Here is a 122664-nt window from a genome sequence, read left to right on the forward strand (position 1 = left end):
TATGTTCTTACAACAACCAAGGAAGTAATGGATGGGTGAAAGGCTTGACTTTCCCGCACAGTTGTACAGTGGTGCCTCGCAAGACGAAAAGAATCCGTTCCGCGATTCTCTTCGTCTAGCGGTTTTTTTGTCTTGCGAAGCAACCCTATTAGCGGCTTAGCGGCTTAGCGCTATTAGCGGTTTAGCGGCTTAGCGGCTATTAAAGGCTTAGCAGCTTAGCTGCTAAAAGGCTATTAGCGGCTTAGCGGCTTAGAAAAAGGGGGGGGAGCGGGGAAAAAATCGCAAGACTAGCAAGACGTTTCGTCTTGCGAAGCAAGCCCATAGGGAAATTCGTCTTGCGAAGCAACTCAAAAACGAAAAACCCTTTCGTCTAGCGGGTTTTCCGTCTTGCGGGTTTTCCGTCTTGCGAGGCATTCGTCTTGCGGGGCACCACTGTATTATAAAAAGCTTGAATTCTTAGTGATAGGACTCAGGAATAGGTATATTTGCATTTGGCATAGCTTTTGCTTTTAAATATGAAAGAATGATGATCCTATACAGTGGTACATCAGGTTAAGTACTTAATTCGTTCTGGAGGTCCGTTCTTAACCTGAAACTGTTCTTAACCTGAAGCACCACTTTAGCTAATGGGGCCTCCCGCTGCTGCCGTGCCACCGGAGCACGATTTCTATACTTATCCTGAAGCCAAGTTCTTAACCTGAAGCACTATTTCTGGGTTAGCGGAGTTTGTAACCTGAAGCGTATGTAACCTGAAGCGTATGTAACCCGAGGTACCACTGTAGTAATATGCTATCATCCAGCTGTGATACTAGCTTCTGAAATGAATTCATAGTGTGGTGGCAAAATGTAACTGTGTTCCTTTTGAATGATTACTAATAATTATGAGAGAGAAGAACTTACTATTAGGATCTCGCACAACAATGCATGCACTTTATTTAAAAAATGTGTTCACAGTAACACAATCATATTATTATATGTATTTCCTATAGTTTTATAGCAGTTATTTGCTGATTGCATTAAATATATACACCCACCCACACACCCCTTTTGTTTCTTCTTTTACAGATAACCCCAATTATAAAACTCTCTTTTTAGGCAAGAATATACAGAATACATTATTTTGGCATTCCTCTGTCTTGGCCTACTTAGCAGGCATATGAATAATAGCTGCCTTTCTCTCTAGAGCTATTTTTTGTAACTGAGTATTCTGGGAACTAGTATTAAACTTAGCAATCCACAAGCACCATAAAAGCCTCGCACTCCGCAACAGATACATCACTCTCTGAAACTGGGTGCATCAAACAATCTTACAACTAGGGTTGCTTCCCCACAGATTCTTTCTCAAAAGTTGCCATGTTTAGCTCATTCGCTTTTTATGGAGTATGCAAACATTGCTATCAAACCATTACAGTTCCAGTGTTTTCTGTGTTGCACTCCTGTGTTATTTGTGTGTGCAATAAAACACAATTGTAGCATTAGCCTGTCCAGTGCAGGCAGCAAGCTGTTAGTTTCAGAGCTCCTGTACCTTTCAGAGCTCCTGTACCTTGGATTAGAAGTCTCCTGTTTGCAGGTTCAGCCCATTCTAATGAGCAAAGAAACAAATTCTTGGCGATGGCTAATGGATTACTGATGAATAGTCTTTTTATTGTCAACTGAATAATTTCTCTTAATTGTTGTAGTGTAAAACCTAGGGTCATCCCAAGGAAGCTGAATAGTGTTGATAGTGTGAGTTTCAGGACAGGCAGAATTGAGTACTTTTTCTCACAGCACATAGCTGTGAAATTCACTACCACATGAGGTGCTGAGTGCAATCGCCTTAGATAGCTATAAAGGTGGATTAGGGCAATTAAAAGGCTATATATTGCTGCTATATGCTATATATCACTACCCCAACCATGATCAAGAGAAATAAAAACAGAATAGGCAAGAACTGCACAGAGGAAACTTTTAAATGATTGTTAGAAAGGACTTCTGCTGAATGGGACTTACTTTATTTTAGAAAGCTCTTGAACATGGGGAAATGAATCATTAGATAATACCATCTTTATTAAGTGCTGTGTTGAATGCTCATATTATGTATTTGTAATATTTCTAACCTGCCTTTCAAGATCCTTACAGCATAGGCCCATTCCAGCTAATTCAAGCAAAGCAATGCTTCAGCAGTGCTAAAGGTCTCCAGCGTGGAAGAACAATCTGGTTCTATCACTTCTGATCAGGGGAAACCTGATAAGAAAAATGCCCAGTCATCTGAAGCAGCTGAGAAATAAAATAATACGTGGGTGTACTTCTAGCAAGCATTATATAAACTGCTTGTGCACCTGCAGTCATATTAGGTAAAGAAGAGGGATCAAAACATAAAATAAAACAGTTACTATAATTACAGCACAGTTCTCTCTACAGGGTTGTCCCACACTGGTGAGGTAATATCAGGAGGGGCTATGGAGCAAGCAAGTGATGCCTTCAGGTGTTGTGGAGCACAACTCCCACCAGCCCCAGCCAAGATGGTGAATGGTCAGGGATAACAGGGGAGCTATAGCACAACAGCATCTGAAGGGCAGCACATTGAAATCACATCACTGGAGTCTCGCCATCACTTCAGAGGACAAATCCTCTTTGGAGCAGTGGTAAATTCTGAAGCGCCGTTGCTCTTCATGGCAATCCCCACAGCTACACCCTTCCTAAGAATACACAACAAAAAATGAACTTTTGACCAATGCAGACATGCTGGCTTCAATACCAAGTAAGATGTCTTTTTGTTTATAGGTTTTATAGCCGCCACCCCCTGCCTCATTCCACACACATGGGCTCTTGTAGCAGGTCAGCACAAAGGCAATGAACAGATGCAACAAATACATTTTAAAACCAATAGTCACAAAGCATTACAGTCGTTCATTCTGAGCACACTGTTTCCCAAAGGCCTGCTAAGACAGAGGCCTTCAGTTGCCACCAAAAAATATTCAGAGTCGGGGACAACCAAAGCTTACAGTGGGGAGTTTTCCAGATCTGGAGTGTTATTGCTAAGAAGGCAGTAGAAGGGGTTGGGGAGGGAATGAGTTATTTGAGCAATGCTGTTCAACAGCAATAGACACCAACGAAGAAACAGGAGTATGCTGAACCCCATTTGTCTTGAGACACATTTTCAGATACTTTCCTGCTCTTTGTTAGGCATCCAGCCCTTTTCAGTTATGATGAACATGAAGTAGCTGACTGTATTGAACACTTCACTGGCTAGTTAAGCATGCAGATAATTGTGGGATTTTAAACACCACCACCCCATATGTGCTGCAGGTAAATCCTACGAAAGCCCATTTAATTAAGTGATTGTAGCAAATCATGTAGAAGACTTTTTGCTGTATTTTAAGCAAACATTACATCCTTAATGCTTAAGAACTGAACATGTAATCCCTCATTACACAAACACTGCCTTTAGTTACTCAGATATTAAAATTTAATTTTCGTATAAAATCCTTCATTATTCATTTGCAAAGAGGCATTTGCTTAATTAGAGCGAGTTGGTTCAGTCACAGCAAGTGTAAGGATTCAGTTGAAGATCTTCAGAATATTCAGCTATTGCTGAATTTCCCTCCCTTGCATTAGAGCAATAGAGGCAAAATTAATTTGTTTATGCTGCATTCAAAGCTTTTACAATCTCTATTTAAAAAGCAATATACAGAGATACTGTAAAGGGAAAAGTAGTACAGGGCAATTACGTAAGTCTCAAATAGTGGCTGAAACCTGAGACCTAAACTAGATTTTATAAGGTCTGAACTAGTGCCCTAAAACTAGAGGTTAAGAGAACAATAGCTCCTTATCTCCTACCCATATTTCCCCAATAATGTTTAGTTGAAGAAGCTTCATGTTATGGTGACATCATTGCACTCAGAGCTCCCTGCACAAGTAGCAGCCAGTGAGGTGGAGTGGGAGAATTTTGAATGTAATGACATGCTATGTTAATGGGGAAGCATTCTATCAGGCTGTGTAGCAAGGGAGAGAGTGGAAGTAGAGCTATTCCATCGACTTGGGGTCACCTGGCTTTTCCTCAATGGTCACCTAGCTACAGACATTCCATGAGGCTGCAGAGCAGGGGGAGATATTGAAATTTTGTACATATTTCTTGGCTGGAGAACTGAATTGCAGAATTCATATAAGAATGAATTTCGAAAAATGGTTGTGTTTTGGTTCTCGTGTTGTTTCCAAATATGAGAATTGGATAGATTTGCCTTTATATGTTAACTGAATGGAATTTCTCATCCCTAAGTGTACACCTGTAAAAATACCATATATATGCTGAATAATTATCTTATCATACTTTGCAATGTAGAGCAGCTTCCCCTCTCCAACCTATCCCTGCTTAACTGAGAAGCAGAAACTCATACAAGCTGAGCAAAGGGAGAGGATTGTGGGGAGCAAAAATGCAGTTGGACACTCTGCACACCCAAATGAGCAATGAAAAAGCCAATGGAGCATTTTAGGTAGACTTTTGGATGTGAGTGTATTGCCATTAGCATTTAATTCCTGTTTTTGTTTTTAAGTTCTGAATATTTACAGAGTATCATGGTGACTTGCGGGGAACTGCCGCGAGGGCTTATTAAACCAATCATCTGGAAATCCCTCTGATGAGTTCCATTTAGGAGGAACATGGCCTACTTTTCTAGCAGGATAGCCAAGGATTTGGGGAGCTGGGTGGGCCAAAATTAAGATGAACCCAGATCTTCTATTACAAACGGGGGGGGGGGGATTGGATTCAGTTAGCATTTAAAGGCGAATGTATTTAATTTTCCTTTCTCAAAACAATATGTGAACTGAAAAAAGTTATCTTTCCAAAGTTGTACTTGTCTGAATTTCTTAATTCAGTTCTCCTACCAATGGGTTAAAAAATGCACATACTAAGGCAAAGTGTGCATAAAAATGCATGTATTAGTGAAAATGATTTGCAAAAAATGCGTATATTAGGCGAAGTCACATACAAATATGAGTATATTAGAAATTTGCATTAAAATGCTGGTGAGTATTTTTTAAAACAAAACAAAAAAAAGAATAAATCACAATTGGATGTGCAAACATGGAGTGCCAAAACTTCAGATTAGAAAAGTGAAAAACAAAGAGAAACCAAAATTGACAGATTCACCCATTCTTAACTACCAATCACCCATAGGATGCCTTCATGATGAAATCTGTAGCCCAAAGTTTAAGAACCATTGTTCTAATGCAATCTAATGAATTTCACAGGGGAAACTAAGCTCACATCTCCTCTCACTAGGATTACTCTCATGGGTTGCTGAAATGGTTGTTGCCGTATGTGGAAAATTGCTGGGTTATTTGTGTTCTAAGAAGCCTCTTCTTACAATTCCAGAATTATGAGGAGCTTTGCAAAATCATCGTACATTAATCTTACTTTTATCTCATTGAAAATGCATTTAGCATGAAAGGCTTTACCAGCTGCACAGTTCCCCTTCCAACTGTTAACATTAAAAGATTTTGACAGAGCCCTGTCATGGACACAGTTCAGCCTGAAGCATCTTTCAGCAGCCACATCCTCTATGGACTCCTGTTAAACATTTGCATAGCTTTTTTTGGTAGAGGAAAAATCAGTGTTGCTCCATTGACACTGGAAGCAGCAGCACAGCTAGGTAGTTTTAGACCCTGGATTTATGTGGCCTTGAAGGGGAGGCCCCTTAGACAGCCATCTATATGTCTGGTTTTGAAGTGCATGGTTAATGTTAGTTTTGTCCCATTGTTGCACAACAAAGAAGAGTTGGGCCGAAGGCGTTCAATACCTCAGAATTAGGCGTTCTTCTTTCCTTCCTTATTCAGATATCAATTAACAGACCATCAGGTGTGAGCAACATAGCACAGCATTTATTTATAAATGCTGGGTGCTGGTTTTTTTTAAAAAAAGCATACAGTATGTGTATTTTTTTCAAGTATAAACAACCATGTACAATCATGGAAAATGGCAACAAAACTTGTCCTCTTGCCAGTAGTATCCAATACACTCCACCCCAATCTTCCTAGTGAGACTCCAGAAGTTCCAGGTGCTTTACCCAACATTCACCTTCCTTGGAATGAAGGTCAGTGGAGACTGTGGTGTCTTCAGGATATATGGTTTTATTTACACATATATACAAAGTGAGCATCAGATGGGAGTATTAACACAGCATTAACACCCCAAAGGATCTTGCTTCTCCATTCATCACAGCTTTGGACCCAGCACAGAGCAAGGCATGTCTCTTATGTCTGCGGCTCCTAGCATTCGGCTTTTCAAGTGAACGCTGAGAAAAGAGGGAGCTGTGGACCTCTAGGGCATCTGAGAAGGAATTATAGGACTACAAGGTCCTTTGTTTAAGCCCTTGTTAGACTGCAGGACTAATTCAGTCAGAGAGTAAAATTTAAGGCTTCCTTAACTGGAGTGTCACACTTGCACAACAAGCCTGCTTCCCCAAAAGAATTGGGCATTTTCAGATGGGGAAAGGAATGGGAAAATACACTGAACAAAGTGTGCACAACCCTTGCTTGACACCATGTCATCTAACCTCCCTGCAGACAGAAATAAACAACTCATCTGGACATGACCAGAAAGAGAGATAGAGATTCCTGATATGTGGGCCATTAACAAAAAGCTGCTTATGGGATGCTTTTGCTTTTGCAGCTGCCATAGAAAGATCCTGGAATTCATGCTTTTAATTTTGACTTCACATGTTGTGAATAAAGCCGACGGGGTGTGTGTGTGTGTGTGTGTGTATGTATACACACACACACACAGAGAGAGAGAGAGAGAGCGCTATCCTGGACCACAGTTCAGTCTCTCTTGTTTTAAATGTCAGGACTTAGTAATAAAAATGTATAAATAGAATTCACCAGGATAGATCATAGAGGAGAGCAAAGAGATGGTTTCTATTTGCTTGAATTCTCACATTCAGTTGAGTGATATTGCTGTCAGTACGCCTTTCAACCGATTGCAGCAACTGGGCTCAATAACTGGTTCTGCCCCAACTGGGCTAAGTGACTGGAGCACTTTCAGAGACCTTCCAATCCTGGATAACAGGTCCCAGTGCACTGGACCCACAACTGTGCATTGTGAGCACCAGACTCATGCAGAGTATAAATAATGCGGAAGCTAGCTGTGAAGCATAACTCCTTTTATTTCTAATAGCTACTACAAACTAAAGAACTACTGGCTTGCATGAGTGTTACCTCTCCCACACAGCCATCTAGTCACTACATAGATAAGACTCTCTCCACACACAGAGCCAGGCAGTCAGGCAGGAGCGAAAGAGTAGAAGAGCAGTTTCCGCCCCCTCCTTTCTCAAAACATCAGATCAGGAGATTCTGTCAATGGGAGGGGTTGAAAATATCAACAATTGCTAGCACCTGCCATTCACTCCCGAGACATCCAGAAGGCAGCACAATCCCATATTATATTTCCATACATGTTGAATATTCACTGCCCAACAGAACAAATCCCAAATGGGCAAGACCATGCATTGTTCTGATCATCATGATGGAACCAAGAGTGGGAAGCTCTTGTCATCTAACAGTCCCGATCACTGTGAGGTTATACAGCTCTACTTAGAGAAGGAGCGACTGGTTACATATTGCATAAAGCAACCCCTGATGCAGAGCAATAGCCTTGGAAATTAATGCTCAGTGTGGGTGGTGTGTCATGACAACAGCTGCATGGATCACTAGGTCTCACCTTCTGTGTATTAGCATATCCACAGATCTCAGGGACAAAGTGCCATTTGCACACATCACAATGCATGTTTCTGTTTTTGTTTAAATGGAAAAGCAGCTTTGGTAAGGTGCCTTTCTTAAATAGAGGAAGAGAAGGGAAACAGTAGAGTGTAACCCTTTCCCTACCAATCATTGATGAAAGCCATTCTAAGTTGCCCAAGTGTTTTTGCCAGAATAATCACACTTTGGGGGCTCTGCATTTGGTAATAAGACTCTGCCAGATCCAAACTTTTGAATTGCTTCTTTCTGGCAAAATGAAAGGGAAAAGTCCTCAATGTGAAGAAAGCAATATATTGTACTTTCTTCTCAGCACTGTTATTATCACCTTGAAAACACCAGAGATCCACTTTTTCTTCATAACAGGAATAATAAAAAGGTATAGGTACCCCTGACAATTAAGGTCCAGTCGTGTTGTCCAATCACTCCTATCAGTCTTTGTTGTCAATCCAGTTCCTTAGTCACTGCCACTCTGAGAGCAAGCGGTACCTGTCAGGTTTTCAAAAACTTTTTGCTCTGATTGTCAAAGTGATGCTAGCTTAATCTCCTTAAGGTGTCTAAATGCCCCTTTGAAAAACTGGTGCAGCTCCAGATAAAAAGCTATTTCAGCTGCTTTGTGAACTGACTTCCCAGTGAAACTGGAAATCCTTGATACACGGTCAGTCCAAACTAATATAATATTTAACCAGCTTTGTCCAAACAGCACTACTCTCGTTGTGACACAGAGATCTCGATTGTAACTACAGGTGCTTTCAAATGAGTGCCAATTATGGGATTGGTGCTTTTCACACATGAAAGGTTTTTTGTTTTTGTTTTTTTCATAGTCCACACAATGTCATTGACATAAAAATGCCAGCCACTATTTTCCTCCATTTAATTCGGATTAACTCTTTTCAAGAAAAATCCATGCAATGGGAGGAGGAAACAGAATGGGTGAAAGAGGAATGTGTGGTCATGGTGCTTGTTTGCGAAGCCATAATTTCAGAAACCATAGACAACTGTTTGCATGAAGAGACAAACAGGAACCCTCTTGAGGCTTGTCAACCACTGGTGGTTAGAAAGGAAGGTCATATTTCATCACTTATTTTTAATGAGGGTTGTTTTTTTTCTTTTTTGCCATTGCACCCCTCAGCAAAAATGGCTTGGAAGGTGGGAAGTTCAAAGCTCATCGGTTTGCATTGTCACCATTCTGAACATGAGTTCATGTAAGAGATTGTGTCGACAGTTGATGACTCTAATTAAAACTGATTATTATCAGAGCATGTTTGATGGGGTTATAATGTCTAGCATGTATGTGCATCTCTGAAATCATATACCAATGAAAAAGAAAAAATGTCACTTGTGCCATTCAATTAGTCTTAGCATCAGTTGCATTTAGTTATGTATTCTCTCACCTACAACTCGAATCTGAGACTATTGATGTAGAGGCTGAGCAATAAAGTAGGACATATCTGCAATCATGACTCTGCTTTTTGTTGTCAAAGTGGTTGTTTTGCTCTCTACTTGATGGATGGGAAAGTAGATCAAACTTTACTGATTCATCTTCCTGGGAGCATTAAGACTGCTGGGCCAAGTTGTTTGCCGATACTTAACTGATTAGCCTACTTTCCCCTCCATGCTGGAAACAGATCCTTTGATTTAAAAATGCAGTCTTCTTTTATTTGACATCTGCCAAAAAACCCCTCTCCTTGCTACAAAAGCTGAAAGCACTCGCCGCAGAGTTGTCTTCCTAAAAGCATGAGCAATAATAGTGCTTTGAAGTCAACTCGCACAGTTCATCCTCTGTAACAGTATGGATCAAATGCTAAATCCAAGTGCTTGGCTGTGGTCTGTTTTAAAGTGTCCTGTGCCTTTGGATCAATTGCGTTTTCTGTAAGAACATCCCTTCCCTCTCTGATCCATTTTTAGCCCAATTAAGGATATGGATTAGGCAAAAGTTAGCATTCATACAGTACTTTGAATATTCATAGCATTTCACGTGTATCATCTACGTAATCCTTTCAACAACCTTGTATGGTAGGTCAATATTATGCTCCCCATATTGCAGGTTCAGTGGTGGGATTCTGAGGCTGAGACGGTGAATTGCATATGGCTACTTCCTCGTCCAAGCTTTGAACTGGGAACTCCTCAGCTCATAGTTTTAAATACTTCTTAAGCCCATTTAATGCACCAGATGTGTGATGGAGTACAGGATGAGTCCTGGTTGCATGGAGGTTTCCAGGTGGCATGGCCCTACCACCTGGTCATCACATGAGCACTCCTTTAAGCAGGTACATGAGGTGTTCATTTCTTTAAAACTGCTTCTCTTCTCTGTAAGAAACTGCTAGCTATACACTAACAAAACCACGAGGCGCATCGGTGTAGAAAACATCACTAGAAGGTGCATATACCAGCACTTGTACAGTGAACCTAGAGAATGGGCAAATACTGAGAATTTGGGATATGGTAACTTAACATGAAGGGACGCGGGTGGCGCTGTGGGTTAAACCACAGAGCCTAGGGCTTGCCGATCAGAAGGTCGGCGGTTCAAATCCCCGCGACAGAGTGAGCTCCTGTTGTTTGGTCCCAGCTCCTGCCCACCTAGCAGTTCGAAAGCACGTCAAAGTGCAAGTAGATAAAAAGGTACCACTCTGGCAGGAAGGTAAACAGCATTTCCGTGTACTGCTCTGGTTTGCCAGAAGTGGCTTAGTCATGCTGGCCACATGACCCGGATGCTGTCTGCGGACAAACGCTGGCTCCCTCCACGACTGGACCTAACAGTCAGGGGTACCTTTACCTTTACCTAACTTAACATGATGCATGCATACCTTGGTAAACTCTATTGGTCATATGTCACTGTTATCATTATGCCTTCTGCTTTGGGATTTGGGGAAGAAGAAGCAGGAAGTGGGCAGATCTCCATGAGGGCTGGCAGGGAGAGGCTGTACCCAGAGACCAGGGAGCATGGCTGGCTTCTCCTCTGAACGCAAGCTTGCTGAAGCTATGGGAAACGCAATAAGAGACACTATTGGGGTGCAGTATTCTGAACACTCTCCATCAAAGCTAAGGTGTTAATAAAACTATATAACCTTAAAGACATTGTAGTCTCCGCTGTGCCTCATTTCTCCCAAAGGAAACACAAAACCTGGTGAAGTGCCAAGACCCCTGGAATCTGACATCGCTTGGAGATTGGTGTGGCCCATAACAATACTAAACCTTTTGGGAAAAGGCTGTGTGTATTTACACAATCTAGCACATTCCTGCCATGAAACTGGAGGGTGACAGAGGGGTGAGTGTTGAACTGGCACACTCAGCAATTAGCACCTGCCAGTACTCTGCCTTTCCTGCAAACCTATATACTGCAGGGAAAGAGGGTCACCTAGGCAGCAGTAATCATCAGGTGACATCCCCACCCTCAAACAGGCCAATCTTGACTCACCTTAGCCTATGAAGCCCTGGCTTCAGGAGTTGGTCCATCAGTCCCACAGCAACTTATTGTTATGAATAGTTTCATACTCCTAGTGCCCTGCCTCATTTGGGACTCAACTTTTGACTATGCCTGTTTGGATTACACCTGCCTTTGTCCTTCGGCCCCGTCTTGCTGGTTCCAGCCTCAGCCTTGCCATTTTGGACTGCACCCATGTCTTGACATCTGACAAGCATACTCTTGATGATGCCTGACAGAAATGTTATGACTGCATAACAGAAGTTGCCCATTGTGCTTCCTCAGCCATCTTGACCATCTGAAAGCAGCAGTAGATAAAAGCACCACAGAGTCAACTCGGAGAGAAAGTAGGGATATCGGCTTTCAATTTTTAACGACCTTGCTATCAGAATCCTTCATGCCTATAGATTCTCCAGAAATTATTGCGGCTAGAGGTGTGGTTGCCCTCGAAATCTGTTCAGAGACTTCAACTAGTGTGTCAATCCAATTTTTAACAAGGCAGATTTAAGAGGCATATTACTTTGCAGTAGCGTTCCAGTCACCGTTCTGATTTTACCTTATAGATTCCCAGATGGCTTCTCCACTCGGCAACTCTTGAGATTGCTCCCTTTCCTTTCTCTCAGTGTCATGCCTGCAGTTAGTGGAGGGTAGCTTCACAATGGCACCTTCTGTGTGCTTACTCTCAACTGAGAATTGAGGTGCCGCCCCCACCCACACATCTCTCCTTTAGAATTACCTTCAAAAGCCAGGTAAAATGAGGCAGCACAGTACCACTTGAGGGTTCCTTGTCTTTTGCATGCATGTATGCTTTATAGTGAAGATAATTAAATGCTAGTATACGCAGGTGGCACTGTGGGTTAAACCACAGAGCCTAGGACTTGCTGATCAGAAGGTCGGCGGTTCGAATCCCCACGATGGGGTGAGCTCCCGTTGCTCGGTCCCTGCTCCTGCCAACCTAGCAGTTTGAAAGCATGTCAAAGTGCAAGTAGATAAATAGAAACCACTCTGGCGGGAAAGTAAACGGTGTTTCCATGCGCTGCTCTGGTTCGCCAGAAGCGGCTTAGTCATGCTGGCCACATGACCTGGAAGCTGTACGCCGGCTCCCTCGGCCAATAAAGCAAGATGAGCGCCGCAACCCCAGAGTTGTCCTCGACTGGACCTAATGGTCAGGGGTCCCTTTGTTGTTGTTGTTGTTTAGTCGTTTAGTCGTATCCGACTCTTCGTGACCCCATGGACCAGAGCACGCCAGGAACCTCTGTTTGATCTTCTTGCAGTCCATGGGACTCTCAAGAGTCTTCTCCAGCACCATAATTCAAAAGCATCAATTCTTCGGCGATCAGCCTTCTTTATGGTCCAGCTCTCACTTCCATACATCACTACTGGGAAAACCATGGCTTTAACTATATGGACCTTTGTTGGCAAGGTGACGTCTCTACTTCTCAAGATGCTGTCTAGGCCTGTCATTGCCCTTCTCCCAAGAAGCAGGCGTCTTTTAATTTCGTGGCTGCTGTCACCATCTGCAGTGATCATGGAGCCCAAGAAAGTAAAATCTCTCACTGCCTCCATTTCTTCCCCTTCTATTTGCCAGGAGGTGATGGGACCAGTGGCCATGATCTTCGTTTTTTTGATGTTGAGCTTCAGACCATATTTTGCGCTCTCCTCTTTCACCCTCATTAAAAGGTTCTTTAATTCCTCCTCACTTTCTGCCATCAAGGTTGTGTCATCTGCATATCTGTTGTTGTTGTTGTTGTTGTTTAGTCGTTTAGTCGTGTCCGACTCTTCGTGACCCCATGGACCAGAGCACGCCAGGCACTCCTGTCTTCCACCGCCTCCCGCAGTTTGGTCAGGCTCATGTTGGTAGCTTCGAGAACACTATCCAACCATCTCATCCTCTGTCGTCCCCTTCTCCTTGTGCCCTCCATCTTTCCCAACATCAGGGTCTTTTCCAGGGAGTCTTCTCTTCTCATGAGATGGCCAAAGTATTGGAGCCTCAACTTCACGATCTGTCCTTCCAGTGAGCACTCAGGTCTGATTTCCTTAAGAATGGATGCGTTTGATCTTCTTGCAGTCCATGGGACTCTCAAGAGTCTCCTCCAGCACCATAATTCAAAAGCATCAATTCTTCGCCGATCAGCCTTCTTTATGGTCCAGCTCTCACTTCCATACATCACTACTGGGAAAACCATGGCTTTAACTATACGGACCTTTGTTGGTAAGGTGATGTCTCTACTTTTTAAGATGTTGTCTAGATTTGCCATCGCCTTTCTCCCAAGGAGCAGGCGTCTTTTAATTTCGTGACTGCTGTCACCATCTGCAGTGATCATGGAGCCCAAGAAAATAAAATCTCTCACTGCCTCCATTTCTTCCCCTTCTATTTGCCAGGAGGTGATGGGACCAGTGGCCATGATCTTCGTTTTTTTGATGTTGAGCTTCAGACCATATTTTGCGCTCTCCTCTTTCACCCTCATTAAAAGGTTCTTTAATTCCTCCTCACTTTCTGCCATCAAGGTTGTGTCATCTGCATATCTGAGGTTGTTGATATTTCTTCCGGCAGTCTTAATTCCAGCTTGGGATTCATCCAGCCCAGCCTTTCGCATGATGTATTCTGCATATAAATTAAATAAGCAGGGAGACAAAATACAGCCTTGTCGTACTCCTTTCCCAATTTTGAACCAATCAGTTGTTCCATATCCAGTTCCAACTGTAGCTTCTTGTCCCACATAGAGATTTCTCAGGAGACAGATGAGGTGATCAGGCACTCCCATTTCTTTAAGAACTTGCCATAGTTTACTGTGGTCGACACAGTCAAAGGCTTTTGCATAGTCAATGAAGCAGAAGTAGATTTTTTTCTGGAACTCTCTAGCTTTCTCCATAATCCAGCGCATGTTTGCAATTTGGTCTCTTTACCTTTACACTTTTCGAATTGTTAGCCTTCTCTGTAGTTTTGAGAGATATCATGGGTAAAACAAAAACAAGATCAAGAAAGAGAATATATGGTTCTAGGGCCATATGTGCCACATACATCATTACATGAAATTTGGCAGTTTTAGTTAGAGTGGTGGACTAAGGGCAGCTGTGCCTCTAGATCAGCCTTGCCCAGTTTGCTGCCATCCATATATTTTCAGCTGCACCTCCCATCAGTCATTGCCTGCACAGCCATGCTGGTTGGGGCTGATGGGTATTGCAATCAGAAACATCTGGAGGGCATCTGGAAGGCTTAGCCAGATCCCGAAATCTGAAATAGTGCCTGGATCGGCTTGTGAGCCATGAGGCTCACGCTTTGAGAAATGCTGCTCTAGAACAATAAATGAATTGGACCCCTTGCATATTCAAGCCTCCTGGTTTCAGAAATCCTTTTCAGACTTCAGAGTTGGCACAGATTATGTCATCACTGCTAAATTAGGTATTTTCTTTGTTGCAGGCTGGATACAGGAATCATCTTTCTGCTGGGTCAGGCAAGTGAGGCAAGTCCAATTACATTTATCTTGCTGAAAAGTTTCCTTTGTCCTCAGGAGCAACAAGGTGACGAGAAACTAAAGCTGAAGAAGTCATAGGAATATACTTGACATAACAGTAATAATATATTTGTGTGTTGAAGAAATAACGCATGATAGCACAATAGTCACGATTCCTACCAGGCTAATGCACAACCAGTATGGCCTTTTAAATAAGAGAATAGTCAGGAAAAAGATAAATGCATGCTTATTGAGAATGCAGCCCTTGCAAACAAACCTGCCAGCACCATCAGTTTCTTGAGATTTGGGACGCTTTCTCTAATGCCTCAATGCAAAGCAATGTTCTCTTTCCAAAGCACTTCAACATAAATATTTTAACAGTAGCTGGCTGGATAGGGAAAATAAACCATGAAGTTCCCACCTCCCGTTTCCTGCTTCCCCTTTCCTCTATACCACCTGGATTCTCTACAGCCCAGACAAGCCCGGATTGGACACTCAATCAACCCAAGGTACTTGACCTTCTGGAGAACCTGAGCCTGTTAATCCTTATTATTCCATGCTATTATACCACCACATTCCCAAATCTCTGTACTGTACCCTGGTCAAAGAAAGGCAGGAACATAAAATGTACCATAAAATGGAGAGCATTCTGTTAAAACAGGCACGCTGCTACCTAGCTAAATAAATAGAAGACCTTTAAAACCATCAATACAGAGACAAATGGCAGTAAGCTAGTCAGTAAGCTTTAAGCAGCTCAGTTGCATCTGGGAAGAAGCTGAAATAGAATATTTGCTGTGCATGTAAAAAGCTATTGTACTACAGCCCATTTTAGGTTGGATTCCGACTTAGTCAAAACAGATCCACTGATAACTATGGGGCATAAGCTAGTTGTGATTAGCCTAAATCCCGTTGATTTCAGTAGGCCCACTATAAACAGGACTAGGCCTGAATCCAACCCATTGTCTAAGCAGTTTGCCTCTAGGGGAAGGGTAGCAGAAGTTGTTCCCTTCAGATGTTGCTGGACTACAACTGCCATCACTCCTGACCCTTGGCTGGGGCTGATGGGTGCTGGGGGCCAGCAACATCTGGAAGGCACAACATTGGCCACTCCTGCTCTAGAGGGTTGCTAGAGTTTTGCATGGCAGTGGCAACAGGAGCTGACTACAGTCTCCCTCTTTAGCTCAGGAGGTACACTTGCCTGAAAATGCAGAGGCCCCACCCTCATTTGTATTAGCCAGCACGGGGCTCAAATACACAAGCTTTGGTCCTCTGAGCACCACATTCTGAGCCAGCCAGTTACAGGAGGGAAGAAAGTGTGTGTGGGAGACACACACACACACACACACACACACACACAGAGAGAGAGAGAGAGAGAGAGAGAGAGAGAGAGAGAGAGAGCATTGCAAAAAGTTCTATTATCTATCCCTACTGTTTCCAGATAAGGATGAGAAAAATGCCTGTCTGTCCTGGAGAGCTGTTTCTACTCAATATCAATACTGAGCTAGATAGCTCAATGGCATAAGGCAGCTTCCTGTCTTGGACTTCTTGTGCTTATAGGCCTGAGCAGGTTTATAGGATCAAATGGGACCTGGTTGACTCAGTGCCTATCCTAGTTGAGCTGTTAGATGCAATTGCACCCTCTTGCCACCTGCAGTGACAGCACTGAAACATGGAAAAGAGCAGACCAACAGCTCCCTCCATTGGCAAACTAGCATTGTTGCGGAGATTAAGGCTCCTGTATAGGGATGGACAAACCCCTGTTTCTATTTTTCAGGGTTCCTCATTTTTCCAAACTTAAGTTCAATTCTCTACATCTGTTTGTTATCTTTTCCAAAAGTCATAATGAAAATGCATTTGAATTTTAGTGTGAATCTCTCTTAATGTACACTTTGGAGTGCAATTTTGCCTAATTCACAGTTTTGCAAGCAATTTCCCTAAAGCGATGCATTTTGTATTTTTTTATCCAATGTGCACATTTTTATGCACACTTCCCTAGTAAATTCATTTTTCTCCATATAACTTGCCTGCAGAACCGCATTGCAAAATTTGGAGAAGCGTGAAATTTGGAGAAGCGTGAATGCAGTTGCATTTTGGTTGGCATCATGTTTCAGGAAGAACAGGTGAATTCAGTTTTACTTTAAATGCAAACTGAATTGAGTTTCTTGTCCCTCCCTACTCCTGTGTCTTGTGGAACAAAAATGTGAGGACGTCTTGTTCATTGCAGCACTCTGAACCAGCACTCTGTGGCCAACCACAAAAGCATCACCGTGTACCATACAGAGTTTTCATTTATTTTGAGAGACATGCAAAACAATTTCTACTTCCACAAAATGAAATTGTGAGGCATTAGAGGAAACAGCTTCACAACCCGCTATTTTATTTATTTTGGCAGGCAATGTTCCTAAAGCATTTCCAATATAGAAATTTTCTAATTTATATCTTCATAAACAAATTGGTCATAATGGACACTTACGAAAGACATTTTAAAAATCTCCCAGGGGCTGGCTAGTCCTGTACTTTTCTCCTTCATGTCCTGTTCATCTGATCAACCTCATTGTGGTGGTCATATAAACTTTTATATTCTGGAAACTTCATAGCAGAGATAGCATTACTAGTTTCATTCGGTTAAACTCATATCTCTCACAGCCCTTCTTTTTTATGCTTCTGCCCTAAACTTGCTATTCTGGGGGACTTGAAATCATACCAAAGAGAGGGCACCCCTGCACTAACCGAAGGGGTATTTTTGTGGGGGGGGGGGCGCAGAATCAACACTTTAGAGCATTTTCTTCCCCTGTGGATATTGTTCAGGGCAATTATTGTAAGCACTGAATAATATTTAGCATTCAGTAATAATGACAAAATAACATAGAACATGGCTTCAGTTTCATTTATATTTTTCAGTTTAAGCTGTACCAGACATGAATTCTTTCTCTCAGCAAATTAGCTAAAAAAGAATGCTTAGCTGGTGAAATTGGTGCCTCATAAATTTATTAAGCAATATAAAATCAGATCAGGCTCGATGGCTTTAGAGATGCATTCCCCTGGAACTTGTCTTACATCCTATCCAATTATTAGCATTTCAAAGCTCCCGATCTCCCTTTTGAGCTTCGTAGGAGAGGTTTTTATCTGTATATTAACTTTCTCTACTTTGTAGCTGTGGGATCTCTCTATTTTAGCTGCTAGAAACAGCAACACTGTGTCCTAATCTGGGGTTGGAAAGCAGGCTTGCTCTTTCAAAATGGCTCCATGACCTAACAGATATCATTAAACCTAAACTGTGCAGGGAAAAGAAAATCCACATGAGGGATACATGTTCAATGTGCTTCACTTAATTTGGGCTTGGGACATTTACTTGGGCCGTGCACTGGATTTGGCTGAAGCCCAAATCCTGAACCTGGGACTGCCAGGATGTGGGGTGTCAAGTGGGAAAGCGCTTGAGAAGGGGCACCCTACAAGACTGAATATAGCTGAATCTAGCCTGCACATATCATACTAGTGTAATGGTTAAAGGCCACACCTGCCAATGACTGGGGCCTTTCCAGCCAATGGTTGCCTCCAATCCAGGTTGAGTGATAGTTGTATGGCTCATATGTCTGCAGCTGCCAAGGTGGTGCAGCCTGAAACCTTGTGGAAACACCATGGAATGAATCCACGGCTAAGCGAGTCCCATGCCATAACAAAGTCCAGCTCTCAAATGTCAAGGGGCTCAGAGGATCCCTTGACCCTTTTACATTTGTTGTGGCTCCCTTGGCTACTCTTGCTAAAAGGTTGTGAGGAGCACGATCCAAAGCTACTCTCCGTGGACATTTTTGCAGGTGGGAACGGAACCGCTAAAGTTCAGTGCCACCAGTTCTCATCCTACAGAGTCAGTCCAGGAGAATGTTGGTATTGAACACCACGAGAAGTCAAGCGTCATCAACAGGTTGCAGTACCCCTCTCTTGATAAAAGCCATTCATCACGGTGACCAAGACTGATTGGGTCCCAAAGCCAGACCTGAATTTGGGCTGAAATGGTTTAAGATCATCAGTGTCTTCCAATAATTTCTGTGGTTGTGCTGCCACCATCACCATCACTGGCTGATAATTGTCCAGCACAGTTTTTCAATTGTCCAGCACAGTTTTTCTTCTTTAGGTGCAGTTGTATAACAGCTTCTTTTACAGTTGTTTAGAGAAAAGGTCCTGTCTACTATATCAAGGGCTGCCAGTTATAGTTTACTTCTGTCAGCCTCTCTTTATCTAATAGTGGGGTGGGAGAGCTGAAAAAAATCATCTACCTATGTACTATCTGAAACCAAAGCGGTGCATTGGTTGCCTGCCAGATGCGAAATATATTGGCATTATTTTCAGCAATCCCACCCCACTATAAGGAATGTGACTAAATAAGCATGTGGTTAACTCTGATAACAGCCATAGGGTGATTATATCAAGCAGTTGGAAGATACATATCTAGTTTCAGTGCTTCTCAAACAGTTTAGATCAGTGGTTCCCAAGCTTTTTTTGGCCATGCCCCACCTAAGCATCTCTAAAATCCTGATGCCCTCCCCCTGTGACATATAATTTTTATTATTCAAAAAATGAACTCCTATTCACATGGAGGAAGCCTAAAAGGCCATTAACTTGGTCTAACTCATTCTCGAATTGCCCCTCTTAAAAATCAAATTGCTCCCCTGTGGCAAACCTAAGGGGTTTACAGACTGTCACTATTTTACAAAAGCAGTTAAAGAAAATTCAGGTATTAAATTCAAGTATTAAAGTGGGATGAATTCATTAGAGTGGATTTTGCAGGAAGGTAGGTGGCAGGAAAATGCAGGATAAAAATTGCTTGATGTGACACTGTATAACCTCCCCACAAACAAATCAGATTGCATGCTGAATAAACAGCTGGAAAGAACTAGCTGCTCAATAACCTCCCTGAAAACTTTGGACAAATAAATCAGAATGAGTGCTGAGTAAACAGGTTGTCTAGAAGTGAGTTTCATCTATACACCTTCAAGAAAACACAAATATATACTGTATATTGAAAGGACTTTGGATCTTCTTCTTACTTATTGGAAGCATGACTTAATCAAGATGAATAGGTTAGCTTTAGAGTGCTATCATACTACAGCCATCTATTAAACAGATGTTGTTGTGACTCTGCTGTCAGATTTATTTATTTTTTAACGCAGCTAAGGAGATAAATACTGTGTTGTTGTGCTAGAGTGGGATTGCTATTAAAAAATCTGGATCAGGGCAGAATTTAGGCACATACTGCTAAAGAGAGGTCACTAGGAGGACTCCAGTGATCATTAGCAAAATTAGGCCATAGCTTTCTCATTGCTCACAATTCTTTTACGGTAGCCTTGCTGCATAGCAACAAGAAAGATCACACCATTAAGTTTGGTGGGAGGGAGGGATTTGAAAGCATTGCTCTTAGCAAATCACAGCATCGTTACATAACCTGATTTCACTTTCAGCTGCTGCAACCAATCCTTTTACGATCGCTCCTTCCACAATCATCATTCAATTTAATGCCTAGCAAATATTGAGCCTTTTCATCTCTGTTCTCAAAACCGTAATGGATATTTGTATTTGTATTCCGCGTTCGGTCTTTGTTCCTCCCTTGTTTGAATTTCGAAGACTTGCCTGGATAATTTTTTTGTTTTTGTTTGCCATACTATTATGAATTCCATGTCTCAAGCTGGTTATTGGAGTTCACACATTAGTGAATTGCTAATAATTCCCCTTTGATGCATATTTTGCATTGAATTCCAAATATTATTAATCCCTAGAATAAAAAGTAAGTAAAGGTAAAGGGACCCCTGAACGTTTAGTCCAGTCGTGACTGACTCTGGGGTTGCAGCGCTCATCTCGCTTTATTGGCTGAGGGAGCCGGCGTACAGCTTCCGGGTCATGTGGCCAGCATGACTAAGCCGCTTCTGGCGAACCAGAGCAGCGCACGGAAACGCCGTTTACCTTCCCACCAGAGCAGTACCTATTTATCTACTTGCACTTTTGGCGTGCTTTTGAACTGCTAGGTTGGCAGGAGCAGGGACCGAGCAACAGGAGCTCACCCCATCGCGGGGTTTCAAACCGCTGACCTTCTGATCGGCAAGTCCTAGGCTCTGTGGTTTAACCCACAGCGCCACCCGCATCCAGTACAGTAAATAGAGAAAAGAACATAAGAAGAGGCTGCTGGATCAGGCCAATGGCCCATCTAGTCCTGCGTCCTGTATCACAGCAGTCAACCAGATGCGTAAGGAAACCTGCAATCAGGACTTGAACGCAAGACCACACCTCCTGCGGTTTCCAGCAACTAGTATTGAGAAGCATTGCTGCCTTTGACCATGGAGGCAGAGCATAGTCATCACGGTTGCTTGCAATTGATAGCCTGCCATCTGCAAATTTGCCTAATTCTCTTTAAAGCCATCCAAGTTGGTGGTTATTGATTTGTTTGCATTAGTGGATTTTGCAACACAGTCCTGTGGAGGTTTCCTTAGAAATAAGTCCTACAGTGTACAAAGGAGCTTGCTCCCTCGGTAGGTGTGCATAGGATTGCAATCTTGCACACACATGTACCTGCGAATAAGTCCCACTTTTTACCCATTTCCTTGCTGTCCATTCATCCCACACTTTCTAAACTGCAAAAAGATCTTTTTTTTATTAAAAAAAAGTGGACTTGCTGCTCTAGGGCAACAGAGTGCTTTAACTTTAAATGTGCTTTAAGTTCTGGTATATGCTTGAATCCCTCCTGCAAAATACTGACAAGTTGAACTTGCAGGGGGGAAACTTCCCTGATAGCTTTTCTTTTACAGTGGTACCTCGGGTTAAGTACTTAATTCGTTCCAGAGGTCCGTACTGAACCTGAAACTGTTCTTAACCTGAAGCACCACTTTAGGTAATGGGGCCTCCTGCTGCTGCCGCGCCGCCGGAGCCTGATTTCTGTTCTTATCCTGAAGCAAAGTTCTTAACCTGAAGCACTATTTCTGGGTTAGCGGAGTCTGTAACCTGAAGCATATGTAACCCGAGGTACCACTGTAGATGCATCTCCTATCCACCTATACGCAGACAGGGAATTCTGGTATCTCTTATGCCCTAGGAATATTTGCTTCTAATAGATCTCAGTGACAGGGGAGATCTCAGATCTCATTCCAGGACCTACCCTTGGAGCTCTGTATTGCACTAAAATGGCAGGTGCAAATCATGCTGTGGTGATGCTGCTATCTCCGAATGACCTAGCCAGTCTCCATCATCATTTCAAAGAGATTTTGTATCTGCTTTTAAGCTTCGTACAAGTACTTTGTGAAGCAATGGGGATAATTTTCCATCTCTTGCTACAGTGCCTCTAACCCTCAACTTGCTCCAAGTAGCACAGTGGTACCTCAGGTTACAAACACCTCAGGTTACAAACACTTCAGGTTACAGACTCCACTAACCCAGAAGTAGTACCTCGGATTAAGAACTTTACCTCAGGATGAGAACAGAAATCGTGTGGCGGCAGCGGGAAGCCCCATTAGCTAAAGTGGTACATAAGGTTAAGAATGGTTTCAGGTTAAGAACAGACCTCAAGAATGAATTAAGTTCGTAACCAGAGGTACTACTGTATAAGTAAACATGCAATGATGGAGGAGAACAGGGGCCATGTTCTGGGGTGGTCCAGTGCTCTCAAAACCCAGATCTTTTTTGCTAGACTTGAGGTCTCCTGACCCTTCCTGTTTTCCAACTCCCTCTCTCCGGAAAAAAAAAAATTGCTTATAGGGAATCTGAGTGCACTACTAACTGCAATGTCAGTGAAACGACAGCCACTCTCCATCTTAATTGACCCAGAAGCCTTTGCTTTAGTTCTAACATGTGCATTAGCAGCAGTCCTTGCTAATAGACTGAAAGGTCATGTGGAAGGCTCAATCCACCACATGCAGGACATTTACAGACTTGTCACTATTTGTGGGTGGGATCCAATCACACAGAAGGAAATTCAGGTTGCAAAATTAGAATGGATTTGACGCTTTTGCGCAACAAACCAACTTTCCCCAAAGATCTGGCTTCTTGTGGTAAGGAAAATGAGGGGGAAATGCACTGGGAAGTTTGGAATAACACTCGCTCTGACATAACATCACCTAACATCTCTTAAATCAAGTACGAATAATGCTCAATAAATAGATTGCCTGGAAACACCCAAAGTGTACCAGGCCCAGAAAAACCTGCAGATACTTATAGCTCAGAGTACATCCTAACAGCTGGACTCCCCTGCCACCCACTCAGAAAATCAGCTTACATTCACATCTATACATACAAATGGATACATGCAAATTTATGTCATGATCTGTGCCCCAAATATTTTAACTACTGTATCTAGGAATATCCCTGGAGAGGGAGCTATTCCGCTCCCCTATCTCTGAATTATCTCTTTTATTTTTTTTCTTAATCCCATGTGATGTTAGATCTAGAGCTGGGGAGGAGATATACACTCTAAGTTGAAACGGTTTTTAATATGTAAGCATTGGTAGCCTTGCACTCTTCCTTTTTCTTCTTCTAGATATGGTGAAACTTGACCTATGAAACACCACGTTCTTAAGGGAATGTGATTGTGAAAAGGAATCCCCCATCATCCATCAACAGATGTTGTGTGAGCAGACTAAATACATTTTTGGAGAAATTCGGAACATCTATAACATGCCATCTAACTTGGTATGTGTTGTCTTGAACATAGGGAATTGGATATTTGTTGAAGTTTTCTGTCTTTTGCTGATTAGTTGTTCTATATGTACCCAAGGAAAAAAAATATGGTCTGAAGCTCAACATCAAAAAAACGAAGATCATGGCCACTGGGCCCATCACCTCCTGGCAAATAGAAGGGGGGGAAATGGAGGCAGTGAGAGATTTTACTTTCTTGGGCTCCATGATCACTGCAGATGGTGACAGCAGTCACGAAATTAAAAGATGCCTGCTCCTTGGGAGAAAGGCGATGGCAAACCTAGACAGCATCTTAAAAAGCAGAGACATCACCTTGCCAACAAAGGTCTGTATAGTTAAAGCCATGGTTTTCCCAGTAGTGATGTATGGAAGTGAGAGCTGGACCATAAAGAAGGCTGATCGCCGAAGAATTGATGCTTTTGAATTATGGTGCTGGAGGAGACTCTTGAGAGTCCCATGGACGGCAAGAAGATCAAACCTATCCATTCTTAAGGAAATCAGCCCTGAGTGCTCACTGGAAGGACAGATCGTGAAGCTGAGGCTCCAATACTTTGGCCACCTCATGAAAAGAGAAGACTCCCTGGAAAAGACCCTGATGTTGGGAAAGATTGAGGGCACAAGGAGAACAGGACGACAGAGGACGAGATGGTTGGACAGTGTTCTCGAAGCTACCAGCATGAGTCTGACCAAACTGCGGGAGGCAGTGGAAGACAGAAGTGCCTGGCGTGCTCTGGTCCATGGGGTCACGAAGAGTCGGACACGACTAAACAACTAAACAACAAATGTACCCAAGAAGGCAGTCAAACTTTTCTTTCCTGGGACTGATATGAGTAATTTCAAAGGAGAAAACTGTTTTTGATCCTTTGATGGAAAGCAGACTTACTTGCATCCTTGTTTTGTTCCCGCCTTATGATTCTGCTAGCATGAAGCTCGTAGAATTTTGATTATATCCACATTGTTGGAGTTTCCTATATTGGTGTGCAATGGTCCCCTGACTTATATTGCTCATTTCAGAACTGAGGCAGAAGATTTAACACCGCGGCGGTTTCCGCTTCAAAACAATTGTGAATGCAGATGATAACAGATGGGAGTGTTCCTCCCGAGTGCATGTTTGTGCCAGATATCCTCGTTACAGCTTGTTCTGAATTGCCTAGATTTCAAGAGCTGCTTAATTCCAGTGAAGGTGAAGAAACAAATAGGATGCTACATGAAAGGCAGACTCTGTGCATCCTAATGAATTTGCTCTGCTTATGTAGAGAAGAAGGATAAGTGACAGCTCAGATGGGCAGGCAAAGAGGCTGCTTGGTAAGTAGAATGAAAATTTTCGAAAGGCTGCTCTTCTCCTGAGAGTAATAAAGAAAACAGAGGGGCAGCAGAATTTAATGAGAGGCTTCCCTTCTTAGATCTGATAACTGGGAGGAAGGGATGTAACACATTTGCTAACCCAGCCAGTGAAGAAGGCATGGCCTATGTGGGGTTAACACCTATTTGCTTCAAAAGCCAGGCGATTCAGCTGCAGGATGGCATTTGCTGGGACACTGGCAAACAACGGGAAGAGGAACTTACATACACCCAGTGCTTTTTTCTGGGGGGGGGGGGGACAGGGGTACGCATACCCTTAACAATTTTGTGAACCTAGGTTTGACCTCACTGAGGGGCAGTATTTCAATATGAGTAGGAAAATGAGAGTACCCCTAAACATTATTTTTTTTTAAAGCACTGCATACACCTTTGCCCTGCTGTGGTGACTACTGTACAGTTGTCTGTTTTATTGTGTATTAAATATATGGTAAACTGCCCCAAAAAACTTTGGTTAGTAGGCAGGGCATAAATACTGCTAAATTTTAAATTTAGGTTTTTATTGTATAGTTTTACATTTTTTATTGCTGTGAACCACTTTGATATATATTTTAATGGCATAGCAGTATACAATTTTTAATGAATAAATAATAAACTACTGCTGAATCTTCATTGCTCAACTCCATAGGCCACACACACACACACACACACACACACGATGGGGAAATCCAATTCAATTTAGCATATTTCATCAAATAACATGCCTTCAAAAAGGAAATAAATAATGTCCCCTCTCCTGAACAAAAGGGGCACTGATGCCTGCCATTAATTAGCAGATAGGTACTGCAGGCATGATAGGGGTGTCCCCGCCTTTAATGCCTGTCAGAGACTGGCTGGATACTGAGGAGTGGGCACCGGGAGAAGGGAGGTTGGATCCTGACTTGGAAGAAGGGATCAGTGATGTGGGGGAGCCTGTGACAGCCAGGAGACAAGAGCCAGAGGCAGGAGAAGCTGCAGGACTGGAGAGTGAAGAATGGGCGCAGAAGTAGGGGAAGATAGGTCAGGCTGGTGTAAAGGCTTCCACCCCAACTCCTCCTGCTGCTGCCCCCAACTTCACTGCTCCACTGTCTCCTAGGACCAGGCGAGAACTGAAGAGGGAGAAGCAGTAGCAGGTTACACGCAGGCATAGTCTTTGCCTGCTTGCGCGCAGCTTGGATGAGGGAAATACATAAGCTAAATAAAGTAAAAAGGTACAGCATTTATAAAATGTGTCCAGGTCTGTTGATTATCTTCCAAGAGCACCGCTGACTTTGAGGCAAAGCTCACTAAGTGTTCCTTTTCTGCACCCTCTAGATGTTTTTCAAATGTTTAGCGGCATATCAGCAGTTGCCAGCATTTGGTAACTGGCACTGCTTTGCATAGCAAGACAGAGAGCAATGTAACAGCAACTCAAAGATACCCCCTACTGGCAAAACAGAGCTTCCTTGTGGAAATTGCTCTGGATATTGCTTTTACAATTATCTTACTTTTAAGTGCATGTGCACGGATGTTTCCATTCTAGCTATTTTTCTGGGGAGTGGTGGCTGCTGTGAGTTTGGAACTGGCATCTTTTGTTACTACTGCTGTATAAGGATGCATGTACAAATGGTTCATTCTCATCCATTCCTGCTAAATATTCACACTTTGATATAGCTTGGTAAGCCTTCCAGACATGGCCATTTTCAGGTCTTTTAGCACTGAGTACATAGGATCATGTTGTAAATCTGCTAAGGACAGAGCAGTAGAGGAGAACTTCTGATTATCTGTGTATGCACATACTATTTTCCTAGCAGATTTAACTCTCCTAGTTTTGTTTTGTTTTCTGTTAACACAACAGTGTCTCACTACAGAATATGTGCTTGAACACTAATTAGAGGCATTGTGTATCTCACTAAATGCTGCTGCGCAACTCTCATGCATACCTTGCGATTTTCATGCTTTCTCCTTACAGCCCTGAGTCATATCTATCATTCTGACCATTTTCTGTAGCATTTTCAGTGCTCTGGAAAGCACAAGCACTTTGCTCAAGAACACAAAATGCCAACCCAAAGCAAGTAACAGAGTGCAGTTGAAGAGCAGGCCGCTTCATCAAACCAACCCAAACACTTCTCTTAGCAGCAGGCAGTAGAAGCTGGCAAAATCCTGAGGTAGTTCCATAGTAAACATTGCCCTAATAATAATAATAATTTGTTATTTGTACCCCTACCATCTCAGTTGCCCCAGCCACTAAGAAGCCTAGGAAGGCCTGAACAATTAATTTCCTGTGACTTGCAAACAGCTCTCCTCTACTGACAAACACTAAAATGGATAAGCCGTACTTTTCTTTTCTTTTACACAGTCATTAACATTTCCTGTCGTTTCACACCTCATAGTACTATTTTGATGTTATTGTTCTTTGTGTGTTTCATTGCAGTCCAGATTCGAAAAGCCTAAGACTGATTTTGAGGGGGGCAAATCTCTCCCAGAAAGATCAGGCTAGATAAGGTTTTGCTCAGTGGGCACATTTCCATCAGTTGGACTAAGACCTGAGAAACTAGGGTTCAAATCCCAATGAAACTCACTGGGTGACCCTGGGCCAGTAACTGCCTCTCAGCCTAACCTACCTTCTTGTTGTTGTTTTTTAGATTTATATACCACCCTTTATCAAAAGCTCCCAGGGCAGTAGACAACATTAGAAACATCTTTTAAGGAACATAATAATAATAGCATAATAATAAAGAGCATAACAATAAAATAATCATAACAGTCGTCGACGTCCCCTTAAATAGACCATAGATTATTTAATGGCTGAAGGTCTGGGTAAAGAGGAATGTGTTTTCCTGGCGCCTAAAGACATGTAATGGAGCCATGCGATTCTCTCTGCGAGGAGCATTCCACAGATGGGGAGCCACCACACAAAAGGCCCCTTCTCATGTTGCCACCCTCCAAAATACCAGGCAGGGTTCAAGGATCCTTTCAACTGCAACAAATTAAATTAATGCCACCTGCCCTCCACAATGAGGGGTAGGGATGGAAAGAAAGGCAAACATGGAACTTTACCCCACACCCTTTTGCACGATTCCTGTACCTTTAAAAGCCTGGTGATGACAAGACTCCCGTCCTGTGACAATGTGGAGTCTCTTCAGGATTTGCACCCCAGGCCTTTGCTTTGAAAACCTGCTGGTTGGATAGCAGCACTGCAGCACTTGGGTTGAAAAATGGTGGGAGCACTGGTGATTTATTGTAAATATTATTGGTGGTGATGTTGTTCTTTTCTAAAAATAAAAACCAATATATTTAGGGGTACTTTCATTTTGACTCAAGAAAGCCACCATTTTATAGTTCAAATCAGGGAAAATAAATACAGTAAATGGACAAAAGTACAAAGAACATGCATTACTCATATTGAAATACTGCCCCTCAATGAGGCCAAACTTTCATCAGTAAAACACCACACATCCCACATTCCACACTGCTTCACACATTAAACGCTCGCTTCCGCCTGAGGCTCAGGAAACAACGTGACAGGGAATGAGGCCGTCATTGGGGGTAGCAATGGAAGCGACGATTCACCGTGCTAGCGAAGAAACGAAAATTTTAAAAAAGTTTCTTGTCCTGTTAAGAGTCAAAAAACGTTTAGGGGTATGCACCCCTCTGCGTCCCCCCAGAAAAAAGCGCTGTATATATGTTTCTCTGACCGTTATTGTTTTAATATTATGTAAAATGACGCTATAATTGAATGTTTATGGGTTTGTTTTCGGAGGCTGTATTAAATTTTACTTACTTAAAAAAATGATTAGTATTATGAGTTTTTCATCATATAACAGCAAGCAAAGGGATGTTTGCAATGTTAGTAATGATTTACTTTCTTGTAGAAGAATAGCATGACTTTTTTTGGTTCCTCGGGGATCCAATTTGTTACAAAGGTTGGTTATTATTATTTAATGTACTGCTGTTATAAAAACTGAATAAAAATAATTACTTTTTTTTAAAAAAGCAGCAGCAGCCAGGTCGGAGTACTACATTTCCAAATTGCCTATTCTTCAACCTTTTTACAACAAACCAGGCTCTTGAGCTTCCACGCTGTCGTCTTCCAGCCCAGTTAACTTCTGTTCCAGGGGCCACTGAGGAGGTGGGCAAGATGGCGCCATTATCTCCAAGCACTGCACTGAAGAACTGGAACTTCTAATGCTGGGTTTTCCCCTCGGCGTACCTATTGCATCCACGTTCGGAGGCTTTGAAATGGTTCTACTGAAAAATGCCAGAATGGTCTTATTTGAAATGGGGGAGCCATTTGCTTTGGGACAGGTATGGGCCAGCTTCTGGGGGCTAGTGGGGACATTTCAAGTTTTGAGACTGCTGTGGGCTCCAGTCACAAAATGGCATGACTCGATGCAACATGGCTGCCCAGAAGGAAGGCATGGCACAACGTACAATGAGATAGTACCTGGCTGAAGCCTGACCGATAATTGTGCTTCCATCTCAGAAAAGGCTTAATCTGTTGAATTTCTGCCTGGCACACAGCTCTTAAAGGCAGGAGAAGCCCATTTTCACCAATTATCAACCCTAAACTAAAGCATGGCTTAGTGACTAATTCATGTAGGGGTGCACAAGGAGGAGAGGTCTAATGAAGAGGACTATTTCACTGTAGCTTTTCAGTTTTTATATGAATGTGTAGTAGCAGGTTTTTTTTTAACTCAATATTTTAACTTTGAATTATAAATGAGTCTTCTCAAGAGTAGCAACGACTTTTAGGTGCTGGTTTCAGCCATACAAAACAACTCAAGTGTACTGTTCTTGATCACAGCTCTTTATTTTATTTCTTCAAGTGTACAAAACTATTGACCAATGGTAGAGCTTAAAATTTACAAATGGCCTTTTAAACAAGTTGGAACTCAGCTGTACATTTAAGCATGCAACACACAATTTCCACTTCTTTTAAAGGAATTACTTGCTTCTCTTATCACACTGCATGCAGCATGATTTTTTTAAAAAAAGAAAACAGTGCAATAATAATGCTACTTTACATGATATGTAGAAACAAAAAACTTTCATGAATAGGGTTTTCTTCTCTCTCTATATATAAAATATGTGCATTAACATTCACATTGTCTGACATAACTTCTTACTTTTCCTTACATATATTGTATGCACTGGATTAACCACTGGTCTGTACAGCTTTAGTAAAACAGCCCATTTTCAGTTTAAAAAGTGTAACAGTATAAAAATCCAAGCAATGTGTTAAAGTAAAAAAAAAATGTGGTGGGAACTGTGTGAAGCTCAAAAACTAAAGAATGTGAACAAGAGTTCAAGAATAGCAGAATGCTTTATATTTAAAAGTGCTTTCCAGATTTGAGCCAAAGTTTAAATCCACTAAAAGTGTTTTTTTTGGTTCACACAAGGAAGCTATTTGATTAGAAGTGTTCTTTTCCACAAGCTCCATCAAGAATTGGAGACCTAGTTTTCTTTCAATTCTTAGTAATTTTCCTCCTCACATCCCACACACACTTTTGTTCACAAAAGTTTATTTTCTCAGAATATTTTGACCCATGAAAACCAAAGTGAAGCCAAAATAATCTGTCTGTGACGTTATGATTTTTATTATGGCTATTTTTGTAGTATCACAAACAAAGCATTGCAGCTTCATTGTATAAGAAGACACACTCCAAAATCTGGAGATCTTGTTGGGTCCTAGTCATTACTAGTTATTCAAAGAAAAAATATCTGATGTGTTCTTCAATAAATGTACCATATCTTTTTCAAATTGTTTGTCTGAAAGTCAATATTGGAAATATAGCAACTTCCAAGTTTAATGAATAGATATGGCACAACCTTGACAACATTGTTATCATAAACACACCTCATCTCTGTGTGAATTCCATCAAGGCACTATTACAATACTCAAGTTTCTGATGGCCTGCTCTCAAAAGATGCCCAAAAATTGAGGATACAGTAGAAACATAGCAGTCACAAGAGTTTAGCAGTTAAGTATTCTATTTACAACAGGATAAAAACCATGAAGAAAGAGTTGTTAAAGCAAGTAACTACCATCGTGGTAGATGAGATGAATGTATTTAACTCTCATTCCATTTCATTAACATTGAATTGGCAAGAAGTTTTTCCCCAAAGGCACAGGAGGGCAGTGAACTGTAACATCCTTTGATACATACAGATTAGCTGTTAGAATGAACTTTTCATGAAAAGGAAGCATGCTGTACTCCTATAAGGGATGCTTAATAGTTAAAAACTAACCTAACACGTGAGTTACAAGTTTTTGTGTATTGCCAGAACTCTATTTACTACTTTACACCCAACACATTTAGTTTCTTTTTAGATATGTTAATGGTTACATGGCATATTAAAGGCTTATAGTGCATTTCTTTTAAACAAACAGCCATAAATATGGCAGTAACAAGCAATTCTGAATATTTTCTACTTCTGTACATAAAATATACACAATCGAGTGAGAAATCAAGTGCTCTGCTTTAAATACTAAAAATTAACAGGGACGTCGTTGCCTTCAGAGTTCTACAAACTGTACAATCAGGGTTTTTAGAACTATGCGCAGAAAACAGTTGGTCTGAAGGAATTTAAGGTCGTATACACATAGCTAAATATTATATATGAACAAACTATGCCTATAATCAACCACATTGTATAAAAAAATTAATCAGGCAATAATTTCCTTTGTTTTGCTCACCCAAGGAATTCTGTAAAGGAGCAAAGCAGGAATTTAAATTTTAAGAGCTGTGCTTTTTATATTTGAGACAGGAGAAGACAGGACTCTTGTGACTTAACTTTGCCACAGAAAGTTTTCTTAAAAGCAAATAAATAAATAAATGCCCCAAAGAATAAAGTAATTGAATACGTTTTCCAGCTCTACAAAAAAAAATGCACGAATAGAACATATGTGCAAGCAGGCTGACATAGAATATATTAGGTATGCACATTTAGCAGACAGGGGCGAAAGTCCAGTGAAAGCAAGTTAACATAACAGTTTTGACCACTGGGTATTGCAGTGTATGAACAGTTAGTTGTCCCAAATGCTCACTAATACATATAGATCATCAACCTCAGCATAAATATTTGGTGGTGCTACTGTCAAGGGAGATCTTTTACCAACTTGTATTTGTAACTATGACAGCATCCAGGCAATCTGTAAAGCATCCAGCTAGGCAGACTAAACTGCCTGCTACAACCACGTTAAATCTTAACTTTGGATTTGCAGCACTAGAAACCTGTTAATACACTGTTATGGAATTGTGTGTTAAGTGTGCAGTATTTGATGCGTATTTAAATATGATTTTTAAAATTTGGATTTGGCAAAAAGTCCACAAGGCAGAACAAAAGGGAAAGACCTGAAAGACAGGCAAGACCAGGATGGGAAGCCTGTCCAAATATTGCTGGACTCTTAACTCTTCACTTTTACAGCCAGTAATGATGGGAGTTAAGAGTTCAACAACATCTGGAGGGCCACAGGTTCTCCACCTTGGGCTGGACATATGCAAATATTAATCCAGAAAGATTTGAATCCAGGATATCTTACTCTGCTTAAGTTGTTTTAGACTACATAACAAAAGTAGTAAATTGACAGCTTCTTATATAACATTTGACTGCTAAATTGATCGACAGCGGGCCACGTACGCATGTCTTACTGAAAGAATTTATATTTGCTGTAAAATAAGATCACTGAAAATTGGGACATCCTACTTTTCTGCATGTTGCCTTGCATCTTAAATCCGTACTATATATGTCATGTAAACAAGCAGAATAGCAGGACTAAAAATTGGTTTTGAACAGATTTGTCTTTTGGAAATTTGACAGCATCCAGTAAGATTTGAAGACTGGGTTTTTTTCATTTACAGTGAGTGCTAGGATCTAGGCCCCCTCAAAGCGAATGTTTATAAACAGCACTGTGTGGAAATTACCTAGCTCCTGGGATTTATTCTTGAAACGCTGAGGTTGCTACCCAAGACTGTATATTATAGCATAACTGTTCAGACACAATTACATTCGGATGGCTCAAATGGCTCCATTAAACCCAGTGTTTGTTGAAAACTATGCTGATGCTTCATTACCCTAGAAAGTCTTTTCTGCTATCAAACAGAACCGTTTTTCTACCCCAACAGTAACCATGGCTTCCACTGTCTGCACCTCAACATAATGAGTTTCTGAAACTGTTCACTGTATAATACAGCACCTTGCAATTTGCCAACAGACGATGCTGTTGGGGAAGAAATGAATTGAATGTTGCTGAGCACACAAAGCTCTCTCTTTGGACTGTTGTAATGGTATTTCTCCTAAATTCACTAATGTGATCAATGGAATTCCATTTTCATAAACTAAGGAAAACTGCAGATGAGTAACAATCACAGAAATGTGCGATTAATGAAATGTTGGACTAATTGCGTAAACATCTTTTAATGGCAATGAACAACTGAGTAGTTTAATCTTTTTACCACTATTAAGTTTCCAAATGAGTATCACTGGATATAATTTTCCTAATGAATGTATGAAGACCATAATTCCCACTAAACTCTGAAGACATTTTAGGTTAGAATTCACTTGTTTTGTTAATATGACCACTGGAGATTATATGATTACAGTGAAGAAAGATATGTGTTTTTGAATTCCCAGACTGCTATATTCTGTACTGGTATTTATCAGAGCAGTCTACAACACTTTAGAATATGCAAGGCAGTTATCCAGCGTATTAAAGATGCAAAGAGAAAGGTACTGGTATGTAAGCATTGTCCATGTCATCTGGATAGGACGGAATATAACGGACATTGCTCCATGTGAGCACAGCCTTTTAAGGCCAAGACTTAAATCTTCTGTGTCCCTGTGTTTTAGATAATATTGCCTTATTTGACGCCAAACCAAGATGAAAATATGGTCCCACGAAGAACATGATATTTCCACTTCATATATTCATCTGTCCAGTCATTCTATTTAAGCCAGTAATTGATTGCAAGCTGCAGGAGAATCATCAGTAAAATGAAGACATAGTGCTTGAAGTTAAAGAAGTTATTATCTGGAGTCTGTGAGCTTGAAGTCATTCTGGTTCTTAGAGCTGTGATGTCTCTGCAAAAATGTATGAACAAAAAAGGTGAATTCAAAAGGTTGCTAATTCTGAAACCACAGAAGTTATTAAAATATCACATACTAAATACATGGCAATTAGATCAGGATTTGTTCCAGCTATTTTAGAAATTCCTACAGTACTGGTTTTCACCAGCGTCAGAGGCCACAATTAGAGCCTTGGGATGAAACCCCAAGTTCTAAAAATGGGGGACCAAAGGGGGTGGGGTTCACTTTAGAGCTGGCACAAATATGTGGGCCCAACTTCTACAAGCTCCAACAGTGAAATATTTGGAAATTTCTGCTCCAAAGTAACTTTTGCAAAAGCATATATTTGGCTATTTGGGGCATGAGTAAAGCAAAAGACAGCTGCTTTAGGGATGGTAAAAACTGAACAAAAAGAAATACCACATGACTATCCTCTAAGCAATGCTCCTATACAGTTGACATTAATTTCAAAGGGATTTTGGCGAGAAACACACATTAGATCAACTCCTTATTTAGAAAGCTAAAACAGAGTCACATTTTTGGTCTGTGAAGCTTTAATGAGTTTCAGTAGTAGATCTATCAACTAAAGTTTTAGTTAATCTACCATAATAATATCGAAATTTCTGGTAATCCACTTATTCAATGTGGAAGATTAGACCTAGATATTAACTCTCATGCCATAGACAAAAATGCCTGATAACTATTCTTAAGAACGTAAGAGATCTTATGATCGAATGTTGTCTTGTTTTGGCCAAGACAAATACAAGAAACAAAACAGAGGATGAATATTGTGCAGATCTAAAGGAGGCCCCTGAGACAAGTACTCCATGAAACAAACATGGAATTTTCCTACTACTGAACAAAACATGGGTAGAGACACAATAAAACTAGTGAATTCCTGGTCCACCCCACAAGTACAAAGAAACTGGTTAAAGAAAGTTCGGAGATTATATTGCGTTCATTTAAAAAACTGGTCATGCGTCACTAAAGAAGTCTGATTTACACATTTGAGAACTGATGACCTACGAGGATGGTTTGATATAATGTGTTTATTTAGCAGCTGATTCACGTATAAATAAGTGGCATTTTTTATTTTGACCAAAGCACTCGCGGTAAACATAGACAGAAAAACTTTCAAAAATACACACCTTCTAATGTCTTCTTGCGTCTCTCTTATAGATTCAATGGCACTTTGCAGTTCACCAAGGTCTAGCGTCTTCTTTCGGATTCTTGCACTGTGTTTGTGTTGTGCTTCAGAAGTAATTCAAATAATGCAAGATAGGTTAAAGAATGGAAATCTTTAACGAAGGCAAATGCTTTTAGTTCACCAAACAAAATCACGCAACTTTTCTCTTTTTCTGCCTTTCATAACTCAGGACAAAAGAACTGTTCCCAGTCCTAAAATAAATGCACCGTTTTACAACACAACCTCTTTAGTCTAAAGGAGAACAAAGGGATGTATCTACTACTGCATTCTATCCGAAAAGAAAAAAGTATAGTGTGAACTTACCTTCACTACCAGAGGAGTCCTGATTATCGGGTTCTGGAGATGAAAAGCCACTCTCCCCTTTCTTCGATTTTGCAGACCTCTTTATTTTTGCAACACTAACCTGCAATTCATAAGACTTATCTGCTCAGTAACAAGACAGATAAAACACCTGCTGTGACAACCTGCTTTGATATTAGAAAGAGGTCAGTCTGTTCATAATTTTGACAATGCATTATGCTCTTTAGAGTGGTCTCTGTAAGGCTGGAGGGATTGACTCTGGTTGTTGTGAACTTTGTGGGGTGGAAGAAACATCTGACCATGTTATATGAGACTGTTTGAGGTATATGGAAGAGAGCCTCTGCTTCATAGGATTAGTGATCTGGGTACTGCTAATCTGTTCTTAAGGGCTGCTCTTTGAGACCAAAACCTCTGGGGCTTGGTGTTGGAGATTCTATGGATATTTTTGAGAGATACAAGGATTTATAAAAGACTGTGAAGGAAGTGAAATAATACTGTTTGCAGTAATGGGGCCTTTCCTTTTGGCCTTGCAATGCCATTAAACCCAGGGAGAAGGAGGAGAAATCAACAACCAGCTTTCATGTTTGAAATGCAAGGTAAGGATGGGAAGGAGTTGTGCTGACTGCCATTTAGCTTCTTCAGTTCTGCTAACAGTGAACTTTCCTTGCTTATCCTCAGGTAAGGAAGGATTTCATTACAATTTTAATCTCCCCAAGGCAATTGGCCATGAGACAAATATTGAACTTTACATTCTAAATCTAAAGGATAATCTGCTGTTTTTTACTTGCCCACGTAATATCATACAAGAGCTTACCATTGGTGTCCGATGTCTGACTTTTGTTTGGATAGCACAATCTTTTTCAAACTGTATCATATCATTCAGTGGATCCCAAGGTCTTGTGCTGTGGGCAACAGAGAATGGACACAGTGCAAGTTAAGTAAGTCTACTCAAAAAGAGGAAAAAAATCATCCTGTTTCTTTTCAAAATGCAAGGTACTAGCATTTCATGAAGATCAAGAATGGAATATGCATCTTGTCTGATCTGGAGGGTCTCTTCATCTAAAGAAAAACATTATCCGATATATCTGCATGAAGGATCATATTACCAGTCAGACTACATACTATAGCCAAGTATGTAGTATGTGACAAGCTGTTTCAAAATTGTTTGCTAGTATCCCAAGTAGAAAGGGAAAGCAAACCAAAACTTACTCTGCAAATCTGTAGTTCCATTCCCCTGTGAGTGGATCTGGCTCAAACAGTTTGCATACCCACTCTTCATCTGCAAGTTTCCTTTCTTTGGCAGCCTTTCTCTGTGCTTCTTCAAGAACACACTTCTCCTGAGTTGCTTCTGATTGGTCTTTGTTATTTATAGCTCGGGTCACATGTTGCCAAAGTCTAGCACATACAAGTAATACAACTGTTAAGAATCAGACACTGGTCCAAATATATTCATTGCAAGTTTATTTCTGCTGTATCATCTGAACAAAACTTACAATTACCACATAAGCTTGATTTCAATTTGTTACCTATTTTAGAAATTATTTCTCCAATTTACTCCAACTCAAGTTCCTGTATTTTTTGCTGCACTATGTTTTTCACCCTCCACCCTTCCTGCTTCCAGCCATTAGCTGCATGATGCTTGCTATGTATTAATCTATAAGAAAACAGGTTTAATATGAACTTACTTCTCTGACTCAAAGTCACCTTGCTCCTCAAACTTCACTGTGTATCTTCTTAATCTGCGCTGTCTGATCTCGGGTGTTGGATTCCAGAATGTGTCTGAAACATCTGTCTTTTTGTCCCTAATAATAACTTCACTGTCCTGTAATGTTTAACATATTAGATTACTTTGTAGTCAAAGAGTAAACAATCTTACAAAGTCAATAAGAACAAAGACTTCCTTCAGAAAGTCACTTTTTGCAACCATGAGGTTTGTTTTGCCAGTTTGGCATACGTGGTTGGGGACAATTTAAAGTCAAATCTGAAAATAGATCTCTTATTTCAGCAAGAGGAACTTGATTTAAGGGAACCTGATTTACTTTCAGTCAGGTTTTGACCTCAGATGCAGTACTTCTGCAAAACTTTTTGCTACCAATGGAATCTAGAAAACAAAGAATCTGAAGTGAAAGTTCAAATTTTTGAAAGGCCTCTGAAAAGGTACAATAAATATTTGATGTGAATGGCAATTAGGGTAATCAAAGGGGGATGGGGGGGAATGTGTCATTCTTAACAGAATTATGTACCAATAATTCAATGAATGTAAGAGAAATTTTAAAGGGCTACCCAACAATTGAAAATAAACATGCTACTCACCCAGTGGCCTTCCAGAGTAGCTAGCACTTCTTTTCCAAGTTTAATTTTCCCCATTATCTGATTAACACTGTCATTGCTGCCCAAAAATGGCTATTAAAGAAAAAAGATTAGATGCTTGATAATGCTGTGTACAACTTTATAAGATAATGCCTCAGTTAACACATTGCATTATGCCAATATTTTAAAACAAATGATGGGTTTAACGTAAAAGTTCCCATAGTGCTCCTTCCTTACACCTATTGTGCTGCAGATGAAGTAAGCCAAAGGGAGGCTTGCCGTGTCTTCTGAACCCAGGCACGTGGCTTGTTTATTCCCAAATCATGAGCGGAAACCAGTGTTTGTTCTACTGCTTGTGGTTTGTTTGGTGGGAAACCAAAAGCTCATGTTCAGAGGACACAACAAGCCAGATTCTGGCATCTTTGGTCTGCAGAAAATGACAGCAGTAGGAGAGAAGTTCTTTGGGAACTTCTGAGCAGTGTGCACCAGCAGGCTGCTCATTCACATCAATGTACTGTTTATTTAAAGTAGGGTTTTGTGTGACAAGCAAATTAGGCTACTAAAAGGTTTCTGAAATGTCAGCCTAACGTATGCCAAAGAAAATGTCTGTCATCATTCCCCCAGAACTAAGTAGAATCAAATACTGAACTCTTCTTCCATTCCTTGAGAGATATCCGAAGAAAATTATCCACAAAGAAAAATTATGCTGGAAGTGCACAGAACACATCATGACTAGAGCAACTAATAACTATGGCACTATATCTGAGCTACAGAAGTATTAAATTTACTACTTTATTTTTATTTAAATCAGTGCTAGGGGAATCTATGGCCTCTGGATGCTGTTGGACTACGGTTCCCATAATCCCTGGTGTCCAACACCATCTGGGAGGCAGCCGGTTCCCCATCTCTGGGTAAAATGAATGGATTAATATAAAAGTCGTGTTTTTCTGCATAGTTTCTAAATAAATGTTATGAACTATTCTACTGATTAATAAATACAGCTAACTTTGGGTCAGATTTTTTTTTAAAAACAGAGAGTGGTTTTTTTTGTCCAAAACTGTAATATGCTTAGGGTTGTGCTGTTTACTGAGAAATACGTCTCACTGAGTTCAATAGGTAAGTGTGAAAAGAATTGCAAGGTACTAGAGGGTTTATGATGATGATTATCACCATCACCACTAATATTCAAAGGTTGCTTCCAACATTTAAAATATAAACTAGGCTAGTAAAAGAGGTCTCATTTCCTCTGCAGAACCAAAAGAATGAATGCACTACTCTGTATTTTCTAACGCTAAATCCTCTGGTGCCTATAAACAGGTTTGACTAACCTTTAGCTTGAATTCAAGTGCTGCACTGTATCCAGTTTTTTCACATGTGATGCTAACAGTTCCTCCAAGCTCTAAAGTCATTGTGCCATACAGAATTCCTGTTAAGAAAGAACTCGTTTTAATTCTAATTCTGTTACAAAGTTACCTCCATTTTGTACTTCCATTTCTACCTACAGTATAATTAAAGATGGTATACTAAAGCCCATGCCTTTTGTTACATTCCAAGAAAAATTAACTGACGGCAATATGGATAACAAGAGGAAAATTCCACCAACATGGCTAATCCTTTTCTTTAAAAAGCCACTGTCTATCAAAGGCTCATAAGCCCTCAAGCAACAAACAAAGTCAGCAGAAATCTTCAGCTGGTTAAATTCAAAAATACTAAAATCCTCACTGGAAGACATTACTTATTGGAAGTAATTATTGAGAAGACATTATTTATTCTACTGCTTTATCTTCTCTGCAGAAATTCAAATTGTTTATAAGTTCAAATATGCATAACTACTGTGTGATAACCAACAGCACCATATACGGAGTAACTCTGCTGATTTTAATGAGTCTGCTCTGAGTGTGACCAATGTTTGCTATCATTCACTGTATGTAGCACTGTGTCCTTCATTGTCCTGTTCTTAGGTATACAGAGAATGCCCTCCAAATGTCCCAGCGCTGTGCAAAGCTCAGTATGACCTACAGCTATCAATTTCTCTCCCCTTGGAGACTCACAACCCTAATCTTCTTTTAGAAATGATGCAACTATCTGGACTGTTCTTTCACAGAGAGGGCTCACTTTTGCATTGAGTAGGAGGGTTTTAGCATATTTTAAGTTCCATCTATCATGTATACCCCATTATTCAATCTTACATGAAATAAAGGACACCGCTGAATGAAGAAGTGGCCTTTGTGCAGCACAACTAAATATTTATTGAAGGATTTTTGCAGACAGAATGTGTCTTCCAAATTAGGGAAGGACCAAATTCCCACAAAAAAAATGATTTTTTTGGTGTGAAAATTGGGTCATACTCTAGTCCATGATTTCTCACGGGCCAAAACAAGCAACAGTTATTTTTTAGCAATCATTTTTCTCCCCGAGTTATGGTTATGAGGAAACGAAGAAACAGTAGTCATTTCTTCTCCAGTTTCTTCACTTAATCACACCTCCATACAAGTCGGCTCAGACTTTGTCTCATTCTCAAGCTATCTGTGCTTGCCAGAAGGCAGGGAAAGCACTTGTAACAAGAATGGATAGTAAGTAGGTTGGATTGGCCAAACTGGTATTTTTACCTTTACAATGTGCATATGGCATGGTCATTACATATTCCTCTCCTCTGTTTAGGAACAGCAGCCGTCCTTCACCATCCAGAATGGCAGATAATGAATTTCCTGAAAGACAATAAAATGTTATTTGAATAAGATTCAAAGAAGCACATCCAGAGAGTGTACAGAAGATTTACAAGACTAAATAGTGTCCTCACAGAAAATTCTGTAGACTAATATTATTAATTTAAAAGAACTATGGCACTCTTTTTTGTGGAGAGAAAGCTATTTCAGTTCATTTTTATCACTGCGTTCATCAAATTCTTATTATTTAACACACTTTCATCATTAAAAATAGGCACATTTTTGTAGACACTGAAAAAACAAACCCAAGATCTTACCATAAAATTTGGATTTGGCCAAGATATTACCACTAAGGCAAAATCCATCCTTTCGATTGCTTACATAGAAGGCAGATATTGGAGGATGATGAGATACCTGTTGAAAGCAACATAATTCAATATAAGCAGGTGAGTTGCTGTGAAAATCTGTGGCAACAAGCAAGCAGTGCAGAAGAATTATAATTTGGAATCCTAATCACTAGGCAAGTGGATGTAATTCACCAAATATGCAGCTACACACCAAGTATTATTGAAGATACTTGTGCAAAAACATGACATCAACATAATTAAACTAACGGACTACCCAGAAACCTGCAGTAGTTATGACTGCTGATAATTGGCTTATCGTTAAAGAGAAAGTAATAGTTAGAAGTGAGTCAAACTGAGATACACATGCACATACCTCACTATCGCATTTCAGGCACCAGTTTTACTACTAGACAGAGCCACATCTTTTCTTAACAATTACTTATTATTTTGCCCTTAAATTAGCATTCCACTCATAATCTCTACTCTATTGTGGAGAACCCATCAAACTTGAGATACTCAATATATATCCCAAAAGAATATTTACACATGGGCTAGAAAATTTGAGAACTGTAACATGTTATTCTTAATTAAGGTGGGAAGTACAAACAAGTCATATCCAAATATAGAGAACCATTCTCAAACTTCATTAGTCAGTTCTCAAATGAGTTGATTATGCATGTCCTGCATATAGACACGTTATCACCACAACGCTTGCCTTCAGATGATCAAACTTTGTGAAACAAATTTACGGGTTTCGAAACATCACCTAGCGTATCAGAAAGAACCTCAAATTTTGTTAGAATTCCCGGCTGCATGATTGCAGTAATGGGATTTTTGTCTTTCACATGACGATATATGTTTTGACTCCACAAAGTGGGAAGTGACGGAGACAGGATGTTTGTGTTACTGTGTTCTGTGAAGTGGGACTATTGTCCTTTGTTCTTTTTCTCTTTGCTGTCTGATGCCAGAGAGAGAGGGAGCCATGTTGCAGTGCTCCGTGTGTGTTTATATGTAAATATTAGCTGAAATGCTGAGTTGCTGAGGTCTGTCACGTGCATGATGCACAAACTCTGTGGATCCCTAAGTGTGCGGGTTGGCATCGGTCGCTGTGATGTTCAGGCAGAAGAAAGCTTTTGAAGCTCACGAACGATCAACCAGGAGGGTAGGAACATGCCAGTCGGGCATGTGTCTCTGCCAGGGTCCTACTTGAGTGTAGGCTGAACTCCTGACAACTCCTCAACAAAGACTTGGGATGACGTTGGCTGAGAGATTCCTGCTGACATTTGAAGGAGATATCCACAGTGTCCCACAGTGTCACATAGAGTATTTTGGAATCAATGTCTATGGAATGGAATAGAATCTGTCTAATCTCTGCAGTTAAGATTCTTTTGGAAAATATGTTTGATGTATATCCCAAGTCTGATGGGTCTTCCTCCATAAAAATTGCAGTCCTGTAACCTTTGTATGAAAGATTTATATGATCTGAAGAGAAACCAGTCACTTGTCCTTTTGGTGTTTCCTTCAACATAGGAAAGAGCCCTAGGCCTAAAATAATAAGAACCGCAATCTAACTGATATCCCTAAAACAGGAAAGGAAAGAAGGAAAAATAAAACATGCTAAAATAGAAGTGTTATGGTTCTATTATGCCAAGCTCTCCTCTGGTCATCTTCATATATTTGATGACACTGTAAATAAAAACAAAACTTGAAGAAATGCTGGTAGTTATAAAAAAACCACACGTATTTGTTACATCTTTGGTAATACCTGTTCAGCTATATAATAAGTCTTGCTATTTGTTATTGGATGAACCCACAAGCAACGGAAGGTCTCACCGAGGATAGGGTTGTAGGGTTTTTTAAGTCCCTGAAAAGAGAGACAATTTTTGCTAAGAAAATACATTCCAACTGAAAAAAGAAGGGCCTAATAGTTTTCAATTCGTAAGTATTTAAAGGAAAGCCCTACGGTGACATTCTCTCTCAGGATAAGCTATGGTAAATTTCATATTTGTAGGGCATATAGAGGCACAGCAACTATGGAAATGTATTTCTGTGACTCACATTACATTTTATTAAACCAGTCCAGTAGTCAAATCACTAGAGAACATTGCCTTTGCACAGTAGTACCACAGTGCTCACATCAAAAGCAGAAGAGGCAGCACTGTGTGTTTATTTGACCACATACTAGTTAAGTATTTAACTGACTACATTTTTAATCCACATTTCCTCCAAGGAGCTCGAAGTGTTGTGCATGGTTCTCCCTCTCCCCATATTATTATCACAACATCCCTGTGAGGTAGGTTAGGCTGAGACACTGTGGCTGGCCCAAGGTCACCAGTGAGCTTCATGGCTGAGTGGGGCTTTGAATCCTGGTCTCCCATGTCTCAGTTCAACACTATGCCACGCCAACTCTCCATATGGCATGTCTTTCACAGGGACCTTTGCCATAGCTGCTATTTGGTGTCTGAGGAGTCAGTCAACCAGACACAGAGATGACTGATTACGAGTGTTTAGGGAGAAAAAAATAATGTGCAAAAAGTATGCCTTTCTTAACATAGAGGACTATATGTATTGATTACTGTGTATTAGTTGTGCTAGCAGAATGATTTGCGCAGGAGGATAGAAAACCAGGATGGTTCTCGCAGGTAGCTGTGCAACAGACTGCTGAAGCCCTGATACTTTCTGATGTACAACTTGCTGCACAACAAGCTACTGCTAACACAACTATTGTGCTAGATTTTACACTGCACAACCATTATTCTCACCCTTAAGCTCCCACAAGAGCTGTCACTATTTTGGGGCTGAGGGTAAAACTGATCAATGGCCCACCCTCCAGAAGCCACATGGTATAGTGAGCATGGTCATGGCCCAAAGTGTTCATGGTCACAGAAGACCTTTATAATTAAATTAAATTTTTAATTCAAGAAGGTGAAGAGTGGCAGAAAGGGGCCCTCTTTAACCCACCCTGCCAGCTACAGATATAACCAACAAACACCATGATTAAAGCCACCACCCTACCATCCTACAGGCTTATTATACTAGTATCCAGAAATAGTCTACATGAGTATATAGGCAAATTTTGATCTGCACCAAAGTGTATGGGGGTGGGGGCAAGGAAAAAGAGTGAAAGGGGAAGGGATTTGCTACCACAAAAAGTGTTCAGAAAGTGTTACCTTTGGCTTTTTGTAGAATCCTGACAAATACCATTTCACAACTTGTTTCATGCGATTGTAAGCATTCTCTTCAAGGGCAGCTCTAGAAAACAAGATTTGTTAAGCAAATCTAAGTACTTTTTTGGACACAGTCTTTATTTTAATTAAAGAACAATGTACAATAAAATTTCAAAACTATTAACATGTGGATAGAGTAAAAAGCAGATCTTGTCTGTACACAATAAAGAGCAGTGTACAAAAGTGTGAATAAGAACTAATTCAAATACAAGATGGAAATACAATTTAAAGCCAGTAAATATATATAACAAGGCAAAAACTCAAAAAACAAGTTAAAACTCAAAAAAAATCTTGTGTACAAACTAGATATAATAACAACGCTAAAATGCCTGAGCAAATAAGAAAGCCTTCTCAAAACACTGAAAAACTTGCTGTGTGAAGTCCTTTAGAAATAAATTCTCAAGTCGGGGCAAAGTCTAAAGCATAAAAGGCCCTCTACCTTGTAAAAACCATAATGAACCCCTAACTAAAGGCAGTATTGGATCAGCACCTTTCTTGGTGCTCTCAAGACATGGGCAGGTTGGTGTGGGAACAGACACTCCTTCAGATACATGAATCCCAAGGTGCTTAGGACTTTAAAGGTAAGCCCCACAAAAGAAGGGAAAATTCCAGGGGCTAGAAGTATGATTTATTGCAGGCCTGACATGTTTTACAACTTATTAAGAAAGCAATGTTAAAAAATGCTTCTGAAAACAAAATACTGAGCGGATACATCTGGTTAGTTTTTATTGTAGAGGAATGAAATCAACTCACTCAGATAAGAAGTCTGCATGATAGTAGTAATCAGAGAGTTTATCCAAGAAAGAACGAGTTTCCAAAATAAACGTGGGCAGCACCACCTTGGAGAGGTCCATTCCTGGGCGTACTTGTTTTAGTAATGTCCATATCAAGCTTTTGTTCTCTTCTGATACTGTTTCTGTTTGGGAAGCTTCTCCTGCCTTCAACAACAACAAAGCAGAATAGAACATAAACATGATATTAATTGAAAGAGCACATTTGCAGAAGGTATTTGGTTTCAGTCACCGTGGTTCAAAATTGCCAATGCCTTCTCTATGACGCGGGATGAATTCATATTTATTTTGCATTGGTCAGAGCCCATGTTTGTTAGTAAACTTGCTTCACCCACCCATCAAAAATGCATAATGCTCCAAAGAACAACTTAAGAGAAAGCACTCCAATTGACTCAAGTCTGGGCAATTTATCCCTAAGCAGTTTTTTGTTGTTGTTTTTTAATTAAAACCCGGAGCCTGCAACCCTGAATGAGCAAGGCCTTGCCAAAATATAACATGTGAAGCAATTCACATGCTGCACTTAGGAAACGTGAACTATTTTTTAAAAAACACCAAACAGCTATTTATCAAACTAAGGCTAGATAACCTGCAACACACTACAACTTCCAACTCAACCATGAGATTCAAAATTTCTGTTTCACCTTGATTAATACCCTTGGGCATGTCCTTACTGCTCTTATCAGTTGTCAATCTAAAATAATCTCTGTTTACCTTTGGGTCGGTTCAGGTGACTGGCTGGCTGTTAGCGTTTCGATTTGTCAAGTTATTTCTAAATCTGCATCAACTTTTGCCAACCATAGTCCCTTGGCCAAATCCTACCAGTTTCTTTTGCTTTTTATGGTGGCCTCTTATGCTTAGATATGCTTTAAAAATTAACCTACCAAAGCAATTAATCTACCAGTGGTCTGAAAACTGACCTACAGCTAGAGGGACATAAGACAAGAAAGTGTGTGATAAAAAGGCAAAGGAAACCATTTTGCAATTCAAATATTGCCAGAATGACTGCCTTTCCAAGGTACAATTTTAGTTTCAAAATATTAAAACCAAAACATTACTATTGCATAAAAACACTTTTTTTTTTTAACCTCTCCAAGCTCTTCATGAACTTCTTCCAAATACGTTGTTTCCTTGATATGATCAGGTTCAGGGTCAATGTACGAGTCATCCTGCCGCTCAGATGTGTCAGTGTCACTTTCTCCCAAGCCATCATTATCCGATTCATCGCGATCATGATCATTTTCCCTATCTGATTTATCAGAATACAGATCTGGATCTTTGAAGTGATGCCTTTCCATTTCACTATCATTTAGCCTTAAAAAAGAAGAGATAGGTTTCAATCCTGGGGCTTTCCTTTATACAGTTTAGCAGCTCAACTCAACTTATGGCTTTTGAGTGGTCAGTTCAGTAAACATTAGGCACGATAAAGTCAAATTTAAGCATTTTTCGGTCTCAATGGAAAAATTAAAAGCACATTTAAATGAGTGGGACACAGGAACATTTAAATTTGACTGGGATCTATCCCAAGTTTTAATTTATGCAACATCAATTTCAAAACTTTTTCATATGGTTTTACCTCTGTTTATACTATAGCATCATTACTTTATCACTAACCAAGTAACTATGCATATAAAAAGAACTGCAATTACTACAGCTTAAGACTGCAATTGTATGTTTTTGCTTAGGTTTTATAGCAGACCTTACCCCATAGGCTCAGAGAAACAATCCATACTTTCCATTTTAGCTGTTTAAAATACATTTACATTTATACTCATACATAAGTAGTGATCAAATTAAGAATGTACTAAGCTTGCCAATTAAAATTGTAGATAACATTTTAGTATTAAAATATATAACATTTCTTGCAAAATACATCAATATGAGTTAATACAGAAATGTTTGTACAGCTACAACACTGTAATTAAAGGAATCATTGCAATAATTTATCTTTGAATTGAGTGCTACAGTCACAGTGTGGGGTCTTTTAGCAGCTCAAGCCACTGGTAAGTACCAGCATTGTGACTCACAGCTAACTCAACCAATCACCGCTCTGTAGTTTGTTGCTCCTGTAGTTGTATTGAGTGACTGAAACATAACAAGTGAGCTGAAGAGGAGTAGTAGGTGTGTGGCAATAGTTTCTATTTGTAGCTGTTTCATAACTTAGGGAAAACAATAGCAAACCAGCTCCATATCATAATGAATGTTTACTACAGGTGCAAACCCTATTCCAGAACTGGTGGTACTCAGGTATTTAAATGTGTTTGGGAGGGAGAAGATTACAGGCAGCTCCCCATTTATGCACGTTCAATATGTGTCCAACTGTGTGTATGGAAGTGTATATGGAACTGTGTATATGGAAGTGACCAGGAAACATCATAAAGACATCACTGAAATGTCACTAAAAAGCAGGGCAGGGGGCAGAATGGGGTGTTTGCAGGCTTTTCCAATGGCTTTCAAATATACACGATTTCACCAACGTGTGTGATGCCTCGGTACGTAACCCCTGTGTAAACTGGGGGGTACCTGTATAGCCTCAAGGTATGGTGGAAATGGCCAGGAAATTCTATTTCCCAGGTCCCCCTACAAGTTAGCTCTATACTGATAATTGGTTTTTTTTTGGGGGGGGTAAGGAAATCATTATTGTGTTTGCAGGGAACAGCAAAAAAGAATTGTAACATTATTGAAGGGTGCAGGGCCGGAGGCAGCTTTTAAGTCATTCATTTGCCCATTTACCTAGTCTACATGGACCCTCTAGCAGTGTTAGAAACTGAGATATGGAAGCACCTTAAACCTAGCTTATGGGCGCAACAACGGAATGTCTAGGCACATTTTTTAAAAATAAAAATACAAAGCTGAAAATGAATGAACTGCAGCTAAAATATTCTGTTCATTTTTCACATGGTCTTGTAACCTTCCCCTGCCCCTAATATTCTTAAGAGGGTCTCTTCTCCAGTCTTCAGAGGGTAGCTGGAAGTGGGGAGGCAAAAAAAGGTCCTCCTTTCTTTTCACTCTGCAGTGTTAATCCAAAATCTTAGGCGCAGTACTGCACCCAGAGCTCAGAAACTGCTTGAGCATTAATGAACTTCCCCGTCACAAAATGTGCCCAGAACAATGGGAGTTTCGAACACTGCCCTCTAGCATAGGTCTTCACCAGCCTATGAGAAGACTATGAGGTGGATGGTGTAAAAGAAAAAGGGAAGGATGAAAACATCTCTTCCCTCCATCTTATGTCCTTCTACAACCATAAACTAGCACATATAAGAACACAATTGCATCCTTAAGCATATCTGTACTCAACAGGTTAACATGTGAATATATAAAGAAACTAAAAAGTTACTTTTAGATACCATTATTTTCATACCATGTGCCTCTTGTGTGCTTATTTAAAAATTCTAGTGATATTTTCAGTAATTATAGCAAGCAGCAGGTTTGCCAAGACAGTGAAAAAAGTAACCAATAAAAGAAAACATTGGAAAACTATTTAACCTTGGAACAGGCTTCATGACCCCCACCCCCACCACAATAAAGGTTATAAATCTGAACAACTTACGGGAAGCTTTCACTACTATGCACGTTGTTTGCACGTAGCAGACCATAGAAAGACACGTGTGCACCATCTGTTAAGGTCACTTCATGCTCTTTACCTTCTCTAATCATTGTGCGCTTGAGCAAACCTGAACACTTCAAAGCCAGCTCCAATGCATCCATCCAACACCTACCTAAAAATACATATTTTTGGTTAGTATAATACCCCATGTTACTGAGTTCACCATTTGAACAGTATGCTAGATCTGCATTTCATATGGATGTACCTTTAAAGCGCAGAACTAGGATTTTATATCTGACCTCTTAAGACCAGAAATGATTATCTGTGCTCTTTCAACACATAGCCAGATTCCAACCATATTTTTGGTTAAGTCTCATTTACTTCAATAGGACATGTTTTTATTCATGTATGCTTGGGACTGCAGCACCAGTAGCTTCTGATATACTGGTGTGGGAAAGGCACTGAACTTCGGTCTGTATCCAAAAAAGTCTTCCCCTGTTAGCACAAGGCGTTCCTCTCCCTCTTCTCTTTCTGCAAACCCCCTCTCCCATCTGTTCTCAAGGTTCCCCTCCCCGCAAAAATACCCTATGGAGCAGAGGTGGGAGAAGAGGAAGTCTCACTGCACAGGTGGGAGTCTGAATATATAGCCACAGAATCAATGAGTCATGTACATTCGACCAGCTGTGCCTTATAAGTCTTATAAGGCCGAAGTCTTCTGCAGGGAAGCTGTACCTATATTGCACTGTCTTTGTATTACCAAACTCTGGTTTTCGTATTTTTTAATCCACATTTATCCTACTGTGAATATTTTGAGAAAAAGAAATCTGGGGACAAAAAACATCTGGGCTACACATGGTGTTGCTGGTAAAAAAAATATTTCCTGAAACTGTTCAATCACATTAGGATTTACTGTGTTACCCTTTGGAGAAAATGTTATTTACAGAATGTGCTTTTATTTACCATCTGATTCTGAAGCTGCTCGGATGATCAAGTAGCTGCTGGGTAATGGTTGTGTTATGGATCCAACCGCTTCACCTTTAGGACCCTTAAAATACAAACAATATAGATGGAATAGTTTTAGATTAATTTGAAGGCACAATTTTAATGAAATAGCTAGGATTCTCTGTCAATCAGCAATTAGGATTCTCTGTCAATCAGCAATTTCTATTGCAAAAACTATGTGACCAATGGTCATACTTCACTGGAATCTGCTCTTCAGATTCATTTTAAAAATATCCCCTATTTTGGATCCCCCACCTCTTAAAAGATCTTTAGAACTAAAATTTCCAGGTGCTTCTCCCACTCACTCCTGTATTATTATTTTTAGGGGAAAAAACATTGTAGAGGCCAAAATATTGGTGGCATTAAAAACTCTGATTACTCATTCATGTTGGGGTGGGAAGCAAGAAAGAAATGACAGCAAGAATACATTTATGTAGAACATGCAGCTGGCGAAGAAGAAATGCACAGCCAACACCATCTGTACGCTTCCTTTCTTCAATCACTGTTGAGAAATTGGAAGGTAGCTCAGCTACAAGAAAAACATCACACATTTTAGTCAAGAGAGTTGGAATGACCCTCATTTGAAGCTCATAGACTCCCAAATGTGTGTAGATAAACAGGAGGGGGTGGACAGAGGACACTACAACTGAGTACATAAGAAGAGTCTGCTGGATCAGGTCAATGGCCGTCTATTCCAGTATCCTGTTCTCAAAGTGGTAATCCAGCTGCCTGTGGGGAGCACACAACCAGGACCTGAGCACAAGAGCACACTGCCCCACTTTCGACTCCCAACAACTGCTGCACCTGGCAGTGGAGGTGGAACACAGCCATCATGGCCAGTACCTGTTAACAGCCTTCTCCTCGATTTATTTATTTAATCTTCATTAAAAACCATCTAAACTGATAACCATCACTTCCTCCTGTCGAAGCGAGTTCCAGTGTTAACGATACGCTGTGTGAAGAAGTCAACCTTTCCTCATAAGGGAGCTGCCCCATCCAACTGCCCAAACATTTTGGTTGGGTTTACTGGTTAGTATCCAGAATATTCAGTAGCAGAGCCAAAAGGCATAGAAGTTATACTGCCTCGTGTATCAAGAGATCCAAACATCATTAAGTGTAATTATGGATTCTCACAAGAGATCCATCCACAAATGGATTGGGCCCTTTTTGGTTGTCTTGGGGATGGAGGTACATGTAATTCAGGTGATGCCTTTGTTCCTAATATCCTGGGCTGATTTCTGCTGCTAACCCATTTTTAAGTGGACTCTAGGTGGGGTATGGAGGCACTTTGGGCTCTCCAGGTACAATCTTCTATCCTCCTGTTGGACACACCCTCTCTTATATAACCTCTTGGTAATCCCAGTAAGTTTACAATGTAATTTTAAGCAAAACAATACAAATATACATAAGACCAATAAAAAGTAACAAACATAATTCTCACAATACACAGGCTAAAATAGGAACTTAAAACAGCAAAGTAAAAATGTGGCAATTTTTGATGTTTTAAAAGAGAATCTTCCCAATACGATTTTAAAGCACAAATCATTAAAAGGCCTGAGAGAATGAAAATATATTATCCTAATGCCTACAAGATAATAAAATAGGTACCATTAGGGATTCAGGAGCTGTTACACAGCATTACTGTGCACATTTTATATGGGCAAAGATTATGATTAGTGGCTGCTTTCACAATAAAGACCACACAGGATCATGCAAAAGGCCAATACTTCTCCAATGCAACCACACTACTCAGGGCTTTGGGATGTCAGAAAATCAAGCAAATTTAGCAAAGGGATAGCTGAGCTGACAACTGAAAGCACACTGAGATCATTAATATTTAACAATGCAGATAGGTTTAATGTGTCATTGGTGTAATGTTCTATTCAACGCCACCTGCATTAAGAATACATATTCACTTACCTTAACAGCCCAGATGGATTGCTCCAAAGGATGGAAAAGTTTGAAACAAAATCCATCCTTTTTTGAAGGCCGCTCAATGAGTTCACAAGCGTTCAGAAGTACTGTTCCCACCCACTGGCCATTTTTGGGAGTTTTGTAAATAAGCAGTACTCCAGGTTTCAACACACACCAAAGTTTGGTCCAGCTTTTCAGTGTACCTCGAATCTTAACAGAAAAAAGAGAGACTTTTAATTTTAAGTACATTTTAAGAACATTTCAGTCCCAATCCCTCCTGGCCAAGCAGTAAGACCCTTCTTACAATATACACAAGCAGTTCAGAATTGCAAAAATGAAGAAGAGTTATTCAAATCTCACACAAATACTTATAGGCACAACACATCTTAATGTTTGTATACTGTTAATTGAGCGTAGCTAGTAAATCAAATTACCAAAGGATATCAACTGCACCATGCAGACAGTATTCCTTTAAAATGAAAACTAATTTACTATGTCAGAAGTTATTTTACATATGTAAATAAATACATAAACTTGGGATGATTCCCATGCCTGCAGAATATGTCTCAACTGACACCAGTAGAGCCTACTGGTTAGGGAATGTACTTGAAATATGAAATGCAAGTTCAAATCCCTAATCAGAAACGAAGATCACTTTGTAGCCTTGAACAAATCACGCTCTCTCAACCTAATTTAACTTTCATGGGTTTGTGAGGATAAAACATTTCCTTTGAGAAGAGCAGGATACAAATGTGATCAATCAATGAAAAAAAGTAGTATGTTAACAGCCCTTACACTTTAGCCAATACAGGAAAACAAGGTACAAACAACAAGAGTTCAGGTGGAATATTTTATTGATCAGCAGAAGTAATTTAATTCTCCTGTGACATGCAAGAAACACACTGACATTAAGCAGCTTAGATTATTTGATACCCGTGCTACATTTACGTCCTCTTCCTGGAGCTATTCATATCATCATTGAAATTCACACATTTGAAACTCCCAGAGGTTTATGCTATCATGTATGAAATGTGGCTTGGTGAGTCTGCAAGAAGGAATCTGTTTTAAAGTAACAGTTTCCTGTTTCCAGAGGAATCACTCATAATTCACATTGTATTTAATATAAAGTGATCATCAATTCAATTAGTCACTGCAGACAGATGTAGCCATGGCAACCACTGTAAAGCAGTGGCAAGGTGTCCCCGTTGGTTCCCTATGCATCAAGTACTGAGCCTCTGGGATATAATTAATGGAGTTTTTCTAGTGGTAAACATCAATCAGCAACCAACTAGGATCTGAATTCTTTTACATTCTGACAAATAAACAGCAGCTACAACTTTCACTCAATATTACGCATAATTCCTGACCTTCAGCCAGTCAGCCATAACAATGACTGATGGGTCTGTGATTGTGCTAAGTAGTTCTTTTGTGGCTCTTTTCTTCTCTTCCCTGTAATTTTTCTTTTGAACCTGTAAATAATGAATGAACAATAAATTCAGAGGGTAAGAAATTTAAGAAAATGGAAGTCGTGGAGCTATAAATGCAAAGGTCAAAGCAAACTGCAACATGCTTGGTTCAATCCATAGTAGTATGAAGAAAACGCAACAGTTTTAGGACAGCTGTTTATCTATCAGAAGAAGTGGCATTACATAATACTGCCTTCAAACCAATTTCATATAAAGCATGAATGGGGAACCTGAGACCCTTCAGATATTAACTCTACAGCCCCCATCAGCCCCAGCCAGCATGGCCAATGGTCAGGGATGATGGGAGTTCAGCAACATCTGGAGACTTGAAGTAGGGGTGGGTTATGATATATTGATATTTTGTCTCTTACTGCTATGAACTCCAGACCGACCGCAATAAATGTTTCGTATTTTTTTACCCTGTAATATATTGAGAATGCACTGCCCAGCTTGCAGGCAGGAAGCAACTCTTTACTGCAAAGTAAATGGCCAGGTTTTTTTGCCTGCCCAATCTGCAAGGCATAAGCCCCTGCCACCTCCCAGCTGGCGTAGAAGAGTAAAAGGCTTTACTATGAAGTAAAAGCTGCTTTCTGCCTGCACAATCTGTAAGGCGTAAGACAGATCCAGCATAGCAATAAGCTTCCCTGCCAAAGCAGGGAGATTCTGATCAGAAAATATCCACGTGGCTTTGCTCTTGCTTTTGTTATGCAGGTTGGTTTAAGGCATACACCTCACCTCTTGCTAGACAGAACAGAGACCAGCTTCCTGACTGATCTGATAAGCAAACAATGTTTCTTTCCCCCTCATAAGATCCACATGGCAGAATAGACACCCAGCATATTATCAGGCTAAGTACAACATCAGAGTCTCTACTCTGCCTAGCAAGAGCCTCTGGATCTTATTTGCTTGCTTATTGGAATCTTTGGTCCTAAGTAGTGCTGTGGACAGAGAATCAGCAAACAAAGTTTCTTCTTCCTGATACGATCAGTGTGGCTTCGCTTGGCTCCTACTTCTGTTCAGGCAAGGAAGCAACAATTTACTTTTGCAGTACAGTGGTGCCTCACAAGACGAAAAGAATCTGTTCCGCGAGTCTCTTCGTCTTGCAGTTTTTTCGTCTTGCGAAGCAAGCCCATTAGCGGCTTAGCGGATTAGCGCTATTAGCGGGTTTAGCGGATCAGCTGATAAGCGGCTTAGCGGATCAGCTGATAAGTGGCTTAGCGATCAGCTGTTAAGCGGCTTAGCGGATCAGCTGTTAAGCGGCTTAGCGGAGCAGCAGATAAGCGGCTTAGCGATCAGCTGTTAAACGGCTTAGCGGATCAGCTGATAAGAGGCTTAGCGGCTTGGGAAAAGGGGGGGGAGGGAAAAAACCCTGCAGGAACTCGCAAGACATTTTCGTCTTGCGAAGCAAGCCGATAGGAAATTCGTTTTGCGAAGCACCTCCAAAATGGAAAACCCTTTCGTCTAGCGGGTTTTCCGTCTTGCGAGGCATTCGTCTTGCGAGGCACCACTGTAAAGGCTTTATGCATTTGGAAACTAAGGTGCGGACGATGCTGATGACTGGGCTGCTGCTGCTGTCAGTTCAAATTTTAATTGCTGGTTTTAGATATAGTGATGCATTTTAAGTATTGTTTTTTAAGCAGTTTGTTTTTATTATTCTTTATACTATGACTGGTGTTTTTAATGTTGTAAGCTGCCTTGAATTTCAAGTTGGCAGGATATAAATATGTTATATAATAAATAAATAAATAAATAATATGAGAGGCAGTGGGGTGGAAGAACCCATGGAACGCTTTTCACTCAGCAAAGTAGTAATGGGCTGGTAACATATTTAATATTTCCAGCAGAAACAAGTCACACCACGTTCAAAGTGATGGACAGCTTTTGTGCATCCCTAGCAGCAGCAACCAGCAGCCCATATATACTTTATCTGTAGCCTAGTTTTTACAAAGGTGGTGAAGTCATGTCTGGGCTACACCATTTTAGACCACAGGTGGGAGTTAATAAGGCTGAATAATACCTGCATGAAAGTGAGCCCATAAACAGGCTTACAAACTCAATGAGTACCAGACCTGCAGAGGGCAAAAAGTAATTTAGCTTCTTCTGTGTCCTCTCCCACACTCTAGAACTAGAGGGCTATGTTCAGGCTAGAAAAACACAGTGAATTCTGGAGAAAATTACAACATTGGTTGAAGAAACAGCAGCACATCTTGGAATGTTCTAGCATTTCTTTAAAGTTATTGTGTATCTCACATTTATCTTCTGAGGCCACTGAGAGGTGTCGTATTCCGTAGCCAAAAGGCTGGAGATGGTAGGTTTTCTATTCTGGAAAGCAACTCACCTTAAGAGACTCCTTCTTTGTGAGCTTGGTAGTAGAGGAGCTGGGGGAGGAGGCTGTGATGTCCTTCTCAGAGCCATTATAAAGCTTAGATTCTGACTGAAAATATACATAACACAAGGAAATAATTAATGAAGGATTAGAGCAGTTGCTGTTCAGTCAAACTTCAAGCGAAACATAGAAGCTATAAGTTTTTCAGATTGCTGCTTGCTCCCTTTATGTCGCTTCATTTAATCAAGGCATAGAAAGGGCTTGTAAATGAATCCTTCGTGTGGTACTTCAAAACGTTGGCTTCTTCTGTCATATCATTTAACAATAACCCAGCTTGAAGAAAGGAGTCAAAAACTTGACATTGTCCACTGAGCTTTACACATGCAAACACGTGTCCAGTGCCACCTACGCACTTACTTACCCCCTGGCCCCTCAAGGAAAACATGGAATTTCTCCAGCCTAAGATCTGCTCCCTGAATCTGTTATATCGGTGTTATTCAAATACATTATTACAGCCTGCTTTCCCCCAAACACCCTAATTCTAGAGATCCATAACTTCACCTTAAGTGCCTTTACCACTGAAAATATTTCTTTATTAAACATGCTGCTGTGGCATCACATGGCTTTTATTTATCCTGCCTTGAGTTCTAAAAATGGTTTCTCTGCATGTGCCACCCAATAGCTTGGGGGGGGGGGGGACTGGTTGAGAATGACAGATGAACCCTGCAGAGTTGCAGAGCTATTCTAGCAGTCTATCATCACTCAACATTGGTTGATAATATAACCAAGTTAACTCATTAGGAACGTCTCAGCATCTAGTACTGACTAAAAATAAACTTTGGATGAGTTACAAGGCATTTGTTACCCTGTATAGCAAAACACGTTTTATTGACACAAATTGTTTAATACTGAGATGCCCAGGAACCAGCCAAATCTGCTGGCTAAAATTAAGGCTACCCCCCCCCAAAAAAAAACTATTTTACTAAGTTTTCAGAGACAGTCAGAGGAAGGGAGGGAGGGAGGGAGGGAGGGAGGGAAAGAAAGAGAGAGAGCACACACATAAACACCCACCAATCTCAAGAAAATGAGACAAAAGCTCTAATCCACCAAGCTCAGTCACATGTACACATACAAAAGTACATACTTTCTTAACCTGGATTTGGCACAGTGAAAGCTTTGGTCACCTTGGCTTTTTATTTGTCTGAGGAGAGGAACTCCAACCTTGTTGATTCTCCTTGAGCTCTCAATGGCTTTTCATACCATTGACCATGGTATCCTCATGGACTGGCTCCATTCAACAGAAGTTGGAGGCAGTGTATTACTGTGGTTCTGTCCCTATATGATGGCCCAGGTTTAGAGAACCGCTCTGGGAGATTTCTGTTTGTTCCCACGGGAATTATATTGTGGGGATCAATTCTGTCTTCCATGCTGTTTAACACCTAAGTGAAGTCATTGGGTGCCATCATCAAAGGATTCTGGATGAGTCATCATCAAGGCACTCTGCTCTATATCTTTTCCAACAGAAGCAGATGAAGCTGTTCAGAAGCTGAACTTGTGCCTGGGGTGGGGATGAGTGGGTGGTCTGGATGGGAGCCAAAAACCAAGCCTGAACCCTGAGAAGGGTTCTATGGCTTGGTAGTTTGTATCTTGTTCAAGTGTGAGTTGCACTCACCATAAAACATATAGCATGTAGTACAGTAGAACCCGCAACTTACCTGGGGGCTATGTTCTGGGGATTGCGCCTAAAACCAAAATCATGTATAGTCAAAATTCATTGGATTCAACGGCAGAGAGGTTTCCCAAAGTCATTTCCCCCAGAACCCCACCCCCTTTCTATTTTTTAATTGACATGCATGTAAAGCTGAATGTGCACAAGTGAAATGCACATAAGTTGCAGGTTTACTTGTGGATTCTGCCTTGTCACTGGAGGCTCCAATGCCTATTGCCAGCTATGGCTAGTTCATCTAAAATAATATGCCTCATACTTAACCAGGTAGCTAATAGAATTCACCAAAGGCCCACTGCATCTCCTGAGCAGCCCTCACTTTTTTCACAAACTGGCTTTAAAAACAAATATTAGTGCTTGCTTTTGTGCTATAACCAAAGATTACACATAAACATAATTCACCTTACTATTTAAAATAAGCCACAAATGAGATAGGTAGGGAAAAGATTAAATTAATTGCAACTACGTATCCAAGCTCACTTAAGATGCATCAAACTGAACTATGCTGTCTGAAGGTTAAGGTGCTCACCTTGCTTTTTGACATTGATTGCGTAGAATCATCTTTACTTTGTGAGGCATCATCCTTCCCTCTGTCAAAACCTTGAAGAGAAATTGAAATGGTTGCAAAAAAATCAGTGTATCCCATATGCCATTAAGGTTGAAATCCTAAATAAGACAAAGCTATTAAAACTCTGACCAAATATACTTAGGGACATGGTGTATATGTCACCATTTGTTCACCAAATGTTTCTGTAATTCCTTTACAACTAGGATTTTTTTTTGTTTAATATTAAAGCCATGTTGTGTGAGACCTAGGGTCCAAAAGTGGTTATGTTCCCAACCTACAAAGCTCAAAGCATGAATGGTAGTTATCAACCCTGCCCCAATTTAATACATTTGTATTTTACCTTCCAGGCATTCAGAGATACCTCAATTACTCAGTTATATGAAAATATCCAACTACAGTACTAGTAGCACGTAGCACAACATAGATAAGCACAGAGCGTTTCAGTCCACAGGAGAACTGGCTTGCCAGCCCAGCCCCAGGTTACAGCAGTTCCAACAATGCAAAGCCTTCTCATCAGGCACCAGAAAAATAAGATGGAAGTGGAATCTAATAATAAATTCATGATCGAGTAAGCCGCTAGGGTTAGGCATTATCATATTCACACCATACCACCACACACATCCAGGGATGTGAACTAATCAATGGAGCATAAAACAGAATGAAGCAGAGCTTGTGCAAAGCCAAGTAAGGAGAGTAGTGCTAACAAGCCGTTTCTACTCCATGTAAAGGCAGATCGGAGTAACTACATTCTTCAAAGTGCCAAGTGAATTCACTTATCTTAATCAGAAATTCCTCAGGAAAGTATTAGCTGCAAATGTTATCTTCCTGGTAAACTTACCAGGAGCTTAGGAAACTCCAAGAACAATTTAGGATTAACTGAGATTTGGCAGCAACTTCTACATGCACAGCCTTTCTTTGGACATTTGTATGGCCAAGGGGCAAGGGCCAGTGCGCAATATCTTACTGCTCCAAGCATTCATGTACCTTGTGATATGTCTAGAGAATGGGGCTCATGACACCACAATTAATGTCTAGGGTGCTCTACTCTTCATACAAAGTCAGTGAGCAAGTTACACGCACATAAACTGGTTTTAAAAAAGAAAAGGAATGTGAATCAAATGCCAACTCCTGACATATTCAACAGCATGAAATTCATAATAACAGATATTGTGTTTCCCTCGCCCAGATAATTCATGTAAAAGGCTATAATTAAGGTAAGGTTGCAGTACCTAAGTTAACTACACTGTCTTGCATTTGAGATCTAGCACACATACATCTCACTTTGTCATATGTGAGTATTAAACCACTCTAAATGCCAAACTGGATTTTTAGTAAGATATGGCATCAACTCAGTAAAAGTAACAACATACTTCCTTACAAGAGTTGTTATGCAACTTACTGGCTTGGTTTAGATATCATGAACACCAAACTATGAAAATGAAACATGCAATGTTGTGGTTACATTCAGAACTCTGTAATAAGTGACTGAAGCTTCAGTTATAGAAGTACAGCAAACCTACTTGTCCTTTGTTTTGTTGTATAAACGTTTATTACTTACACAAAAAAACATGAAAAGAGGGAGCATTATTTCTAGTTTCCAGGGGATTCACATCATGTTTGTGTTGAAACTACTAACTACAAAAGAAGAGGTAGACAACTAATAGGTACATTAAAATGAAATTAGCTTGAAGGTTGCAATTGTCTTAAATAAATCAATTTTTACAGTAGTACTAACTCACACATTTACAGTAACCTTGCAATTGTGCATTTTCAAGACTGATCAAGTCCATTAGAACCAATACAAACTAGATATACAACATTATGAGTATTTCCAAGTTATTATTCAGGAATGTAAGGATTAAAGCACACAACACTGATTAACATGGCCTCAAATTTTACATTTTAAGATTACTTCTAACAGTCAAAAGTCCTGCTATGTTGTCTACTCCAGATTTCAAAAGGACCTGCACCTAATTAGAAGCCATGTTCCGTTTACTTGAAAATCATTTGGTTGTAGATTCCAGTATGTTGAAAATTCTCTTAAATTGCAGGTAAGAAAAACACCACCCATATTCAGTCAAGTATCATTCTCATTATATAATATCATCATCATCATGTACAATCACACGCAATCTACAATAAAGCATTCCGTTCTTTATGCTGAACTTAAAGAAAGCGCTGCCCGAGAACACATGCCAACCATGAATCATTATTTCCAAATCTCATTTTATTTTATGCAACGTGAATCCAGGTGCTTTTTCAGCTTAGAAAATTGCTTTTTTTAAATAAAGTAGTATTTGTAGAAGCTTTTACAAGAAATATTTTCATGAGAACATTAAAAAGTGAGACAAAACAAACCTCGGAAGACTGGTGAAAGTGCATTGTATCCTCCGAATGAAGCATTCCGGACAAGTTTCCGACCATCAGCCCGTGGAGGCAGCGAAACTCCAGCACATGAAGAAAACCTACGTCGCTGTGGACCTTCTGCCTTCATGAGTTAGATGCTCTGTATAATGATTATTTTCATTCAGAAGGATGACGGGAATAAGAACGTTGCAGAAAGTCTTTTCCCTTCACATTCAGATTAGCAGCATGCAAGACCCACAAAGATCAAGTGCCATGTGCACACTTTGAACAAGGAGAGATGCCAGAGGCTGTTGAACTTTGTAACCAAGCTAAGAGATGTTTATGAATTCAATCCAAGCTGCTACCATTCCTCCATCAATAACATGTCATATTTCAGTCAGCATGCCCCGAAACAAGCTGTTACTCTTCATTGTTTTGCAGGCACCAGACAACTGTCATGACAAAGTACATCAGAATGGAGGAGTTATTAAAGAAATTCCTTTGCTGCCTAATCATTCAAGCTCTATTTTATTGCACACAGAACAATTATGAGTATACTTCTAAAATTCACTCAAGAAAATTAAGAGTACTACTGAGAATCAGAGAAAGAATTTAAATGGAAACCCATTTATTTTCAGTACTTTTTATTGTGGATTAACTAGCATTAGCCAGCAAGAACTCACATAAATGGCTCTGAAAGAAAAAGCACTACTTCTGAATGCAGTATTAGGGTACATTTTAGAAGGCAGGCACTAACTCCTATCATTTAAGCAATACCACAAAATAGACCCTTGCCAAAATAATTTCTGATACAGGAGTCAGAACTTCCGTCAGCAATTTCCAGAATTTAGCACAGAGTAACAAGTATCAAAAAAGTGTAAAGTGTTTATTGATGACTTTGCTTTTTAACATAATTAACAACTCCAGAGAAAGGGGGGTCACTTTTTTCATTAAATAGTTGAACATGTTTTCAACATGTTTAAATACAAGCTGTGGTATTTGCTCAACACTATACAACAACAATACTCAATAAATATAAGTAAAAATGTTATCTTCAGAAACCACAGGCTAACTCTTTTGATGGAAACAATTGAAACAGAATTTACGCTTAAAATTAAATTTCATTCAAAATTTTGCAAGCATTTGACTGCTTCACTTGCTCATCATGCAAATTAGTTAGGTGGTCAGTTTTGCCTGCTTTCCATTCAAAATGTCTAACTTTATACAACATTTTTAATTCAAAAAATCCCCTTTCAAGTCAATTTCTCCTTCCTTTGATGAGTCATTAAAAAAACCAACAGATATTCTATAGCTGAGATCCAAGGTTGTTTTTTTAAGCCATCATTTTGCCTGAATTCACGAAATGAAATATAGCAAGAAATCTAAAAGCTTGTTCAGTGGGGGGGGGGGGGAATCAAGAAAATTCTTAAGATTTCAAACTATTTAATCTCATTGACTAACAAAACAGAAATGACTTAGATCCAACTATTTGTACCATATAACAGACTTTTTTTTTAAAAAAAAAATCCGTTTAAATCTGGCAACTGTCAGGTTTAAGCTATACAATAAAAATATATTAATTTACTATATTTTTACCCTGCTTTTCACACAATTACTGTCTCCCAAAATGGCAAAGAGAGAGAGTATGCGTGTGTGTAAAAGAAAGGCCCACCATCATTCTATTCATATTCTTTTGGATCTCCTGCTTTTCATTACTAGATACCAAATGTTCTGACCCATTAACAGAACACAAACCACTAATACATCCCTCCCTGACCTGATGGGGAATCCTCATCCTCTGAGCTCACACAGAAGGTCACACACATCCTGTTAGACTCCTTTCCCTCCTGCCTGCTTTTCCAGTATAGAAGTGAGACAGTGCCAACATTCCGCAATAAGATATTCTGCTTTGGATACTCTTCATGCATCTCACTCTCAATTTCTCACGCTGTATGTGAAATCCATATAACTTACATACGGACACAGCTTAGATCCCCTTAACAGCTAGAAAACTGTTAACTGAAAGCTATGACAGAACTTAGTTCTCATATGTACAATCTGTTACAACCTTTGTACCACAAAGGCTCACATTATATTTTTATCACTTTAATAATGGGAAATGTCATGCTATTTAAAAAGAAAAAAAAGTGCAGTTTCACTATTTATTATAATGATACATATTATAATATTAACACACCCACAGAACCTGTTCTTGAGCGTAGGGATCTAAGGACGGAACTAGAGGTTACAAGAGAAACAATGGTTTCCATAGCAACACCAAAGTGGGAAAGGGAGGCACCTGAAGGAGAAAATCAGTGGGGTGGGGGAACAGTAGTATTTAACCCATTCTCTGTCCACCAGTTCTACCCTACAAATCCAACTGGCTATTTAAAATTTGTATCTCCCCAGCCAGGCCATGAAACTGGAAATAAGCTCAACAGAGAGAAAACCAAGAAACTTTGTGAAAATAAATCACCCTGCATGGGAAGATTAAGCACCCCTCCCTCCCCTCCCTCTTGCCACTGACCCTCCTTGGTAAGTGCCTCTTCCACTTGTTAGCCATGCAAATACTAATGGACAGTAAACATTCAAAAAGGAGTGCACCCCAAATCTGTCATATGGTTTAACTACTCAAAAAAAGCAGGGTCTCCACCCCCATTGTTCAGCCCGGACACTTAGGTCCAGGCTTCGAGGGCCTTCTGGCGGTTCCCTCATTGCGAGAAGTGAAGTTACAAGGAACCAGGCAGAGGACCTTCTTGGTAGTGGCACCCACCCTATGGAATGCCCTCCTATCAGATGTCAAAGAGATAACAAACTGTACAACCTCCCATAGCCTGAAGGCAGCCCTCTATCAGGAAGCTTTTCATGTCTGGTGTATCGTGTGTGTTTTATATTCTATTGGAAGCTGCCCAGAGTGGCTGGGGCAACCCAGTCAAGATGGGTGGGGTACAAGTAATAAATTATTATTATTATTATAGATAAACATGAATCAGAAGATATCTGGTGAGAAAGCATAATCGTTAGTATGTAATTTTGATTCAATATTCTGAAGCAGAGGGTTGTTGTGGTTTGGTTGTTTTTTTACATCTATGCTACAGCACCAATATTTTCTACAGATTTTCCCCCAGGAATCACATGTTGAACACTCATACTAATCCCTATTACTGTAGCTTATTTCTGCTTAAAGAGGTCTCTAATCACTTGGTGATTTGGCATGCCTGCTTGGAAAGGCAGTTCGCACTCGGACCTAGTTTTGCCGAGATATATACATGCCTGTGATGTTCTGCTTTTAGCTGTAGAAACAGACTTACTTGCAAGATGGAATGTTCCATTATGACAAAAAATTCTGACACACAGAAAGGCACAATACCAGGGACAAAGCTACACTGTAATCCTTCTTTGCAACATCTAGCTTTCTATAGGCAAGGTGTGTGTGTTTTTTTTAAACTTGAGCAACTTCCCATCACGTGAGCCCTCACTTGAAGTCTGAAACAGTTCAACAAAGACACAAATATGCCACTTTTAAATCTCCAGGCCAAAGCTGATAGTGGAACACTACTGCCCAAACTTAGTTTTTATTTATTTATTAAATAAATAAATAAATTTGTCACGTATAAAGTGGTGAACTTTTACATATATCCTCCTTGTATCAATTTCCATTGTCAAGTCTTTTTTATATCAGCCTTATATCAATCAGCTTTACCTCTAAATCCTACATATCTTTCTCCCTTTCCTTATATCCCTGCTCCAAATTCCCCAGCCTAACTCCCTCACTATCTATCTTTTTCTTCTTCCTGATCTCTTTATTGATCTCTTTATCGATCTCTATCTCCCCTTCCTCTTTTGCTGCCCCACCCTCCTGAGCACTCTGTACATCAGGAAGGCAGCAGGAACAAAGTGCAATGTGATTTGTTTCCACTGCGTATTCCTATGTCAATATGATGGCACTCTTTTTACACTGTGGAAACACATTTCAGTGCCAACAATATTCTATTATTCTTTCCCATAACCCACAACACACAGCTTTTGACAAACATCCATTCTTGGGATTATTTTTTTTACTTTGTTTGCTACTTCCTCTGTTAATTCATATTTCTTACTCATGCATGGTGCATTGAAAGGCATAAGAACCTCACAGCAGTCATAAGATTCTAAAGGAGAAAACGAGCTCAGCACTCTTTCACAACAAAACCTATTTCATTCTTTGACATTTATATGCTGCCCATTCAATGCAATTAAATCTAATGTTATAGGGAAAGGATTAGTATTTTGAAAAATCTTCATTAAAAATTGTAAAGATAAAGCGTCCTCCATCTTGTGGTCTGGCAGGGGACAAAATGAAGACAGAGCCAGAAGAACAGCAATTTGAGACAGAGATGCATGCAGAGCAGCAAAAATAATCATCGATGCTCCTCCAAGGTGAATTCAAGAAGGTTATCAACAATGATAGCTACTTAACAATTATTATTTTATTTGTTACATTTATATATGCACCAGTTTACTCCAGTAAAAGTATAAGATTTAAATACTGAAACATGGCGACTTAAGCAATGCAAAGTTTCAGGACCCAAAAAACAAGTTATCTTACCATTGGATCATTTAAGGCTGCAATCCTAACTACACTTATCTGGGAGTAAGCCCCCTTAAATTCAATAGGACATACTTTTAATTAGACATGGTTAGGATTGTGCTGTAAGAAAATAGGCTACTGTTCCAAAACCTCATTAAAATGCAACTGAGGCATGGTTATATTGGATATTGGAAAAAACAAATGGGTGTCAATTATTGTACACACAGAAATAATCTGTTTCAAGTAAAAAACATTTGCAGTGGTTGTTGGTAAAAGAAAAAAGGGGAGGGGGAACCCTTCAACCACTCTAGTGACTGCTACCTTGAAAATTCAGGTTCACTATTAAGATGGTATTGTTCAGCCAGTGAGACAAAACCATCCAAGATTCTCTGTCTAATGAAGCCCAAAGAGCAAAGAAATTGTAAGGATTGCAGGGTCATTAAGACTATGAATACAGAAGGCGATCAGTGAAAATAATCAAAATGTGTTAGCCACTACTTTCAAAGCCTTATACCAGGGTTCCCTAATCATTTTTGGGCCTGAGGACACATTCATAATTTTGAAAAACTGACAAGGGTACAACCACAAAATCACTGCCATTGATGCATAACCATTCACAAAATGTCTGCCTCCCACTTAAGATCACCCTCTCCAGATTAACCCCCCCCCCAAAAAAAAAAAACTTCTCGGAATCTTCCCCATCAACTCACGACTGTACCAATCATGGTCACTCCTTTCCCTCCTCCAACTTTCCCTCCCCTCCCCCCATTACTTTCACCTCTCCTTACCCCCATGTCCTAACCCGCCACCCCCCCCCCCCAATGTCCTTGCCAGAGCAGGTGGAAGTGGCATTTCTGTATGGGAGCCGCAATGAATTTTTTTTTGGGGGGGGGGTTCTATAATGCCCACTTTGAAAGGATACAGAAGTGCCACCACTCACTTGGGTGAGGAGTTATGTGACTGGGAGACAGCCTTTGCGGGTAACCAGGGCATGGAACTGAACCCTGATGTCTGCAAGTCCTGCTTTGGGAATGCCCACCCAACACTGCCTGGTACTTGCACAAAAATTGAACTGATGGAGATTCTTCGCTACAAGACTGTAGCTAACAAGATCAAGAACAAGAGTCTTGGCTATGGGGGTGAGAAACACTGATGCAGAATACCTAACAAGCAGAGTCATTTTGGTGTCATATACAAAGTAAGGTTATTACAAAGGTATTCAGCATTGCTAAGTCACTCTCTTGGCATGAGCTTTGCCACAAAAATCACTTTAACCATTTGGCTAGAACACTAAGCTTAAGTAACTGATAATTTTTCTTTGTCCTTTTGTTTCTCCCTTTAAATATTACAAAAATCAGTGTAGCTGAAAATGTTGAGAGTCGCTGATGTATTTATATACTTTTTTTTTGTAACAATGACATGCCTATGGTTTTCAGTTATGCAGAAATAACATTCACATATTATTGTTCATTGCTTATTTGTATCTAAAAGAACAGCTTCCAAAAATGATTCCCTAGGGGGTCATTACTGAACATTACCAGTTTTGATATTCAGCATGATTTTAGTCGTTGTTGTTGTTGTTGTTGTTGTTATTATTGGAATAATTAAAGAGCCTTGTTGGAACAGATCAAAAGTCTACCTAGTCCAGTATTCTGTTCTCACAGCAGCTGACTAGAAGTCTACAAACAAGTCATGAGTACAACAACACTTCCTCCTAGTAGCTAGTTGTTTCCCAATAACTGATGCTTTTAAACTATTGAAATTAAACATCATTGCTCATTTTCAAAATATATTTGGTGCTCTGTTCCTGACAGCTATTCAGATGAGTTTGAATTCCATCAGTACTAGTTATTTTAACATATAGCCCTAATTGTACTGTAACATGGCATATTGCTATACATATGCCGCACTCATTAATTTGGCTATCAATGAATTTTAATCTAGAAATACATTAAAGTTCAATTGCATGTTAAAAATGCACATTTTCTACTTCAAAATAATAAACATAAGCTGAAATAAGAGCAAAATAGAACATAACCTTGACATATGTTCAACTTGAAATATAAGGGCTTTTTAAAACCGGCCCCCCAAAATTAATCCTTTTGCTGCTGTAACAGCAACAGATATTAGAATGTGTTAGATATCCAAGACAGCTCACAAAATCAATTTGTGACTCTGTGTTCATCCTGAGGTGTTGTTGTTGTGGAGAGTCAGCTTATTAGTCCCACTACTGTCAAGCCACTTTTCTGGTTAATATGATTAAACACTACAACACACAAACGTATTACATCAACAAACCTACCATAAGAAAGAAACCTGTAATTAAATCTGCATTACCTACATCTATGTGCAACATGTGACTTTCCTCATGCAATGAGTTTGTTTGGAAAACAAAGTCAGCTGCTAGTAGCTATCAAGCTACCACTGTATAATATGCAATCCAACTTAAAAGCTATTTAGAGATATACTTGCCTTTAGAGATCAGTCTCCAACTCACACGAATGGAAATCCAAAACACAAAACAACTGTATATTACAAGAATGGCAAACTGTTTTACAACCCAAAAAGTAGTATTCCCAAGGCTGGCAGAATCAATGCAATCTGAATTTCTCCTGAAGCAGTTCCTCTCAGTACACCGGGTTACAGCTCAGGCACTTTTTTATAAAAGCAGCTTGCTTGGCCGTAGACTTGCCTCTCAAACTGCTCTGTTCCACAGCTCCTCCCACACACTTGTTGACTACTCAGGTTTCAGTTATTTTATCCCAAGCAAGACCTCTGAATTACAAGGACAACAGATTAGACTCAAATGGGTCAAACTGGCCAAATTTAATTCCTAAAGAAAGATTTGTTGGCAAGTCCTTTCTTTACAACAAGAGAACAGTAAGCCAAGACAAAAAGCTCTATTCTAATTATATATCCAGGGTGAACAAATACATATAGAGAGGAAAAGAGGATCTCAGCAGCAGCCTTGCCACTGCTCTATGCTATTCAGATGCCTTTTAAACACATAGGGTTCCTCTGCTAATACCCAATCAAAATGGTTGGACACAGCACACACAATTCTACTCAATGCATTCTGGTAGATACTTTAAAACTAGTTTAGACAGTTTCAGCAAAACAGACAATCCCCAAATAACCCACAGAGAGCTTGCTTATCATGAAGGGGAGGTTAGATAAAATATGAGGCATGGTATAAGAACGTAAGAAGAGCCTGCTGGATTAGGCCAATGGCATTACGGTATGTTCTCACAGCAGCCAACCGGATGCCTGTGGGAAACCTGCAAGCGGGATTCTCCCCTCCGGTGGTTTCCAGCAACTGGTATTCAGAAACATTACTGGCTCCAACTGTGGAGGCAAAGCGTAGCCATCATAGCTAGCAGCTATTAATAACCCTCTCCTCCATGAATCTGTCTAATCTTCTTTTAGGTTGGTGTCCATCACTGCCTCCTGTAGGGGCTAGTTCCATAGTGTGCTGCATGAAGTACCGTATTTTTCCCTCTATAACACGCAGATTTTTTCTCCTAAAAAGGAAGGGGAAATGTCTGTGCGTGTTATGGAGCGAATGTGTGGTCCCTGGAGCCAAAAAATCAGACAAAAATCAAATCGCGATTCACGGAGAAGGGAAACCTGAAAAGAGGAAGTTGCAGCTTTCCTGCCTTCTGCCTCAGGGTCTTACTGCCCACCCTCCTCAGTTTCCTTGCTGTGTTTGCTCAAACGGAACAAAGAGCAGGGAAAGCCCCTCCCCTCCAGGCAAGCAGAGGGGAAAGTGTCGTCTCTGTGCTCCGGTACTGCTGGGGGAGAGGGAGAGAGAGGGGGGAGGGAGAGAGAGGGGGGGGGAGGGAGAGAGAGAGAGAGAGAGAGAGAGAGAGAGAGAGAGAGAGATGGCTGGCTTGGGTGGGGGGAAACTTTTGCCTTTCTTTCCTCCATCCCGTTAAATCCCTCTCCTGCATTCCTCCCCTCCAGGCAAGCAGAGGGGAAAGTGTCATCTCTGTGCTCCGGTACTGCTGGGGGAGAGGGAGAGAGAGGGGGGGAGGGAGAGAGGGGGGAGGGAGAGGGAGAGGGAGAGGGAGAGAGAGAGAGAGAGAGAGAGAGAGAGAGAGATGGCTGGCTTGGGTGGGGGGAAACTTTTGCCTTTCTTTCCTCCTTCCCGTTAAATCCCTCTCCTGCATTCTTAGCCAGCTGCTTCTCTGCACACCCCTCTCATGTCCCTTCTTTGTTTTTCCTTCGTTCCCCACTTAAAATGTGGTTACAAAGCATAGATCCACATGGATCCTCAGGATCTTTGCATTGGGTCACCCCAAATTCACCATCAGATCACATAGCATGTCCATGGCTACAGCCTGCACCAAAAAAATCACGCACCCACTGTTGCCTGGGGCTGCAATGGTGCAAAAACGTGGTTACAAAGCATAGATCCACATGGATCCTCAGGATCTTTGCATTGGGTCACCCCAAATTCACCATCAGATCACATGTCTGTGGCCACAGCATGAAGCACAAAAATGATACATCCACTGTTTCATTCAGAATGTTTTTTCCCTTGTTTTCCTCCTCTAAAAACGATGTGCGTGTTATGGTCAGGTGTGTGTTATAGAGCGAAAAATATGGTACTTTCTTTTATCTGTCCCAAATCTTCCAACATTCAGCTTCACTGAATGGCCATGAGTTCTAGAGTAATGAGAAAAACTTTTTCTCTATCTACTTCCTCCAAACCATGTGTAATTCTAAACTCAGTTTAGACTTTTCTTACAATGTGCTTACACTGTTTTTTCTCATCTACCAATGCATTGCCCTATCACCCAGTGGGGCAAGGGAAACTGCAGCCTGATTTGATTTGATTCATATATATAGTACTATTGCTACTCAAGTGCAGGTCTTGGTAACCTTAATTACAAAATTAAGAAAAAGCTGAAATCCAGGATCCTTGCTGTGCCTTGTCTGAAATGCTCCATTCTGTATTGCACAGCATCTAAATGACTACTCTGTAACTTGGTTCCACTCCCAGTCATTAGCAACAAAAAAACCCCTAAGGTGGCAATCTTTTAAAGAGCGGTATATGAAAGGGATCCCATCTGAGAAGAATGGAATAGTTAGAGCTGCAGGAAGCTTATGAAATATACATGTCACAGGACGTGTGGATACCACCTTCACATATTTTAGTAGTAAATGGATTTTACACTGTGCAAGCACAGAAACATGTACTGGTACAATACAGCGATGTCCCCCTCCCCCAATCAAAGTAAGATATAATGGTTTGAAAGGAAAATGAAAAATATTCTATCCAATGCTTTGCTCCAATGTTCTGGGGTTTGAGGAAATAAAAGATCAAGTTGAAAGGAAAGAAGAAGGTATTTAAAATAGTTTTCACCCTTTTCTAGGAACTGGTGAAAATCTTTGAGTTGCATGTGATTTTGGCTTTATGTGCTATCCCTGGAACATGACCCCCCATGCAAGTTGAGAGTTGCCTGTACAAAGCCCTTAAAGAATTGGGTCCAGTGTACCTTCAGAACCACTGAAATCATCTGGAGGAGTAAAATCATTTTCTTCACTTAGAATGCAGAATACATTTTAGTCAATGAGTTGCTGTGTTACATTATAGACCAGTCAGATATGTATGTACAGAGGTTGTTGAGATTGCAAATGCGGCAACATGTATGATAATGACTCAAAGGCATTGTACTACATTCAAAGACATGTGAATCAACTATAAACTGTTCTTAATTTCCATATAGTCGATGGAGCTGGCTTTCTGCTAGCTTGATAAATGTTAACCAATTTAAAAATAGCAATATATAAGCAGGCATTTTACAAACATAGTTGTCTAAAATGTTCGACATCAGCTGTACAGTAGCAATATGAATGTTCCTGCCTACTTAATGTATTAGAGAAGGTCAAAATGGTTAGTTGAACAGCCACAATCTCTAAGAAAAACTTAAACAGGAGACCAACAGAAATTAACATTTTAGAATTTAAGTTTATTGTCATATTTATTTCCAATATTTTTATAAAACAAACAGGACACAAATAAACAAAGCCAGTAGAAAGCAAGCAAGCAAGAAAGAAAGAAGAGTAAGAGTTCACTTATCAGGGGAAAGGAGCCAAAAATAGTTACAACAAGAAAAAAACCTGTTCACAGAATTGAAGAGGTACCTATGAGACAATGGGTGGTGGTATGCCATGCACTCAAAAGGATGCAGCACTCAAGACTTCTACTCTTTGGTAAGCAGATGCAGAGGATTTGTTCTTCAAGTATTGGAGTGCTAGCCATTTTAACAATAGCAGGGCATAAACATCTACCTCTTGTGGGCTTCTGAAAGGCCTCAGACCACTCAATATTTTAGAGAGAGGTTCATGTAAGAGAATCTTAGACCAGTTTTCACATGATTTATTGAAAGCACATCTCTTCTAAGAAGAAAGCCACTACTGGGCATCGCCACATCATGTGTAACAATAAATCAGGGTTGAATCCACATTGCAAACTTTTAACTTCAAGTTGTTTATTGTTCTGAAGAATCAGAATTGTGTCAAGTCGGTTCCAAACATCAGTTTTTGTTGTATTAAATGCAATCAAAAGGTCCAATGCTGAAAAGCAGATAGTGGCAAGAGTTGATGTAAAAGTCCTCAAACTGTGGCCTATAAATCACAAACTCAATTCAGGTGATCCATAAAAGGTTGCAGAACAGTGCTTGATTATTATTTTTCTGATGGAGATCAAGGTTGTTTTGACTCAGCTGGATTATCAGCCAGGGAAATCCATGATTTTCATAATATGATGCTGATTTGATTATGCTGGTGCTAAAGAAAAAGTGCTCTTAAAATATGAATTGTGGTATGTGCTTTGATTTGATTAATAATAATAAAGTAATCAGAGGGGGGAAAGCTTGAGAACAAGAACCAATGAACATCAGCTCTATTTTTCTCTTACAAGACTACATTCAGCCTTCCTTCCACAGTAAGATAGCAATACTTGCATTTGAAAACGTATGGTACTGCCTCAGAGTCTATAACAATCCTGGAGGACTTGATCAGTCTTTCTTGTACTTAACAACTCAAAAATACCTATGCACAAATGACACTTGTAGAGTGTCTAGATATCAAACCCTCTTGAGAGGAATGTAACAGAAAATGAAAACTTCCAGCACATAAACACCAATACAGCTGTTCTCAGTAAACCCAGTTGTCCTGCTATCTGTAAACATGGATTACACCAAAGCATAAGCTTAGCATGGTTGAAGGAACTGAAATGAAACTACCCTCTGAGAACACAGCATGCCCCTTTGGCTCCCACTACTGTGGGGAGGAGCAAAGTTAGTTCATCCATAATGAATGGATCCAAAAATGACCTATTCTGAGAGAAGTGGCAAATAAAAAGCTTATAGGATAGCCCATGAAAGTACCGTGGATAGAGGGGAAGGGGGCCCCCTGCCATTTTGGGTAGGAGAACGTAATTGGTCTCACAAGTGAATTTGCAATCTAAAGAGGGAAACACAGGGAGGGTGGTTACAAAAATGAGACATCTCACTGCGTCTGGGAATGTTACAATGCAGTGGAAGGTGTATAGTTGTAATCTTCCCTTGGACTGTACCACTTGGAAAGTTGAATGACATTGAGGATATAATTCTGCAAAATTGGCAGATGTTTACTTCATCACTAAGCTGTGAGAGCCTGTTAATAAAGCAACCACTTTTCTCCATATGAACTTGAGTATCTATATGTATATGGCTGTGTGTCCTTCCTATGGCTCTAAGTCAGTCCCAGAGGAACCAGGGACCAAAAGCAGGGGGAATAAAAATCAATGATGTAGTATTTTTCAATGAATTTTAAAAAAAATTATGTCAGAATGACATTTTCACAAAATGTTGTGAATACTAAATTTCCTTTAATTAAGTATGGTAATATTAAATTTTGGTATCATATGGTATAAGGATGTTAACTATATAGTTTACATCTCAACTGATCAATACCTCTGCCAGAGACATAGTTTAAGGAGGCGCCTAAGTGATGAACCAATTTGATCACTTCTCAAATGTTAATATTTACACAGGCATTTCATTTTCATCTCATGAAAACAAATTGTTCTGGTTTGCTCAGTAAATATCAAGCCCTACTTCGACCTATCGCTCACAAGCATTTCAATTTTGTTTGATACTCTGTTTTTGTGAGGATGGGGCTGTGCCAAGGCAGAGTGAAGAAGAAAGAAACAGCTGTAAAAAGAAGAATTGTAGACTTGGAAAGGTCACCTGAAGATGGCAACAGACTGGAAGTGTCCTCACTTAGGAAATGCTTAAGCAACACAATGAATTTCAGACCAGGTTGCTGGGACAAAACAGTTGTCTTTATTTAAGAATAATGAACCATGATGCACACTAGAAATATATTATAATACAGGTCAGGGATACCAACATGGAACCCTCCAGATGTTGTTGGACTACAACACTCATCATCCCTGTCTACTGGTCATGCTGGCTGCTGCTTATGGGAGTTGGAGTCTAACAATCTCTGGAGAGCACAATGTTGACTATCACTGTTCTAAGTAATCTGAAATGTTACAGGAAGAAAGAAACGACTTGCAACTTTCTATACACCAAGTTCAGCTTGCTTTACCTGCCCATTCTCTTCAAGTTTTGCCCAAAAAGGCTGCATAAGTTTACAACAATATGCACACACACATATTATTCTACAGACAACTTGCCATAGAAAGCCAAGGGTAACTAGCCATAGGGGTAGTAGTAACAACTGATAAAAGGAAGAAAGGGCAAGTAATGGCACCAAACAGACACATTCAAGCTAAATATTCTCTAAAATCGTCATAATGCCTCCTTACAACCCATCTCACTATGATTTTGAAAAGAAACAAAAACTACAGTAATTGGAATTAGAAAATTTGAAATATTTCAATTTTCTTGCTTTTTTATTCATCTTGCATTTGGCCTGGAAACCTGGCAAGCATAATCTCTGCTACAAAAAATGAGCAGCACAACAGCACATGTTAAAGTTTCTTTCTTTATCAATCCATGCATCAGAAAGCTGGAGAAAAGATTCCCCAAAAGTAGAATTGCTATTCCTCAATCCAAAGAAGAGTTCTGAGGCAACTGGAAGCAGCTAAACATTTACAGCCCAAATCCTGAGCATTTTCTCAGAAGTGTTATTTTGGGCAGTGAGGCTTGTTCCTAGGTAAGTGTGCAAAGAATAGCAGACTTACAGCCTTACAGCATACAGTATGCTTACTCCAACAGAGATCATGCAAGCATGAATAGGACTAAAGTCTTAGAACACTATTTAGCAAAGGGCAGGCTAATCTGCAAGCCTCCAGATGTTACTGGATGACATTTCTCATCACTCCAGTCAATGGCAGTTCAATGGCAAGGAATGAGTGTATTTGTAATCCACCAACATCTGGTCCCACCCCCTAATTTATGTAGAGGCTGTTAATTCAACCAATTGGTGTTCTCTGTTATTAAGAAACATTCTAATCAATTCAAATCTGAATCACAAGAGTGGAAACTGTTCACAAACTGCAAGGAATTTCAAGTGGTACAAAGCACAAGTTCCCAATTTTAACCTTTTGACTCTTCATTCTATTTAAAAATTTCAGAAATTTGAATAGCCATTAATGGTGTACAAAACTGTCTTACAAATGCTTTTAACATGCATACAAATGCAACCTTAAACAGCAGACTGAAAAGGGAAGACATAAAGTTGCACATTTATTAAGGTAAGAAATTATTTTCTGAACCAGATGAGAGGCAAAGAACAGAGAACAATTTTCAGCTCATCCAAAGGATTCCACATTTTTAAACAGTTTTTACTGACATGTAGATGAACACATTTGCTGCAAGAGCTGCAGTAACTATTGAAGACATTATGGGCTGTGGAAGCCTGTGTAAGGGCTCCCATTGGCACAATGAAGCTTTCCTCCCTCCTCTTATCCCAGATCTGCTCTGGAAGGTTGGGAGAACTCCCAGAATAGCGTGGGACGATGGGAAAGGAGGGGATTATTCAATCAGACAAGCAGAAATGCTTCTGCTGATGAAACAATCTATTTAGGGCTAGGTTGAATTCCACCCTTTATCCAGTTTGACATTCCAGTCATCTAATGAAATGCTTCTTACCATGACCATGGACTGTTCCTGGACTAAATGATGGCTGCTGTAGATCTTTGGTTGGAGTAAGATAGCCTTCTTTTCCTTGACGCTGGCTCATCTTTCCTGGACTCAGAACATGAGCTTCATCGTTGTTTGTTACCACACCTGAAAAACAAAGAGGATTATTAATTAATTATTCACTGCACATGGTGTTTTACAGAGTACAGGTCCATGCACAAGGAGAAACAAAGGAGGGGGGCAAACTGAAGGCAGGGTATATAGCAGGCACATCCAACTCCCAAGACACTGCGATCTACTTCCAATTAAAAAAACCTGGCTGTGGTCTACCAGAGTTGAGCTTTTGGGGGGGAGGATGCCCCGGAGTTGTTGAGCTTAGGCCAAGTTACAGTACGGCATGGGAATGAGAGGCTTACACCAATGGCGGGATTTGAGGGAGGATTTAAAGGAAAGGAAGAACGCACAGTTGTTCTGGGAAATGGTTGCAAAGATGGGAGGAAAGGGTGGCATCTTTTGAGAAAGCAGGATTTCCTCAGGGGCTGGAGCTGGACAAGATAAAATTATGGGCAGGGATGCACTGGATATAAGAGCGGGAAGATCAGGGTGGGCACATTAGTCTTCACAATGGACATGCTATTCCTCACGTAAAGACATATTAATGTCTTCCAGTGTTACTAAAAGGAATTTGCTGCCCCATGTGGTCATCCCATGCCACTCTGATAACTTTAAAATATCATTTCAGGCACAAGCCTATGAACACAGCTGCTTCCCAATCCAGAGGTCTATAAAACTTCTTCCTATATCAATTTCAAAAAAAATTTTGCGCAGCATTTTCAGTCCTACCTATACTATTAATCACATCTTCCTATAACCTTTAGACCAAACGTTCCCAATATTAAATTTCTAAAGCTAACCAAATAGTGGTACCAACAAATTGGACAGATCCTTCCATGTTCAAAAAACTATGTCTTAAGAGTTGTACACGTTTTAATTAACAGCTTAAGTAATACCCAAAACATCATAACACCCATTCATAGATTCAATCCCAAAGAGTATAGCTTTTATAGAGCATTAACTTCCAATCTAAGAAAATATACCTGTTTATTTTTGAGATACTGCTGCCTTTTTGTTAATAAGAATTGCACATTCTAATGTCATGCCATGTTGCTTCAAAGCCCCCACTTTTTAAATCTTTCAATACCGCTACACTGCCCTCTAGAGACTTCACTATGAAAGTGCAAATTTCTTCCATTTTTCCATCAGTAGTGATTCTGTTCTGCTCTTGGAAAATATTGCACTCTCAATATTAAAATATTCACCATAAATTTATTGTGGTTAACAGACCAGAGATAAGACCAAAAATAAAGCCATACAATGTACCATACTTAAGTATAGGGCAAAATGCAAAGCAAAAGCTTGGGTAAAGCAAATTCTAAGGGATATTTCTTTTCCAGACCTTTTGACTTACTCATCCACAACCTGCTCATCTTGTTCCTTAAGACTTTTTTTATTATGCTCCTTTTCAGTTAGCTGCTTCCAAGTGGAAACTCACATGTTGAATATTTTAGGATACAAGTAAATCCCATCCACATAGAAAAGCAGGTATCAGGGAGAAAGTTGCATGGGGTTTTAAATATTTTTCAGATGGAGGAACACTTGATTCTGCAATTCGCCACATACACTTAGAAGCAGAACATCTCAAATATTTTACCCCATCAATGATAATTAGGGCGTAATTACCAAGACTACTCTACCGTAGAGAAGATCCTGACATGACAGGTTAAGCCACTGATTTATCTGCAAAATTTAAGAAAGAATCCTCAGATCTCCTTTTGCCAGAACCTCCTATTCTTCCTTGAGATTGAGCAAAATCTCTTTTCCTCAGCCTCTTTTTACACACAGCAACCACCTATCCTTTGCTTCCCACTCAGTTCAAGCTCTTTCCTTTGGGAAAGTAGGGGGTCAGTAGAGATTTATCTTGCCTAGGTTGACTTGAGCTGGTCCTGCATAGCTGTTCTCTTCTTACTAAACTTCCAAACCCTGTCCCAGTTATAAACACAGCAATATAAACCCACTGCATCCCCTAGTGGCAGTTGCCACTCTGTATATATGACACAAACTACACTTTTCTTCATTGATTCAACGTGGCAAGTGAAAAACATTATAACACTGAGCACACAAGACTTTAGGGAAGGGAAATAAATTAAAATATATACCTGATTTTTCATTCTGAACTTTGAAAGGCTTGCAGCCCACCCCCCTCCCTGAATCCTCAATTTCAAATTTCATATGGGTAATATGAGTCATATTGATTTTTATAAAGGAACAGAATTTGTGGTTTTAATAGATTGTCTCACACCTTAATTACAGAATGACGTCTATGGCTCTTTAATATAAGCGTAATGTGGGCAGTAATTATAATAAGAAATACACATAATTTAGTCTCATACTTAAAATGTGAAGGCTTAGCCTGCTAGAAGGATTAAGCATTTAGTTATGAGGTAAAGTCTTGGATAGGAGTTCCTTCGGAGATGTTATTAAGCAAACATAAAAGCTTTTAGTTGCTTGAAGCCCACTTACGTTCAAAGAACAAGTGAGCTGAGCTACTGCACTGGTGGGGAATCTGTGGCCTTCAGATGTTGCTAGACTATACAACTGCCATCATACCTGACCACTGGCTATGCTCGCTGGGGTTGATGGGAGTTGGTGTTTAACAGGTTCCCCATTCCTTGGGGTACAATCTGCTAGGCAAGGAAGGGAAATCTTCTTCTCAACTTGCAGTCACACACACTGATTGTGGATACTGAGAAGAGATCCCAGACACTAACATAAACCAGAAAAATAGGAATCCAAACTCTCACCCTTCAATTCCAGTAACATGATTTACTGAAGAGGCACCTTTCAGTGAAGGTGGAACTTCCAGGTGAGAGAGAACTGCTGCTCCTATATAGGGCTCAGTCTAAGACTAACTGAGGCTGAAGCAACATCCGAACAGGGGCAAACTTTGAAAATATGGCACCCTGTGCAAGGCTAAAATTTGTGTAACTGCCCCACCCACTTGTGACTAGACACTATTCAACAGGAGCCCCACAATGCACTTATGACTGTATTCCATTCAGCACTTCCCTGGCAATCTCAACTGAGAAGCTGGGATTGGGCGAGAACAAGTGAGAAAATATTGGTGTTTGAATGTTGAGTAAATGCAACGTTCACACAGCAGAAATTCAGTTAAGAGCAGATATATTGATTGCCGCAACTATACACTTTGCTTTTTTAAAATGACTACAGAGTGCCTAAACTGTTTAAGAAGTACAAATTCAAAACAGAAATTCACACAATGGAACTAGTTGTGTGGAACTTTGGATCTCAGTCTCTACATATGATGTCTCAAGACTTTTCCAGTACAAAAAGGAGCTTGCCAACCTTGCTCACTATAGTAGTGTGTTACAATTAGTTAAGAGAAGAGCTCTTCAACAGAATGGTGTCAGCTATCTGAGAAGACTTTAGCAGGCAATTCCTTTTAATTGTATTACAAGAGGAGTAGTGCTAAATATTGCTTATTTATAGCCCCAAGAGAAACATTTGATAGCTGTCTATATATTTTTCATTTATCTCTCCAATATTGGGTTCTAGCAAGAACCCCTGGCTGGATTAGGAACATGCTACTGAATCAAGGCCTCTCAGCTGCTTTCTCTTCAAAATAGGAGCAGCAGCATTATGCACACTTTTAAAAAAGCTTAAATCAAGTAACACACTGTTTAGCCCTCCCAAAATGCCATGATTCTTTGCATTACACAGTAAGCCAATTAGAGCTTACCAGCACTGCATAGGCTCCTGGAGAGGAGCTCATCCCTCTTTACTTCTCTCTCTAGTCCTTCTTTATTCCCACATTGCACTGAGCTAATCCACGGTTTGGCAAAGTGTGGTGTTCAAACCTGGGCTCACAGTAAAGCTCTCATCTTGTTAATTTCGAGTTGTAGACAAGAATAAACCCTGGCTACAGCTCATGGCTAGTTAGGAGAGAACTTCACCACACACTTGGGTTTCGGTGGCATGCTAAACATGCGAATAAAAAAGGCTGGAAGAAGCAAAGCATCTGTGACTTCTTCTCCGAAAGCCTGTGCAGTCCCACAGCCATAGTTCAGCTTACTGGGTCATGTGAACTAGGCCAATGAAATTTTCTTCAGAACTATTGTATTATTTACATGCAAACTTATGCAGATTTAAAGCAAAACTCAGATGATTAATTGAGTAAGATTTCCTTCATCAAGCAACAGCACTGCTGTAATAAAATCAGAATACTGAGATATAACCCCACAAGAGAACCTTAGTAAATTTAAAAAATTAAATAAAAAATAGCTAATCAAATATAGCTAAATATATTTAAGACAGCAAGTCAAATCTATTTGCAAGATCTTTTATTTGTTTACTATCACATGGATGGCTACTAGCTTCCACTTTGCTATTAAAACAGGGAGATTATTGCCAACAGAACAAGGTTACTAGTCACTATAGTACAGTCTAAATTATACTCTAATCAACAGAGCCATATATACGTGTTCCATTTTGAGAATAATTTAAATTTTGTTTTCCAAATTTAAAAAAAAACCTAAGGCCCCTACTATTTTCACATTCTTTATTTTCTTAAGTCACAGCAGACTTAAGCTTGTGCGCATGTACACACACATGTGCTTGCACACAATTGCGCAGTTTCTGTAGTTCACCTAGTCCTCTGCTACTTTGTGTCTGATCATTCATTAAAAGCTCGGCACTTGACAGTGTCTAGCGGAAGAACCTAATCATGTCACGATCTGGGAATATGATAATATAGCTCTTCACATGTTGTAGCAGAAATCATTTACTTACCTGAGGATCCCTGGCAGTCTTTGATCTCATCATGATGCTTGAGGTGACGTGCAATTGAGTACGCAGAACAGCAGACAAAAGCAGCAAGGCCAAAAATGGAGAGGGAGAATATAGCAGAGGAGGCAGCCACAATTAAAGGCAAGAGAGACAAAGGGAAACAGCATGTTAGTTTGAAACTAAAAATAAAAAATGCACATCAGTCCTGATTAATTTTCTTAAGAACAACACAGCACAAAAAAAAGAGAAAACAAAACAAGTGTGCTTAGTAACAGGCCATTATTAGCTTTGCTGCAGTTAATGAATGACTAATTTCTCCAGAAGTACAAATACTTTTCAACATTATTTTTCATTTATCCAATCACATAACACACCAACTTCCACTGTAAAAGGGATGCCTTTTACAATAAAGGAAGTTTAACTTTCATTCAATCCATTAATAGTAGAAAGTAGCTGCAGAACTTAAAATCAAGTCTTTACCTTCAGTTTACAACAGCTAACTAAATTATACTGAATAATACTACATCAAATTTAGTGAGTTAGAATGGAATCTTGTTCTAATGAGGGAAATGCATACAATATTGTCAAGTATATTATTAAAAATATGGATTTCAACTAGGCATAATTTCTTCCAATAGCAAACTGAGGTAGTTGAATGAATATCAATTTGGAAGCAAAACAGGGTAACCCGAAAAATGGGGGGGGGGGGTGAAGTGCGGGGTAGTCCATAGGCAGCCTTGGGGAAATGGCTGAGAAAAACGTTTGATGAATAGTATGCAAGGTTAAAAAATACTCCCTTCCTTCAACTACAGTGAGATAAGTCAACCCTAACATTAGGCAAAGTGAGGCAACTGCTCCAAGCAGCAGCAGCACCACCAAATGTTCTTTCTGTGCAACTCCCATTTCCATTTGTTGCTACACCACCTCTCCTGGGTACCCCTAAACTGGCATGCTGTCTTAGCATGATGAAGAATGCAACCTGAACATCATGAGAAGATTCCCATTTACATTCAGCTAGAGCTCTGAATAACACTCCTCTCATGGACGGGATATTCTACAAGCCTTTGGGTTCCCACTTGAATGATATAAAATTACATACTGATACAATTATACAATATTCTTTGTTATTATTAAGCATTGTTTTAAAATTGCACCATGCATTTAAATTATTTAAAACCTGACAGCCACAAACCACTACTAATAGTACATCAAAACTGTTAGCAAGAGTTGCTGTAAAAGGCTGTCAGTCTAAGCAGAGGAAGAGCTGCTTGGCCTTCTTCATTTTCGCCTCTCCTCCCCTTGATCAAACATGTCTCCCCCAGCTGCTTTTCCACTGGGGGGGGGGTAGAGATGAGTACAGGGGTAGGGGGAGTTCTTCCTTAGGGAACAAAATTAGCTGTGGGGGATTTTGAACAATACATTCTGAAGGGAGGGTAGTGTAGTCGTTCTTCCATGGTTACTTTTAACATAAAAAGAAACACAGACCATCACACACGTCTCTTTTGGCCCTTACAGATATGGGAAAGTCAGAAACACGTGTGTCTAACAGTTCTTTGTCATTCAGCACTTTAGTGGAGAAAGAAAAAAAATCATGATAAAATCAGAAATGTATGATTTTTAAAACAGTATCCTTTTGGAGGTGTTCTTTTGTTAAAAGTGAAAGATCTGCTATGTAGTCTAAACTTGATTCGTACCTACCTTAATTAAGCAACTGTCTAAATAGTTGCATGACTGAATATTTACATGTTCTTTGAAGCAACCAATGAACATCACTATGACATGAATGTTAATTACTATAATAATAATAATATTCAGTATGCTTCTGAAATTCATTATGCTTAAACTATGGTGTTAACTAAAAACCTTACCTCAAATCTATTAAAATACTTCCTTCTCTGTTTAAAGATTCCTGTCTGTTATCTCTACTAAAGGAAAAGAAAATGTACCATATTAAATCAAGTTTGTGGGGTGGGGTGGGGGCTAGCATAGCTCAGTGGCAGACTGTGTGCTTTGGTCTCAGGATCAATCCCTAAAACCTCCAGAGAGGGATGAGAAACATCTCTGTCTGGAATCCTAGAAAGCTATTGTCAGTCAGTGCAGACAATAGTGAGCTAGATCAGGGGTAGCCTTCCAGTTGTTGGTGAGGGCTTGGGGGAGTGGGGAGTTGTGGTTCAACATCTAAAGGAAACCACACTGGTTACTCCTGAGCTATGTGGTTCTTAGTCAGTTTGAAAAACATGGGGAGTGGATCATGACCCACTCTGAAGTGGGTTAAACTAGCAACACTTTTGCTAAGAAAAGTAGGAAGATCTGCACACAGTCAAAAATAAAAATAACAATCAGGACCGTGTCCCGTATTGCAGATAAAAGGTTATAAGCAAGTTCAGTATCTGAAAAGTTTGAAAAACAACTCGCTACAAGAGAACTTTTGCCTTGCATTGGCGGTAACATAATTAAATAATGTTCAAGATTATGGAATATGTTTGCGCTGGTAATGCTATGGAGGCACTTTGGGACTGTTTGAAGTTAGCATAACACATCTGAGAGCAATGCTGCACATTTTAACGGACTTTTATTTTACAGTTATAGATTAAAATAATACTAATGGTAAGTCAAACTGTCATGAAACAATAGATCGAGTGTTGCAAATCAACTAGAATAATCACTTGCTAAATGAATGTCTTTCAAGCTCATTGTGAAAACTACATGTCATCTCTCATGCAACACTTTGAAGGAAAGAGGAGGAGAAAGACAGAAATAGCATCTTAAGGATAAATGACTCAGATGAGTCTTACAATGGAGCAACTATATTATCAGTACTTACATGATAAAATAGAGCAGAGGATAGTCTAGCCACTAAGACCTCCACAAGCCTGTACAACTGAGCAAATGCCAACAAGAGAAGCACTGAAATGGGAAAGCTGAGTGAAGCAGATAAAAGCTGATCGTCCAAGATTATTGTAATGGCCAGTATGTAAATATTTCAGCACTGCATAGCTAATTACTTTCAAGGAGCTCCTAAGCAACAGGCTAACACACAAGTCTACTGCTATATTGTACTCGTGAAAAAAATCCCTATATTTACTGTGCTGCCTCAAACTAAATAAAAGAGCTAAACTACAATTTCACGTATAAAAATCACAGTTCATATTATGTAGGAAAGAAGCAAGAATTTAGTTTTTCAAACTCTTACAATGTAGCAGTTTACTTGTTGAATATAACAATTTATATAGAAGAATATGACTTTTTCAAAAACTGGGATTCAACATTTTCTATCATGTTGCTTACCTAATTAGAGATTTAGTTATTTCTTTCACTTGTTCATTTAAACATTTTTCTAAATCTCAAGCTGATTCTGGTGAGCCTAGAATACAGGCACACCCATTAGAGACAGGAAAAATGAATAATTTCACTAGTCAATGGCCTCTATTTGCCTTTGATTTTTTTGTCCTGGCCACAATATCATTAAATTGAAGCTTTAAATTAAGAAGTATATTCCAATTTGGTTGTGTTATGTCACACTCTTACCTTCCACATAGTTCAGGAAAAGCAGCCCAATTTTCAGAATGACATTTTGTTTAACTCTGAGATCTTCTATGCTTCTTCTATGCTTTTTGTGTTCTAACAATATTCCAAATCTTTGCAAACTACCACATGATGGAAGGCGGTTGCTTTCACAATTCTTTATCTACCACTACCATTTCCTGTTGCAGTTGCTATATATTCTGCTTCTTGTGTAACCCTGTTATTTCTTATTTCCTACCAGGTTCAACATGAGTTTCCTACTGGACCAGTTTAAACCAGCCGTCACCAACCCGGTGCCCTCCAGAAGTTTGGGACTACAGCTCCTGCCAGCCCAGCCATGCTGATGAGAGTTTTAGCCCAAGAGATCTGGAGGGCACCAGGTTGGTGGCAGCTGGTTTAAATTAAATCAGAAGTGTGAAAAGGGAAAAAGCAAGCAAACTGCAAGAGTTTATAAAAGGTATATTTGATATTCAATTTGTTGGGAAGTTTTTACATTGTAGACACGCAAATTATGAAACACTGCAAAGTACTATTCTACACTTTCTACTAAAATTCATCTGCTTTTGTGGTTTAAATTAGATGCTACTAAAAGAACAAAACCATCAAAGCATTTCCCTCTTTTTTTCTTTTTTGAGGGTAGGGAATTCTTCTGACGATATGTGCTCAAACCTCAAGTAACTCTCTTTTACACACCTTCCCAGTGGGGAAAATTGTTGATGTTTATTGTAAAAGGGAAGGGGCACTCCTATTCCCACTTACCTGAGATTAGGTCCCCCTGAACTCAATGGAATTACTTCTGAGTAGACATGTTTAGGATTGCAGTATTAGTTGGTTGTGAAGCTACATGGCTGTCTGAGGAAATGCCCTTTGTTTAGGATTTAACCATTGCCAGTCACTATGTACAAAATTACTTACCGAAGTTCTATCCGGCTCCCCTTCAAAGCTAGTTGTCTCCATAATGAAGCAGAACTTGTCTTTCACTTAAAGTCCTTCCATTCTGTATCTATCAAGAAAAAACACACCTAAAATTAACTGTGAATATAGGTAACATATTGCAACTGAACGAATTACTTTTGATGAGTAACACAGCAGGACACATTGTTCACCACCAATACAATTTATTTCTAAAAATAAATAAGAAAGCAGTATTTGTAGATGATATACTGCTGACTTTGTTAGAAAATAAAGAAAAGGTAGATAGGTGAGCAAATTTTGTTCTCCAAAGTATTTACACAATAGCTAACTGGATACAGATCGCTATTCAGTAATAGGCTATGTGAAGATTACTTGACTCTCAATTTAAATCAGTAAGTTGGTGAAAATAAGCTGATGATACAACGAACAAGCTAGAATAGATTTCAGAATTCTTTGCAGTTCAGTGGTTGTCAAAGAGTGTGGCAAGCCATACTGGTGTGGCAGGAGGGGATGGCAAGTGTGGCGGGAAAATTCAAGGACAATCAAAGAAATATTTAAACATTTCAGGGTAATATAGCATATAGTATCAAAATAGTTGTTTTTTTAATTTGCAATATATGGATAGATATCTTTTCAAAATGAGAGCAAGAACATCAAGTGTAGGGCTGCCATACATTTGGGATTCATCCTCCAAAAATAGCATCCGGGCAGATTTTTCAGAAAGCGATTAAAATATCCAGGAAAATCTGGGCATATGGCAGCCCTTTTTGGGGGGTGAATTTCCTAAAAAAACCCTCAAAAAAAACTCAGCAACTTTTGTGTCTGGATTTTAACTTTTTGAAATATGGCAACCCTAACCAAGTGATACTACAAGCTCACCTCTCTCATTGAGTTTGTATAAATACTTAAGGTACATATGTAAGAGGCTCATTTATAATTATATTTTGGGAATGATTCATGCTTTATACTTTCTGGGTGTCCGAGGATATTACAAAATAATTGTGTCCCGTGTTATAAATCAAGCACTGTTAGGAGCTGTTTCTTTTTGCTTTCCAATGTATTTCTTATCCATAAAAAAGTTGGTGATGCACGAGCAAATTTTTTTTCTGAAAGTGTGGCCCAGAGAAAAAAGTTTGAAAACCACTAATGTAGTTGATGTTATTAGCTTTTGGGAAATCATGAAAGGACCTCCCCTCAAGATGTTATAGGAGCAAAAACGGGGGGGGGGGGGCATAGAAAGCTTTTTTAAGCATAATTGGTGCACTGGGAAGTTGGAAGTTACAACTGAGGAAGGAAAGGTCAACCCTTCTTCATCTGATGCAGTCTCCATGAAAATAACACAGCCCTCCAGCAATTATGTTTTTTTAAAAAAGCTAAAGCTCCATGTGGTGTGGTAAGTGAAAGAGAGGAGGGGTGAGTGGGTGCTGTGGGGGGGGGGTTGTATGAATGCATGTGTGTGTACAAGAGAGGGAATGACCCCATCGAATTTTGCATTGGGTGCATCTAAAACAGGCATATGTCCCCCATAAGGTTAGCTATAAGGGGAAGTGGCCCTCAGGCTGAAAAAGGTTTCCCATACCTACTGTAACCAATTTGCATATAAATCACTTCTGTTTAAGAAGTTTCGAAGTACCATTTCATCATCATTATCAATGCCAATTAAATTCCCACAATCCTGTGTATGCCATCCTCAACAACTGGTCTACAGTATCTGCAGCCATGATGTGAACTGCTTGCAGAAATTGTGTTTTCCACTAAATTCTCTGTATTGAATATAAACAGTACTATCCAATAGTACTGAAAGCACAACACACAGAATTTTTTTGCCGTTGTACAAGAACTGCTGACAGTGACTAGTGCTCGAAAAGGTTTATAAATCCACCCCTCCCCTATAAAAGAAGCCAAAATAATTTGGTTATTGATGTTAGCAACAACAGAAATGCCATAACAGAAATAAGATTCTTTAAATCCTTAAGATCAAAGCAGCAAGATGGTGAAAGAAACACATCCCAGCAGGAAATATTTCTTTCATTCTCTCTAATAACACACAAACTTCTAGATAGAGACAGATATCAAAAGCTTGTTTGCATCAATGTATTTGAGCAATGCCAGGACAAAAATAAATCAATAAAAATCTACACAACAACCCAATCATATGTATATTTACTCTGAAGTAATTTACTTCCGAGGTGCCAGTGCACATAGCATTGCAGATCGAGGTCCAGTTGCAGTATAAAGATCCCACTCCAATGAACCACTGCTTATCAATTCAGGAACAAGCCTTGTACCTTTCTAGTTATTCCTTCCCACCTTCCATCATACACTCAACATTGATTAAGATACCTGGTTTGTGAAGCCACAGCTTCTTGTGTTGTCTGAACCATGAAACAGTAGTTTTAAGGCTTCCCCCAAATCAAGACCTGAAAGTAGAATCAGATCCTGGTTTGAAATGAGGTGTTTTTTTTGTTCAAACTTCCTAGAAAACTGTGGATTAAAGAAACCAGGAAAATTCCATCAAAGGTGGACACACAAAGGGAGAGGGAAGCGTTAGGAAAAATATGTGAACACTATCATTATCAGATGAAGATACTAATGTCTGCACTGGGCCTAAAGAAAACTTCAGCTGAATTTAACCTTTAGAGGTAAGGCCTCATACTTATTGCACAGAACAGGCAAAGCCCTGATTATTTTGTTCCGAACAGCAGTGGAAGCCATGGTAATGTTAGCAACTCCCCCACCCCACCCAGCAATGTGTAAGGCTACAAGTTCATGCATCCATGCATTTTGCTGTAACTCCACCACAGTTCAACCACAGGATCTACCCCCATAGGTTATCTATGTAAAAGAAGAAGGAGGGGGTGAATTTGATACTGCCTTCTGGAATATACCAAATCTAGATGGCCATCAAAATGAAATTTGAATTAAAATATACATACTAAAATAGAATGGCCAAATTTCATGTTATTTCAAAGTTTTAAGTTTAGTCATTTGCTTAGGACACAGGACTTACACATTTGGGGACAGCAAAGGGTAGGGATTCATTGGTTTATTCCAGCCTCACATTTAAACCACAAAATCTATACCAAAATATGTATTTTAAAATGTATTTAATCTCAATGTATGCATTCTCAACATATTTTATCCTAAAACATGCATTTATAAAATAGGTTTACACTTTATAAAGCTGAGAACTGTATCACAAGTGCAAAACCTGAAGATACTTATATTCCAATCAGTGTATTATTCCAGGGGCTGTGATTTAAGTCAATTTGCTTAAAATGTGGGTCAAATGAAGTCTCCACCATCCCCAGCAAAGGACTTCAAAATAGTCGCTGCTTGGTCATATAACACATATTTCTTCTCCAATCAGTTACAGAGAGAAGATTCTGCAGGCAAAAATTTTGGCTGTATATTCTAAAAATAAAGACAATTCTAAACAATGATACATGTTCTCTTAGCCAAAGATATTTATGCTTGACTTCACTTAGACAGAAATGTAAAATTCAAATTTATAAATAGGGGGGGGGGGGAAATACTACACTCACTCATCCAACAGATGGGCATTTACAAGTATTTTCCTCATTCAGCAATTAAGGCTTAAGTGAGAAGAAAATGAAGTAACACCTCCAACGCTTTCAACATGCAACTGCCACCTATTTCTATATACTGTTTATAATTAACCTGCATAATCATTCAGTCCAAAACATGAAAAGGCAAATTGTCATATTGTATCTTCAGAACCAGAGGAACAGATATTTGAATTCTTTCCCTATTCGGGCCATACCTAACCATTAGGCAAATTCCTAACACCATAGTAAAAACACCTTTTGTCAACCAGAGGTTGCAATATGTAGCAATATGTATTTACTGTGAATCCCATGGCTTACCACATTTATGAAACTTGCATGGTCATCTTCTCCATTTAGTACTACGGAAGTCTGAATAATTACAATGTTTCTCATTCGCTCAGATGAGACATATAAGTTCATTTACTCAGAGTAGTTTTCAAACAAAAGTTGCTTCTCTATTCACAATCTTCCATTTTTAAAATGTTTTTTACTGAGCTTTTAAACAACACATACGATAAACAGAAATCTAAAAATGATATCCAACAGTCTCACACAAAGGAAAGTTACCATAATATAACCTTCCCTGTTACCTGGCAGTAATGTTACTTCCCTTTCCTTAAAAATCACAAATTCTGTGTCAAAGTACTCTTGCAGTCCACTTGGTATGAAAAGTTGGGCCAACCTGTTACAGATAATTCAGAAATAAGCTGCCCTAGTGGTCAAATAATTTCGAAGACATGGCTGCTTGTTTTTCTCACTACTATAGTTTATTTAAAGCCAGGCCCTTATGGGCTTCAAAATGACCCAAGGAACTACAATGCGCAAGCTTGATTTGAGTGCCGCAAACAAGTTAAATACATGATTAAACATGGTGTCTTTGGAGTCGTACCCCACAAATCCATTCAAACTGTTATAATGGAAGCAGTAACAATGTGAGTAAATGTGGGAAAGTCAGAAAGTAGTTATTTCTGACAAAACTCTTACATTGTGGCTATAGTATGCAGCATAGCTTCCACTGCATTTTCAACACAAATAACTGCTGAAAGATGTTAACTTTTTCACACTATCACAGATCAAAGTCAGCAATGCTTCATAAATGAGCAATTCAATTTGTTACTGTAATTAATGAAAAAAATATTACTGATCAAAAGAAGAAGGTAAGACTATAAACAGGAACTAGCTTTAAGGAAGATAATATTACCAATAAACGATATCACCCCTTTGGATAAACTACTGGAAAGGCTACTAATTAAGGTAGCCCTCTTACAGCCTTGGGCTTCTTTGGAATTACTGAAAATCAAGCTTTCCAGTTTATCAAGACAAATAGAAAGGTAAGAATGAGAGGCTGTCATGTGTTAATTGGGCAATGAATCAGAGTACCAAATCACAGAGATACTTTGTGACAATAATGTTAAGCAGTCATTCCAAAAAGGCATCCCAAATGCTATTTGCAAGGAAGTACTTTGTATATATGTCACACATTCACGATATCCCATTTCTAGGAGCTCCACTACCCCGTCATGAAGGTGGAGAGCAGAATTCCTATGCCCATAAAGATGATCACTTAGCAACCAAGTGGCAAAGGGAAATTCCAGGAGGACATTTACATCTCCTTTGCCAAACAGTAAACTGACTCTTCATAACAACTCCAGCACGGCATGCTTCCACAATAAGCTGAGAGACCAGGAGGCTTGTAGCATTATGCAGCTTCTATTTTCAGGCCAAATCATTTAGCAGATAAATGTTTGAACAGAAAAGAGGCAATGCCAAACTTAATGTCTTAGGATTGCTCAGCTGCAAAGCACACTGCTTTGAATCCCATAGCTCATAATCATACGCTTTGAGAGTTTTTTTTAATTAAAAAAATACAATCAAGCAGTATATAATGTTTGTGAACCAGATAAATAGGTTTTACCCCATTAAGTAGCCATTTTGTTTGGGTTAAACAAAAATGAGTTCCTCTCATATTTCAAAGTTCAGGACAAATCACACTGCTTTTTACTCTTTACCATACAGAGATACTGTGGAGGAGTAAGGGACGCGGGTGGTGCTGTGGTTTAAACCACTGAGCCTCTTGGGCTTGCTGATTGGAAGTCGGCAGTTTGAATCCATGCGAGGGGGTGAGCTCCCGTTGCTATGTCCCAGCTTCTGCCAACCTAGCAGTTTGAAAGAACACCGGTGCAAGTAGATAAACAGGTACCACTGCAGCGGGAAGGCCATTCCCCGCAAGGCCCCTTCCACCTGGCCTAGGGGGCGGGGCCCACACCTACCAGCCCCACAAAAGAGGCTCCTCATGAGGCCAGAGGAACATCACCCAGCTATTGTTTTATTGATTTATTGATTTAGTATGCTGTAAACCGCTTTGAGATTTTTATTAAAAATATAAAGCGGTATAGAAATAAAAAAATAATAATGTAATAAAATTAAACGGCATTTCCGCGTGCTCTAGCTTCCATCACAGTGTTCCGTTGCGCCAGAAGCAGTTTAGTCATGCTGGCCACATGACCCGGAAAGCTGTCTGTGGACAAACACCGGCTCCCTTGGCCTGATAGCGGAGATTAGTGCCGCATCCCATAGTCGCCTTTGGGTGGACTTAACTGTCCAGGGGTCGTTTACCTTTACCTTACTATGGAGTAAAGTCCAAACTGTGGACATGATGAGCAGGCTACAAGAGATATAATGGCAACAAGACAGCACAAGAACTGCCTAAGTGAGTCTCCATTTTTAAATTGTATTGTTTAATTTCACTGCACACAGGTGGTGTAGTGACATTAAAGGTAAAGGTAAAGGTACCCCTGCCCATACGGGCCAGTCTTGACAGACTCTAGGGTTGTGCGCCCATCTCACTCAAGAGGCCGGGGGCCAGCGCTGTCCGGAGACACTTCCGGGTCACGTGGCCAGCGTGACGAAGCTGCTCTGGCGAGCCAGCACAGCACACGGAACGCCGTTTACCTTCCCACTAGTAAGCGGTCCCTATTTATCTACTTGCACCCGGGGGTGCTTTCGAACTGCTAGGTTGGCAGGCGCTGGGACCGAACAACGGGAGCGCACCCCGCCGCGGGGATTCGAACCGCTGACCTGACGATCGGCAAGCCCTAGGCACTGAGGCTTTTACCCACAGCGCAACCCGCGTCCCTGTAGTGACATTAAAGGTTTTATTATTATTATTATTATTATTATGCTGAAAAGTTTCACTAACAACAAAAAAGAACATGGAAGTCTCTTGCAGTGAACTGGAGACTTTCTGCAAAGAAGAAACAACCATACCTCTAGGCAGTTTCTTGAGCAACCTGCGAAGAACATTTTAGACAAATTCAAATAATCTGTATAACCTTTGATCCTGCTTGTTCCTGAAAATACATAGCTGTGGGCAAACTAGTGAGCAACTCACAAAGTCTTTCTTAGCAGAAACTGAATACCACTGACAAAATATTGCACTGTTAGTGAGGTCTTGACATAGCCTTTCTCTTAGCCGTTGAGGATTTTAATAATAGATAAATAAAACCATCAGCAGATAGCAGAATTGTAAGAATTACAGATTTTTAAAGATCAAGATAAATAAAAGATCTTTAGTACCAAAAGGTCATTAAATTTGACATCAGATTAGCATATCCAGGGAGAGAATGCCCCACACAGCACCTCTGCTGCAAAAACCTTCACATAAAGGGCAGCTGGGGAAAAGGAGGGAGAATGAATGTGTAGGATTAGGAGATCACTATTACTACAAATATGGGGACGCGGGTGGCGCTGTGGGTAAAAGCCTCAGCGCCTAGGGCTTGCCGATCGAAAGGTCGGTGGTTCGAATCCCCGCGGCGGGGTGCGCTCCCGTTGCTCGGTCCCAGCGCCTGCCAACCTAGCAGTTCGAAAGCACCTCTGGGTGCAAGTAGATAAATAGGGACCGCTTACTAGCGGGAAGGTAAACGGCGTTCCGTGTGCTGCGCTGGCTCGCCAGATGCGGCTTTGTCATGCTGGCCACGTGACCCGGAAGTGTCTCCGGACAGCGCTGGCCCCCGGCCTCTTGAGTGAGATGGGCGCACAACCCTAGAGTCTGTCAAGACTGGCCCGTACGGGCAGGGGTACCTTTACCTTTACATTACTACAAATGCTACAAATTATAGATTTATTCTACTCTGCCTCCCTCCAATAATACACACCAAGATCCTTTAAATGGCCAGTAACCACTTTCTTTCACTTCTCTAACAAGTGGGCAAAGACAGTAAAATAAAAGCAGAGTCAAGATGAAAATGAGAGAATGGAAATGAAACAAGAGCAGCTAACATATGCAGAACAAGACACCATCAGCAGAAACAGGATAGGAGGAAGCAAAAGGTAGTCACCACTGCCTTCAACTTTACAAATCCTTAGTCAACAACTAGCTTTATACAATTTTAAACAGAGGAACAGAACCACATAACAATGACTTCACTAGAAGAAGAACCTCCAAGACATACTTTTAAGATTGTCTAAAAGCTACTTGCTTTGGAGCACTTTTTCTGGAGTGCAGCTATATATCCTGATCCCCATCATTGGACTTGGAACTCACACTGTCACCACAAGCAGGTTGTTTAAAGGTTTTATTTAGCAATTCAGTACAGCGCACAAACTTGAGCCTACAGGTTACAACGTCATAAAGCACAGAAGACCTCTAAGGTGCATGACTAGGTATTGCTAAGACGTTTATTCAACAAGTGACACATATCCTAGACTCTGCTTTTGAATGCATCGGCATGACTATTTGTGCAGCAAGCAGCCCAAGTCTGAAGACTGTCCAAGCAAATGGGCACGCCTCTAAGCAGACTGGGCATGCAGCATTGGCATGAGCTGGTGCTGGTGCCCTTGAAGATGAAGGCATCAAGCTGGCTCACTATCCATTTTCTACCCAGGTGCCTCTCTCAAAGCAGACAGCCACTCCCTCACAGGAAAAGAGTCTCATGCCAGCTCACTTTCAAGTATTGAAGCCTTCAGAAGGCCCACAGGCAATTCACTTGAGCCCTCCTGTGGATCTGAACCTCTTCATCCCCCAACTTCCCGTGGACCATCCACTTCTTGGGTTCCTGAATCATCAATCCCCAACCCACTAGAGCCCTTGTCCAGATTGGATTCCTCCAGGTCCCTGAGCTCCTCCCATTCCTCCTTTGAATGATACCACCCTCTCCAGGAATTCTCCAGGTGACTCACAACACCATATGGTCTTGGGCCTTCTTTGTGGTAGCTTCCTCAATCATGAGATCCACTTGCCTTACTTCTCTTACCTCTCACACAATTGATAAAGCAAAATAAAGAATCAAGAAGGCTGTCAGTTGCTACATTTTAATGAGTTTTATAGACAGCTAGTTCATTTTTACTTGTAAGTGATTTAGAGTTACTGTATTTTATTTGTTTATTTGTATAAGCATTTCACTATTTTTGTAAGCCACTGCAATAATATTCCATGTTAGTTAACATAATAAATAAATAGGATGAGTCTATTAGCATAACATAAAATTATCTGTGTATATTGCAGCACATGCAGCTCAGTTTGCAAACCGTCACACGCCTTCTTTCCGCTTTCCACACTTAAAACTAATGTTCTTAAACTGGCAACGAGCCTGCTTGCTGCTATATGAATCTGCAGTTTGAGCAACAGTGCTGCAGAATCTTTGATAAGATATCATAGCAAGTGTAAATTTTTCTAAGTAATCTATGCAAGTCAGCCAAGGCAATCATTTTCCAAATTATTTCCAAAGGCGGCAAAAGCAGAATAAGACCTTGAAGATCTGATAAATAGAGTAAAGTAAGTTTACAGACAGTCCTCAAAGCACTTGTACAGATAGAATCCCCAAAGGAAAAACCATTTGAGAATTGTAAGCATACACAGAGAAATTTGAAACTAAATCAACACTTTAAAGGATGGGAGGAAAGCAGAGGAATACAAAATAATATTAAGACAAGGAATGCATGGTTCCAAAGGCACTCATACACTCTAGTTTGAAGAAAATTTGCCTGGTAACTCTGCATATGAAAAAGAGTAAACAATAGAACAGTGGTGCTATATGTGGCACACTAATTTATCTCTGACCACTAGAGAAAACTATTATGCAAAAATATTATCTGAAAACTATCATATTTAGGGAATCAGGAACAAATCTGGGTAACTACATATTTTTTAATGCAATGTTACATTTTATATCAGATAGTAATCTGATCTATATAATTCAGTGAAAGGGTTTTTTTTTAATGCATATTTGAATTGCACACCCTAGACGACTGAGCTGCAGTCTAAAATTAAACTAGCATATTGTTCTTTTGGCTGCTACAGATATTTGCACAGCAGTGAAACCAACCAATATTTGTTTTTGGTTTAGAGTTCTGTTCTTCAGAGCGCCAAGATCCAGTTGCATCCTTTTGGGGATTCACAAAAATGCCAGCAAGGTAAATAAAGAAAACAAATCACTTGTAGTATATGTGCAACATATGTGAAATGACTAGTTTTCATGAGATTTTTTAGGACTGAGGGCCCTTGAAAAAATGTAAAAGTAAAATTACTCCACAGGAAACAAAAATAATGTTTGCAAAATTTCTAATGAAATTAGAATCATTTTACAGTGAAAAAGAATTTTTTTAAGCCCTGCATCTGTCAGGACTCCCAGATATATTAAAGGTAGTGTGCAATAGAAAAGCAAATGTCAGCAGACAAACTTTCCAATCATAAGCTGATTCCGACATACTTGAAAAAGTAGAACTTGGAAAAAGGATATTGGAGGTAGAGTCACAGATTAAATCATACTCAAACTGAATTTGTACAAGGAAATCCTGCCTGCTCTCAAATGGGAAAGAAAAACATTTTTTGCTATACAGGAGCAAAATCACTGAGATTTCCGAGAAAGGCAGCCCAGTGGGGAAAGATATACCTCAGAAAGACATTCAATAAAGAACGAAAAAATCTTTACTGCAATAACTGTTACTAAAGAAACGAGGCAGCAGGGAGAATAGAAGGAATACAGTAAATGCGGGGCAAAGGAGATAAATGCACATATTACTGAAGGACGTATAGCTCTTTCCAGCAGTCAGCCCTCAAGCACCTGGGCAATCACAGAAACAGAACTATACACTTGCATGCACGCACTCAAAATCCTGTCTCTTGTACAATGATTTTGAAGACAACCACATATTTTATAAATGTCTATGCTGAAGTATTCTTCCACAGCTGTATGGTCTCTGTAGTTACAAAAAACAAAACAGATGACACAGTCTCCTTATTAAATTCAATAAACTTGTGTTGGCATGGAAATGTGCAAGTTTTTTAGTTACACAGAACCATGAAGCAGAAGTGATCTAGATCACAAGTTCACAAAAATCAGGATTAAGGTTTTAATCACTTTAAAGTGGCCTCTTCACAAAACAGTATTAGTTGACCAGACTAAAGAGATTTGTGTATGTAAATAAGCTCCATTTTTTACAGCCCAATTCAAGGTGCTGGTATTTACCACTGAAACCCTAAACAGGGCGAAGATATTTGAAACACTCCCTTCTTCCATATGAACCTGCCTGTCGGATAAAATAATAATCCAAGACACTGCTGTATACCCTACCACCAATAAAGGGTTAGTTAGCAGAAATATGGGACAGGGCCTTTTCTGTGGTAGCACATTGCTATGGAATTCTCTTACTAGGGAAGTTAGACGGTCTCCATCACTGGCCCCCATGACATTAGGGTGGGCTATGTATTTTTTATTCTACTTGCCTTTTGTTTTTTTAATTTGAGACTGAAAGTTTAACTCTGCTCTTTTGGTTTTTGGTTTTTGATATTCTAATCCTGATATAGTTTAAATTGGTTTTTATTTCATTTTAACTTTTGTAACCTGTCTTGGGGCCATTATTAGGGAAGAAAGGTGATATATCCACAAATAAATAAATGTTTGGTGTTATATACATCCTAGATGTTGTAACAGAAGAATTCACTGGATCATGGACACAATACAGTAATCAATGCTGTTTAATTTATAAAAGGTGAGCCAGTGGCGATGAGCCACCAGAAACTGGAGCTAGCCTCATTTCCAGAGTCAAGCATGAGCAGTCGGCGATGTGGAAAATGGGATTTAAAAGATCCCAATACTCCTTACCTGCTATCATCACTGCTGATAATTCTCTTTTCCCCACCCCTATTAAATTTTCTTTTGTCTTTTTCCTTTCATATGCCCACTGCATTTATGTTATTTTTTAACAGCAAAGTATCCAGAAGCTAGATTCTGGTGAGGTTCCCAAACAAAAGGCTGTAAAACTCTTGTACTTGCAACCTACCTCAAGTTGGTGACACTGCCAGTAAAAACAGCCCTGCCTCTACGACAACTGGCAAATTATGTATGTATGCATGCATCATGCTGGATTCACCACAAAAATATATCCTCCTGCACCTGCAGCGAGTGCAAAAGACATGTTGATGTTTGCTAGGATAGAGGCGGCATCAGCACAGGGGAGGTTATTTTAAACAGTCAAACCAACTATAGAGTATTCTTAAACCTGCCTTGGTACTAAAAAATTGCCCAATCTTGCCAAACACAACTGCAGGCCATATCCAGAAAGTCTAGTTGGTCCTCTGACCTTGCAACAACTCATCCTTTCCTCAGATGTTTTACAACTCATTTTTTCCATTATTTTCTGTAGCTGCAGAATTTCTGAATGGTGCAAGGATGCACCGCAGAACTGAGGGAGAGTTTCTATTGATTCAACTCTGTTTCTATGTTATAACACCAATCACAAAATCTAAAGTGTGAACAGAATCATGGCCTATTTAGAAACATGTTGTTGGCATCTGTTTAAGCAGGGGTTTAAGTCAAACCGCTGCGTTAGCAGCACCTGAGTGACCTCCCTGGGATGCAAGCCTGAGCAGTGTGTATGGAGGTCCTGGGCTGTCCAGAAGAAAAGATCCCTCCTTTTGGCCTTGGTGATGTGGTCCAAAGGAAAGGAAAGCAATATGTTTGGCACCAGCTTGGCTGCAGGAGTTGACAGAAGGAGGCGTATAAGGCGCCATTCAATTGTCTTATGGACTCCACTCCAGATTTGTGTTATATCCCGCAAAGCAGCAGAAGTTTAGAATCATAGCTTTCCTCCTCCTAGATGGGTTCCCTTCCCTTCCCTTGACAAGCCTCATTTGTCACTCACTTCCCTCTGCAGCACATGAAGAAACCGCTTTCTTGACCACTGGACCCGTTATTGGTCTCATCCTCTTAATCTGCTGGAGCCTGTCTTTGAATGCAGGGGAAGTCCCTAACTCACTGAAGGTTTGAGACACATCAGTTATACTCACCTGGTTTAGCAGGCCAGTTGAAGAAGTTCCATGGGTGTGGCCACTGTCACATGCTGACAGCTTCTAGGAGCCACAGGTGAGAACTGAGTGTGGGGTGGGGACAAAGGGCACAACATGTCCCACTAGAGGTAGTATTTCCCACCACAACACCCCATATACCCCTTCAGAAACAAGCACTATATAAATTAGAGGGGTGTGCTGGCAGGTAAATTTGCATAGAACCAACTAGAAATTGCATTCATAATTATTTAGGAGCACATAATACATACCTATCCTCAGAATAAATAACCCAGCTGCCGTCATACACTCAGACTCCTAGTAAACAACTGACCAACCCACTTGCACAGGGTTGACTAATTGGAGGAAGGAAAGCAAGTACTGAAAAATCCATGTCAAGTTGTGGGACCTGCCAATTATTGGTAATGAGAACAACAAGGTAGGGTGTGATTACTTTGCAACTTATATGGCACCACCCTATTGCCTGGTTTTCTTGCTTAAGCCTCTTGCAGCACCTTCCAATTCCCCTCCGCCCGCAAATTGGTTATATATCTATCCCTTAGCAGCTCTGCAGAGGGGCAGGGTAACTGGCACCCTTAGTTATAGGTGGAGGAAACCAGAGAAAAACTGCCTGATTGCCCTCTATTTACAGGAAGTTACTGAAAACACGTGTCATAAACCTAATATATAAATATGATGAATTCAAGTAGAGTACGGCACATTAAAATGTGGCTTGTCAGGATCCTTTATCCACCTGACCTATTGTTACAGACATAAAACCCACGTGGGCAAGACCAGAGAGCAGGTATAAGAATTAGGACTCACTCCCAGTAGTTGCCAGTTTCCATCGCTTCCACCCCCGCTCCCTTGGGCCACAACAGCTCTTTAACTTTTTTTTATGACAGCAGCACCGGAGTCTCCTCTCGCCTCCGTGGCTGCTGTCAAAACCGCCAGGGCTGGGAGACGTGCCCAAGGTCACGCCGCGCCAGCGCCCAACCCGGGACCTCCCTCCCACAGACGCTCGTCTGAATGCGCAGCCCCCCGCCCGCGTCTTCCCCACCGCCGCGCATCCTCACTCTGGGCCAGCAAACGCCCAGTGGGACAAGGGCGCCCCACGGCTCGCTAGGGCAACGCCCCCACCCCACCCCACGCCCGTCCTTCTTACCTCGGTTCCCAGGGGTCCCCGGGCGAAGGGGCGGAGTGACCCCCTCCGTCCCCCGGACCCGCCACCCCCGGAGAGAGGGGCCGGGCCAGAGCGACCTGAGATGGCTTGAGGAGGAGAAAAGCGGAACGCCGCTGAGGGAAGCGCTGCCTCCGCCGCCCCCCCCCCTCACGCCGCCGCTCGCGCTGACTGAAGCCGGTCGGCCGCGCGCCCGCCTGCTCGCTCTTCTCCCCCTCCCCTCCTCACTCTCCCTCGCGGACTCGCTGCCGTTGCAGGTTCGGAGTCGCCGCTTGATGCTCTCATCAACGGCCGCCGCGCTACCTCTCTATCGCCTCCTGCGCACAGACCCTGCTGTGGAAGGGGACCGGCGCGCGGAGGGCGGGAGGGGGAGACTTTCGCGCGCAACCACGCCCTTCTCGCGGATCACGTGATAGGGGATCCTGGGCACGGCGCTGAGGTAACAGGCAGAGACGCCGCCCTCTGGGGTTTTATTATTTTTTTAATCCGCTGGTTCTGCAGAGCTACATGCAGGCCTCGCGCTGTGGGCCCGCCCTTTTTGTCTCCCGAGGTCCCTGCGCAGAACAGCCTGGCGAGAGAATACGTACTTGGCCCCAGTTCACACGCACGCATATAAACACACACGCGCTCTCTTCTTTCTCCAGGGCCAAGCAGTTCAGGACTTCGGGTTGGGGGGCGTGCGCGTTCAGGGCGCCACCCCATAGACAGAAAAGGCAATTTTTTTGAGCTCTTGCTTCAGTCGTCGCAGCAGGACATTTAGCCCAGATCAGCACACCCTCGTCTCCCTCCCACTAGGATTGCAACCTCTGGAACTGCATTACTAGGCATTACTAGGGAAGATGTGGAATAAGCTCAAATAATCGTAATCTTTTTTCCATTAGTTTTCTTCCATTAAAACAATGTTTTATGTAAGATCTGAACTGTTGCTAAAAGCAAATTTTAGCTCATTCATCCGGGACCCGAAATTATGTTAACAACTTAAAACGTCTGGTTTTGCAACTATCCAGCTAGCTGCTGCTTCCTATACATAGCTGAAATCATTATCGGAGTTCTTCGTGTTTGATCTTGCAGCCCCCTCCCTAGAAACTTCTTAAAACACTGCATCTTTCGGACAAGCCGCACTAATTTGGAAGCATACTCTTTGGATGCGTGATTCTCTACACTGCCCCCCACGCCTACTTTTATATGTAGCTTAATAGCTAAATATACTTGTGAATTGGACATGGATGGCTTAGTGATGGCTGCTTAAGACTAAAAGCTTGAGAAGAGTTATGTGTGCTTAAGCCTATTGAGTTCAGCGGGTTTAGGCACACCTCTCTTGATAGGATAGGCTTGGATTGTACACCATAGTTGGTGACTGATGGTTGTTTGTTACTGGACACCCACCTACTGTGCAGTTTGTAGGAATAAAGTTTCACAGAGTTTTCCTTCTTCGAGATGGGCTACCAAGTTGAGTTTTTGTAGAAAGCTTCCAAAAAGCGGGGAGGAGAGCTCCAAGAGAATTTGCTTTCTTACCACTTTTATTGGGCTAACATATACTGCTGAGAGCAGCTATACAGAATTGAAATATAGAGACAAGGAAGTGCTACTGATTGTAAAGCATATACGGTGAGTGGGTGTTTTTAGTGTTTCCACTAATATGTGAAGGGAAAGAATTAAGAAACTGCTCCTTCCCTGCTCACAAGCACTAGCTTAAGTGACGCTGGCTTTACATAACATGTAGAAGAGAGGCTGGATCTAAATGCAGTAGTAAAGGTAAAGGGACCCTTGACCGTTAGGTCCAGTCGTGGCCAACTCTGGGGTTGCGGCACTCATCTTGCTTTATTGGCCGAGGGAGCCGGCGTACAGCTTCCGGGTCATGTGGCCAGCATGACTAAGCCGCTTCTGGCGAACCAGAGCAGCGCACGGAAACGCCGTTTACCTTCCCGCCAAAGTGGTACCTATTTATCTACCTGCACTTTGACATGCTTTCGTAGGAGGTGTTAAAATGAACTACCATGCCAGGTTGCAGTTAGAGCAGCATCCTCAACCAGGTACCCTCCAGATGTTTTGGACTACAACTGGCATCAGCCCCAGCCTGCATGGCTAATGGTCAGGGCAATGGAAATTGTCCAAAACATCTGGAGGGTCCCTGTTGAATAAGGCTGAGATAGAAAATTACATCCTGGACAGCTTAATAGGATGGGTTGTCACAGCTTTTACTGTGAACTAAAATGTTGCTTGACACCTATAGACTCATAACTCAGAAAACTGTTCTGCGTTTTTGGCCTTTATAACAAGCTTTCCAGCTAAGCAACCTTTTCAGTAAGCATTTTTCCATTTTTCCTTTGTGATATGACTGCAGCACAAAAGCTTCATTATCTGATTCTAATGTTTGTTTACATCACAGTTCTGTTCCTTGAAGACAGGTTTTGCTGTCTTCGGTGTATTTTATTATTAATTCTGCCCTTAGAGCAAACCTCTATAAATAAAACTCCTACATAAAAGAAATATTCCCAAGAGTCAGACATTAAATGCTCTCCAAGTGTAAGATTTCTATAGATTTGCTAACTCCCTATCTTTAAACGGCTTCGGCTTGTGAGCTATGGAGGGGGAGAAGATGGTCAATGAATCTACCTTCCCTGTCCCAGTTATCTTGTTTTCTAGATGGAAGTGGAATACAGTGGAACCTTGGTTCTCAAATGGCTTAGTTGATGAACAAATCGGAACCCAAACGCCGCAAACCCAGAAGTAGATGCTTTGGTTTGCAAACTTTTTTCGGAAGCCAAACATGCTACACTTCTGTTCTGAGTGCTTCTGCTGAAGTCTGTCAGCTGGCGAGTCCCGAGCACCCATGCAACACAGAGGTGATATTTGGAGCTTATATTTGGTGATTTTGTTTTTCGACTTTTTCGGTGATTTTGTTTTTGCAACTTTTTCGGTTTATTTGTTTTTGTGACTCTGTGGAACCCAGTTCAGCTACGGTATTTTCAAAAGCACTCTTGCAATTTGATTGTGTGACTGTGCGGAAATGGATAAATGCTGCAAAGCCAAGAGAACCATTAACAGAACAACAGGTCCTTGGGCTTGCAAGTGAGTAGTGATGATGTGGAGGAGTTAGTGAAGGACCACAAAACGGAGCTCACCACAGAAGAACTTCAAAACATTCTGATGGAGCAGCAACAGACAGCAACTGAGGAAATATCTTCAGAGCAGGAGGAGAGCAGAAAAAGTGTATGCACTGCAGTGATCAAAGAAATGCTTGCAAAATGGGCTGAAGTGCAAGCTTTTGTTGAAAAATATCACCCTGATAAAGCTGCTGCAATTCATGCCACTTACACTTTCAATGAAAATGTGATGTCTCACTTTAGACAATTTTTAAAACATCGGAAAATGCAACTCTCAATTGAAATTTTTTTTAGTGAGGAAAAGAATTAGCGGGTCTGAACCAGATGTCAGTGGTTTAAAAAAAGCAAGGGAAGGAATGGTAGGAGAGGAGTCACCGATTGTGATTCTGGAAGAGGACCCCGACCCCCCATCCAAACAACAATTATCATCAGTGCAGGAAAGAAAAAAAATAAATTTTCATTTTTATCATGTACAATACCGTTTTATTTATTTTACAGTACAGTACATTGTTTATCGCTTTCATTTTATGGGTCATTGGTCTCGTTAGATAGTAAAATTCATGTTAAATTGCTGTTTTAGGGGTTGTTTTTATCGTCTGGAACGGATTAATCCACTTTGCATTACTTTCTTTGGGAAACGCACTTTGGTTCTCGAACGTTTTGGAAATTGAACGGACATCCGGAATGGATTTAGTTCGAGAACCAAGGTACCACTGTACTGTTTTCTCAAGAGGGTGTGAGACAAGGATGGACTATTTGATGCACAAGTAGAAATTGCTAAATATATTCACTTGTGAGCTTTTAAAGGGCTTTGAGAAAATAGTTGGGCAGGGCTCACTTTGTTGTGCTGGATGCCATTTAGGTGTTGTTTATACTGTATCAGTTCAACCTAAGGAGAAAATTGGACAGCCCAGCAACCACTGATACTTGGAATTCATTCAGATCCTGTTCCTTAGGAGACACTACAAGCAAGTTTTAAAATAAATTGTACATAATATTTTGAAATTAAAAAGCTGTTAAAAATAGTTCCATGGTGTTTAGCTTTGGCTAATCTATTTAAATTTACCGGTAAGTAAATTGTAGAGGAGTTGCTGACAAACATCTGCATGGGTGTTCTGCTCTCATCCAGTAGCTCAAGTGATGCAATGCTAATCTTCTAATTGAGAATAATAATGTTTATGAAACTTCATTAGAGACCTAAATACTTAAGCATACTACTTAAGTGAAACCGATCAGAACAAAAGCAAGCAAGAAACTGGACAGAGCAATTCTCTTCTAACGTTGCACCAGAACCAGACATACACTAAGCACAATGCCAGATGAGCAGCTCTTACATTCAATGCATGCTAAGTCTGGGAGAGGAGGATGAAAACACATCAACCAGAAAATCAAACATTTCCACAGCCCACCAGTCAGGGACTGTTCCAGCAACATAGCCCACATGCAACACTGAAACGAACTCTTAACAGTGGGAACATGTCCCCTTTGTCATAACACACAGCAAGCAAATATTGCCAGAGCACCCACAATTCATCAACCCTAGTGGCAATGCCAACAAGACTGCTTCCAATTCCAAAGCACCCATACAAGTATTCCAATCTTCTTCACGCTTCTCACAATCACAACTTTGGAGCAAAAGAGAATAAGAGAGGAATATCTCCCATTGCACTGAATGCAATGATTTGAAATTGAATTTTTTTTCTCCTAGGTCTGGGGCTAGTGTAAAGTCATACTTTTGATGAGGGTGTGGCTGAAGACTGAACGTTTGTGGGTCCCATGTTAGTGTACTCCTCCCTTGTGCCACTCGGTGTTATGTATGCCAGGGGACCCTGTGTTTCATTGTAATGCTTTTTGAATCTCTTTAGCTCCTGTGCTTTGCAAGCCTCAGAGCTCCAAGGTGAGGCCCTTTTCGCAGTCTCATTTTATAGCACTAAATGACAGTTGTGTTTAAGAGGCCTGCTACTTCATCATGACACACTCATGAGTCCATTTTCTGCCAGCTGAGTGTTCCAGCTGTAATCTCTCAGCCAACAGATCTTCAGTACTGTATAAGATTGATTAACAAAAGTAGAAGGGACTGTTGCCGAGTTGGGCACATTCATTTATTCTATCACAAAGTAGATTCCATTCTCTTAACATTGCTGGGTTGAGTGGATTAAAAAACATGAGTCTTAGAGCAACTGTTAAAACAATTACTCATAATGAAGGAAGAGCAAGATTTAGTTCACATGACTTAATAAAGAAATCACATCAGACCTTAGTGGTGTGATTTCATCTCTTTATTTCATCAGCATGAGTTACACTTCTAACAAAAGCACAATATAATTAATTCATTTATAGTCCCTGGCAACACAGAACTGAGAAGTCAAGAACCTCAGCCTTTTAGATCCTGAAATGTCGAAGTCTAATACATAGAATTTTTCAAAGTAGTTAGATTTTGTGGAGAGGATCAGTGGGAAGAAGACAACCAGCAGCCACAACTACTTATAAATACAGCTGGAAACCACCCTATTAGTCAATCCATGAAACAAATAGACCTACACAATATAAATAACAGATTTCCTTAAAAGTGGGGAAAATATGCTTTTGACTGGCAACAAATACATACATAATCCCTCTGTTCGCCTTTTCCACTGAAAAAGCTATGCTAAAGTTGCCTCTTTGGGGAGGAGAAATCTCCTGTGACTTTTAAAAACACAAGGCAAGCAGAATATAACAAGTGAGTTTTTGTCCCCACTGCATTTTTACACTAGTAAAACCTTTGCCTGCTCTAATTTTGGTTTGGTGTGGCTAATAAAGGCAGAGGGAAGGCCACTGGCTGCCCTCATTCCAGGAATATCCCAGTGGTGAGTGGACACAGCTTTTACAACCCAATTCTGTGTATGCTTACTCAGAAACAAGTTCCACTATGTTCAACTAGGCCTATTCCCAGGTCAGTTTCATTGGATTGCAGCCACAGGAAAGGGAGAAAGCCCTTGAGTGCACAGTCTCCCTCGCTAAGACTTAATGCTCCCTTCTGTAAAGCTTTCAGTAGCTCACTGAAGGAAAATACATTATTTAGGCACTTCCAATGTGGCAGTTAATATTTGCTAGCTAACCCTGAACTTTTACAAAATCCAGAATTAGCACTAATACAGCAGCATACTCTTTGATGTGGGACAACCACACTCAAATCCCTTTACAGTGGTGCCTCGCAAGACAAAATTAATTCGTTCCGCGAGTTTTTTCGTCTAGCGAATTTTTCGTCTTGCGAAGCACGAAATCCCATAGGAATGCATTGAAATTCAATTAATGTGTTCCTATGGTCAAAAAAAGTCCAAACAAAGCCAAATTTGGTACAACAAGAGTTTATTAAGTGCTCTTTAAAGTCACACATACTGTAAAGAGCATTTCAAAAATTGAAGGAACAATAAATTAAGTTTCTAAACATGACAGAAAAACATTTAAAAATCAACAAAGTGTACAGTACATCTTCTAAGACTCTGGGGGACAACTCGAAGAAGGTTCCTCTTCCACTCTTTGCTTCTTGCTGAAGAACCTGTCCATGGTCTGCTGCTTCATCCGCCTTTTCAGCACCTCCCTGAAAGGCGACATGACCCTCGTATCAAAAGTGTTCACAAGGTCATGTGCCACGTGCTTGTCAGGGTGGTACCGCTGTGCAAAAGCCTGCACATCCTTCCACTTCAGGCAAATGTCCCTCAGTTCTTTGGAGGACAGCCGTTCCTCAGTTGCTTCCTCCTCTTCCAGCGAGGCCTGCTCCTGCGCAGCCTCTGCCTGCAGTTCAACCAGTTCCTGGGTGGTCAGCTCGTGGTCGTGCTCCTCCACCAGCTCGCTGATGTCCTCCTCTGTGACCTCCAGGCCCATTGTCCCCAAGGCAACAATGTCCTGCACCACTGTTGACTCTGGTGCATCAGAGTCACTTGATGCCACACAGTCCGGCCACAGGCTGCACCAAGCGCAATTCAGATTTTTCTGGCTGATCCCATCCCAGGCCGTGGTGATCATCTTCAAGCAGGTGACGATGTCGAAGTGGTCCTTCCAGAATTCCCGCAGGGTGATGGTGGTGCAATCAGTCACCTCGAAGCATCGCCTGAAAAGCTCCCCCAGCCCCTCCCCAACTGTTGCAAACCCCTCCCCAACTGTTCCCCCAGCCCCTCCCCAACTGTTGCAAACCCCTCCCCAACTGTTCCCCCAGCCACCCACCACACAGAAATTCAAATCCAGAATTTTTTTTAAAAAAACAGCAGAGTGGCCCAATGGTCACAGAAAATCATAAAAATGCAGGAAAAAAACACACAAGCTTCCAGATTCTTGCAAACCCCTCCCCAACTGTTCCCCCAGCCACCCACCACACAGAAATTCAAATCCAGAATTTTTTTTAAAAAAAACAGCAGAGTGGCCCAATGGTCACAGAAAATCATAAAAATGCAGGGGGAAAACACACAAGCTTCCAGATTCTTGCAAACCCCTCCCCAACTGTTCCCCCAGCCACCCACCACACAGAAATTCAAATCCAGATTTTTTTTTAAAAAAACAGCAGAGTGGCCCAATGGTCACAGAAAATCATAAAAATGCAGGGGGAAAACACACAAGCTTCCAGATTCTTGCAAACCCCTCCCCAACTGTTCCCCCAGCCACCCACCACACAGAAATTCAAACCCAGAATTTTTTTCATCTTGCGAAGCAAGCCCATAGGAAAATTCGTCTTGCGAAGCAGCTCGAAAAACGGAAAACCCTTTCGTCTAGCGAGTTTTTCGTCTTGCGAGGCATTCGTCTTGCGGGGCACCACTGTACTTGGCAATGTGTTGAAACTCTTTGTACTAATAAAACAGGGATTGATGGACCCCAAACCATTATGAGGTCTAGTGACAAAGTAGAAAAAAATTGTAAATAAATACTTCTTCGGCTCAAGCTTCATTCTCTGCTGTGCTTTTGTGTTCTTTTATCTCCCTTGTTGTACTAATTTGCCACTATGAAAGTCCTGCTTACCTTTCTCCAGCCATGGATATTTAATCTTACTGCATTGGAAGAAGCTCACGTCTGAATGTTTCTACTCGTCCTTGCCTTTCTGAATTCAGTAGAATTCCTTCGGGATATTTTATACACAAGAGGAAAAGACAAATTTCAAAAGTGAAGGCACTGAAAAGCTGAGATTGCTGGCTTCTCAGCTGTAACCAGGGAACATGGAGGCCATTTATGACTGTACTGTGTTTTTGATGAAGCAAGCACACAAATGAATCTTGGAACACTTCAGATATGAAGTGGTTTGTGTCAGGAGTGGGAAAACTTTTTCAGCCCAAGGTTTTTATTACATTGTGGAGGCTGCATGCCACAAGTAGGCAGGGTCAGAGGCAAGAAGTGGGCAGAGTAACTCCTACCTTTGTGCAGAAAACTACATTCCAGTTATGCAAGTGTTAGCAGTTTCTATACACTCACTGCTCACGTGCACATCTTTCACCCAGGCAAGCAAGAAGCATTATTGCAGTTCAAGGACACATTAGAGCCAGGCAAAAATGCTTGAGAAGAATGTAGAGCAGATCTGAGATTCCTCAGCCCTTGTTTACTGGGACATGAGCTTTTATATACTCAAGTCTACTGCATCAGATGTATGATGAAAATGGACATCTTTACACTGGGGGTGAGGGGCCGTGAAGGATTGAACAAATTAAAAAGATGAGAATGAATGATAAAATGAATGAAAAATTACTTCCTAGCTAAGAAGTAGCTCTATCTGAGCCATTTTTTAAAATTTCCATTTTGTATTCTGCAGGCAATCTCTTCTATCATCCCTGACAGAAGAATTGCTGAAGAAGAGAGGTAAATTAAGAAGCTCTACTGGGAAAGACTTCTGCCTAGGACAAAAATAATAATAGTACTTACTTTAACCACTGACTTTTTCTGGACAAAAAAATTGGAAGAGGTTGGCAGCTTGCAGTTTTGCAGTGAGCTCTCTCAGCTTTGCTTCATATACTGCATTTGTAAGGTAAAATGATTTTGCATGTACATGTGAAAATGTAAAGGATAAATATGACAAGCTTGTTTGAACTTGTGTATTATACAAATACACCTGCCAAAAGCCTTGGCTTGGGTGTCTGATTAGCTTACACCCATTGGCAAACACAGGTGTGTTTTAAGTAACTATCATTTGACTGAACCCAGTGTCTTTTCTCATAAACCTGATTTTATACGTTTCTAGGTTGGTAAACAGCTTCATGCCATAGAGGAGAAGCATAGGCACACCAACCCTCCCATAAGCAGATAATGTCACCTGGGAGCTGGGCACTCATGTGAAAGACTGATTGCATGAAAGTCCTAATTGTGCGATTCTTCTCCCCACCTTACATTTATTGGAAAGGTCTATTTTGAGAGAGGAGTGGAAAACCTCATGAATAGGCTCTCTACATGGTCAGTGCTTGGAGCACCCAGGTTGCAAGTGATATTATTTGTGTGGGAGATTGGAGACACAACCATTCTATCTCTCCATAATAAAAAGCCAATTATTAGCTAAAGTATGTGTGAGCCAGGGACGCGGGTGGCGCTGTGGGTAAAACCTCAGCGCCTAGGACTTGCTGATCGCATGGTCGGCGGTTCGAATCCCCGCGGCGGGGTGAGCTCCCCTCGTTCGGTCCCAGCTCCTGCCCACCTAGCAGTTCGAAAGCACCCTTAAGTGCAAGTAGATACTGTAAATAGGTACCGCTTTATAGCGGGAAGGTAAACGGCGTTTCCATGTGCTGCTCTGGTGCCAGTCGCCGGAGCAGCTTCGTCACGCTGGCCACGTGACCCGGAAGTGTCTGCGGACAGCGCTGGCTCCCGGCCTCTAGAGTGAGATGAGCACACAACCCTAGAGTCTGTCAAGACTGGCCCGTAGAGGCATGGGTACCTTTACCTTTACCTTTATGTGTGAGCCAGGCTGCAGTTCTATGCACACCTGGGAGTACGCCCCAGTTAACACGCTTTGGATAGCTACTTAAGCATCACCAAAGAAAAAGAGAGGTAATGCATCAAACCTCTCCCCCCGGCCAAAAATAGAGGACACAGATTTGCAAAATATCTGCATGGGCCAATGTATATGTATTGATGGAAATTTAGAAATAATTACTGCAATTTAAATAGAAATGCAACAACTTCACCACCATGAGGAAGACACCGAACAGATGACTGAATGCCTTCTCAGTGTGTTGTCCAAGTGCTTAAGTGATGATGAGTAACGTCAAGCCCCTTTTTAATGGTACTTTGTCTGTGTACTGGACTCAGACTTGACGGTCCTTTAAACAGGGAACAGTCATCTATGAACTAGGACAAATGGCTACACTAGAATTACGTTTGACTCATTACTCACACAGGATGGTCCTGGAGCTTATGCTGGCAATCGGTTAGGTTTCCTTCAATCTATTTATAAGAGAATCGGATGCTCTAAATAAGAATGGGGCATGGTCTCAGGTTGCATCTTTTCTGAGCTAGACTCTAGTTCTTGTTTTGACTTAAAACAGTGCTGGATTTAAAAGCTGTGGTTATGTTACCAGTATTTTTGATACAGAACACATACTCTCTGAAGTTTCCAATTGACCTCTACAAGGCATTTAAAGAATTACTTCCAGAATAAATTAAGCCAGAGTCATAGAGCAGACCCACTTAAATTAGTGAACATGAATTAGGTCAATTAATTTAAGTGAGTCTACTCTTGAGTAAAACTTAGTTGAATACCACCCACAATATTTACTGTAATGTCATTTAAGCATATTTGACTTAAATAATTTTTCTGGATTGCATCAAGGGTCAGCAGTCCTTACAGGGATCTAAATAATTATTTGATTTGGTATTATCACCATCCCACAATGTTTAGTTTATTTCTCTTTTTCAAGATACTTTTAAAAGAGGGAAAGAAATGGTGTGAGGTTGTGATGATCTCAAGAGAGAAAGAGGGTTGGGTGGGTCTGGCCTCAACCTCCACTGGCTCCGTCCTTAGCCCTGCCAATAGCTATCATATCTTCCCCAACCTATTTCCTCTTAGGGAAATGCAGACCTTAGTGGTAAGATTTCCCAACCCTTGTTTAAACTAACCTCAGTTTCAGAGTTCAACATAATGACAATCTGCAGTTAGTTTGAACCAGGAAGCAGATGTTTCCAACCTCCATCTTTTCTCACCAAAGGAGATAAACATGGGGTTATGCTCAAGGCTCAGGCAGGTTCATTCCCAGATCACTCAACTATGGCTTAACATTATGTCTGAACCAGGCATTATGTCTGAACCAGAAAATAATGAACAGCACAGTTAGGGCCACACAGGGCATGGAGCTGCAAAATCTAGGTCCTAGTGTTTTTCTGGACACTTCATTATGTTCCATTCTAGAGAATTCTAGAGAACATGACTTAATTCATGAATTAGGTCATGCCCTAATCATTGGAACAGGAACTCGAGAAAGATTCTGTGTGAGCATGCCTTATGGAGGAACACAAATCTTTTGTTTTTGTGGACATGGGACCTTGATATTTCCACCATTAAATACACAATATATCTCATTACTAAGGTCTTTTGTATGCTGGCTTGGTACTATACAAAAATTTCTGAAACAATTTCACATGGTTAAGAAAATGGATACAAATTCATCATTGTTTAGCTGTGTTTTGATTGAGTGATTAACTTCACCAGTAGATGCTAAATATCTAAATATCCTTGACCTTTAACATATCCTATCTTAGGTCTTTGTTCTGTTTAGCTGCTATAAAAACAACCTCTTTTCATAATAAAAAAATTATTATAGAGCCTTGTTTTAATTCTATCTGCTTCTGAAAGCTGAATATAAGATTATTACATTGGTGTGTTTTTGTAAAAGGAGCTCCACGGCTCTCATATGAATTCTATGATGGACATTTCTGTTATCATTTCTGACAATTCAGCAAGATAATTCTAGTTTTCCACTATCCAGTACCAAAAGGAGGTCCTTTCCACCAAAACAATCTATTTTAGCTGTAGCTAAAAGAAAACATTTTTTTCTCATCAGCATTTATCATGACACATTCCCTGCTTCCCACATTTTGACTGTTTCCCCAGTCAAATACAGTCACCTCTACCTGCACAAAGACTTACTTGCTCATAGCACATGACATTTCCATCATATTATATTTAGCTGTTGCAGCAGATTATTAATTTGAGAGCCTTGATGAGATGAATTGCCTGGCAGCAAAGACGCAGAGTACACCTGCTTCTCCTCCTGTCCAACTGCTGGACTCCAGTATCTGTTTTTTAAAATCTGTTTTATCATAATTTAGCTGTGTTGAAAATGGGTTTGTCATGTTTTCGCATATTCAATATTTGTATCCTCACTTACCTGTAGCATACTCGTCTTGATAGCAAAGAGCTGTGGCTTTGAGTTAGTAATATCCTGTGTTTGTTTGAGAATGGATTAAGCTTGTTGGGATGCCAAGCACAGTCACTATTAGAGCTGTAGCTGTGTCAGTGAAATTACATATTTCAAAAGCCAATTAATCAGTGACATTGGCCTCAGAGTACTGCTATTTTTGCCTCATCTCATATGGGATAAACATGGAAACTGTTATGAGTATTTCACTGTTAGCCTCCATTTTATGCTCAGGGGTGAACCAAAGATGGGTTTGACCTTATTTATAATCTTGCCATTGATTTATCTGTGCTTGACCTTCTTGCCAGTAAGATCATGAAGATCCAGAAAGTTCATTTGACTCACTAGAAAGCTATGTTGCAATAATGGTAATAAGGTACTGGTGAACTAAAGATCACTTTCATATGCAAGGTGCAAGCTTCCTCTACCACACAGAAATTCCGTAGAAATGTAGACCAGATAAAACAGTAGCTTGTGCAAGGCAACAAGAAATCCCTTGCCATAATCATTGTTCTTGATAGGTAAATCCATTCAGGAGGACTATATACAAGGTAAAACCTTCCAGATGAGCCATCCTTGCTTGTTTATACGCCACAGTCTACCTCTTACCAGAACCTTCCCCATTACATTACTAGGGTTTTCCATCCTGAAACCCCACCTGGATTTTACCCAGTCCCCTTTAATTCCCTTATTTTGATTGCTTCTTATCGGTCATCATGCCAGCTCATGATGCATTATTTTTTACTAGAAAGCTTATGCTTTGGGTACCTGCCTTGAATCTTCTGGATAGGTCAGGCTATCCATTTAGATACAGTGGTACCTCAGGTTAAGTACTTAATTCATTCCGGAGGTCCGTTCTTAACCTGAAACTGTTCTTAACCTGAAGCACCACTTTAGCTAATGGGGCCTCCTGCTGCTGCCGCGCCGCCAGAGCACGATTTCTGTTCTCATCCTGAAGCAAAGTTCTTAACCTGAAGCACTATTTCTGGGTTAGCGGAGTCTGTAACCTGAAGCGTATGTAACCTGAAGCGTATGTAACCTGAGGTACTACTGTAAATAGTATTCTGGAGTAGCAATAGGAAGACTTGATTTCTCTCCACCCCACATTCATATCATTGACACTATAAATGAAAACATATTCTCCAATACAATCCACGTGTCTGTGATTGTTTTGGGTTCCACAAGAGGAGTAAAGTAAGAAAACTCAGAATAGAGATAAGATATTATGCTTTCCCTGCTAAATCCCAAGGCACAATGCTCTGTTCCCCCTTGCTCTCTAAGTTTGCAATTAAGTTTGTGCCAATGCATATATCAGCTTTCCTGATAATGCGAGTGAGTGGATGAGGGTTTTTTTTACAACTTGGCGTCACTAAGCCCAGACTTTCTCTTTCAGATTTTATCCAACAAGAACCTTACAGCAATCTGATAGGAATTAGTAGAAGTCAATTAGAAAATAGCCCATCAGCACGGCAGAACATCTGCTTGGAGACTGCTACGTTTTCATGCAGGTTCACAAAGTAATTTGCTGATAACTTTCCATTTTAAAAATGGTGTGGGTTTTCACAAAAGGGTAGTCAACCATGTTGCTGCTATCGCAGAGCTCAGCAACTGACTTTTAAATGTTGTTTACTTTAAATGAAGTCCCTTTGTGGTTTTTCTCAACAACACCCTTTATTGATGCTATGAACTGGCAGCTGCTGCTTCATTCTTTTATACTGCTCTTGACTGCTGTGCCGCAGTTGTCTGAGATTTGATTTTCAATCTGAAAGTTGCCAGTTCAACATGGTGAAAAGGTCCACAAAAGTAAGTGCTGCTGTTCGCACTCATTTTTCATGACTGTTCAAAGCCCCTTGATTTGCTGCTGCTTCAGCACCATTTATTTTTTTTAAGAGGGAGTATTCCATTATTTGTTGCATTACTGCATTTATTCACATCTCTAGACCAGGTGACAATTGATGGCCATATTGTTGGTTCAATTAAGGCAGTGACATCTCTTTTCTTCCTTTACTACAGTGGTACCTCAAGTTAAGTACTTAATTCGTTCTGGAGGTCCGTACTTAACCTGAAACTGTTCTTAACCTGAAGCATCACTTTAGCTAATGGGGCCTCCTGCTGCTGCCGTGCCGCCGGAGCACGATTTCTGTTCTCATCCTGAAGCAAAGTTCTTAACCTGAAGCACTATTTCTGGGTTAGTGGAGTAACCTGAGGTACCACTGTATTTAGATTTTCTGCTGATGATCTGCAGAACTTTGCAAATGAGCCATGACCCTTTTATATAAATGTATTTATAAAGGTATGAACGTATTGTCATTTCATAAAAGATTGGGGTGGTGTACAACAGAAAACACCATTAAAAACAATACAGAGAATCATTAAAGTGACTGGCTAATAAAATAAAAATAAGAAGCACCATTGGCCTGTGGGCATCAAAAGGTCTTCCAAGAGACACTGAAACTGTCTGTGATTCAGTTGACTATTATGTTTACATCACTACTGGAAATAAAATTGTTTGAATTTTTTGCAGGCTGTCTCTAGTATGATGTTCTCTTGAGCATGCTTTCTCTGTGTTATAAAGCAGCAGGGAAACCCAACCCAGATTTCAAGCAACTGTCACTACTCCAATTATCAGTGTGTTGCTTGCATCAGCATTCTGCTTCTTTTTTCACTACAAAGGGAAGGATATATTGGTTGTTGTTGCCCTCTGCTTTTTGCATGTTTCAGCCAGGTGGAAGAATTAATCTTCTCTTTGCAGCTGGATGGAGATGATAACAAGCAGCCTCTGACAGTCTTTTTCACTTACAGCTCCCCCCCCCCTTTGGGGGCATACTATCTGTAGTACTTGCTTACATAAACAAAATATTGTTAGGTACAGAAGGTGCATCTCTGTTGATTACAAGTTTTTAGTAGTGAGGTTTTCCCACACTACGCTCGATGCATTTCCAGTATTGTTGGCACCAATGTCTGTCAGAATCTATAATAATTTCTACAGATATAATGGGCTATATTAGGAATTCCTTTTGTTCAGAAGAATATTTTATTTTTCAGTTAGCCATGGAGTTTAACCAACTAAATTGTTTGGAACATTATCACTCCAACAAAAAGGAGAATCTCTAACCCATTTAAGTAGCTAGCAGCATCACTGCAATGAGACAGCTGGAATTTGAATCGGGGTTTGGAAAAACCCAATGCCCAATGGAGGAATGAAAATTGGAGTAAGAAGAGTGAAAAAAGGAGTAAGTGAGACCATTAAATTGTTCAACAGCACAGTCTATTCAGAAGTTCCATTGACTTCAATGGGATTTACTCCCAGGTAGGTTTCTACACACTATAGGATCACAGCCTAAGAGTTTAAAAATTGACCACAATTAGCTTATAGTATATGGCTTATTGAGTAGTAAGAGAGACTTAAAAAGTAATTGTGGTTTTGCTGTTATAAGAAAAAGCCAGTATGAGCCTTGGAATTGCACGCTGTTCCTTGTCCATCATGTGCAGGAGGAAGAGATCTAAAGCTAAAGATCTAAATGGTGGTTTGTTGAAGTCACAATTTGTTGACAAGTCAGGACAGCAACTTGATCCTGGTTCAGACTAGGACCAATGTGACCTGTGTTTGGGGGTGGGGGGAGATCTCTACTCAGCCATGAAGCTCGCTTCATCCAGTTCCTCATCTCTGCTATTGTCCAGAAGTTTCAGAGAGAAAGTATTTCTCTATCCCACAGTCCAGCAGGTGGCAGGCTATTCTCAGTAACATTGACAGACACAATGAAGGATTCTCTTAATAATTTATGGAGGGTATAATCTTTCCTTACATTGCTTTGAACCTTGAATCCATCTCCTTAAATATTCAAGAAGGCATGCCAGGATTCTTGATGCATGCCAGATGGGTGGGGTAAAAATAATAATAATAAATATTATTATTATTATTTATTTTTGAAATGTCTGCCTTTCACACTACACACATTTACTGCGAGGAGATGCTGGTGCAGCACCTGTGTAGCTGTGGCAAACACAATTTCTTGTGTGAAGCAAACCTCACTCCTTGCATTCATAGCTGTGATGGATTGCGACAAGCTTCCTTTACAAACACAGGATTTCCTTCAACAGAGAACAGGAAGAAATGGATATCGAAACATGGTATTGCAAGTATAATCTTTAGATGGCAAACAGTAAACAGAGCCTTTATATATGTTCAACAGGAGATTGTACCCTGTCCAAAGAAAAATAACACCTTACATTTCATTTATTTAAATGAATTACCACTTTCTGGCTAACAATGAGGCTTTGTGCCTGAATAGAGCATGGGCTGGACGGACCACAGCACACACTGGCTAGCCCCTGCCTGTCATTGCCTGGAGCGGCTGTAGTGATGCTGGCCTAATTACTGGGAATGGAAAAGAAGCAGATCGTAAAGGTTGTAAAGTGACATTTTTTAAAAGGGATGCTCCTACCATTAGGCAGAATGAGACAGTCGCCTCAGGTAGCTGTTTTTGGGTGTCAAAAAGGATAGCAAATTGCTATCTGTAATATTATTGTTACAGACACTTTTCTGCCTCGGGTGCCAAAATTACTTGACCAGCTTTGGATACTGCACCTTGACCTGAGGTAGGTGGGCTTCATTGCTTGATGTGCCACAGGCAACAAATTGTCTTGTGTCAACTCTGTTGTCTTTATTTACTGATGTGCTACAAACTGGCCTTCTCTGAATATGGTAAGCTACTGAAATGCATACAATTTAAGTGATATAATCCACAATTTGCATTGGCAGCCAGTCAGCAATCAGGCTACATTCAAAGTGTACAAAACTATACAACTTGAGACCAGAATACCTGAAAGATGCTCTCATCCCTTATACACTCAACTGATACTCAACTTGAGGGCAGTGGGATAGCTCAGCTGGTAAGAGCATGAGACTCATAATCTCAGGGTTGTGGGTCTGAGCCCCATGTTGGGCAAAAGATCCCTGTATTGCAGGGGCTTGGACTAGATGTCCTTCATGGTCCCTTCCAACTCTGCAGGATAGAGCATCTTCCAGATACCATCTTATCAAGAGGTCGATTCCACACAATATGGAATATACACAATATGGAAATCTGGCATCTACTCCTTGGAACTCTTCCATTACATAGCAGACTGGTGGTGTGGTGAGTGGTTTGGGCAAGGCAGCAGCACCATGAAGATGTCCGAGTGAGCAACTTAACTCTTAACAGAGGTGGACCAAGGCCTTCTGCCTCCAGTCCATCTCTTGGGCTCCACCCACTTTATGAGAACTGCAATCCTTAAGGGCCAACCCTAGATGGGCATGTCTGTGTTCCTCAGCCTTCTACCTGCTCTGCTCTCTGTTCCATTGGACTAGTGTAGTAGGATGGGTGGTACTCAGTTCCTTTGGCCAGGCGAAGGTGACTGAGAGTCCTGGCTTTTTTGTTTTGTTTGTTTTATATTTTTGAACACTGCTTCAGTGGAGTTTAATGTATCTGCTATGTTTTATAAATGCTGTTAGTCACTTTGAGGACTGAAGTAAAAAAGCAGGATATAACTCTCCTAAGCAAGCAAGCAAGCAAGCAAACAAACAAACAACCTTTTAAAATGACTTTCCATTTTAAAATAATCTTTCCATTTTCAATTTCATATTATTGATAGGAGTGATGCTCTGGAAACAGAAAGTTCTTGGTGCTACTTCTAAAAATGGCCTTGGTATACATTGTGGAAACCCTGATTTAAAATCTAAATTTGCCTGTACATCTTGACACCTGTAATCGTCACAAGTAAAGTGAGAAAATGTTGATTGCATGTATACTGTGTGTTAGCAAAGCATCTAGACACTAACAAAAACATTAAAAGTAAATACCTATCAGCCTTCCTATATAGACAGAAAATGTTTAGCCAGAGATGCAATATATTCATTTTTTTAATTTTAAGGACTCTCTTATAATTTTACAGCCTGTAGTGCCCAGGTTATGAAGACAGTTTCCAATTCAAATAATGGAAATCACAGCTGTAAAATGTAGACATATGAGAAGGGAGCTTTCAGCTGTCATGACTTCAGCATAGGCTTTGACATATATTTGATAAGATCTGCTATGGAGGGTGCTGAAACAAAGCTGGCTGTTAGACAGATCTTCCTCCCATTGGATGAAAGAGACGGGTAAAAAGAGTTTAAAACATTATTCAAATCCCATAGGACTAGTATGGGGCTTGTCAGATACTATTTGGAGTGGAATTGACAAAGGAACTCCACCAAGAAAAAGACACAGATTCCACTTTCAAGATTTATAGTTTCTTAAATTTATATGCTTCCCAGACACATAAAATGCACCGAGTTGTTAACATAATCATAATAAGATTACAACTGAACACAGCAGCTAAAATACAATGGCAACTGACATATCAAATAACATTGTTAAATATGAGATCTCTAAAACCCTAACAGTGCAATCCTTTCTTCGAGTTACACTTACTAGAAGAGAACAGGATTGTGGTGAAAAAAATTATCTGGCTTGGTGCAACACAAAGATATAATGGGGTTGTAGATGTAGACTGCTGTTGCAATTCTTTTGTGTAGGCATTGCATAATGCCAGCATGACTGTAAGCTCCACTGTTACGTTAGGAAAATCTGAAGGTGGCTGGGGCTTGGTGGGGAAGGAACAAGCTTGGCTTTAAACCCTAGGCTTATTTAGAGGTTGGTTCCATGCATTCCTCTCCACCTGGCATCATGTTAACACCTTCAAACGAAGTGGTGCAAGTTAAAACATTCCCTTGAAGTTAGCAGAGATCCCAAGACATCTGTACTGGCACCTCCTCCTTCCCATCCCCACAGTCACAATGCAAAGGAAGATGTTCTTGATTCTTCCTTGGAATCACCTACAGTGGTACCTCGGGTTACATACGCTTCAGGTTACAGACTCCGCTAACCCAGAAATAGTGCTTCAGGTTAAGAACTTTGCTTCAGGATGAGAACAGAAATCGTGCTCCAGCGGCACGGAAGCAGCAGGAGGCCCCATTAGCTAAAATGGTGCTTCAGGTTAAGAACAGTTTCAGGTTAAGTATGGACCTCCGGTACGAATTAAGTACCGTATTTTTCGCACCATAGGATGCAGTTTTTCCATCTTAAAAACTAAGGGGAAAAGTCTGTGCGTCCTATGGAGCGAATGCAGGGGGGGAGGCAAGCAGGAAAAGCCCCCAAGAGCCACACACAAGCTTCGCGCGGCTCTTGCGGGCTTTCCCCCAGGAGGGAGAAGGGACTGACACGGCCAGTCAGTCCCTTCTCCCTCCTCTAGAAAAGCCTTGCGCAATCTCTCCAGTCGTGGGAGGCTGTGCAAGGCTAAAGAGGAAGCCCGGGCGGTAAGCGCGATCCATTCCGCTCGCTGCCCGGGCTTCCTCTTTTGCCTAGCACGCCTCTCCAGCCGCGGGAGGCTGCACAAGGCTAAAGAAGCCAACTTTTTAAAAATCTCTCTATCTCTACCTCTTTTTCTTTTTTCGTCCTTTCTCCACCCCCTTATTTTCCTCTGGATCAGTGTTTTTATCTAGATTAATGTTTTAGTTTGGAGCGGGGGGATATTATAAAAAAGGAAACTTTGCAGCTTTTATTTTAGTATACAATAAAAACAGATTAAACAAAACACAAGAGAAGGAACTAGCATAGAAGAAGAAGAGAAAAGGGAAAGAGGGAGGATACAAAGCCATTTACCAGAGGTAGATCTTAACCCTTGCCTCACCTGGGAGCTTCTCTGGACAGGAATTCCCTCGGCTTAAGTGGGGTGAGGGAAGAGTGGCAGGTAGGGGGGTACCTACCTAGATAGTGAAGCCACATGTCTCTCCAATGAAAATTGGGAGTGGGCATTGTGTGAAGTAGCTGTGGATCTCCGTGGATCTCCTGCCGCAGAAGTGTAGGACTGTATAGAGTTGGGAGGGCCACCCGAGGGTCATCTAGCCCAGCCCCCTCACAATGTAGGAATCACAGCTAAAGAACGCCAGGCAGATGGTCCCCCAACCGCTGCTTAAAAGCCTCCAGTGGTGGAGACCCCCAACAACTTCCGAGGTCACAGAATTGCAGGGTTGGAAGGGAACCCCAGGAGTCATCTAGTCCAGCCCCGGTGGACAGCGGGCACGATCCATCCCATTGTGCAAGGCTAAAGATGCTGCTCAAGGCTAAAGAGGAAGTGTGCAGCCTGTCCGTTGCTCTTTGGGGCTGGGGGGGGGAATAATATTTTTCCCCTTGATTTCCCCCTCTAAAAACTAGGTGCATCCTGTGGTCCGGTGCATCCAATAGAGCGAAAAATACGGTACTTAACCCGAGGTACCACTGTATTTTAATTCAAGCCTGCAGTGCAAAGGATCTCAAGCTGCATCCACAAAGGGAAAAAATATTCATTTGTGATTGACAGGTCCGTAGCCCCACCGACATCTCAAAATGACTCTTGTGGGTGGGGTGGACAGATTCTGTTCCACACCTTTGGCCTACGGGAAGTGTACAAGCAAGTCATGCCCAGATTATTACCACCACCTCACTCCTCACAAAGCAGAGAATGGTCCAGCAGCTCAGAGTTTCTTGAACGAGTAACATGCCAGTGGCTATAGTGTGTGCATCCAGGTCTTTGATTGCCGATTGCCCCAAAAGGTGAAGACGCAGAGGGCTTTGGGTAGCTGCTGTGCGTTCACTGAATCAATATGAATTATAGGGAAATGCTTGCACTTCAGAGGCAGGGATGGTGAGGCTTAGCCTGCTGCCTTTGTTCACAAGTACAGTGGTACCACAGGTTAAGAACTTAATCCGTTCTGGAGGTCCGTTCTTAACCTGAAACTGTTCTTAACCTGAGGTACCACTTTAGCTAATGGGGCCTCCCGCTGCCGCCGTGCGATTTCTGTTCTCATCCTGAAGCAAAGTTCTTAACCTGAGGTACTATTTCTGGGTTAGCGGAGTCTGTAAGGTGAAGCGTCTGTAACCCGAGGTACCACTGTAATCTATTGGCAAATACAGTTGCCTACTTCTGCTTAACAATTTCTTCAATGTTATTATAGTTACCAATATATATATATATATATATATATATATATATATACACACACACACCTACAGCTTTGGCATTCTATATCTTTCTCTCCTCTACCCCACCCCCGTCCTCTTACATTAGATTCAATGTGAGATAAACAGTGAGTAATAAAGAGGTGGAACATCCGGGTTACTTTTTAAGCTCATAAGCATAATGCATTATAGCATAATACAAATTATGTAAGAGCCCACTCTTCACAAATGTGGAGGAAAACAGCATAGAAAATGAGGAGGAAGGCCCCCCAAACTCCAATGCAATTAATGAAAAAGCATTGTGATTATTATTATTTCAAAAATGTGTTTTAGACCACTTAGCTAAGCAGCAGCTTAAACTGAACAAGTCGGTCAGAACAATGCAGCTCTCCATTACTTAATTCCATCACAGTCTTACTACACTAGAACAACATACTGTAAATGTGACAGTTCTGGTGGTCCTTGGGACACTGGACAAGTGCTGACCCCTGGAACTGTTGCTCTGTCCCAGAATGTCTTCTCACATCCCACCCGGTTTTACAAATCAAAACTGCAGCTGTAAAAACCTCCAGTCATTCAGTCGGCATAGAGGCTGTAAATATGGGTGCTCAGTCAGCATCCCACCACAGGCAGTACCTTGGATAAATGCTCAATTTATCCTATAGGTGAGCTTGCAATATTAAGCTGCAGGTCCCAGCTCCTGCCAACCTAGCAGTTCGAAAGCACGTAAAATGTGCAAGTAGATAAATAGGTACCACTCCAGCGGGAAGGTAAAAGGCGATTCCGCGTGCTGCTCTGGTTAGCCAGAAGCGGCTTAGTCATGCTGGCCACATGACCCAGAAGCTGTACGCCAGCTCCCTCAGCCAATAAAGCGAGATGAGCGCCGCAACCCCAGAGTCGGCCACGACTGGACCTAATGGTCAGGGGTCCCTTTACCTTTACCTAAGGCAGATTCCCTATAGCAGGGTAGAAAGCAAAGGCTCCCAACTTTTGGGGGGGCACAAAACTATTAAAAAAAAAATTCTGAGGGATAGGCAGTCTTGGTAGATGCTGAGGGCAGTGTCTGAGAGTGTAATGGTGCCCATAGGTTCCACGTTGAGGGTCCCAGGTGCAAAATAAAAAGTACAAAATTGTACTGTCCTATTGGGCATCTCTGGGCAGGTGCATTTCTACTGCTGACATCTTCCTTATACAAGTAGACTCAGCCACAAAGTATATAGAACTCAAAAGCTATTAGGCATTAGGTATTGCAGCACACCCTAAATACCTCAGTTCATACCACTGATCACATTCAAGAGCTGTCCTGCAAGCAGTAAGCCTTACTATACTTATTCAAGCAAGGCAGTTTTTCTCCTGGCAGCTCAGACTCAGCATTTTTCTGGAACAGGCACGAAGAAAGGAAAATCTTTCTCTTTTTTTATTCCAGATATTCCCTACATTTCTACATAAGTAAATACTAAGGTAAAAGGGTCTACATAATGAGATCTGCTTCCCTGTCTACACTTACCTCCTTCAGAGACTCTGGATGGCTCCTTTCTTCACACAAAGACTGCAGTTCATTGGGCACCCAGGTTCTTCCAGTTCCTCCTCCTCCTGGAGTTTTCTGGACTCCACCTTGCCTCTCTGCCTTTTCTGAATTCAGCATCAATTTATTTGCCCACATCCAGCCCATCACCACTTCCAAACACTTAGTTGGAGTTAGGAAAGTGTTGGTGAACTGCACTGAAAAGGGTAGGATGCGCAACTGGGACATATAAATCAGGATGAATTTGGGATAAATGTGCATTGCTGTATAGCTGGCAAGCAAATCAGGATGAATGCTCAATAAACAGGTTGTCTGGAGGAGTCCCAAGTATTCATTAATAAATTTAAAGCATACTGGACACCTAGAAGAAATTTTATCCAAGGACAGACACAAGTTTGTCATTAGAATTTTGCATCTTATCCAACATGTGAGACAGGGCCAGGGGTCAGCAAATGTTTTCAGCAGGGGGCCGGTCCACTGTCCTTCAGACCTTGTGGGGGACCGGACTATATATTTTTTTTTTGGGGGGGGGGAATGAACAAATTCCCATGTCCCACAAATAACCCAGAGATGCATTTTAAATAAAAGCACACCATTCTACTAATGTAAAAACACACTTATTCCTGGACTGTCCACAGGCTGGATTTAGAAGGCGATTGGGCTAGATCCGGGCCCCGGGCCTTAGTTTGCTTACCCATGGGCTAGGTAGGCTGAAGAAGATTTATTGGCTCGGAGTTGCCCAGTAAGCATATTGACACAAGTGGATGTGAACCTGGGTTTCCATAAACCTAGTCCAATATACTAATCATGCATCACATTGGCTCTTTGCCTATAACAGGGGTAAGGGAAATTCAGGACAGATTAAAGGAAGTTCTTCATACTGTCCAAAGCCAACTATAGAACTTGTTGGAAGCCACCCAGAATGGTTGGAGCAACCCAGCTGGGTGGGCAGGGCATAGATAATAAAATAATAAAAATAATCCTAATTTGAGTGGCTTTAAAAGAGGATTGGACAAATTCCTGGAGGTTCAGGCTATCAGTGACTACTAGCCGTGATAGCTGTTTTCTGCCTCTCCACAGTAGGAGGTAGTATGCTTCTAAATACCACTTGCTGAAAACCACAGGAGGGGAGAGTCCTCTAGGTCCTGTTTGCTGGTTTCCCACAGGCATCTGAGTGGCCACTGTGAGAACAGGATGCTAGAATTGAGATGCATAGGTCTGATTCAGCAGGCTCTTATTATGCTGTTATATGTTCTTAGGGAATCTTCCTGTAATCCTTCAGGTGTTGTTGGACTCTAATTCCCATCAGCCGCAGCCAGCATGGTTGTAGATGATGGGTGTTCTAGCCCAACATCCGGAGAGCAGCAGCTTAGCCTCCCTTAGTCTGTAAGGAGCAGCAACTCCCATGGCACTTGAAGCTTATAACACAATGGTTGTGTGATGCATTGCACTCATATATGTGACAAGTGTTTTCTCCCCCCCACCCCATGTATTGAATCTGAGGCAGAGTTTCTCTTGTGCACTAGAAATGGCCTGGCTATCCTCCTGACTTCAAGCATTTATGGGCAACAGCCTATTCAGGAACACAGCTGTGTATGAGGACAGAAGACAAGGCAATGAAATGTTCCAGATCTGGTTTGCCCAGTGAATAAACTAGGCTATAGAAGCAGGGGAGTTTTACATAAAGGATTTTGCCTAGCCCTGGGGGGGGGGGGGCGGGGGGGGAGGCAGCTGGGGGCAAAGCCTTACAGGGCTAAGTCTAGAGATGGCCCACAGAGAACCTGCCAGATGGAGAAAAGAAGGCAAAAGTGGCAGAGCAGGTCTGAATATTACAGCTGCGGGGGGAGGGTGTGTGGAGCTGCCAAGTGAGACTGCCAAGTAAACGGAACTGTGAGTAGAGGTTTTAATGGAAGGAGTGGGTCTCATCTGATACCGGGATAACACTTACTAACTTCTAGGCAGTACGTGATCGTGATTGACTGTAACAGCACTTGTGTCAGTAGTCACTGACACCGAAGAAACGCACACATTCTTTAAATGCAGAATTAAAACGTAAAGACGGACATTTTTAAACACCTTAAAAAGTGCAAAAACTTGCTTTTGGGTCAACAGCATGTTGGAAGCCCCGACTCTTTGCTGCCACTGACATGGCTTGACTCGCTTGCATGACCTGAGTGTGGGACATCCTGGCTTCGGGGGTATCGGCCCACGCAAGGCACTTTGCTGAAGTCTACCTCCC

General features: G+C 40.7%; 1 protein-coding gene across 8 annotated transcripts; it reads right to left on the minus strand.

Moving 5' to 3' along the window:
- Window positions 1-29389: 29389 nt before the first annotated feature.
- OSBPL8 (oxysterol binding protein like 8) lies at window positions 29390-97689 on the minus strand. 8 transcript variants are annotated; one of them, XM_028745334.2, is made up of 25 exons: window positions 97403-97689; window positions 83386-83473; window positions 78949-78985; window positions 74092-74229; window positions 57025-57095; window positions 56485-56511; window positions 54782-54877; window positions 52345-52446; window positions 50984-51187; window positions 49022-49106; window positions 48065-48233; window positions 45603-45828; window positions 44480-44664; window positions 43670-43751; window positions 42265-42363; window positions 40470-40566; window positions 40096-40194; window positions 38815-38912; window positions 37490-37579; window positions 36862-36998; window positions 36386-36571; window positions 35991-36078; window positions 35180-35279; window positions 34818-34920; window positions 29390-33684 (listed from the first exon to the last, which is right to left on the minus strand). In XM_028745334.2, the coding sequence occupies exons 2-25, from the start codon at window positions 83425-83427 to the stop codon at window positions 33549-33551; spliced, it is 2697 nt and encodes an 898-aa protein (XP_028601167.2). In that variant the 5' UTR covers window positions 83428-83473; window positions 97403-97689; the 3' UTR covers window positions 29390-33548. The 8 variants fall into 8 exon arrangements, with proteins under 8 accessions (XP_028601167.2, XP_028601168.2, XP_028601169.2 ...); XM_028745335.2 differs by lacking the exon at window positions 97403-97689 and adding an exon at window positions 96241-96329; XM_028745336.2 differs by lacking the exon at window positions 97403-97689 and adding an exon at window positions 85729-85750.
- Between the last annotated feature and the right edge of the window lie 24975 nt (window positions 97690-122664).

Source organism: Podarcis muralis, chromosome 10 (assembly GCF_964188315.1).
Source record: "Podarcis muralis chromosome 10, rPodMur119.hap1.1, whole genome shotgun sequence".
Taxonomy (NCBI): Eukaryota; Metazoa; Chordata; class Lepidosauria; order Squamata; family Lacertidae; genus Podarcis; species Podarcis muralis.

Coding starts and splice junctions, on each gene's coding strand:
- OSBPL8 (XM_028745334.2), bottom strand. CDS start 83,427: ATGGAGACAACTAGCTTTGAAGGGGAGCCGGATAGAACTTCG. Junction 37,580..38,814: donor CACTTGAATTCAAGCTAAAG/GTTAGTCAAACC, acceptor TTTCTTTAATAG/CCATTTTTGGGCAGCAATGA. Junction 36,079..36,385: donor TGGAACTACAGATTTGCAGA/GTAAGTTTTGGT, acceptor TGTTGCCCACAG/CACAAGACCTTGGGATCCAC.